The 117,611-nt window shown below is 41.6% G+C and overlaps 8 protein-coding genes across 9 annotated transcripts; 1 reads left to right on the top strand and 7 right to left on the bottom strand.

The window, feature by feature from the left end:
* Positions 1-11,083: 11,083 nt before the first annotated feature.
* On the bottom strand, positions 11,084-15,517 carry LOC124214651 (L-threonine ammonia-lyase-like). Of its 2 annotated transcripts, none has more exons than XM_069134529.1 (6): positions 15,457-15,517; positions 13,766-13,885; positions 13,302-13,660; positions 13,060-13,222; positions 12,444-12,736; positions 11,084-11,896 (listed from the first exon to the last, which is right to left on the bottom strand). In XM_069134529.1, the coding sequence occupies exons 1-6, from the start codon at positions 15,490-15,492 to the stop codon at positions 11,530-11,532; spliced, it is 1,338 nt and encodes a 445-aa protein (XP_068990630.1). In that variant the 5' UTR covers positions 15,493-15,517; the 3' UTR covers positions 11,084-11,529. The 2 variants fall into 2 exon arrangements, with proteins under 2 accessions (XP_068990630.1, XP_046473106.1); XM_046617150.2 differs by lacking the exon at positions 15,457-15,517 and adding an exon at positions 14,672-14,978.
* Positions 15,518-18,049: 2,532 nt separating this feature from the next.
* LOC124214677 (L-threonine ammonia-lyase-like) lies at positions 18,050-21,956 on the bottom strand. The gene is made up of 6 exons (XM_046617215.2): positions 21,638-21,956; positions 20,732-20,851; positions 20,268-20,626; positions 20,026-20,188; positions 19,410-19,702; positions 18,050-18,862 (listed from the first exon to the last, which is right to left on the bottom strand). Exons 1-6 carry the CDS (start codon positions 21,746-21,748, stop codon positions 18,496-18,498), a joined length of 1,413 nt encoding a protein of 470 aa, XP_046473171.1. The 5' UTR covers positions 21,749-21,956; the 3' UTR covers positions 18,050-18,495.
* A 3,058-nt stretch (positions 21,957-25,014) lies between these two features.
* On the bottom strand, positions 25,015-28,921 carry LOC124214684 (L-threonine ammonia-lyase-like). Its single transcript, XM_046617230.2, has 6 exons — positions 28,603-28,921; positions 27,697-27,816; positions 27,233-27,591; positions 26,991-27,153; positions 26,375-26,667; positions 25,015-25,827 (listed from the first exon to the last, which is right to left on the bottom strand). The coding sequence occupies exons 1-6, from the start codon at positions 28,711-28,713 to the stop codon at positions 25,461-25,463; spliced, it is 1,413 nt and encodes a 470-aa protein (XP_046473186.1). The 5' UTR covers positions 28,714-28,921; the 3' UTR covers positions 25,015-25,460.
* A 3,058-nt stretch (positions 28,922-31,979) lies between these two features.
* On the bottom strand, positions 31,980-35,886 carry LOC124214678 (L-threonine ammonia-lyase-like). Its single transcript, XM_046617216.2, has 6 exons — positions 35,568-35,886; positions 34,662-34,781; positions 34,198-34,556; positions 33,956-34,118; positions 33,340-33,632; positions 31,980-32,792 (listed from the first exon to the last, which is right to left on the bottom strand). The coding sequence occupies exons 1-6, from the start codon at positions 35,676-35,678 to the stop codon at positions 32,426-32,428; spliced, it is 1,413 nt and encodes a 470-aa protein (XP_046473172.1). The 5' UTR covers positions 35,679-35,886; the 3' UTR covers positions 31,980-32,425.
* Positions 35,887-38,945: 3,059 nt separating this feature from the next.
* LOC124214676 (L-threonine ammonia-lyase-like) lies at positions 38,946-42,844 on the bottom strand. Its single transcript, XM_046617214.2, has 6 exons — positions 42,534-42,844; positions 41,628-41,747; positions 41,164-41,522; positions 40,922-41,084; positions 40,306-40,598; positions 38,946-39,758 (listed from the first exon to the last, which is right to left on the bottom strand). Exons 1-6 carry the CDS (start codon positions 42,642-42,644, stop codon positions 39,392-39,394), a joined length of 1,413 nt encoding a protein of 470 aa, XP_046473170.1. The 5' UTR covers positions 42,645-42,844; the 3' UTR covers positions 38,946-39,391.
* Positions 42,845-45,914: 3,070 nt separating this feature from the next.
* On the bottom strand, positions 45,915-49,802 carry LOC124214680 (L-threonine ammonia-lyase-like). Its single transcript, XM_046617222.2, has 6 exons — positions 49,503-49,802; positions 48,597-48,716; positions 48,133-48,491; positions 47,891-48,053; positions 47,275-47,567; positions 45,915-46,727 (listed from the first exon to the last, which is right to left on the bottom strand). The coding sequence occupies exons 1-6, from the start codon at positions 49,611-49,613 to the stop codon at positions 46,361-46,363; spliced, it is 1,413 nt and encodes a 470-aa protein (XP_046473178.1). The 5' UTR covers positions 49,614-49,802; the 3' UTR covers positions 45,915-46,360.
* A 5,082-nt stretch (positions 49,803-54,884) lies between these two features.
* On the bottom strand, positions 54,885-63,949 carry LOC138190585 (uncharacterized). Its single transcript, XM_069134329.1, has 4 exons — positions 63,669-63,949; positions 55,422-55,817; positions 55,118-55,233; positions 54,885-54,964 (listed from the first exon to the last, which is right to left on the bottom strand). The coding sequence occupies exons 1-4, from the start codon at positions 63,947-63,949 to the stop codon at positions 54,885-54,887; spliced, it is 873 nt and encodes a 290-aa protein (XP_068990430.1).
* Positions 63,950-68,322: 4,373 nt separating this feature from the next.
* On the top strand, positions 68,323-69,700 carry LOC138190586 (uncharacterized). Its single transcript, XM_069134332.1, has 3 exons — positions 68,323-68,395; positions 68,625-69,403; positions 69,548-69,700. The coding sequence occupies exons 1-3, from the start codon at positions 68,323-68,325 to the stop codon at positions 69,698-69,700; spliced, it is 1,005 nt and encodes a 334-aa protein (XP_068990433.1).
* Positions 69,701-117,611: the final 47,911 nt, after the last annotated feature.

Genomic DNA, 117,611 nt, shown 5'->3' on the forward strand with positions numbered 1-117,611 from the left:
TCAGCGATATTACAAAAAAAAAAATAAAAATAAAAATAATCATACGACTGCACAAGTCGTCCTTCGCGATTCCAAATACACAGGTTTAAATTTAATCCAAAAGAAATAAGAAAGGGAGAAACAGACCAAATAATAAGAAAAAAAAAATGAATAAATCTAGGAGACCTCTACGGCCTACGTGCGCTAGTCGCCGTCTTAATAATACCCTAACTCGCAAAAACCAAAAACAAAATCGGACTCGATGCGCTGCCCGCGATCGGCTTCAACTACGACGCTACTCGTTACTTAATTATAAACCGCTAAACAAAAACGTAATCTAGATCATACTCGACGCGCTAATCGCAATCGTGATTGAATCTAGCTAATATCTTATTTCTACGGGCGCTAGTCGCCACCTTACTGATGCACAAACATCCGTAAACTGAATCAAAAAGACGTGACTCGACGCGCTAATCGCGACCAAATTAATCACTCTAGGAAGCTTTTCTAATCGCGCGAGTGTATAGCGTATTATGACGCATCCGAGCTCCAGTCGTAGTCCCTATTTCCCCAAAGTTCACCACCCTTTTTACGTACGCAGACTCGACGAGACCCCGTGCAGCGAAATTTGGCCGCATTTAATTTCACTCCGAAATTGTTCCCTACTCGAAACCGTGACTCGACGCGAGACTTTACAGGGATCCCCTTGACTCTACGCGTTATCGCGAAAACTCAGGCTACGGTCATCCTCAAGGAGATCGGCAAACAGATTTCGAGCGCTACTCTAACTCTAAGATTACGTGGGCCGACCGTTTATCAGTGTGCCAATTTAACTTGCGCTCGAAATATGCCCGCAAAGAATTATAAGCGCTTACCGCTCCGCAGCCACCCGAGGAATTCTCCTACTCCAGTTTCTGCCATGTCCCATAGACAAGTCTCTATTTCTTTTTTTTTTTTTTTGAATTTTTGCGCTACTCAACAGTCGCGAACTGTCGCCAGGACTCAAGTGACGAGTCCTGCAAATCGGAGCCGCAATTCGAACATGCCCCGAACATAGGCGCCATCCATAGTCAAAATTTTCCCGATCGCATCGGGGTTCTCGTTACGCAATTCTTACAATCTAGCGTATCGCTATCGTTGAATACCGCTGTCGCAGGGTGTTGATTGGCTGGCCAGTCTCGGGTACCCCGTAGCTTGGCAGTGGCGTGGTGATGACTTCGCGAGGGTACCTGTCGTCAGTTGGGTGACGGAGGGGGGGGGGGGGGGGGGGGCTACGGCTCGCCGGCCACCAACGGGAATCTCGTCCGCCTTGGATTCCCTCGCGGCAGAGCTCTCCGTTGACGCTCTCTCCGTAGCCTCGTGCGAGGCCCACCTTTCGTCGCGATCCGCCGCGATTGCCATCCAGTAACGTCGTTCGGATTTGCTGCCGATCCCCTGTCTGAAGCCGCATTTACTCGCCACCCAAAAAAAATAAACAAAAATCCTGAAGAGTCTTATTCGCTAAACCGGCGATGGTCCCCTCTTAGAGTCTCGGATGCGTGACTGTTGTCCTGGCGCTCTTTATCGAAATGAGCCGCGGTCTGCTCCGCGTGCTCCCTAAGTCTGTGGTCCGTCTAGAGTTCGGGGAGCCGTGTGGAACGCGCAGTAAAAATGCCACGTTACAATGTATGTAAATAATGTATATATGTGTTACGCCCCGACGTACCGGCTTGGCGTACCTTTTTCAAAATTCCATTTCATTTCATTTCTTCATTTCTTCAATGCACAGATATCATTTCATCAAAATCTCATATTCTAATAACGGCGAGTTCCACCCCTCCTGGCAAAAGTCACGTAGAGACCAACGACGATCCCTAGTATAAGGTTCAACTTTCTTCTATTTAACTGATACCAAGAACTGAGGTAGGAGACTGCTGAATTAGCATCAGTAGCGCTCAGCCCGGAAATATCCCTCTTTTTAAGTTAAAACTATAATCAATAACTAGGGTAAAACACTACCTTTAGAACCACCAAATTAAAATAGATTACTTATTGGAATGTATGAATGAATGTGTGAACATTGCATGTAAATATCTTTTGTTCATATCTTCAATGTGTCACCGACGAGATTGAGAATCGTCGGAACACCGTCGAAGAGCGAGAAGTAACGCTGACCATGTGGATTTGGGCACCAGGAGGTCGCCCTCGCACCTCATTGGCTAATTACCGTTGTAACTAATTACAACTGCAGCTCCTTGGACCCTCGGGCCCAAGAAGCCGCGTCTTTCGTCTGTCAAGTCGCGAAGTGCGTGGACGTCTACCCGGATGAGCCCTCTCGAGCAAGAGTAGCGTTTGGAAAATCTTAGTTGTGACCGACCTAAAGTCTCGCGCTAATTCGTCAAAACCGAGCATTCAGTTATTCTGTTAGCTGCAAGAGACTCACTATCTTCTACGTTTCCACCTTTTCTGTGCTTTACTAAATCTCATCATTTCGCGAATAGACATTTTTATGCCATTCCATTTTCCATAATTAAATTGAGTTCGGCCCTGATTCAACCGAATCAGGTAATTTTAAGTGATAATAATAATAATTACACTATCGTTTTTAATAAATAAATCGTTGCAATCATTTTTAACATACATCAAAATCAGAAAATAGACACTTTCAAGCTTTCGATAATAAGATATTCCAAATCTACAAAGAGTAAGTGACCGACGTTCAACATCCTTCGATTGATCAACTCTTCCAAACTTGAGGTGAGGCCCTGGTCCAGATTTCTACCGACGCAGACCGACACGATCCGACGGCTCTCAATCTCGTCGACCGATTCACCTAAAGCTAAGTCAATCCGAGTGTTAATTTTCGAAATTGAACGAATTTTTGTTTCACCTTTTTAATCAAAATTTACTTCAGTAATAGCAAGTCTAGAATTGGTGGCTAGCTTCACTACCCCCAATTAAATCGTACTTATTGTTTCCAAGAATTAACCAATAAGACTTAACAATAGTATATATAATTGATTTAAGATAATTTAAAAAGAGAGATACTATATCGAATAATCACGACCAGTTAGTTAACCACCGTTCAGAGTAGATGTTCCTGGTACCAAATAATAATATCCTTTAGAATAGTATAACACACGATTTGTATAAACTTGAACACTTTATAAATTGTTACTTTCGGCTCATATATCATTATCACCATTGATTGTTACCAGACATTTCAATCGCCAAATCGAAACAGAATATACTTCATCTTTTACCAGTTAAATCATATTAAACATTTATTTTGAACTACCTTTTTCCCATTTTTATTATTATAAAATTGCCTCAACAATTTAAACACACCTCACAGACCTGTACAGGACTATAGCAACACGATCCTACAAATTACCGGCTTATCGAAAGGTAGGTCTTTTCTTAGTTTTAATAATTATTCATTGTCGTTACGTGGGAGCTTGATTATTCAATTAATCATTAACTACCACCGCTCAGTACACCCTCACCCCCACGTAACATATGTATATATACGTGTAATATTTGTGAATATGTATGTAATATTGTTGAATATGTATGTAAATAATGTATATATACACAAACAGAAGCTACAAATCAAATCATACAGTATTCAATATTCATTACTGCGTTAACGATGTGAGATGTTTTTAAGTAATGTATACGCAGTAAAACCAGCATATATAAAAATCGAAACAAATATGCTAAATTTTAATCATGTTTAATTTAAAATCTCGCATCAACATTTTTAGAGAATCACGTGCAAGTTATCTTTCATTTCATTGTTTTTCATCTATAAATATTATTAGTTCAAAATTTCATGCTTATCCTTAAAGATGAAATAGTCTCCACCAATAATATATTATTAGTTTCACATTCTATACCCATTCTTAATAATGAAAGAAAATCTGTCATTTGTTAATGTTGCTTTAAACCGAAATAAAAAATGTAGTTCTCTAAATCTAATTTCAATGACCAATATAATTAATCCTTTATTATTTATATTTTTTTGATAAGGAGATACATCTCCATTTTCCATTTCTGTTTTGCACGTATAGACGCAAAGTTCCTGAAAATATATTTTTTTACATTATTATTGAACTATTCATTCATCTCATAATTAATACATACCTCTGATTTCACTTCGTACGGCGGATTATGTACTTTCGTCTGCGGTATTACTTTCCCACGGACGATTCGTTCTCCACTAGCTTCATCATGAATTTCAACGACCTCCTGAACATGATGGCTTTGGAATAGTTTATACCCTAGAAATGTTTAATTAATTGATCATCGTATTGTGAGTACTACGATGATCCTAAAAACAAATACGTAGTAAAAATTAAAATGAATTTGAAAGAATATCTCATATGTTTCGTGCATTTACTTACCTTTCGACAAAATTTTCCGCGAAAGAATTCTGCATGGATATTCTGAAATCCACATTTGATGATAATGTGGCTCATAATATCACTTTTAATTTCGTATTGCACTAAGTAAAACAATAATTTGAAACGTGCCGTGATTGTACGCTTGTACGCTTTGTATCCCACCGCACGCAATACATTTATACCGAAGATTTTGAAATTCCTATCTCTTGAGCGATACGGCTTGCAGGTTTCATCGGATCTTCTTCGGCACACAAATATAGCGCTAATTTTGTCTCATAACTTGTGTGTCTGTTCGGCTGCGATACCTTTACTGTTCTTCCATCGACACTTCCTTCTTGTTCGAACCGTATTACAATTTTACGTATCGTATTATGCGATGGGATCGGGCGATTTGGGTACGTTGGCGTGAAATGAGTCGATATCTCGCTGCCTCGTAACGTTGTCTCAAAATCGCCACTTTTTCTTCAACACTGAATTTACAATTCGGCATTTTTGGCAGTACTAAATTGGAAAGCAGATTCAATTATTGCATACCGAAGTAAACAACGCTTCAATCGCGAATAGACGCCGTAATAATGCAAAACCATCTGTTGATTTGTGGTTGCTGTATGGTAACGACGAACAAATGAATATAGCGTTCAATCTGTACGAGTTATTGACATGTAATCGTTGCATCTTTCCGCAAATCAATCGCGAACAATACTAAATAAAAATTTTACTTTATGAAGAACAGGGTTGTACATTTTTTTATTGAAAAAGTAAATGATAAATTTATTGCGTGCGGCGGGATACAAAGCGTACAAGCTGCAGAAACACCAAGAGCTTCTGCCTGGCGATGCAGGACGACGCCTCATATTTTGCGAACAGACGATGAACATTTATGATCAAAATACGGGGCTCAGAGTGTGCTTCAGTGATGAGAGCACGGTGTTTTTAGTGGGAATGCCGAATAGGCAGAATACAAGAGCGTGGTCCCAACATAATCCCTATGTTTTCCTTGGAAATCGAACACAGTACCCTGTCAAGGTCAACATTTGGGTGGATGTTGTCGACGGTCACATTATCGGGCCGTTTTTCATCGACGGAAATCTTAAGGGCGTTGCCTATGCCTCGAAGAGCGCGCGCAAACAGAGACTCACGATTTTCCTTCTCATTTCCTCATTTTTGAAGATAATTAGGTTCTTAGGGGGTCATTTTGAAGGTAAAGGATAGATCTGTGTCGCCTTTTTTTGCCGAATTTTCGATTTCGCTTTCAGATTTGCGTAAAACGTACTTGAAAGTACGTTATGTTTGAAGTGAAACACAGCGGACAGTGAATTTTTTTTCGCAATTCGGCGAAAAAGGCGACACAGATCTATTCTTTATCTTCAAAATGACTCCCTAAGAACCTAAGTATCTTCAAAAATGAGGAAATGAGAAGGAAAATCACGAAGCATAAAACAACAAATTTTTCGCGCAAAAGGCGGGCGGCTGCTAGCGCCACGACTGCGTTGGCCGGCGACCATGCGAATTATAGGCGAGGAGAGTAGACTCAACACCCCCCACTACAATTCCCCTCCTTCGAATCCTCGTCGCTCGGCACGTGGATAGTGTTCCGCGCTTTTATTTTTGCTTGTGTTTTTCTACAGTGTTTTTTATTATTTCGAATCAGTATTTATTCCCGCGATGGCTAAGAAGAGAGGGAATGTGTCTTTGAAGAAGAGGAAACGACCCGGCATAAAGATTTTGGCTAAATTTCAGGAAAAAAGGAGGTAAATCGAATTATTTATACGATTGATGGTGCACCCTCTCTGACTTCGAGATTCAATCACTTGAGTACGAACAATCGCAGGGCTTTAATTTAAGAAGGTACTTTCAAGAGCCGATAGTGCTGTTCATAAGAGCAGTATACATTCATTCTCTAGTTTTTTTATACATGCGAAAATATAAACTAGAATGCATTGTGACGTGTGGTACTAGCCCGGTTTGCATTAGTCGCTAAAATATGTCATCAATTTGTTACGTGTTCAGGTTAAATGATCGAAATCGATATTCGGCAATTAGCATGAGTGTTTACACTTTGTCGATCATAAGGAATATTCTTATCACTTATTGTGACTACCTAAGTATCCAAGGTAAAATTACAATATACCTGACAGAATTTTCCATACAAAGTAAATACGGCGCGTACGTATTAGGCCACTAAAATACGCGCGTTTTGTTTTTATAAATGAACTTGACGTAATTCTGGGGTAATCATACATGCACACATTACTTACAAATCAGCCACCTACAAAACTGTCATCAAATCAGATACTACTGCCAAGTATAATTTATTTAGAAACTAAAGATGATTTTGATATACTATAACTAATGATGACAAAAAAAAATAATTGAAATCAAAATTGAAATTCAAAAAAAAAAAAAAAAAAATTTGATAAAAAAAAAAAAAAAATTGGAGTACGTGGTACTTGGCGGGCCCATGTTTATATTGCCATTACAACATTGATATAACTCGACTTGTATTTTCTTGTGCTTGTTTTAAAAAAGCCCGCCTTTTACCACTATCTCCAATTTTTTTTATTTCAATAAAAATTATTTTTTTTTTTCAATTTCAATTTCGATTTCAATTTTTTTTTTCGTCATTATATTAGTTATAGTATATCAAAATCATCATTAGCTTCTAAATAAATTATACTTGGCAGCAGCATCTGATTTGATGACAGTTTTGTAGGTGGCTGTTATGTGGGTGGCTGTCACATTAATATACTTGGGGAAAGGTTTTTGCACCAGAGGTGCTTTTTGGGGATATCAGTACTTTTTGTGGGATTTCGCTTGAACATTTAAGAATTTTGCTCGCTCGCTGCGCTCGCTCGATAGATTTTTGGAATACAGAATTAATATTTGAGACGAAAATAATCGGTGGAAAAGCCAAGTTAGAGCTTTCTCATAATTACATGTATCAGGTCCAAGGTCTTCTACACATTACGAATAGGAAGTGGTGCTATTTCATAGTTTGGACGCCAAAGGGATTGATTTTTGATAAAATAAAACGTGACGATAAATTCTAGACCGAAAAAATGGAGAATAAATGAGCAGATTTTTTTTACTTTTGTTTGTAACCCGAGATCGTAGATTCTAGACGCGCCCGACAACGCTCAATCCGCGAACCCCCTCAAATCATCGAAGCCCAGATAAGGCCGCGCGTAAGAAACGGTAAATTCACGACCGACAGACGACAAAACACTGTAATATAAATATATGTACATATGTACATAAATATAATAGCTTTGTATATAGCTTACGTGCAATATTTCTGTGATTTATGTTTAGTTAGTTATATGTATTACTGTGCTAAAAATTTGCTAGTCATATCGTTATAATTATATATCTGATTATTCATTCCAGGAATACTTTCTGCAGTCGGACCAGACTGCGTGTATACCTATATATTATGTAAATATTCGATAGCCTATTTTTTCATTACTATCTGTGACCTGCACTCGTGACGTACTACTTTCCATAGTTTGCGCTTTCTATAGAATTTATTTAGCCATGTAATGTACACAATGCTCGATGCTTTGTTATATCAATTTTCTTTATCAAGATTACTGTCATGTTTCACTTATACTGTTTCAATTTAATTTCTATGAGATCCTTCTCATACAGATTTCGTGATTATGTTTATTAATTTGAAACGAGTTCAATTTTACTTTTACCATTTTATATTATTTTTTATCATTTTGTATTTGTTTGGTGCAAACCCGATCATGGTTGGGAGGTAGGGACGGGTTAGGCGGGTCTCTGTTTGATAGCGACCTCCACGTGGTGAGACCTGGGAGATTGATGATATTTTCGTTGTTATATCATGAATTTGCTCACAGCTATTCGTTCCATTTTCAATTTAAAATGACCTGTGACGACGTCTGGCCGGTATTCGTAAATAGTTACGTATTATTTTCGAGACTGTATTAGGAACAGCTCTCAGCCGATCAAGCTATGCTTTGAGCTGCCTCAAGACAGTCCTGCAAATCGAACCTGACTATGAATACCGGCCATTAGACTATTACCAGTCACGTGATCGCATTGCGTAAAAATACGGACGCCGGTGAATATAATTTTCGTTGAAATATGAAGAATGTATATCTATATCAACATACGTATAAGGAATTCTACGTCACGTCAATCAAAAAATGACCTCGTATTTTTTCAATCTATTCATACTTTTTTTCACATGAAATAAAGGTAAAAAGAATCGACACGCATTTTGGTGTTCGTCCGAATTATGTTTGTTTTCGAAAGTTACAAGACAATCATTCAATTTTGATGCAAAAGGAGCTCGCATATATCCGGTTCTATTCGACGTAAAGACATCATTTACAGTGTATTCGGAAGGTGAACGAATAAGCTTTCATAAAAAAAATGCAATGTTGAACATTATTGAAAATCCCAATTTTTATAAACAATTCAAATGTTTGACGATTTTTACCTCATTAATGACAAGTTTTCGAATTATAAAAAAATAGTTTCGGGTTCCTTATTAAATTCTGTATCACTGGTAAATTTTTCAAGTGGAATCTGAAAGGAGTCTACTTTTTTTTCTATTATTCATCAGGTGCTGCGTCGTGCCGAGCGCGATACACTGGGCTGTTTAAAAGTATTTGAAACCGAATGCCCGTGAGGGGTGGAAGAGGCTAGCCGCGTCACCCGCCCCACTCCGGCGACAGCTCGGTTGCTCCGTCTCACTTGTTTCTTTACCCTCTCTCTCGCCACGGTTAACGCGGGAAGCGGAGTAGCCCGCGCTTTCTAGCTAGGCAACGCCCTTAATGGGGAAAGATATTTGCAGCTACTCAGGGAGCAGATTACACCTGCAATCAGAGCGATTGACGGGAACGTAAGTACAATTTATTCAAGTTATACCTAGGTAGATTATAAATAATACTATTAATGATGATGATGATAACAGTAATGAAGTTAATGATAATAATGTAAGATCGTGGTCCCCCATGTTGACTGAGAAGTTTATGAAAATCACGATGGCCAAAGTAATTATAAAATGGGCTCAATATGATTTTGCAAGGCGATTGTAGACTGCGATCTTAATTCTTTCAATTATAAATTACAATTGTAATTCGTAAATCAAATCCTATCGATTAGGCCCAACACTGGTTGCAGAGCAGTTGACAGGAAATCGAGAGGACCTGGGATCAAATCTCAGTGCAGTTACCCGAAGCTTCGGTTTTCCAAGATTCTGACAGTAATATTAACAGTAAAATCATCATCATGATTTCATTCATCGTCGATTGAATTATTTCAACAATTACTCATAACAATTGAAAAATAAGAATTTAAAATGATAATACGAACATCGTTCATAATAATATAAATATTATTCTTTGACTGTATTTTTCAGGGTCCAAGAGTATGGTTCCAATAGGATGGGGCGCCACAACATTTTACGCAACGAGTAAGGGAATACCTCGACCAAGAATTCCCTGATCGCTGGATCGGCAGGGGAAGTCCTACCATACAGTGGCCCGCGCGGTCCCATGACCTCTCACCACTGGATTACGGCCTACGGCCTTATTTAAGTCCTACCTCAACCTAGAAAATAGTCGCTGCTTTTGCTCCTTGGGCCGACAGTGAGAGTATGATGAACGCGGTGATTCGATCGATGTTCATTATTGTGAACAACCGAATTAAATTACATATTCATAAGATATTGCTAAAAAAAGTATCACTATTCGATTTGTGATTTCAAATTATTTGTACACCCTCAGCTTTTTTCTTCACACTTTTGATGTCCTGATTTATTCTTGGTCGCTCAGTTTTTAGTCTACCATAACATGTTACAAAAGAAAAGAAAAAAAAAACGATTCAGAGGGATTGACCTGGGATCCTTGTTAATGTAGAAAGTAAAAAATTCAGGCTTGACTGCCAGTTGTTTCGCCAAGCTGCGTTTCGGTATAACGACGAATTAAGCTGGCGAGATACGCGACGAGTTTGTCGGCAGCGGTGTCGGGGCACAATCGAGCAAGCACTAATCCCAGCTTGTCACGGGCATCAGGATTTAATACATCCAATTATGATACGAAGTTCGTTCGACGTTAAATGTAGCGTGTCAGAGGATGTGCGGGTTGTTCCAAGTCGGAGCGACGAGCGCTGGCTGCGCAGCACCCAGAAGGCTTGACGTGACCGAAATCACCAAGGTTCTGGTTTCCCCGCTCCGCAGGTTGCCCCTCAGGAAATGTAACCGGTAGCTGAAACTCGTTTAATTCAATGTCCCGACCAAAAGTCGCCATGACATTTATTACGACTCAGCCAATTCTCCCCCGCCTTACTCGGGGACCCCGATCATCGTCTTCGACTTATTAAACGATCCAAGGTTGGATGGTAGCCAGCATTAATTTTCTTGCTTACCATCCACAATATCCTCTTTGAAAATCTCCCCTGAAAAAATCCCCCATTGAAAAAATTCTCACTGCAGAAATTTATATTTTCCTCGTCAATTTAATTTAATCTGTTTTTTAATTTTTTCATTTTTTTTTTTCTTTGTTTTTTCTGTCATAGATGATTTTATCCTGCGGGGATTTTTATCGGAGAGATTTTCTCTAGCCACCATTTTCTTGGATCTAGGATTAAACTCAGACCCCCTGCCGAGGTTTTTTACCACAGAAAGAAACCCCCTTTTCACATTCTCAGGGAGTATAGGCTATCAATTTTTAAGTATAAAACCGCAATACTAATCAAACATTCTTTATTAACAAAACTTTTACCCAGATACCCCATGTATAATACCCAGAATTATTGATTAACAATTTTATCTTTCGTTACAGCTATGCGAACTATAGGTAGGTGTATAATATGTACAGAAACGTTTGGCCCATAACCACAAGATCAGAAATAGGAATAAATAAAAGTTACACATTACAATGTTCACACAACTGAACGAGTTGCCTTCTTTTATCCACGATCAGTTAAAGTAAGCGTTGAAAATATCATCTAGAGTCAACGTCGAGAGAAATAATTCAGTAGCAACGCTAAGTCATTTTTCGATAATACACGTCCTCAATGTCGTTTCAGTCTAAGGCGATTCAAAAACTATCGATGGTTAATCTTGATTTCGGTTTGAACGCGGATTGAACGCATTTGATCTAATGCGGTAGCGTCATAACTGGTTTACAATCTAGCACCCTGTGAAGGATCGATCGTCACCGTTTGAAAATTCGGAACTGTTGCCAAAAACAACCCTCCTGTAGTTCTTGTAGAGCATTTCCTGTAGCTGTCGGGCGTGATGGGCGTCCCTGGTCTCGCATACGACCTTGACCTCGACGCTGAATATGTCCGACATGATCCAGGCCCGCTCGTGCATGATGTCTTTTATGGACACCCCGATGTCGGCGACCATCTTGCAGAGCTCGGAGATCCCTCCTGGACGGTCGGACACCGTCACTGTGAACTTGAGGAGGCGACCCTCGGCGGCAAGTCCGCGCTCCAGGCACCTACCCAGGATCGTCGTATCTATGTTGCCACCGCAGAGGGGAAGGACCACTCTAAAACAGATTTTAACCGATGTAGGTGAGGCGGCAACGCCCTCGAAGAGGTGCGGGCTAAGGGATGGCCCGTTTAACGGTTAATTAACTTTTACGATTATACTTCGTTTCGGGTCGTTACGTAACGACGCCCGGAAACGACGACGGAATGACGCGCGAACTCTGGATGGAACGACTGACGAAGAACCACCACCCCCATGCTTCGTTGTTTCTCAAGGATCGCTACTCCTTGCCGTATACCTACCATCTTCCTGCGGGATCGCGTATCAGAAAACGGGAAAACCGGAGTCCCAGGAAAAAAGGTCTTACAGGTACTGTCAGGAACATTATGCATTCGAACTACAAGAAATCACATTCCAAAAGCTCGTAAAATTGTACAAAATTGTTTTATGAGTTACGAAACTACTAAGTTGGTGTGGCATTTGAAACGATGGCGATCGGAACATCGTTCAGCTCTTCGTTGGAGGAACTGAGCCGTTACTTTCCTAATGAGCTGCTTGAGAGATGTTGGAATCTTTGGTTGCGAACTCAAATGGTGTCACCTCACCTTTTTCCTTTCAGTTCGTCGAGCTGTCCTGCGAGAATGGCGGCCAATCCCGTAGCTCCGGCACCCTCGACTATGCACTTCTCATTTTCGACCAACTTCAAGATCGCTATGGCGATCCACTCCTCCTTGACGACGACTAGCTTGTCAATCAGCGGATCGGCAGTAACGAAGGCGTTGTAGCCGACCATAGGGACGGCCAGACCATCGGCTAGAGTCGATTCGATTGGTGTGTAAGTTGGACGACCGGCTGCCCGGGCTGCCGTGAAACTTGCGCACCTGTGGGACTCGACGCCCTGGGAAAAATCGGTGAAAAGTGAAAAAACGGTTCTGAGAGGCCTTTTGGAGAGAAAGAATTGTACAGTTTCATTACTTTTTAACTTTTTTTCTCTTTCTAACGTGTCCCTCGAAAAATTTGCCGTAAAACCCAGAGAAAGTAGGAAAATATTTAGAAGTCAAAATATTTTCCTACTTCCACCAGTTTCTTTTAGTATTTATCACATATATTTCGAGTGGCTCATTATAAAAAAAAAAAAAAAATGTCAAATAAGGAACTACTCTGTTATACAGTATTTTAGGATACGTTGGAATTAATGCTTCTGATTCTTCCGATTCTTACTATAACTTTCACATGCGGATGCAGGGTTTTTATCGCCAGTGCAACACCGGCGATGAGACCTCCTCCTCCGACGGGAACGACAACGGCATCGATATCTGGAACCTGCTCCACGACCTCCAATCCCAATGTTCCTTGACCGGCCATGATGTGCGGATGATCGTAGCTGGAGGAGGGAAAGACCGCATATCACACTTGTGACAGTGGACATAGACGCCAAACTGAGTCGGGAATATTGTTCCTACCCGTTGATGTAGACGAGGCCCTTTTCCTTGCCGATCTGCATGGCGTTCTGCTTGGCCTCACCCATGTCCGAACCCTGGACGACGACCGTTGCGCCGTGCTGTTTGCACGCTGCGATTTTCATGATCGGCGCCACAGCCGGCATCACGACTGTCACCGGTATTCCAAGTTTTGCCCCATGGTAGCAAAGTGCCAAGGCATGGTTGCCCAGGGAGGCCGATATCACTCCGTTACGTTTCTGCTCGTCGGAGAGCATCAGCAAAGCGTAGCGAGCGCCTCGCTCCTTGAAGCTTCCCGTGGTTTGCAGGAAGTCCTTCTTCAGGTACAGCTCCATGCCCATGGAGTCCGACAGCCGGGATCTCTGTTCGACGGAGGTTTCGGGTGAGTGTCATGAAAAATGATGTTTGTGCAATTGGAAGTGAATCGAAGACTTCCGATTGCTCGATATACAGTGATATTTACATACCGCACATGGTGTGTTGATTATCCCCGACTTGATTTTGAACGCGGCTGAGGTCACGTCTTCGCAGGTGATTTTTTGTGGATTTCCCTCGACGCAGTAAGGGTCAAAGACTGACTCATCTCCCTGTAAAATCAAATCGTTGTACGTATATGCGGGCGTAAAACCATTGAGCTACTGCGATAAGGCCAAGCAATATTCAGGTAGTAATTCTTCGGTTCCTTGATTTTACATAAATACTCCTGCTGTGCCATATCTCCCTATTATGATAGAATATGGAACGTCGATAGTCTTTTGTCACCGCACATATTGACTCAATGACTCAACGCTCATTACTGATAACGCGCGTATATTGGGTCAAAGGTTCATGCTGAGTCAAAAAACCGTTAATCGGTACTTACACCCGTCTCTCTTTGCTTAAAGTCTACGATTCACGTTGTTGGTCTTCAAGATCAACTCTGTGATAAATGTTGCTATGATAAATTCGCAGAATCGGTTAATGTTGTCAACCTTGGAATATGGATGTGAATCACAAAAAGTATCGAATGCCTGAACGTTAGTCATTGAAACTGTCACAGGACTGTCGTTATTATTCAATGTAATTTCATTTTTTTTTTGTTTACAATGCTTTGTGAAATATGAATCTCAGTGTTATACTTTTTAACTGTGTTAAACTTTCGTGAAACCGATAAATCGAAAACCCATTATTGGTAATGTTAATTCGCGTTCGAAGATGTGACAACCGATCAAAGTGCATTGTTCAAAACGAGTGCGTGATGGATGGAATTATTTACTTCGATTTTTCACAAGGTACGGAACTTGAACATAAAATTCAATCCTAAATTATCCCGTGTAACACCCTCGCCCTACAGTAGAGTTTGATGAAGATTATAAGGGAATTAGATAACTTACCGTAGAAATCGAGGAGACGGAAATGTTGCTAGTGCTCGAGTAACTCTTGTTAACTCCATTTGAAGCAAACAAGTTAAGAGGCTGACTTGGAAGCTTATTCAGATCCCTCATCTCGCACCTTGTTTTCAATCTTCGTAGGTAAACTTTAATTACGTTATTGAACAACCAATAACCTGAACTTCAGACGAGATACTGCGCGGGATACGTGTTTTATGGAAAATTGCCTCCGACGAATATAATCGCGAACCTTGTGACCTTAAGCTCGAGTCTCCTCTTGCCGAGAAACTTTACTACTGCTGCACTTACGGATGGGGGCGGGTTACTTGCCCCACTCGGCAACAGCACGCGCTGTGTCACGTGACGGTCACTTATCGTCGTCGGCTGTTTCTCGGACGGAACATTTTCATTATATACATACGTATACATAGCCTCGACACGCCTCACCACCGCAGCATCGACTTCGACCTTATCAACCATCATTTCGCAACACGGTTTACTGTCAGCACTTTTTTCGAAAATCCGCCACAAAATTCTCGGGCTCAACGCGTGTTTTTTTTCAACTACAGTGAAAAGTCGCGACTTGATCGAACGGAGACGAGATTGCCAGTAATTATGATAACGATTGATCGTGAATATGTAAGCAACTGCAAACACGTGGATGGAGATAAATTCGCTGAGAAGAATTATTTGTGGAATAATAAGCGAGCACGGAAAATTTCCATTACACTAAACGCTGTTTGCAAACCGTTAGAAATCGTCTGATTATAAGGGTCAAGTCCACTTACCACATTAGCCTGGCGCCAAATTTTTCTGTGCTCCATTCTTATACAGTGGTCAGAGTAAAATTGAAACAGTCACTCTCGCCGGACCTCAGTCAGGTGACTCAATAAAAAAACGCAATCCAACCAACGACTACGAATCAATGACCTCGCTCTCTGATATCTAGCCAGAAAAAACTGGAAAGAAACCACATTGCACTATTCTGTAAGTCTCGCTGTAATGATTAGTTGAAATTCGGTCATCGCACATGTATAGGTGATCCAGCTTTGACCCCATCCAAATGTGTAGATCTTAAATCTATCTTAAATATAAGCTCAAGTGGCTCTTACTTGATCATCGAATATTCACCTACTAATTGTTTCGTGCTGACATTTTACAGCGACAAATCTGTAATACCGTAAAGATTTGCTGGTTTTCAAGAGGGTGAATAAATTTCATTGCCAGAATGCACATTCTGGATCGAATTTGACTATAATCATTGCTGCATCATTGTGTGAATCATAATAATCGGTAAATTTCCTTAAAGGGGGAAACCGGTTTATGAGGTCGAAATTTTGCTGTTTTTCATGATTTTTTTTAACCAGAAAGGAATAACCACAAAATGTTTAAACTTGGAGGATATTTTATTTATGTTTTCAAGTACACTTTGAAATTTTTTCAAATGATTTCCGCCGGAAATAGTGGAGTTGCCGCGTGCAGTCCATGGGCGATTGCCGTCCGAGCATTTGGCTTGCGTACATCCCTGACGTCGCAATTTTTATCTGTAATCGTCGGGTTTTTTTTTTTCATTAAAAACATACTTTCTAAGAATATGAACCTAATTTTGATCAAACAAATTGAAAATTGCATGTTTTTGAGGTGCTTGAACACAATGTCATGTTTTTATACTATATTTTTTCATCTTTCTTGCATAAGAACATATCTTTATAATAACAACATAATCCCCGAATTAGGTTCATATCACGTGGAATTGAATAAAGAATATCTACACCAAATTTCAGAACGATTGATCAATAACTTTTTGAGCTAGAATGTACGCAAGTCGAAAAAACGTCGTTTCGAGAAAAACGCGTTTGAAATAAAATGTAGCGAAAACGAGAAATTCAAGGCAATAATTAATTATAAAAAATGCTCACCGGTTAATCAGCTATTCCAGCATCGTATAGCAATCCCTCTTCTTGCTCATATGCGTCATTCTATTATTCAATAGTACAGCGGTACTGAGGCAGGTAGCTGGAAAAGAAGGGTCTGGGCGACCGCTCCGTTATAATTACCGTGCGCTTCTTCACAGAACCGACGGGCGGTCACTTAAGTGCTCATTGCATTCGAACTAATGGGAATTTTGCTTTGAAATTTTGACCACATATTCTTGAATAGTTATACTAACGATTCATGCAATAAAAAAACAGACGATTTTTCGATCGGTCTAAACTGGGTTCCCCCCTTAAGTCCTAGCTCAACCTAGAAAATAGTCGCTGCTTTTGCTCCTTGGGCCGACAGTGAGAGTATGATGAACGCGGTGATTCGATCGATGTTCATTATTGTGAACAACCGAATTAAATTACATATTCATAAGATATTGCTAAAAAAAGTATCACTATTCGATTTGTGATTTCAAATTATTTGTACGCCCTCAGCTTTTTTCTTCACACTTTTGATGTCCTGATTTATTCTTGGTCGCTCAGTTTTTAGTCTACCATAACATGTTACAAAAGAAAAGAAAAAAAAAAACGATTCAGAGGGATTGACCTGGGATCCTTGTTAATGTAGAAAGTAAAAAATTCAGGCTTGACTGCCAGTTGTTTCGCCAAGCTGCGTTTCGGTATAACGACGAATTAAGCTGGCGAGATACGCGACGAGTTTGTCGGCAGCGGTGTCGGGGCACAATCGAGCAAGCACTAATCCCAGCTTGTCACGGGCATCAGGATTTAATACATCCAATTATGATACGAAGTTCGTTCGACGTTAAATGTAGCGTGTCAGAGGATGTGCGGGTTGTTCCAAGTCGGAGCGACGAGCGCTGGCTGCGCAGCACCCAGAAGGCTTGACGTGACCGAAATCACCAAGGTTCTGGTTTCCCCGCTCCGCAGGTTGCCCCTCAGGAAATGTAACCGGTAGCTGAAACTCGTTTAATTCAATGTCCCGACCAAAAGTCGCCATGACATTTATTACGACTCAGCCAATTCTCCCCCGCCTTACTCGGGGACCCCGATCATCGTCTTCGACTTATTAAACGATCCAAGGTTGGATGGTAGCCAGCATTAATTTTCTTGCTTACCATCCACAATATCCTCTTTGAAAATCTCCCCTGAAAAAATCCCCCATTGAAAAAATTCTCACTGCAGAAATTTATATTTTCCTCGTCAATTTAATTTAATCTGTTTTTTAATTTTTTCATTTTTTTTTTTCTTTGTTTTTTCTGTCATAGATGATTTTATCCTGCGGGGATTTTTATCGGAGAGATTTTCTCTAGCCACCATTTTCTTGGATCTAGGATTAAACTCAGACCCCCTGCCGAGGTTTTTTACCACAGAAAGAAACCCCCTTTTCACATTCTCAGGGAGTATAGGCTATCAATTTTTAAGTATAAAACCGCAATACTAATCAAACATTCTTTATTAACAAAACTTTTACCCAGATACCCCATGTATAATACCCAGAATTATTGATTAACAATTTTATCTTTCGTTACAGCTATGCGAACTATAGGTAGGTGTATAATATGTACAGAAACGTTTGGCCCATAACCACAAGATCAGAAATAGGAATAAATAAAAGTTACACATTACAATGTTCACACAACTGAACGAGTTGCCTTCTTTTATCCACGATCAGTTAAAGTAAGCGTTGAAAATATCATCTAGAGTCAACGTCGAGAGAAATAATTCAGTAGCAACGCTAAGTCATTTTTCGATAATACACGTCCTCAATGTCGTTTCAGTCTAAGGCGATTCAAAAACTATCGATGGTTAATCTTGATTTCGGTTTGAACGCGGATTGAACGCATTTGATCTAATGCGGTAGCGTCATAACTGGTTTACAATCTAGCACCCTGTGAAGGATCGATCGTCACCGTTTGAAAATTCGGAACTGTTGCCAAAAACAACCCTCCTGTAGTTCTTGTAGAGCATTTCCTGTAGCTGTCGGGCGTGATGGGCGTCCCTGGTCTCGCATACGACCTTGACCTCGACGCTGAATATGTCCGACATGATCCAGGCCCGCTCGTGCATGATGTCTTTTATGGACACCCCGATGTCGGCGACCATCTTGCAGAGCTCGGAGATCCCTCCTGGACGGTCGGACACCGTCACTGTGAACTTGAGGAGGCGACCCTCGGCGGCAAGTCCGCGCTCCAGGCACCTACCCAGGATCGTCGTATCTATGTTGCCACCGCAGAGGGGAAGGACCACTCTAAAACAGATTTTAACCGATGTAGGTGAGGCGGCAACGCCCTCGAAGAGGTGCGGGCTAAGGGATGGCCCGTTTAACGGTTAATTAACTTTTACGATTATACTTCGTTTCGGGTCGTTACGTAACGACGCCCGGAAACGACGACGGAATGACGCGCGAACTCTGGATGGAACGACTGACGAAGAACCACCACCCCCATGCTTCGTTGTTTCTCAAGGATCGCTACTCCTTGCCGTATACCTACCATCTTCCTGCGGGATCGCGTATCAGAAAACGGGAAAACCGGAGTCCCAGGAAAAAAGGTCTTACAGGTACTGTCAGGAACATTATGCATTCGAACTACAAGAAATCACATTCCAAAAGCTCGTAAAATTGTACAAAATTGTTTTATGAGTTACGAAACTACTAAGTTGGTGTGGCATTTGAAACGATGGCGATCGGAACATCGTTCAGCTCTTCGTTGGAGGAACTGAGCCGTTACTTTCCTAATGAGCTGCTTGAGAGATGTTGGAATCTTTGGTTGCGAACTCAAATGGTGTCACCTCACCTTTTTCCTTTCAGTTCGTCGAGCTGTCCTGCGAGAATGGCGGCCAATCCCGTAGCTCCGGCACCCTCGACTATGCACTTCTCATTTTCGACCAACTTCAAGATCGCTATGGCGATCCACTCCTCCTTGACGACGACTAGCTTGTCAATCAGCGGATCGGCAGTAACGAAGGCGTTGTAGCCGACCATAGGGACGGCCAGACCATCGGCTAGAGTCGATTCGATTGGTGTGTAAGTTGGACGACCGGCTGCCCGGGCTGCCGTGAAACTTGCGCACCTGTGGGACTCGACGCCCTGGGAAAAATCGGTGAAAAGTGAAAAAACGGTTCTGAGAGGCCTTTTGGAGAGAAAGAATTGTACAGTTTCATTACTTTTTAACTTTTTTTCTCTTTCTAACGTGTCCCTCGAAAAATTTGCCGTAAAACCCAGAGAAAGTAGGAAAATATTTAGAAGTCAAAATATTTTCCTACTTCCACCAGTTTCTTTTAGTATTTATCACATATATTTCGAGTGGCTCATTATAAAAAAAAAAAAAAAATGTCAAATAAGGAACTACTCTGTTATACAGTATTTTAGGATACGTTGGAATTAATGCTTCTGATTCTTCCGATTCTTACTATAACTTTCACATGCGGATGCAGGGTTTTTATCGCCAGTGCAACACCGGCGATGAGACCTCCTCCTCCGACGGGAACGACAACGGCATCGATATCTGGAACCTGCTCCACGACCTCCAATCCCAATGTTCCTTGACCGGCCATGATGTGCGGATGATCGTAGCTGGAGGAGGGAAAGACCGCATATCACACTTGTGACAGTGGACATAGACGCCAAACTGAGTCGGGAATATTGTTCCTACCCGTTGATGTAGACGAGGCCCTTTTCCTTGCCGATCTGCATGGCGTTCTGCTTGGCCTCACCCATGTCCGAACCCTGGACGACGACCGTTGCGCCGTGCTGTTTGCACGCTGCGATTTTCATGATCGGCGCCACAGCCGGCATCACGACTGTCACCGGTATTCCAAGTTTTGCCCCATGGTAGCAAAGTGCCAAGGCATGGTTGCCCAGGGAGGCCGATATCACTCCGTTACGTTTCTGCTCGTCGGAGAGCATCAGCAAAGCGTAGCGAGCGCCTCGCTCCTTGAAGCTTCCCGTGGTTTGCAGGAAGTCCTTCTTCAGGTACAGCTCCATGCCCATGGAGTCCGACAGCCGGGATCTCTGTTCGACGGAGGTTTCGGGTGAGTGTCATGAAAAATGATGTTTGTGCAATTGGAAGTGAATCGAAGACTTCCGATTGCTCGATATACAGTGATATTTACATACCGCACATGGTGTGTTGATTATCCCCGACTTGATTTTGAACGCGGCTGAGGTCACGTCTTCGCAGGTGATTTTTTGTGGATTTCCCTCGACGCAGTAAGGGTCAAAGACTGACTCATCTCCCTGTAAAATCAAATCGTTGTACGTATATGCGGGCGTAAAACCATTGAGCTACTGCGATAAGGCCAAGCAATATTCAGGTAGTAATTCTTCGGTTCCTTGATTTTACATAAATACTCCTGCTGTGCCATATCTCCCTATTATGATAGAATATGGAACGTCGATAGTCTTTTGTCACCGCACATATTGACTCAATGACTCAACGCTCATTACTGATAACGCGCGTATATTGGGTCAAAGGTTCATGCTGAGTCAAAAAACCGTTAATCGGTACTTACACCCGTCTCTCTTTGCTTAAAGTCTACGATTCACGTTGTTGGTCTTCAAGATCAACTCTGTGATAAATGTTGCTATGATAAATTCGCAGAATCGGTTAATGTTGTCAACCTTGGAATATGGATGTGAATCACAAAAAGTATCGAATGCCTGAACGTTAGTCATTGAAACTGTCACAGGACTGTCGTTATTATTCAATGTAATTTCATTTTTTTTTTGTTTACAATGCTTTGTGAAATATGAATCTCAGTGTTATACTTTTTAACTGTGTTAAACTTTCGTGAAACCGATAAATCGAAAACCCATTATTGGTAATGTTAATTCGCGTTCGAAGATGTGACAACCGATCAAAGTGCATTGTTCAAAACGAGTGCGTGATGGATGGAATTATTTACTTCGATTTTTCACAAGGTACGGAACTTGAACATAAAATTCAATCCTAAATTATCCCGTGTAACACCCTCGCCCTACAGTAGAGTTTGATGAAGATTATAAGGGAATTAGATAACTTACCGTAGAAATCGAGGAGACGGAAATGTTGCTAGTGCTCGAGTAACTCTTGTTAACTCCATTTGAAGCAAACAAGTTAAGAGGCTGACTTGGAAGCTTATTCAGATCCCTCATCTCGCACCTTGTTTTCAATCTTCGTAGGTAAACTTTAATTACGTTATTGAACAACCAATAACCTGAACTTCAGACGAGATACTGCGCGGGATACGTGTTTTATGGAAAATTGCCTCCGACGAATATAATCGCGAACCTTGTGACCTTAAGCTCGAGTCTCCTCTTGCCGAGAAACTTTACTACTGCTGCACTTACGGATGGGGGCGGGTTACTTGCCCCACTCGGCAACAGCACGCGCTGTGTCACGTGACGGTCACTTATCGTCGTCGGCTGTTTCTCGGACGGAACATTTTCATTATATACATACGTATACATAGCCTCGACACGCCTCACCACCGCAGCATCGACTTCGACCTTATCAACCATCATTTCGCAACACGGTTTACTGTCAGCACTTTTTTCGAAAATCCGCCACAAAATTCTCGGGCTCAACGCGTGTTTTTTTTCAACTACAGTGAAAAGTCGCGACTTGATCGAACGGAGACGAGATTGCCAGTAATTATGATAACGATTGATCGTGAATATGTAAGCAACTGCAAACACGTGGATGGAGATAAATTCGCTGAGAAGAATTATTTGTGGAATAATAAGCGAGCACGGAAAATTTCCATTACACTAAACGCTGTTTGCAAACCGTTAGAAATCGTCTGATTATAAGGGTCAAGTCCACTTACCACATTAGCCTGGCGCCAAATTTTTCTGTGCTCCATTCTTATACAGTGGTCAGAGTAAAATTGAAACAGTCACTCTCGCCGGACCTCAGTCAGGTGACTCAATAAAAAAACGCAATCCAACCAACGACTACGAATCAATGACCTCGCTCTCTGATATCTAGCCAGAAAAAACTGGAAAGAAACCACATTGCACTATTCTGTAAGTCTCGCTGTAATGATTAGTTGAAATTCGGTCATCGCACATGTATAGGTGATCCAGCTTTGACCCCATCCAAATGTGTAGATCTTAAATCTATCTTAAATATAAGCTCAAGTGGCTCTTACTTGATCATCGAATATTCACCTACTAATTGTTTCGTGCTGACATTTTACAGCGACAAATCTGTAATACCGTAAAGATTTGCTGGTTTTCAAGAGGGTGAATAAATTTCATTGCCAGAATGCACATTCTGGATCGAATTTGACTATAATCATTGCTGCATCATTGTGTGAATCATAATAATCGGTAAATTTCCTTAAAGGGGGAAACCGGTTTATGAGGTCGAAATTTTGCTGTTTTTCATGATTTTTTTTAACCAGAAAGGAATAACCACAAAATGTTTAAACTTGGAGGATATTTTATTTATGTTTTCAAGTACACTTTGAAATTTTTTCAAATGATTTCCGCCGGAAATAGTGGAGTTGCCGCGTGCAGTCCATGGGCGATTGCCGTCCGAGCATTTGGCTTGCGTACATCCCTGACGTCGCAATTTTTATCTGTAATCGTCGGGTTTTTTTTTTTCATTAAAAACATACTTTCTAAGAATATGAACCTAATTTTGATCAAACAAATTGAAAATTGCATGTTTTTGAGGTGCTTGAACACAATGTCATGTTTTTATACTATATTTTTTCATCTTTCTTGCATAAGAACATATCTTTATAATAACAACATAATCCCCGAATTAGGTTCATATCACGTGGAATTGAATAAAGAATATCTACACCAAATTTCAGAACGATTGATCAATAACTTTTTGAGCTAGAATGTACGCAAGTCGAAAAAACGTCGTTTCGAGAAAAACGCGTTTGAAATAAAATGTAGCGAAAACGAGAAATTCAAGGCAATAATTAATTATAAAAAATGCTCACCGGTTAATCAGCTATTCCAGCATCGTATAGCAATCCCTCTTCTTGCTCATATGCGTCATTCTATTATTCAATAGTACAGCGGTACTGAGGCAGGTAGCTGGAAAAGAAGGGTCTGGGCGACCGCTCCGTTATAATTACCGTGCGCTTCTTCACAGAACCGACGGGCGGTCACTTAAGTGCTCATTGCATTCGAACTAATGGGAATTTTGCTTTGAAATTTTGACCACATATTCTTGAATAGTTATACTAACGATTCATGCAATAAAAAAACAGACGATTTTTCGATCGGTCTAAACTGGGTTCCCCCCTTAAGTCCTAGCTCAACCTAGAAAATAGTCGCTGCTTTTGCTCCTTGGGCCGACAGTGAGAGTATGATGAACGCGGTGATTCGATCGATGTTCATTATTGTGAACAACCGAATTAAATTACATATTCATAAGATATTGCTAAAAAAAGTATCACTATTCGATTTGTGATTTCAAATTATTTGTACACCCTCAGCTTTTTTCTTCACACTTTTGATGTCCTGATTTATTCTTGGTCGCTCAGTTTTTAGTCTACCATAACATGTTACAAAAGAAAAGAAAAAAAAAACGATTCAGAGGGATTGACCTGGGATCCTTGTTAATGTAGAAAGTAAAAAATTCAGGCTTGACTGCCAGTTGTTTCGCCAAGCTGCGTTTCGGTATAACGACGAATTAAGCTGGCGAGATACGCGACGAGTTTGTCGGCAGCGGTGTCGGGGCACAATCGAGCAAGCACTAATCCCAGCTTGTCACGGGCATCAGGATTTAATACATCCAATTATGATACGAAGTTCGTTCGACGTTAAATGTAGCGTGTCAGAGGATGTGCGGGTTGTTCCAAGTCGGAGCGACGAGCGCTGGCTGCGCAGCACCCAGAAGGCTTGACGTGACCGAAATCACCAAGGTTCTGGTTTCCCCGCTCCGCAGGTTGCCCCTCAGGAAATGTAACCGGTAGCTGAAACTCGTTTAATTCAATGTCCCGACCAAAAGTCGCCATGACATTTATTACGACTCAGCCAATTCTCCCCCGCCTTACTCGGGGACCCCGATCATCGTCTTCGACTTATTAAACGATCCAAGGTTGGATGGTAGCCAGCATTAATTTTCTTGCTTACCATCCACAATATCCTCTTTGAAAATCTCCCCTGAAAAAATCCCCCATTGAAAAAATTCTCACTGCAGAAATTTATATTTTCCTCGTCAATTTAATTTAATCTGTTTTTTAATTTTTTCATTTTTTTTTTTCTTTGTTTTTTCTGTCATAGATGATTTTATCCTGCGGGGATTTTTATCGGAGAGATTTTCTCTAGCCACCATTTTCTTGGATCTAGGATTAAACTCAGACCCCCTGCCGAGGTTTTTTACCACAGAAAGAAACCCCCTTTTCACATTCTCAGGGAGTATAGGCTATCAATTTTTAAGTATAAAACCGCAATACTAATCAAACATTCTTTATTAACAAAACTTTTACCCAGATACCCCATGTATAATACCCAGAATTATTGATTAACAATTTTATCTTTCGTTACAGCTATGCGAACTATAGGTAGGTGTATAATATGTACAGAAACGTTTGACCCATAACCACAAGATCAGAAATAGGAATAAATAAAAGTTACACATTACAATGTTCACACAACTGAACGAGTTGCCTTCTTTTATCCACGATCAGTTAAAGTAAGCGTTGAAAATATCATCTAGAGTCAACGTCGAGAGAAATAATTCAGTAGCAACGCTAAGTCATTTTTCGATAATACACGTCCTCAATGTCGTTTCAGTCTAAGGCGATTCAAAAACTATCGATGGTTAATCTTGATTTCGGTTTGAACGCGGATTGAACGCATTTGATCTAATGCGGTAGCGTCATAACTGGTTTACAATCTAGCACCCTGTGAAGGATCGATCGTCACCGTTTGAAAATTCGGAACTGTTGCCAAAAACAACCCTCCTGTAGTTCTTGTAGAGCATTTCCTGTAGCTGTCGGGCGTGATGGGCGTCCCTGGTCTCGCATACGACCTTGACCTCGACGCTGAATATGTCCGACATGATCCAGGCCCGCTCGTGCATGATGTCTTTTATGGACACCCCGATGTCGGCGACCATCTTGCAGAGCTCGGAGATCCCTCCTGGACGGTCGGACACCGTCACTGTGAACTTGAGGAGGCGACCCTCGGCGGCAAGTCCGCGCTCCAGGCACCTACCCAGGATCGTCGTATCTATGTTGCCACCGCAGAGGGGAAGGACCACTCTAAAACAGATTTTAACCGATGTAGGTGAGGCGGCAACGCCCTCGAAGAGGTGCGGGCTAAGGGATGGCCCGTTTAACGGTTAATTAACTTTTACGATTATACTTCGTTTCGGGTCGTTACGTAACGACGCCCGGAAACGACGACGGAATGACGCGCGAACTCTGGATGGAACGACTGACGAAGAACCACCACCCCCATGCTTCGTTGTTTCTCAAGGATCGCTACTCCTTGCCGTATACCTACCATCTTCCTGCGGGATCGCGTATCAGAAAACGGGAAAACCGGAGTCCCAGGAAAAAAGGTCTTACAGGTACTGTCAGGAACATTATGCATTCGAACTACAAGAAATCACATTCCAAAAGCTCGTAAAATTGTACAAAATTGTTTTATGAGTTACGAAACTACTAAGTTGGTGTGGCATTTGAAACGATGGCGATCGGAACATCGTTCAGCTCTTCGTTGGAGGAACTGAGCCGTTACTTTCCTAATGAGCTGCTTGAGAGATGTTGGAATCTTTGGTTGCGAACTCAAATGGTGTCACCTCACCTTTTTCCTTTCAGTTCGTCGAGCTGTCCTGCGAGAATGGCGGCCAATCCCGTAGCTCCGGCACCCTCGACTATGCACTTCTCATTTTCGACCAACTTCAAGATCGCTATGGCGATCCACTCCTCCTTGACGACGACTAGCTTGTCAATCAGCGGATCGGCAGTAACGAAGGCGTTGTAGCCGACCATAGGGACGGCCAGACCATCGGCTAGAGTCGATTCGATTGGTGTGTAAGTTGGACGACCGGCTGCCCGGGCTGCCGTGAAACTTGCGCACCTGTGGGACTCGACGCCCTGGGAAAAATCGGTGAAAAGTGAAAAAACGGTTCTGAGAGGCCTTTTGGAGAGAAAGAATTGTACAGTTTCATTACTTTTTAACTTTTTTTCTCTCTCTAACGTGTCCCTCGAAAAATTTGCCGTAAAACCCAGAGAAAGTAAGAAAATATTTAGAAGTCAAAATATTTTCCTACTTCCACCAGTTTCTTTTAGTATTTATCACATATATTTCGAGTGGCTCATTATAAAAAAAAAAAAAAAATGTCAAATAAGGAACTACTCTGTTATACAGTATTTTAGGATACGTTGGAATTAATGCTTCTGATTCTTCCGATTCTTACTATAACTTTCACATGCGGATGCAGGGTTTTTATCGCCAGTGCAACACCGGCGATGAGACCTCCTCCTCCGACGGGAACGACAACGGCATCGATATCTGGAACCTGCTCCACGACCTCCAATCCCAATGTTCCTTGACCGGCCATGATGTGCGGATGATCGTAGCTGGAGGAGGGAAAGACCGCATATCACACTTGTGACAGTGGACATAGACGCCAAACTGAGTCGGGAATATTGTTCCTACCCGTTGATGTAGACGAGGCCCTTTTCCTTGCCGATCTGCATGGCGTTCTGCTTGGCCTCACCCATGTCCGAACCCTGGACGACGACCGTTGCGCCGTGCTGTTTGCACGCTGCGATTTTCATGATCGGCGCCACAGCCGGCATCACGACTGTCACCGGTATTCCAAGTTTTGCCCCATGGTAGCAAAGTGCCAAGGCATGGTTGCCCAGGGAGGCCGATATCACTCCGTTACGTTTCTGCTCGTCGGAGAGCATCAGCAAAGCGTAGCGAGCGCCTCGCTCCTTGAAGCTTCCCGTGGTTTGCAGGAAGTCCTTCTTCAGGTACAGCTCCATGCCCATGGAGTCCGACAGCCGGGATCTCTGTTCGACGGAGGTTTCGGGTGAGTGTCATGAAAAATGATGTTTGTGCAATTGGAAGTGAATCGAAGACTTCCGATTGCTCGATATACAGTGATATTTACATACCGCACATGGTGTGTTGATTATCCCCGACTTGATTTTGAACGCGGCTGAGGTCACGTCTTCGCAGGTGATTTTTTGTGGATTTCCCTCGACGCAGTAAGGGTCAAAGACTGACTCATCTCCCTGTAAAATCAAATCGTTGTACGTATATGCGGGCGTAAAACCATTGAGCTACTGCGATAAGGCCAAGCAATATTCAGGTAGTAATTCTTCGGTTCCTTGATTTTACATAAATACTCCTGCTGTGCCATATCTCCCTATTATGATAGAATATGGAACGTCGATAGTCTTTTGTCACCGCACATATTGACTCAATGACTCAACGCTCATTACTGATAACGCGCGTATATTGGGTCAAAGGTTCATGCTGAGTCAAAAAACCGTTAATCGGTACTTACACCCGTCTCTCTTTGCTTAAAGTCTACGATTCACGTTGTTGGTCTTCAAGATCAACTCTGTGATAAATGTTGCTATGATAAATTCGCAGAATCGGTTAATGTTGTCAACCTTGGAATATGGATGTGAATCACAAAAAGTATCGAATGCCTGAACGTTAGTCATTGAAACTGTCACAGGACTGTCGTTATTATTCAATGTAATTTCATTTTTTTTTTGTTTACAATGCTTTGTGAAATATGAATCTCAGTGTTATACTTTTTAACTGTGTTAAACTTTCGTGAAACCGATAAATCGAAAACCCATTATTGGTAATGTTAATTCGCGTTCGAAGATGTGACAACCGATCAAAGTGCATTGTTCAAAACGAGTGCGTGATGGATGGAATTATTTACTTCGATTTTTCACAAGGTACGGAACTTGAACATAAAATTCAATCCTAAATTATCCCGTGTAACACCCTCGCCCTACAGTAGAGTTTGATGAAGATTATAAGGGAATTAGATAACTTACCGTAGAAATCGAGGAGACGGAAATGTTGCTAGTGCTCGAGTAACTCTTGTTAACTCCATTTGAAGCAAACAAGTTAAGAGGCTGACTTGGAAGCTTATTCAGATCCCTCATCTCGCACCTTGTTTTCAATCTTCGTAGGTAAACTTTAATTACGTTATTGAACAACCAATAACCTGAACTTCAGACGAGATACTGCGCGGGATACGTGTTTTATGGAAAATTGCCTCCGACGAATATAATCGCGAACCTTGTGACCTTAAGCTCGAGTCTCCTCTTGCCGAGAAACTTTACTACTGCTGCACTTACGGATGGGGGCGGGTTACTTGCCCCACTCGGCAACAGCACGCGCTGTGTCACGTGACGGTCACTTATCGTCGTCGGCTGTTTCTCGGACGGAACATTTTCATTATATACATACGTATACATAGCCTCGACACGCCTCACCACCGCAGCATCGACTTCGACCTTATCAACCATCATTTCGCAACACGGTTTACTGTCAGCACTTTTTTCGAAAATCCGCCACAAAATTCTCGGGCTCAACGCGTGTTTTTTTTCAACTACAGTGAAAAGTCACGACTTGATCGAACGGAGACGAGATTGCCAGTAATTATGATAACGATTGATCGTGAATATGTAAGCAACTGCAAACACGTGGATGGAGATAAATTCGCTGAGAAGAATTATTTGTGGAATAATAAGCGAGCACGGAAAATTTCCATTACACTAAACGCTGTTTGCAAACCGTTAGAAATCGTCTGATTATAAGGGTCAAGTCCACTTACCACATTAGCCTGGCGCCAAATTTTTCTGTGCTCCATTCTTATACAGTGGTCAGAGTAAAATTGAAACAGTCACTCTCGCCGGACCTCAGTCAGGTGACTCAATAAAAAAACGCAATCCAACCAACGACTACGAATCAATGACCTCGCTCTCTGATATCTAGCCAGAAAAAACTGGAAAGAAACCACATTGCACTATTCTGTAAGTCTCGCTGTAATGATTAGTTGAAATTCGGTCATCGCACATGTATAGGTGATCCAGCTTTGACCCCATCCAAATGTGTAGATCTTAAATCTATCTTAAATATAAGCTCAAGTGGCTCTTACTTGATCATCGAATATTCACCTACTAATTGTTTCGTGCTGACATTTTACAGCGACAAATCTGTAATACCGTAAAGATTTGCTGGTTTTCAAGAGGGTGAATAAATTTCATTGCCAGAATGCACATTCTGGATCGAATTTGACTATAATCATTGCTGCATCATTGTGTGAATCATAATAATCGGTAAATTTCCTTAAAGGGGGAAACCGGTTTATGAGGTCGAAATTTTGCTGTTTTTCATGATTTTTTTTAACCAGAAAGGAATAACCACAAAATGTTTAAACTTGGAGGATATTTTATTTATGTTTTCAAGTACACTTTGAAATTTTTTCAAATGATTTCCGCCGGAAATAGTGGAGTTGCCGCGTGCAGTCCATGGGCGATTGCCGTCCGAGCATTTGGCTTGCGTACATCCCTGACGTCGCAATTTTTATCTGTAATCGTCGGGTTTTTTTTTTTCATTAAAAACATACTTTCTAAGAATATGAACCTAATTTTGATCAAACAAATTGAAAATTGCATGTTTTTGAGGTGCTTGAACACAATGTCATGTTTTTATACTATATTTTTTCATCTTTCTTGCATAAGAACATATCTTTATAATAACAACATAATCCCCGAATTAGGTTCATATCACGTGGAATTGAATAAAGAATATCTACACCAAATTTCAGAACGATTGATCAATAACTTTTTGAGCTAGAATGTACGCAAGTCGAAAAAACGTCGTTTCGAGAAAAACGCGTTTGAAATAAAATGTAGCGAAAACGAGAAATTCAAGGCAATAATTAATTATAAAAAATGCTCACCGGTTAATCAGCTATTCCAGCATCGTATAGCAATCCCTCTTCTTGCTCATATGCGTCATTCTATTATTCAATAGTACAGCGGTACTGAGGCAGGTAGCTGGAAAAGAAGGGTCTGGGCGACCGCTCCGTTATAATTACCGTGCGCTTCTTCACAGAACCGACGGGCGGTCACTTAAGTGCTCATTGCATTCGAACTAATGGGAATTTTGCTTTGAAATTTTGACCACATATTCTTGAATAGTTATACTAACGATTCATGCAATAAAAAAACAGACGATTTTTCGATCGGTCTAAACTGGGTTCCCCCCTTAAGTCCTAGCTCAACCTAGAAAATAGTCGCTGCTTTTGCTCCTTGGGCCGACAGTGAGAGTATGATGAACGCGGTGATTCGATCGATGTTCATTATTGTGAACAACCGAATTAAATTACATATTCATAAGATATTGCTAAAAAAAGTATCACTATTCGATTTGTGATTTCAAATTATTTGTACACCCTCAGCTTTTTTCTTCACACTTTTGATGTCCTGATTTATTCTTGGTCGCTCAGTTTTTAGTCTACCATAACATGTTACAAAAGAAAAGAAAAAAAAAACGATTCAGAGGGATTGACCTGGGATCCTTGTTAATGTAGAAAGTAAAAAATTCAGGCTTGACTGCCAGTTGTTTCGCCAAGCTGCGTTTCGGTATAACGACGAATTAAGCTGGCGAGATACGCGACGAGTTTGTCGGCAGCGGTGTCGGGGCACAATCGAGCAAGCACTAATCCCAGCTTGTCACGGGCATCAGGATTTAATACATCCAATTATGATACGAAGTTCGTTCGACGTTAAATGTAGCGTGTCAGAGGATGTGCGGGTTGTTCCAAGTCGGAGCGACGAGCGCTGGCTGCGCAGCACCCAGAAGGCTTGACGTGACCGAAATCACCAAGGTTCTGGTTTCCCCGCTCCGCAGGTTGCCCCTCAGGAAATGTAACCGGTAGCTGAAACTCGTTTAATTCAATGTCCCGACCAAAAGTCGCCATGACATTTATTACGACTCAGCCAATTCTCCCCCGCCTTACTCGGGGACCCCGATCATCGTCTTCGACTTATTAAACGATCCAAGGTTGGATGGTAGCCAGCATTAATTTTCTTGCTTACCATCCACAATATCCTCTTTGAAAATCTCCCCTGAAAAAATCCCCCATTGAAAAAATTCTCACTGCAGAAATTTATATTTTCCTCGTCAATTTAATTTAATCTGTTTTTTAATTTTTTCATTTTTTTTTTTCTTTGTTTTTTCTGTCATAGATGATTTTATCCTGCGGGGATTTTTATCGGAGAGATTTTCTCTAGCCACCATTTTCTTGGATCTAGGATTAAACTCAGACCCCCTGCCGAGGTTTTTTACCACAGAAAGAAACCCCCTTTTCACATTCTCAGGGAGTATAGGCTATCAATTTTTAAGTATAAAACCGCAATACTAATCAAACATTCTTTATTAACAAAACTTTTACCCAGATACCCCATGTATAATACCCAGAATTATTGATTAACAATTTTATCTTTCGTTACAGCTATGCGAACTATAGGTAGGTGTATAATATGTACAGAAACGTTTGGCCCATAACCACAAGATCAGAAATAGGAATAAATAAAAGTTACACATTACAATGTTCACACAACTGAACGAGTTGCCTTCTTTTATCCACGATCAGTTAAAGTAAGCGTTGAAAATATCATCTAGAGTCAACGTCGAGAGAAATAATTCAGTAGCAACGCTAAGTCATTTTTCGATAATACACGTCCTCAATGTCGTTTCAGTCTAAGGCGATTCAAAAACTATCGATGGTTAATCTTGATTTCGGTTTGAACGCGGATTGAACGCATTTGATCTAATGCGGTAGCGTCATAACTGGTTTACAATCTAGCACCCTGTGAAGGATCGATCGTCACCGTTTGAAAATTCGGAACTGTTGCCAAAAACAACCCTCCTGTAGTTCTTGTAGAGCATTTCCTGTAGCTGTCGGGCGTGATGGGCGTCCCTGGTCTCGCATACGACCTTGACCTCGACGCTGAATATGTCCGACATGATCCAGGCCCGCTCGTGCATGATGTCTTTTATGGACACCCCGATGTCGGCGACCATCTTGCAGAGCTCGGAGATCCCTCCTGGACGGTCGGACACCGTCACTGTGAACTTGAGGAGGCGACCCTCGGCGGCAAGTCCGCGCTCCAGGCACCTACCCAGGATCGTCGTATCTATGTTGCCACCGCAGAGGGGAAGGACCACTCTAAAACAGATTTTAACCGATGTAGGTGAGGCGGCAACGCCCTCGAAGAGGTGCGGGCTAAGGGATGGCCCGTTTAACGGTTAATTAACTTTTACGATTATACTTCGTTTCGGGTCGTTACGTAACGACGCCCGGAAACGACGACGGAATGACGCGCGAACTCTGGATGGAACGACTGACGAAGAACCACCACCCCCATGCTTCGTTGTTTCTCAAGGATCGCTACTCCTTGCCGTATACCTACCATCTTCCTGCGGGATCGCGTATCAGAAAACGGGAAAACCGGAGTCCCAGGAAAAAAGGTCTTACAGGTACTGTCAGGAACATTATGCATTCGAACTACAAGAAATCACATTCCAAAAGCTCGTAAAATTGTACAAAATTGTTTTATGAGTTACGAAACTACTAAGTTGGTGTGGCATTTGAAACGATGGCGATCGGAACATCGTTCAGCTCTTCGTTGGAGGAACTGAGCCGTTACTTTCCTAATGAGCTGCTTGAGAGATGTTGGAATCTTTGGTTGCGAACTCAAATGGTGTCACCTCACCTTTTTCCTTTCAGTTCGTCGAGCTGTCCTGCGAGAATGGCGGCCAATCCCGTAGCTCCGGCACCCTCGACTATGCACTTCTCATTTTCGACCAACTTCAAGATCGCTATGGCGATCCACTCCTCCTTGACGACGACTAGCTTGTCAATCAGCGGATCGGCAGTAACGAAGGCGTTGTAGCCGACCATAGGGACGGCCAGACCATCGGCTAGAGTCGATTCGATTGGTGTGTAAGTTGGACGACCGGCTGCCCGGGCTGCCGTGAAACTTGCGCACCTGTGGGACTCGACGCCCTGGGAAAAATCGGTGAAAAGTGAAAAAACGGTTCTGAGAGGCCTTTTGGAGAGAAAGAATTGTACAGTTTCATTACTTTTTAACTTTTTTTCTCTTTCTAACGTGTCCCTCGAAAAATTTGCCGTAAAACCCAGAGAAAGTAGGAAAATATTTAGAAGTCAAAATATTTTCCTACTTCCACCAGTTTCTTTTAGTATTTATCACATATATTTCGAGTGGCTCATTATAAAAAAAAAAAAAAAATGTCAAATAAGGAACTACTCTGTTATACAGTATTTTAGGATACGTTGGAATTAATGCTTCTGATTCTTCCGATTCTTACTATAACTTTCACATGCGGATGCAGGGTTTTTATCGCCAGTGCAACACCGGCGATGAGACCTCCTCCTCCGACGGGAACGACAACGGCATCGATATCTGGAACCTGCTCCACGACCTCCAATCCCAATGTTCCTTGACCGGCCATGATGTGCGGATGATCGTAGCTGGAGGAGGGAAAGACCGCATATCACACTTGTGACAGTGGACATAGACGCCAAACTGAGTCGGGAATATTGTTCCTACCCGTTGATGTAGACGAGGCCCTTTTCCTTGCCGATCTGCATGGCGTTCTGCTTGGCCTCACCCATGTCCGAACCCTGGACGACGACCGTTGCGCCGTGCTGTTTGCACGCTGCGATTTTCATGATCGGCGCCACAGCCGGCATCACGACTGTCACCGGTATTCCAAGTTTTGCCCCATGGTAGCAAAGTGCCAAGGCATGGTTGCCCAGGGAGGCCGATATCACTCCGTTACGTTTCTGCTCGTCGGAGAGCATCAGCAAAGCGTAGCGAGCGCCTCGCTCCTTGAAGCTTCCCGTGGTTTGCAGGAAGTCCTTCTTCAGGTACAGCTCCATGCCCATGGAGTCCGACAGCCGGGATCTCTGTTCGACGGAGGTTTCGGGTGAGTGTCATGAAAAATGATGTTTGTGCAATTGGAAGTGAATCGAAGACTTCCGATTGCTCGATATACAGTGATATTTACATACCGCACATGGTGTGTTGATTATCCCCGACTTGATTTTGAACGCGGCTGAGGTCACGTCTTCGCAGGTGATTTTTTGTGGATTTCCCTCGACGCAGTAAGGGTCAAAGACTGACTCATCTCCCTGTAAAATCAAATCGTTGTACGTATATGCGGGCGTAAAACCATTGAGCTACTGCGATAAGGCCAAGCAATATTCAGGTAGTAATTCTTCGGTTCCTTGATTTTACATAAATACTCCTGCTGTGCCATATCTCCCTATTATGATAGAATATGGAACGTCGATAGTCTTTTGTCACCGCACATATTGACTCAATGACTCAACGCTCATTACTGATAACGCGCGTATATTGGGTCAAAGGTTCATGCTGAGTCAAAAAACCGTTAATCGGTACTTACACCCGTCTCTCTTTGCTTAAAGTCTACGATTCACGTTGTTGGTCTTCAAGATCAACTCTGTGATAAATGTTGCTATGATAAATTCGCAGAATCGGTTAATGTTGTCAACCTTGGAATATGGATGTGAATCACAAAAAGTATCGAATGCCTGAACGTTAGTCATTGAAACTGTCACAGGACTGTCGTTATTATTCAATGTAATTTCATTTTTTTTTTGTTTACAATGCTTTGTGAAATATGAATCTCAGTGTTATACTTTTTAACTGTGTTAAACTTTCGTGAAACCGATAAATCGAAAACCCATTATTGGTAATGTTAATTCGCGTTCGAAGATGTGACAACCGATCAAAGTGCATTGTTCAAAACGAGTGCGTGATGGATGGAATTATTTACTTCGATTTTTCACAAGGTACGGAACTTGAACATAAAATTCAATCCTAAATTATCCCGTGTAACACCCTCGCCCTACAGTAGAGTTTGATGAAGATTATAAGGGAATTAGATAACTTACCGTAGAAATCGAGGAGACGGAAATGTTGCTAGTGCTCGAGTAACTCTTGTTAACTCCATTTGAAGCAAACAAGTTAAGAGGCTGACTTGGAAGCTTATTCAGATCCCTCATCTCGCACCTTGTTTTCAATCTTCGTAGGTAAACTTTAATTACGTTATTGAACAACCAATAACCTGAACTTCAGACGAGATACTGCGCGGGATACGTGTTTTATGGAAAATTGCCTCCGACGAATATAATCGCGAACCTTGTGACCTTAAGCTCGAGTCTCCTCTTGCCGAGAAACTTTACTACTGCTGCACTTACGGATGGGGGCGGGTTACTTGCCCCACTCGGCAACAGCACGCGCTGTGTCACGTGACGGTCACTTATCGTCGTCGGCTGTTTCTCGGACGGAACATTTTCATTATATACATACGTATACATAGCCTCGACACGCCTCACCACCGCAGCATCGACTTCGACCTTATCAACCATCATTTCGCAACACGGTTTACTGTCAGCACTTTTTTCGAAAATCCGCCACAAAATTCTCGGGCTCAACGCGTGTTTTTTTTCAACTACAGTGAAAAGTCGCGACTTGATCGAACGGAGACGAGATTGCCAGTAATTATGATAACGATTGATCGTGAATATGTAAGCAACTGCAAACACGTGGATGGAGATAAATTCGCTGAGAAGAATTATTTGTGGAATAATAAGCGAGCACGGAAAATTTCCATTACACTAAACGCTGTTTGCAAACCGTTAGAAATCGTCTGATTATAAGGGTCAAGTCCACTTACCACATTAGCCTGGCGCCAAATTTTTCTGTGCTCCATTCTTATACAGTGGTCAGAGTAAAATTGAAACAGTCACTCTCGCCGGACCTCAGTCAGGTGACTCAATAAAAAAACGCAATCCAACCAACGACTACGAATCAATGACCTCGCTCTCTGATATCTAGCCAGAAAAAACTGGAAAGAAACCACATTGCACTATTCTGTAAGTCTCGCTGTAATGATTAGTTGAAATTCGGTCATCGCACATGTATAGGTGATCCAGCTTTGACCCCATCCAAATGTGTAGATCTTAAATCTATCTTAAATATAAGCTCAAGTGGCTCTTACTTGATCATCGAATATTCACCTACTAATTGTTTCGTGCTGACATTTTACAGCGACAAATCTGTAATACCGTAAAGATTTGCTGGTTTTCAAGAGGGTGAATAAATTTCATTGCCAGAATGCACATTCTGGATCGAATTTGACTATAATCATTGCTGCATCATTGTGTGAATCATAATAATCGGTAAATTTCCTTAAAGGGGGAAACCGGTTTATGAGGTCGAAATTTTGCTGTTTTTCATGATTTTTTTTAACCAGAAAGGAATAACCACAAAATGTTTAAACTTGGAGGATATTTTATTTATGTTTTCAAGTACACTTTGAAATTTTTTCAAATGATTTCCGCCGGAAATAGTGGAGTTGCCGCGTGCAGTCCATGGGCGATTGCCGTCCGAGCATTTGGCTTGCGTACATCCCTGACGTCGCAATTTTTATCTGTAATCGTCGGGTTTTTTTTTTTCATTAAAAACATACTTTCTAAGAATATGAACCTAATTTTGATCAAACAAATTGAAAATTGCATGTTTTTGAGGTGCTTGAACACAATGTCATGTTTTTATACTATATTTTTTCATCTTTCTTGCATAAGAACATATCTTTATAATAACAACATAATCCCCGAATTAGGTTCATATCACGTGGAATTGAATAAAGAATATCTACACCAAATTTCAGAACGATTGATCAATAACTTTTTGAGCTAGAATGTACGCAAGTCGAAAAAACGTCGTTTCGAGAAAAACGCGTTTGAAATAAAATGTAGCGAAAACGAGAAATTCAAGGCAATAATTAATTATAAAAAATGCTCACCGGTTAATCAGCTATTCCAGCATCGTATAGCAATCCCTCTTCTTGCTCATATGCGTCATTCTATTATTCAATAGTACAGCGGTACTGAGGCAGGTAGCTGGAAAAGAAGGGTCTGGGCGACCGCTCCGTTATAATTACCGTGCGCTTCTTCACAGAACCGACGGGCGGTCACTTAAGTGCTCATTGCATTCGAACTAATGGGAATTTTGCTTTGAAATTTTGACCACATATTCTTGAATAGTTATACTAACGATTCATGCAATAAAAAAACAGACGATTTTTCGATCGGTCTAAACTGGGTTCCCCCCTTAAGTCCTAGCTCAACCTAGAAAATAGTCGCTGCTTTTGCTCCTTGGGCCGACAGTGAGAGTATGATGAACGCGGTGATTCGATCGATGTTCATTATTGTGAACAACCGAATTAAATTACATATTCATAAGATATTGCTAAAAAAAGTATCACTATTCGATTTGTGATTTCAAATTATTTGTACGCCCTCAGCTTTTTTCTTCACACTTTTGATGTCCTGATTTATTCTTGGTCGCTCAGTTTTTAGTCTACCATAACATGTTACAAAAGAAAAGAAAAAAAAAAACGATTCAGAGGGATTGACCTGGGATCCTTGTTAATGTAGAAAGTAAAAAATTCAGGCTTGACTGCCAGTTGTTTCGCCAAGCTGCGTTTCGGTATAACGACGAATTAAGCTGGCGAGATACGCGACGAGTTTGTCGGCAGCGGTGTCGGGGCACAATCGAGCAAGCACTAATCCCAGCTTGTCACGGGCATCAGGATTTAATACATCCAATTATGATACGAAGTTCGTTCGACGTTAAATGTAGCGTGTCAGAGGATGTGCGGGTTGTTCCAAGTCGGAGCGACGAGCGCTGGCTGCGCAGCACCCAGAAGGCTTGACGTGACCGAAATCACCAAGGTTCTGGTTTCCCCGCTCCGCAGGTTGCCCCTCAGGAAATGTAACCGGTAGCTGAAACTTGTTTAATTCAATGTCCCGACCAAAAGTCGCCATGACATTTATTACGACTCAGCCAATTCTCCCCCGCCTTACTCGGGGACCCCGATCATCGTCTTCGACTTATTAAACGATCCAAGGTTGGATGGTAGCCAGCATTAATTTTCTTGCTTACCATCCACAATATCCTCTTTGAAAATCTCCCCTGAAAAAATCCCCCATTGAAAAAATTCTCACTGCAGAAATTTATATTTTCCTCGTCAATTTAATTTAATCTGTTTTTTAATTTTTTCATTTTTTTTTTTCTTTGTTTTTTCTGTCATAGATGATTTTATCCTGCGGGGATTTTTATCGGAGAGATTTTCTCTAGCCACCATTTTCTTGGATCTAGGATTAAACTCAGACCCCCTGCCGAGGTTTTTTACCACAGAAAGAAACCCCCTTTTCACATTCTCAGGGAGTATAGGCTATCAATTTTTAAGTATAAAACCGCAATACTAATCAAACATTCTTTATTAACAAAACTTTTACCCAGATACCCCATGTATAATACCCAGAATTATTGATTAACAATTTTATCTTTCGTTACAGCTATGCGAACTATAGGTAGGTGTATAATATGTACAGAAACGTTTGGCCCATAACCACAAGATCAGAAATAGGAATAAATAAAAGTTACACATTACAATGTTCACACAACTGAACGAGTTGCCTTCTTTTATCCACGATCAGTTAAAGTAAGCGTTGAAAATATCATCTAGAGTCAACGTCGAGAGAAATAATTCAGTAGCAACGCTAAGTCATTTTTCGATAATACACGTCCTCAATGTCGTTTCAGTCTAAGGCGATTCAAAAACTATCGATGGTTAATCTTGATTTCGGTTTGAACGCGGATTGAACGCATTTGATCTAATGCGGTAGCGTCATAACTGGTTTACAATCTAGCACCCTGTGAAGGATCGATCGTCACCGTTTGAAAATTCGGAACTGTTGCCAAAAACAACCCTCCTGTAGTTCTTGTAGAGCATTTCCTGTAGCTGTCGGGCGTGATGGGCGTCCCTGGTCTCGCATACGACCTTGACCTCGACGCTGAATATGTCCGACATGATCCAGGCCCGCTCGTGCATGATGTCTTTTATGGACACCCCGATGTCGGCGACCATCTTGCAGAGCTCGGAGATCCCTCCTGGACGGTCGGACACCGTCACTGTGAACTTGAGGAGGCGACCCTCGGCGGCAAGTCCGCGCTCCAGGCACCTACCCAGGATCGTCGTATCTATGTTGCCACCGCAGAGGGGAAGGACCACTCTAAAACAGATTTTAACCGATGTAGGTGAGGCGGCAACGCCCTCGAAGAGGTGCGGGCTAAGGGATGGCCCGTTTAACGGTTAATTAACTTTTACGATTATACTTCGTTTCGGGTCGTTACGTAACGACGCCCGGAAACGACGACGGAATGACGCGCGAACTCTGGATGGAACGACTGACGAAGAACCACCACCCCCATGCTTCGTTGTTTCTCAAGGATCGCTACTCCTTGCCGTATACCTACCATCTTCCTGCGGGATCGCGTATCAGAAAACGGGAAAACCGGAGTCCCAGGAAAAAAGGTCTTACAGGTACTGTCAGGAACATTATGCATTCGAACTACAAGAAATCACATTCCAAAAGCTCGTAAAATTGTACAAAATTGTTTTATGAGTTACGAAACTACTAAGTTGGTGTGGCATTTGAAACGATGGCGATCGGAACATCGTTCAGCTCTTCGTTGGAGGAACTGAGCCGTTACTTTCCTAATGAGCTGCTTGAGAGATGTTGGAATCTTTGGTTGCGAACTCAAATGGTGTCACCTCACCTTTTTCCTTTCAGTTCGTCGAGCTGTCCTGCGAGAATGGCGGCCAATCCCGTAGCTCCGGCACCCTCGACTATGCACTTCTCATTTTCGACCAACTTCAAGATCGCTATGGCGATCCACTCCTCCTTGACGACGACTAGCTTGTCAATCAGCGGATCGGCAGTAACGAAGGCGTTGTAGCCGACCATAGGGACGGCCAGACCATCGGCTAGAGTCGATTCGATTGGTGTGTAAGTTGGACGACCGGCTGCCCGGGCTGCCGTGAAACTTGCGCACCTGTGGGACTCGACGCCCTGGGAAAAATCGGTGAAAAGTGAAAAAACCGTTCTGAGAGGCCTTTTGGAGAGAAAGAATTGTACAGTTTCATTACTTTTTAACTTTTTTTCTCTTTCTAACGTGTCCCTCGAAAAATTTGCCGTAAAACCCAGAGAAAGTAGGAAAATATTTAGAAGTCAAAATATTTTCCTACTTCCACCAGTTTCTTTTAGTATTTATCACATATATTTCGAGTGGCTCATTATAAAAAAAAAAAAAAAATGTCAAATAAGGAACTACTCTGTTATACAGTATTTTAGGATACGTTGGAATTAATGCTTCTGATTCTTCCGATTCTTACTATAACTTTCACATGCGGATGCAGGGTTTTTATCGCCAGTGCAACACCGGCGATGAGACCTCCTCCTCCGACGGGAACGACAACGGCATCGATATCTGGAACCTGCTCCACGACCTCCAATCCCAATGTTCCTTGACCGGCCATGATGTGCGGATGATCGTAGCTGGAGGAGGGAAAGACCGCATATCACACTTGTGACAGTGGACATAGACGCCAAACTGAGTCGGGAATATTGTTCCTACCCGTTGATGTAGACGAGGCCCTTTTCCTTGCCGATCTGCATGGCGTTCTGCTTGGCCTCACCCATGTCCGAACCCTGGACGACGACCGTTGCGCCGTGCTGTTTGCACGCTGCGATTTTCATGATCGGCGCCACAGCCGGCATCACGACTGTCACCGGTATTCCAAGTTTTGCCCCATGGTAGCAAAGTGCCAAGGCATGGTTGCCCAGGGAGGCCGATATCACTCCGTTACGTTTCTGCTCGTCGGAGAGCATCAGCAAAGCGTAGCGAGCGCCTCGCTCCTTGAAGCTTCCCGTGGTTTGCAGGAAGTCCTTCTTCAGGTACAGCTCCATGCCCATGGAGTCCGACAGCCGGGATCTCTGTTCGACGGAGGTTTCGGGTGAGTGTCATGAAAAATGATGTTTGTGCAATTGGAAGTGAATCGAAGACTTCCGATTGCTCGATATACAGTGATATTTACATACCGCACATGGTGTGTTGATTATCCCCGACTTGATTTTGAACGCGGCTGAGGTCACGTCTTCGCAGGTGATTTTTTGTGGATTTCCCTCGACGCAGTAAGGGTCAAAGACTGACTCATCTCCCTGTAAAATCAAATCGTTGTACGTATATGCGGGCGTAAAACCATTGAGCTACTGCGATAAGGCCAAGCAATATTCAGGTAGTAATTCTTCGGTTCCTTGATTTTACATAAATACTCCTGCTGTGCCATATCTCCCTATTATGATAGAATATGGAACGTCGATAGTCTTTTGTCACCGCACATATTGACTCAATGACTCAACGCTCATTACTGATAACGCGCGTATATTGGGTCAAAGGTTCATGCTGAGTCAAAAAACCGTTAATCGGTACTTACACCCGTCTCTCTTTGCTTAAAGTCTACGATTCACGTTGTTGGTCTTCAAGATCAACTCTGTGATAAATGTTGCTATGATAAATTCGCAGAATCGGTTAATGTTGTCAACCTTGGAATATGGATGTGAATCACAAAAAGTATCGAATGCCTGAACGTTAGTCATTGAAACTGTCACAGGACTGTCGTTATTATTCAATGTAATTTCATTTTTTTTTTGTTTACAATGCTTTGTGAAATATGAATCTCAGTGTTATACTTTTTAACTGTGTTAAACTTTCGTGAAACCGATAAATCGAAAACCCATTATTGGTAATGTTAATTCGCGTTCGAAGATGTGACAACCGATCAAAGTGCATTGTTCAAAACGAGTGCGTGATGGATGGAATTATTTACTTCGATTTTTCACAAGGTACGGAACTTGAACATAAAATTCAATCCTAAATTATCCCGTGTAACACCCTCGCCCTACAGTAGAGTTTGATGAAGATTATAAGGGAATTAGATAACTTACCGTAGAAATCGAGGAGACGGAAATGTTGCTAGTGCTCGAGTAACTCTTGTTAACTCCATTTGAAGCAAACAAGTTAAGAGGCTGACTTGGAAGCTTATTCAGATCCCTCATCTCGCACCTTGTTTTCAATCTTCGTAGGTAAACTTTAATTACGTTATTGAACAACCAATAACCTGAACTTCAGACGAGATACTGCGCGGGATACGTGTTTTATGGAAAATTGCCTCCGACGAATATAATCGCGAACCTTGTGACCTTAAGCTCGAGTCTCCTCTTGCCGAGAAACTTTACTACTGCTGCACTTACGGATGGGGGCGGGTTACTTGCCCCACTCGGCAACAGCACGCGCTGTGTCACGTGACGGTCACTTATCGTCGTCGGCTGTTTCTCGGACGGAACATTTTCATTATATGTATACATACGTATACATAGCCTCGACACGCCTCACCACCGCAGCATCGACTTCGACCTTATCAACCATCATTTCGCAACACGGTTTACTGTCAGCACTTTTTTCGAAAATCCGCCACAAAATTCTCGGGCTCAACGCGTGTTTTTTTTCAACTACAGTGAAAAGTCGCGACTTGATCGAACGGAGACGAGATTGCCAGTAATTATGATAACGATTGATCGTGAATATGTAAGCAACTGCAAACACGTGGATGGAGATAAATTCGCTGAGAAGAATTATTTGTGGAATAATAAGCGAGCACGGAAAATTTCCATTACACTAAACGCTGTTTGCAAACCGTTAGAAATCGTCTGATTATAAGGGTCAAGTCCACTTACCACATTAGCCTGGCGCCAAATTTTTCTGTGCTCCATTCTTATACAGTGGTCAGAGTAAAATTGAAACAGTCACTCTCGCCGGACCTCAGTCAGGTGACTCAATAAAAAAACGCAATCCAACCAACGACTACGAATCAATGACCTCGCTCTCTGATATCTAGCCAGAAAAAACTGGAAAGAAACCACATTGCACTATTCTGTAAGTCTCGCTGTAATGATTAGTTGAAATTCGGTCATCGCACATGTATAGGTGATCCAGCTTTGACCCCATCCAAATGTGTAGATCTTAAATCTATCTTAAATATAAGCTCAAGTGGCTCTTACTTGATCATCGAATATTCACCTACTAATTGTTTCGTGCTGACATTTTACAGCGACAAATCTGTAATACCGTAAAGATTTGCTGGTTTTCAAGAGGGTGAATAAATTTCATTGCCAGAATGCACATTCTGGATCGAATTTGACTATAATCATTGCTGCATCATTGTGTGAATCATAATAATCGGTAAATTTCCTTAAAGGGGGAAACCGGTTTATGAGGTCGAAATTTTGCTGTTTTTCATGATTTTTTTTAACCAGAAAGGAATAACCACAAAATGTTTAAACTTGGAGGATATTTTATTTATGTTTTCAAGTACACTTTGAAATTTTTTCAAATGATTTCCGCCGGAAATAGTGGAGTTGCCGCGTGCAGTCCATGGGCGATTGCCGTCCGAGCATTTGGCTTGCGTACATCCCTGACGTCGCAATTTTTATCTGTAATCGTCGGGTTTTTTTTTTTCATTAAAAACATACTTTCTAAGAATATGAACCTAATTTTGATCAAACAAATTGAAAATTGCATGTTTTTGAGGTGCTTGAACACAATGTCATGTTTTTATACTATATTTTTTCATCTTTCTTGCATAAGAACATATCTTTATAATAACAACATAATCCCCGAATTAGGTTCATATCACGTGGAATTGAATAAAGAATATCTACACCAAATTTCAGAACGATTGATCAATAACTTTTTGAGCTAGAATGTACGCAAGTCGAAAAAACGTCGTTTCGAGAAAAACGCGTTTGAAATAAAATGTAGCGAAAACGAGAAATTCAAGGCAATAATTAATTATAAAAAATGCTCACCGGTTAATCAGCTATTCCAGCATCGTATAGCAATCCCTCTTCTTGCTCATATGCGTCATTCTATTATTCAATAGTACAGCGGTACTGAGGCAGGTAGCTGGAAAAGAAGGGTCTGGGCGACCGCTCCGTTATAATTACCGTGCGCTTCTTCACAGAACCGACGGGCGGTCACTTAAGTGCTCATTGCATTCGAACTAATGGGAATTTTGCTTTGAAATTTTGACCACATATTCTTGAATAGTTATACTAACGATTCATGCAATAAAAAAACAGACGATTTTTCGATCGGTCTAAACTGGGTTCCCCCCTTAAGTCCTAGCTCAACCTAGAAAATAGTCGCTGCTTTTGCTCCTTGGGCCGACAGTGAGAGTATGATGAACGCGGTGATTCGATCGATGTTCATTATTGTGAACAACCGAATTAAATTACATATTCATAAGATATTGCTAAAAAAAGTATCACTATTCGATTTGTGATTTCAAATTATTTGTACACCCTCAGCTTTTTTCTTCACACTTTTGATGTCCTGATTTATTCTTGGTCGCTCAGTTTTTAGTCTACCATAACATGTTACAAAAGAAAAGAAAAAAAAAACGATTCAGAGGGATTGACCTGGGATCCTTGTTAATGTAGAAAGTAAAAAATTCAGGCTTGACTGCCAGTTGTTTCGCCAAGCTGCGTTTCGGTATAACGACGAATTAAGCTGGCGAGATACGCGACGAGTTTGTCGGCAGCGGTGTCGGGGCACAATCGAGCAAGCACTAATCCCAGCTTGTCACGGGCATCAGGATTTAATACATCCAATTATGATACGAAGTTCGTTCGACGTTAAATGTAGCGTGTCAGAGGATGTGCGGGTTGTTCCAAGTCGGAGCGACGAGCGCTGGCTGCGCAGCACCCAGAAGGCTTGACGTGACCGAAATCACCAAGGTTCTGGTTTCCCCGCTCCGCAGGTTGCCCCTCAGGAAATGTAACCGGTAGCTGAAACTCGTTTAATTCAATGTCCCGACCAAAAGTCGCCATGACATTTATTACGACTCAGCCAATTCTCCCCCGCCTTACTCGGGGACCCCGATCATCGTCTTCGACTTATTAAACGATCCAAGGTTGGATGGTAGCCAGCATTAATTTTCTTGCTTACCATCCACAATATCCTCTTTGAAAATCTCCCCTGAAAAAATCCCCCATTGAAAAAATTCTCACTGCAGAAATTTATATTTTCCTCGTCAATTTAATTTAATCTGTTTTTTAATTTTTTCATTTTTTTTTTTCTTTGTTTTTTCTGTCATAGATGATTTTATCCTGCGGGGATTTTTATCGGAGAGATTTTCTCTAGCCACCATTTTCTTGGATCTAGGATTAAACTCAGACCCCCTGCCGAGGTTTTTTACCACAGAAAGAAACCCCCTTTTCACATTCTCAGGGAGTATAGGCTATCAATTTTTAAGTATAAAACCGCAATACTAATCAAACATTCTTTATTAACAAAACTTTTACCCAGATACCCCATGTATAATACCCAGAATTATTGATTAACAATTTTATCTTTCGTTACAGCTATGCGAACTATAGGTAGGTGTATAATATGTACAGAAACGTTTGGCCCATAACCACAAGATCAGAAATAGGAATAAATAAAAGTTACACATTACAATGTTCACACAACTGAACGAGTTGCCTTCTTTTATCCACGATCAGTTAAAGTAAGCGTTGAAAATATCATCTAGAGTCAACGTCGAGAGAAATAATTCAGTAGCAACGCTAAGTCATTTTTCGATAATACACGTCCTCAATGTCGTTTCAGTCTAAGGCGATTCAAAAACTATCGATGGTTAATCTTGATTTCGGTTTGAACGCGGATTGAACGCATTTGATCTAATGCGGTAGCGTCATAACTGGTTTACAATCTAGCACCCTGTGAAGGATCGATCGTCACCGTTTGAAAATTCGGAACTGTTGCCAAAAACAACCCTCCTGTAGTTCTTGTAGAGCATTTCCTGTAGCTGTCGGGCGTGATGGGCGTCCCTGGTCTCGCATACGACCTTGACCTCGACGCTGAATATGTCCGACATGATCCAGGCCCGCTCGTGCATGATGTCTTTTATGGACACCCCGATGTCGGCGACCATCTTGCAGAGCTCGGAGATCCCTCCTGGACGGTCGGACACCGTCACTGTGAACTTGAGGAGGCGACCCTCGGCGGCAAGTCCGCGCTCCAGGCACCTACCCAGGATCGTCGTATCTATGTTGCCACCGCAGAGGGGAAGGACCACTCTAAAACAGATTTTAACCGATGTAGGTGAGGCGGCAACGCCCTCGAAGAGGTGCGGGCTAAGGGATGGCCCGTTTAACGGTTAATTAACTTTTACGATTATACTTCGTTTCGGGTCGTTACGTAACGACGCCCGGAAACGACGACGGAATGACGCGCGAACTCTGGATGGAACGACTGACGAAGAACCACCACCCCCATGCTTCGTTGTTTCTCAAGGATCGCTACTCCTTGCCGTATACCTACCATCTTCCTGCGGGATCGCGTATCAGAAAACGGGAAAACCGGAGTCCCAGGAAAAAAGGTCTTACAGGTACTGTCAGGAACATTATGCATTCGAACTACAAGAAATCACATTCCAAAAGCTCGTAAAATTGTACAAAATTGTTTTATGAGTTACGAAACTACTAAGTTGGTGTGGCATTTGAAACGATGGCGATCGGAACATCGTTCAGCTCTTCGTTGGAGGAACTGAGCCGTTACTTTCCTAATGAGCTGCTTGAGAGATGTTGGAATCTTTGGTTGCGAACTCAAATGGTGTCACCTCACCTTTTTCCTTTCAGTTCGTCGAGCTGTCCTGCGAGAATGGCGGCCAATCCCGTAGCTCCGGCACCCTCGACTATGCACTTCTCATTTTCGACCAACTTCAAGATCGCTATGGCGATCCACTCCTCCTTGACGACGACTAGCTTGTCAATCAGCGGATCGGCAGTAACGAAGGCGTTGTAGCCGACCATAGGGACGGCCAGACCATCGGCTAGAGTCGATTCGATTGGTGTGTAAGTTGGACGACCGGCTGCCCGGGCTGCCGTGAAACTTGCGCACCTGTGGGACTCGACGCCCTGGGAAAAATCGGTGAAAAGTGAAAAAACCGTTCTGAGAGGCCTTTTGGAGAGAAAGAATTGTACAGTTTCATTACTTTTTAACTTTTTTTCTCTTTCTAACGTGTCCCTCGAAAAATTTGCCGTAAAACCCAGAGAAAGTAGGAAAATATTTAGAAGTCAAAATATTTTCCTACTTCCACCAGTTTCTTTTAGTATTTATCACATATATTTCGAGTGGCTCATTATAAAAAAAAAAAAAAAATGTCAAATAAGGAACTACTCTGTTATACAGTATTTTAGGATACGTTGGAATTAATGCTTCTGATTCTTCCGATTCTTACTATAACTTTCACATGCGGATGCAGGGTTTTTATCGCCAGTGCAACACCGGCGATGAGACCTCCTCCTCCGACGGGAACGACAACGGCATCGATATCTGGAACCTGCTCCACGACCTCCAATCCCAATGTTCCTTGACCGGCCATGATGTGCGGATGATCGTAGCTGGAGGAGGGAAAGACCGCATATCACACTTGTGACAGTGGACATAGACGCCAAACTGAGTCGGGAATATTGTTCCTACCCGTTGATGTAGACGAGGCCCTTTTCCTTGCCGATCTGCATGGCGTTCTGCTTGGCCTCACCCATGTCCGAACCCTGGACGACGACCGTTGCGCCGTGCTGTTTGCACGCTGCGATTTTCATGATCGGCGCCACAGCCGGCATCACGACTGTCACCGGTATTCCAAGTTTTGCCCCATGGTAGCAAAGTGCCAAGGCATGGTTGCCCAGGGAGGCCGATATCACTCCGTTACGTTTCTGCTCGTCGGAGAGCATCAGCAAAGCGTAGCGAGCGCCTCGCTCCTTGAAGCTTCCCGTGGTTTGCAGGAAGTCCTTCTTCAGGTACAGCTCCATGCCCATGGAGTCCGACAGCCGGGATCTCTGTTCGACGGAGGTTTCGGGTGAGTGTCATGAAAAATGATGTTTGTGCAATTGGAAGTGAATCGAAGACTTCCGATTGCTCGATATACAGTGATATTTACATACCGCACATGGTGTGTTGATTATCCCCGACTTGATTTTGAACGCGGCTGAGGTCACGTCTTCGCAGGTGATTTTTTGTGGATTTCCCTCGACGCAGTAAGGGTCAAAGACTGACTCATCTCCCTGTAAAATCAAATCGTTGTACGTATATGCGGGCGTAAAACCATTGAGCTACTGCGATAAGGCCAAGCAATATTCAGGTAGTAATTCTTCGGTTCCTTGATTTTACATAAATACTCCTGCTGTGCCATATCTCCCTATTATGATAGAATATGGAACGTCGATAGTCTTTTGTCACCGCACATATTGACTCAATGACTCAACGCTCATTACTGATAACGCGCGTATATTGGGTCAAAGGTTCATGCTGAGTCAAAAAACCGTTAATCGGTACTTACACCCGTCTCTCTTTGCTTAAAGTCTACGATTCACGTTGTTGGTCTTCAAGATCAACTCTGTGATAAATGTTGCTATGATAAATTCGCAGAATCGGTTAATGTTGTCAACCTTGGAATATGGATGTGAATCACAAAAAGTATCGAATGCCTGAACGTTAGTCATTGAAACTGTCACAGGACTGTCGTTATTATTCAATGTAATTTCATTTTTTTTTTGTTTACAATGCTTTGTGAAATATGAATCTCAGTGTTATACTTTTTAACTGTGTTAAACTTTCGTGAAACCGATAAATCGAAAACCCATTATTGGTAATGTTAATTCGCGTTCGAAGATGTGACAACCGATCAAAGTGCATTGTTCAAAACGAGTGCGTGATGGATGGAATTATTTACTTCGATTTTTCACAAGGTACGGAACTTGAACATAAAATTCAATCCTAAATTATCCCGTGTAACACCCTCGCCCTACAGTAGAGTTTGATGAAGATTATAAGGGAATTAGATAACTTACCGTAGAAATCGAGGAGACGGAAATGTTGCTAGTGCTCGAGTAACTCTTGTTAACTCCATTTGAAGCAAACAAGTTAAGAGGCTGACTTGGAAGCTTATTCAGATCCCTCATCTCGCACCTTGTTTTCAATCTTCGTAGGTAAACTTTAATTACGTTATTGAACAACCAATAACCTGAACTTCAGACGAGATACTGCGCGGGATACGTGTTTTATGGAAAATTGCCTCCGACGAATATAATCGCGAACCTTGTGACCTTAAGCTCGAGTCTCCTCTTGCCGAGAAACTTTACTACTGCTGCACTTACGGATGGGGGCGGGTTACTTGCCCCACTCGGCAACAGTACGCGCTGTGTCACGTGACGGTCACTTATCGTCGTCGGCTGTTTCTCGGACGGAACATTTTCATTATATGTATACATACGTATACATAGTCTCGACACGCCTCACCACCGCAGCATCGACTTCGACCTTATCAACCATCATTTCGCAACACGGTTTACTGTCAGCACTTTTTTCGAAAATCCGCCACAAAATTCTCGGGCTCAACGCGTGTTTTTTTTCAACTACAGTGAAAAGTCGCGACTTGATCGAACGGAGACGAGATTGCCAGTAATTATGATAACGATTGATCGTGAATATGTAAGCAACTGCAAACACGTGGATGGAGATAAATTCGCTGAGAAGAATTATTTGTGGAATAATAAGCGAGCACGGAAAATTTCCATTACACTAAACGCTGTTTGCAAACCGTTAGAAATCGTCTGATTATAAGGGTCAAGTCCACTTACCACATTAGCCTGGCGCCAAATTTTTCTGTGCTCCATTCTTATACAGTGGTCAGAGTAAAATTGAAACAGTCACTCTCGCCGGACCTCAGTCAGGTGACTCAATAAAAAAACGCAATCCAACCAACGACTACGAATCAATGACCTCGCTCTCTGATATCTAGCCAGAAAAAACTGGAAAGAAACCACATTGCACTATTCTGTAAGTCTCGCTGTAATGATTAGTTGAAATTCGGTCATCGCACATGTATAGGTGATCCAGCTTTGACCCCATCCAAATGTGTAGATCTTAAATCTATCTTAAATATAAGCTCAAGTGGCTCTTACTTGATCATCGAATATTCACCTACTAATTGTTTCGTGCTGACATTTTACAGCGACAAATCTGTAATACCGTAAAGATTTGCTGGTTTTCAAGAGGGTGAATAAATTTCATTGCCAGAATGCACATTCTGGATCGAATTTGACTATAATCATTGCTGCATCATTGTGTGAATCATAATAATCGGTAAATTTCCTTAAAGGGGGAAACCGGTTTATGAGGTCGAAATTTTGCTGTTTTTCATGATTTTTTTTAACCAGAAAGGAATAACCACAAAATGTTTAAACTTGGAGGATATTTTATTTATGTTTTCAAGTACACTTTGAAATTTTTTCAAATGATTTCCGCCGGAAATAGTGGAGTTGCCGCGTGCAGTCCATGGGCGATTGCCGTCCGAGCATTTGGCTTGCGTACATCCCTGACGTCGCAATTTTTATCTGTAATCGTCGGGTTTTTTTTTTTCATTAAAAACATACTTTCTAAGAATATGAACCTAATTTTGATCAAACAAATTGAAAATTGCATGTTTTTGAGGTGCTTGAACACAATGTCATGTTTTTATACTATATTTTTTCATCTTTCTTGCATAAGAACATATCTTTATAATAACAACATAATCCCCGAATTAGGTTCATATCACGTGGAATTGAATAAAGAATATCTACACCAAATTTCAGAACGATTGATCAATAACTTTTTGAGCTAGAATGTACGCAAGTCGAAAAAACGTCGTTTCGAGAAAAACGCGTTTGAAATAAAATGTAGCGAAAACGAGAAATTCAAGGCAATAATTAATTATAAAAAATGCTCACCGGTTAATCAGCTATTCCAGCATCGTATAGCAATCCCTCTTCTTGCTCATATGCGTCATTCTATTATTCAATAGTACAGCGGTACTGAGGCAGGTAGCTGGAAAAGAAGGGTCTGGGCGACCGCTCCGTTATAATTACCGTGCGCTTCTTCACAGAACCGACGGGCGGTCACTTAAGTGCTCATTGCATTCGAACTAATGGGAATTTTGCTTTGAAATTTTGACCACATATTCTTGAATAGTTATACTAACGATTCATGCAATAAAAAAACAGACGATTTTTCGATCGGTCTAAACTGGGTTCCCCCCTTAAAGAACCGTTTGCACACGGAAGGCCGCATCGCGAACCGTGTCGAACTCGAAGGAAAAATCACCGAAATCCTTGCGAACATGTCACCACAACACGTGTTAAATACTACTAGTGCATTCTATGATCTCCTAGGGTACTGCACGGTAATGATGGGTGGCCAGTTTGAAGTCTACATCGATGGTTTTTTAGTATAAATTATCAATCATTACAGAAAATTAAATTATATTAAATTCTTCGTCCTGAAATTGACTGTTTTACAAAAAATTGCGAGAAAATATTCAATTCTCTCTTAACGTTGAAATTAGGCTTTAAACAGAAGCAGCGAGTTTTCGCACAGTTGGACCTGTATGATTTTTGTGACAAAATTTCTACAAATTCTCACTGTATAATACGTATGAACAATTCAAGCCTGTGGACAAAATGGGGCTCCTAACTGTTTCTTTTGTAATGCATTTTTTAATATTTTATTTCATCTATTGAAACAATTATCACGTTACTAAAATATCGTGATTTTATTTATGATGACATTTGTATGAATCAATCTTAGAAACACATTAATGAAGTGAAATCTAAAAATCGGTGACTCAAAAGTGTTAGTTGTGCTGTACTAATGGATGAAATCCGTTCACTTCAATGTTTCCTAATTCGAAAACTATTTGATTCCATTTCATCAATGTGTTTAGAATATCATTTAAGACAAATTACGGCGTGAAAAAATGTTCAATTTGTTATGGACGTGATGATAGTTTTAATTGAAAGAGTAAAACAGTGAAAACTTGATGGGATTCCCCAATTTTAAATCAATTTCAGTTCATAACCAATGATCTTTGATGTTTATTGTTGTTATTTTAAATTTGTCATCTTCATTAGCAATCATAATAACACTTAAAGAAAGTTTTAGTTTCGGTTACCGCTCAGTCCTTAACTATTTTCATTCTTTACCACAATCGAAAAATATAGTTCTAGGTAAAGAATGAAAAGTAGTTTTCTAGCTGTTGCCAGAAAGTCTAGTATCCGTTACTATTCTTTCTCGTTATGATCACTGTGACTATATTTTCTTGTAACTGTTGCACAAATTCAATGCCTGTGCAATAACAAATTGACGTTAAAGCCTTATTCAACGGAAAAAGTACAGTAAAGGGAACAAACTGATTTTACGTTAGTAGCGTATATATGAAAGTTCTGGACCACCCCCCCCACTCCCCCCCGAATCCGCGGTGTGACCCCCCCCCCGCCGCCAACCCCCCCCCCCCCCATCCGCGGAGGTACCACCCCCTCCGAATCCGCGGCGGTACCCCCCCCAAATCCGCAGCGCTACTCGCCCCGTTGATCATTTTCGGGTTTTGCCGCAAGATGGCTGTTTTCATAGGATTTGACGCGCGCGCGCACACACACACACACACACTCACACACACACACACACACACACACACACACACAAAATAATTCCTGTCGAGACTTGTTTTCCGCCGAACGTCATAAACGTAGGTATTCGGGGCAAGGGCTCTGGGCCCCGATTTTTTATACCTGCACCGCCCATTACCTGCTTTTTGTTGACCGATTTCCATTACATACTTGGGAAACTATACATTGCTACTTTACTCGCAGCATTTGCGCGGATTTTTATACTTGGGTGGGCATTCATCGTAGGCGGCGGTGGGTTCGCGGGGCGGGGGAGGGGGTGAAAACCTGTTCCAACACGCTTTTAGGCAAGATGCAGCTGCGGAAGCGGGTCACTTCAAACGAGCAATAAAACCCAAAAATTTGGAGATAGGGGGATGGGTGAAGGCTGGGCCCAGTCGTCTCTGACGCCATTTTTCCTTCCGAGATGCGCAGAACGCAGTGCGCACCGCCTCTCTGACGTCATTTTTCCCTCCGATATGCGCAGAACGCAGTGCGCACCGTTCCCTAATTCTTTCGATCTATCGGCCATGTAAGCTCAACGCATCTGATGCAGACTCGTCAGCCTTTCACGTACCATCCGTCAGTATATAATCGAGCGCAACATTCCCACTCCTCAACATGGCGATGATCCTAGACGTGCAATGTTTTATCGGTCATAACATGAAGTTTGTACCCAAGGAAGTCGCAGTCATGAATGTAAACGGGTCGGGTCTGGATTACATCATTTTCAAACCGCCCTATGATTTGGCAAGCTTACCACTTGAATTTAGAGCTACCGATGTATGGTTGACACGCAATCACCACGGAATATCATGGAACGCGGGCAACAAATCTCACGAGGATGTGACGAAGATTGTGAGAAAAATGGTTGAAAATGCGTGTTACGTATACGTAAAAGGGGCGGAGACGAAAGCATGGCTGACGGAGATCGTCGATGGTACAACGAGGGTTATTAATATGGAAGATTTGCATATCATACCCCCCGCAATGGAAAAATTGAGGTATATGGAAGCGGCACCGTGGCATGACGTGAACCATGGATACTCTCCAGCGAATAACCTCCAGCAAGCAACAGCGCTAGGCTCAATTTGGTATGATGACAACTCTGAATACATCCCGGCATACAATTGTGCCTTTCAAAATGTGCAGCGACTAAGGAGTTGGTATTCGAAGGAGTGTACCAGCTCCCTCGAGAAATCCTTCCGTCTTTACAAATAATTGGACGGTTTAAGTGCAATGATGTCCGAGTATATAGCTTTTTTACCAAAAGAATTGATTCGCACGTTCGCATCAAACTCCATCAATGATGCGCGGGATAAACTACCAGAGAATATGAAAATGGACTACGTCATCGCAAGTTTCCGCAGATGTAGCATGCATTACACACCAGGACCCGATGGCGATATCGTGGATGGACCGAATCCTCTAATTAAAGACTGTCTAGGTTGCAATCGTGTGTATAGATAATATGGACAATATTCACCAAAATAACAATGGCATTTATTACAATATATACAATTATATTCGGGTTTATATGTAGAATATTCAATAGAATTAATCTCAATTATATCATAGCTTATACATAGAATTAAAAAAATTTACTATTCAATAAAATTATAATCTAGAAATAGGATACATTACGAATATATATCTTTATAAATTTCACCCATTCTCGTCATACAAAATGTGAATGTTATGAATTTTTACTTGTGAAAAATATATAATCAATAATTATGAATTTAGCGTGGTTTATTCCTCGAAATAATCCATAAAATCATTATCGTTATCCTGTTCGCTAACATCATTATCATCATCGCTATTTTCGACATCTATAATTATTACGATAGTTTCATTCGCCCATTTTTCCACAATCATTTCCATACATATATCACCGTAATTTATACAATGTCGGCTGTTTGGTCTCACTCGAGCAGCTCGCGCATCCTCAACGAGATCCCGAAGCTCCTCCAACGAGAACTCACGTGTTGCTTCGGAAAAGCCTATGATTATCTCTTCCTCAGCCTCCTCGTCCTCGCCCCAATCAACGATCGACCACTCATCGTCATCATCACTTGAATGAGATGACATTTTTTTCTTCCTAAAATTGATTCGCGATGAAAAATCTGTAAAACGAGCAAGCCGAAATAGAAAAGTTGATGCCGCTGCACTCATCATTTATATGCATGATGAATCTCCAGTTCAAAAAAGTTTCCACCTATTCAAAATGAGTGATACGGAGAAGGTGTGGAAAATACTAGAATTTTATTGTAATGTAGTGCTACACACCAATCCTCGTCCGAATAATAACCATCATCGTCAGCCCTGTCGATGTCTCCCAGCATTTGACGGATTTGATCAATCTCATACAGAAGTAAACCGAATCCGATGCGTGTTTCATCACCATCACCGCCATTCCAAACACCCTCCACCTCCGCCTCCCCCTCTTCCTCATCCTCCTTCACCTCCGCTTCCTCCCCCTCCGCCTCCTCCTCCTCCTCATCCTCCACATCACTCGATGATGATGATGATTCTAGATGATGCTCGCCAGCCAAATTATGTTGAAACTCGCGAGCATCATCACCAACACTATCGTCAATACATCGCTCGGGGTCGATAATTAGCGAATCAGCATCACTATCAGTCAATTCATCCTCATCATCCTCCTCATCATAAGCCGCCCCTCTGCACACCCGCTTATATGTTGGCGATCGGGATGGTGAATGGGGCGGGGAGTCTGATGGCCCCCTTTTCGGTCAGTTCATATTTTTTCGATATGATTCTAAAATTTTTCCAGGATTTTTTTATGGATACGATGATAGGGAATACAGAAAAGTTAAAACAAATCGAAAAAAACTTTTGTTAACATACTAATCAGTAGTGTATACGAGTATATGCCGGTTCTGGACCACCCCCCTCCCCGCCCCGCCCTCCTTCCCCCTCGCATCCCCAATCCGCGGCGCGACCCCCCCCCCCAGCCGCGGTGCCACCCCCCTCCGCCCGCCGCTAACCCGCGGTGCTACCCCCCCCCCCCCCATCCGCGGCGCTGCCCCCCCCCCCGCTGATCATTTTCTTGGCTTGCCGCAAGATGGCTGTTTTCATAGGATTTGACACACACACACACACACACAAAATAATTCCTGTCGAGACTTGTTTGGCGCAGGAAAGCCGCACATACGAGTACATCGGATAGGGTAGAAACCCGCTAGATCTATTGAAAAAATTCCAGGAAATGACCCCTGAAGGAAGGTTTAAAACGGCGTTTTGAATGCTTTGAACAATTTTTTTATTCAACATCAATTACATTTAGTTTTCTTCTTCTATTCTAAATTATCTTATTCTAAATTTTAACGAGTAAAATTATACATATTATTTTCAATATCCATATTAATTAAACATATCATCATTCCAAAATTGACTTATACCAATTTTTTAACAGTACCACTGATCGGATTAAATTCAACAATGCGATCGTGCAAGATCACGCAGTAGGCAGAAGTGTGTGGTGGGAACGTAATGCTACAGTCAAATTCCAATCGAATGTCCACAGTTCCAGTTTTCAATGTTTCGTTCGGCTTGGAGCAATCCATGACGATAAGGGGAGCTTGGTTTATAAATACACGCCTCGATAGCAAAAGCTCAGCTTCTTTGTTATAGTAGCTCATTTGAAACCGAACATACATATCATAGAGAATGGCGGGGATGTGCAGGCTCGGACTTGTTCGCTTTAAAGAGTCGTAAAATTTAAAACTGTGTGTACACATACCATCCGGTGAAGGGTCGGCAAGACAAGATTTTTCTCACGCCAAACACTGTTCGCTACCTGCTTTTCGTTCGCAGATTTTTTTCTCGTTGCATACCCCACGCTAATATGGTTGGTGATGTGCAAGTTCGGACTTGTTCGCTATAAAGAGTCGTAGAACCCAAAACTGTGTGTACACTGTAACGTGGCAGTTCGGTTAGGCCTGCCCGTTACAAGAGACTCCCTGAACCCTGGGTGAGATCCCGGAATCAGGGTTTAGAAAATCGAGTCGCGAAATAATCCTAGAGAGCGCCAGAACTGGAGTCACGCACCCGAGCTTCGACAGGGACGAAATAGCGCATTGCGACCAAGATATTACAGGCTTTTTTTTTTTTATTATTATTTTTGAGTGCACCGGCTACCCTCCAGTGACCAACCCCGACGCCGAAGATCTTTCGAGGCAAGGCATAACCGCGGAGATCTCGCGGGAAGGACACCGAGGCTGCGAAGGGGGAGGCAACGCAGATCCCTGCAGCGCGGGAATCCAAGGCGGACGCGTTTCCCGCTGGCGGCCGGCGCGCCGCAGCCTCCCCGCTCACCCCGCCTACGCCCGACCGAGGCACCCGCGAGAGACCAGCTAGCGACGAGGGAGCACCACCCCGCCCAACCCCAGGACTCCGTAGAGCTGCGCGGGAGACGACATCGCGATCCAGCCTTAAGTTCTGCGCCGCGTAGCGACGACAGGTGCGCGGCAAGTTGCGCAATCCCCAAAATGGATGACCGATCGATTGTTGCGCATTCTTAGGGTGATGACGTCACGAAGGATTAGCGTGACGAGATCGGCGTTGCGACCATCCGAGATCACTCTAGTTCTGGCGGTTAGCGGAAGCTCTAGTAAACAGTGATTGTTGCGTTTTTTTCGAGGGTTTCCGAAGATTAGAGTGGTTGCGAGTCGAGATGACTGGGAAAAATCACGAGGGAGTGGGCGAGTTCATCGCGTGGATGTGGAGCGGTAAGCGCTGTTAACCTTCTTGCGAAGGAATCTCGAGAGATAATTAGTAAAGGCTTGCCGAGGACGGATAGCCAGTGAGGATTGGCGTTAGCGACTGTACTCGAGATTCTTTAGCCGATACATCTGCTTGGTGACCGTAGCCTGAGTTGCGCGTAAGGAAGTAGCGTTAATTTCGGGGGATCGAGGAGATCGAGTCGAGTCACGGGTTGAGCCGAGACATTATTGCCTCGAGTTTGAGTGTAACTGAAATCCGTTACACGGGGTCATTTTACTTCATCCGATACAGCCTCCGTTCTCCTGTAGGTCGCGAGCAGTCTCACGGGGAGCATTCGAATTCGCGACTGCGTCCCGCCGTCGCAGAGAAAGTGGAGCTCGGGTGCGCGCTAATGAAACTATTCGTTCCTAGAGGAGGGTCGCGGGTGCCGCGACGAGCCTCGTTTCAGTTTAGTTTTTTTCTTTATTTGCATAATCCGTTAGTATTAAGTTGGCGATTAGCCAACGTTCTGTGGAGGACGATCGCGAGTAGCGCGTCGCGTCCGATTTTGCTTGTGGTTTCTTTTTGTGCGTAAATTAGCGGTCACGAGTAGTGAAGTGACTAGCGCACGTACCCCGTAGAGGTCTTCGGGATCACTTCATATTTTTTTTCTTTTTTCCTTGATTGATTATTTTGTTCGCTCGTTCTTTTTTTTTGTAAGCTAAGCGTTTGCGTTTGGGATCGCGAGGAAAAACTTTCGCAGTATTGTTATTATTTTTATTTTTTTTGTATTATCGCTATTTTGAAATATATTGTTTAATTTTGTTGCTGCTTTGTGGAATATCTTGTCAGCGTACGTGTGGCGTATCAGTCTCTACCCAAAAATTACCTCTCCCCTCTCCGCGGTACTGAGCTACCGAGCATATGGTCGCGGTATATCGTATTACCGATTTCGAGGCGTGTTGATCACGCCAGGCGCCCAACAAATTTCGCGGTATTATTTCAGGTTCAAGGGACATCGAGGACGCCGAATTATTTTGCACGTGGTAAGTTCTCAGTCATCTTCTCCGAGTGACCGAGGAACGGAAAAATCCACGTCACAATACATACCAGCCGATCAAGCCGAGATGCGCAGAACGCAGTGCGCATCGCATCTCTGACGTCATTTTTCCTTCCGATATGCGCAGAACGCAGTGCGCATCGCATCTCTGACGTCATTTTTCCCTCCGATATGCACAGAACGCAGTGCGCACCGTTCCCAAATTCTTGCGATCTATCGGCCTGTATATAAGCTCAACGCATCCGATGCAGACTCATCAGTCTTACACGATACTTGCAAGTCGAAAGCCTATAATTGTCATTTTCTCTGACATACAATTGTTACCTATAACCGTTAAAGTCATGGCAGTCGAAGCGTATATGGGACTTGCAGAGCAGATGGAGGGGACATACAATTTGCTGAGAGAGCAACCACCCGGAGAAGAGAATGACGCCGTCATCAATCATTGGGTTGATATTGGAATTGCGAATATCCAAGTTCTGCGCGATATTTCCATGCAACGAGGAACAACCGTTGGTGCGAAAATACGGATTCAACATACGATCGCACTTCTGCAATCTTGGGTGACGAAGATCAAGCAGTTGCAGCAGCGCACAGTGGTGACGGGTGGAAATATCGGTACTCTTGCGGGTGTACAATGGGACGACGTGGATAGCGCTTTCGCCAGCCAAATCAGAACGGGGGTTGTCACAAATCTCCGTCATAAAAATTTGGACGCCTTTCTGGACGATGTGCAGCACGTCGTCACCGAGAAGTTGGAGCTGATACTGCGCGAGGAGGGAAATGTGAAGGTTAACATCATATTATCATGCAAATACGAAAATGCCAAACATGAAGAGATCTCCACCGAAGTCAAGAGTTTCAACACCTCCAACGTGGCGATTCTCCTCCCATCAAGCGATATAAATGGTTGGTTTATACGTGCACGGGGTGATCTGCAGTCAAAGGTGGAAGATTTCGAGCAACGCGATTCCGGCTGGAGTATGATTGAGATCCTTAACCTCGCTGTAAATATCAATCGCTACCAGCCTCTCGCCGCGGGGGCGTCAACATTCGTCGAGCTGCCCCAAGACATTCGACATAAAAAGGCTGTGATCAACGTGAGGAACGAGGAGGAAAGATGCCTTCTCTGGTCCGTCACAGCAGCCCTCCACCCGGTCAACACCCACACCGATAGGACTAGCCATTATCATCGATATTTTTCCGAGTTGGACTGTACAGGTATCAAATTCCCTGCTACTCTACAAGATGTGAAAAAGCTTGAGAGATTAAATAATTTGCGCATCAATGTATATGGTATAGAATCTCAAACTTTTTCGCATCATGCAAAATCAAATACAAGCGTCATCGTGCCGATTTATTTGAGTAAAAATTTGCATAGCGTAAACATTGACATGATCCATCTTCAAATGGTTGAGAGTAATCCGGAAGACGATATGACTGGTGAGTTTGCACCGAGATTCCAATTTGCTTGGATTAAAGATCTTTCCCGATTGGTGAGCAAACAATTGTCCATTCATGAACACAAAACGTTTTTATGTGACAGATGTTTGTGCCACTTTAGCGCGAAACATGTCTACGACAATCACCGACAAGATTGTATTACGCTAAATATAGTACGCCTGGAATTTCTCAAGTGTAAAGATTCAGTATTTTCCAATTTTCAAAACAAAGGCACCGTTCCATTTGTCGTATACGCCGATCTCGAATGTATATTAATCCCTGAACCTGTGGATGAATTTGAAACTCGTAAGACTTGTGAAATTCAAATGCATATCCCGCACAGTGTAGCGTACTATGTACATTGCGCATACGATGAGACTTTATCGGAGTTTCACGGTAAACGCGGTGTCGATTGCATAGATTGTTTTATAAAACAGCTTAACGATTTATCAATTCAAGTAGAGTCACGCATCAGAAACATAATTCCGATGAGGTCTCTTACCCAAGTGCAACGCGATCGTCACATGCGCGCGAAGAATTGTTATATTTGTGAAGAACCGTTTACCCCTGAGGAGAAAAAGTGTTACGATCACTGTCACTTCACGGGTAAATATCGTGTTCCTGCTCATAATCGATGTAATTTGAATTTCAGAGAGTCGCACACAATTCTAATAGTTTTCCACAATTTGTCCGGTTACGATTCTCACTTTTCAATAAAATCCCTCGCGTCAACTTTTCCCGGTAAAATTACACTGCTACCCATAAATAAGGAAAAATGTATATCCTTCACGAAACGCGTCGATGGAACAATGATGCACTTGAGATTCATCGATTCGTTCCGATTTATGGCTAGCAGCATCGATAAACTTTCCACATATTTGACCGATACCGATAAACGCATAACACGCAAATTTTATAATAACCCGACTCAGTTCAGTTTGATGACCCGCAAAGGCGTTTTTCCCTATGAATACGTCGATTGTTGGGGGAAACTCGATGAACCGCGATTATCCGCAAAGACGCATTTCTACTCGCGCCTCTGCGATGCAAATATTTCAGACACCGATTACGAGCACGCGAAAACTGTTTGGAGGAAATTCCATTCAGAGTCATTCGCGGGCTACTCAGATTTATATTTGAAGACCGATGTTCCTTTGCTTGCCGATATTTTCGAAAATTTCCGCGCTAGCTGCTTCAAAACATACAATTTAGATCCGTTGCACTACTACACTGCACCGGAACTTGCTTTCGACGCGATGCTCAAGCGTACTAATGTAAATTTGCAACTCTTAGACAACGCTGAAATGGTGTTATTCATTGGAAGAGCCATTCGAGGCGGCGTAGCGCAATGTTCCAATCGACACGCTCGGGCCAATAATAGATTCACGGGAAAAGATTTTGATCCAAACAAAGCGGAATCGTATCTCATGTATTTTGACGTGAATAATCTGTACGGTGCAGTTCTGAGCGTGCATTTACCAATCGGTTCGTTTGAGTGGGAGTATCAGCACATCGATATAACGAACTATCCGGACGATTCGCCGATCGGCTACTTTCTGGAGGTAGATTTGGACTACCCTGTGGAACTCCACGAGGATCACAAAGACTTACCACTTTGTCCCGAACATTTTACTCCTCCAGGTAGTAAAAATTCCAAACTCGCGACCACCCTTCACCCCAAAACAAAATATATATTGCACTATAGAAATTTGAAACAGTGTTTGAGTTGAGGATTAAAAGTAACGAAAGTGCACAGAATTTTGAAGTTTGCACAATTTCCATGGCTCGAGCCTTACATCACTCTCAACACAGACATGCGTAAGCGGTCTAGGAATGAATTTGAGAAAAACTTTTACAAACTCATGTATAACGCTGTGTTCGGCAAGACTATGGAGAATGTGCGAAACCATAAAGATGTTAAATTGGTTACAAAATGGGAGGGAAGAGGTGGTGCGAGAACGCTTATTGCCCGAGCAAACTTTCACAGCTGCACCATATTTGGCACTGATATGGTTATCATCGAAATGAATCGTGTCAAAGTTCACTTCGCCAAACCTATTTACGTCGGCGCATCAATTCTAGATCTGTCAAAAATCTTTCCCTACGATTTCCACTATAATTATATTAAAACCAACTTTCCGAATAAACAAGCTAAATTGATGTATACCGACACAGACAGCCTTATTTATCAATTCAATGTGCCTAATAATCTACGATATCATCAAACGTGATGTAGATACAATGTTTGATACCTCTGACTATCCGCCCGACAATGTGTATGGTATTCCCCTCAAAAACAAAAAACAACTAGGGCTAATGAACGATGAAAATAATGGTAAAATTATGACAGAGTTTGTGGGACTGCGAGCAAAGCTGTACACATTTACTACGATGGGTGAGGATGGGGAAAAATATGACGGTGGCGTAAAAGTGAGTGAGCGCGCCAAGGGTGTAAGAAATTCGTCGATAAATAGCATCACGTTTGATGATTATAAGCGCTGTCTGACGGCTTACCAAGAGTTGACTCTTCCACAGTGTTTAATACGCAGCAAAAAACACGAAGTAAGCACGATCGTAGAAAAAAAATTGGCTCTGAGTTGGCAGGATGACAAGCGGCAATTGATACCTGGACAGACCGACACCGTACCTTGGGGGTTTGTCCCAGCCCCCCAATAGCTATAGGAGAAAGTGTGGACATAAAATTGATGTAAATATTTGATGTTTGACGGCTCGAACGATCCATTATCGGGCAGAAACGTTTCACGATCAATACGATATTCAATGGATTTGAAGTCACAAAATGCGAATTCATACACTCAACAATTATTTATTTATTTATTATTGATATATCAAGTAATTATTCATATTTATTCGTTTACCACGAGAAAAGTTTTTAGAAAATGAAGAAAATTCTCAGAAAACGCAAAAAAGTTTTCAGAAAATGAAAAAAAGTTTTCAGTAAATGAAAAAAAATTTCCAGAAAACGAAAAAAAGCTTTCAGAAAATTAAAAAAAGTTTTCCAAAAAATAAAATGTGTAATAATCGTATGGCGAAATTGCATATTATCATTATTATTATCATCATTATTATTGTTATTATTATTATTTTCGTAGTACAGAGTATGGCACATGTGCGTACAAAGGAGATAAAATGAGAAAATATTTGTATATTCAAAATCTTTTATTGTCATTCGGAAAACACATACAAATTATGTTACATGTCTGTTTTATTTATCCAACCATTGGGCGAACTATGAAAAAACCCAACCACTTCACATAGAACAGATTCCCCCGTTTGCGTTATACTTTCTCCACAAGGTAGCCGTCGGGATATTCCGCTTTGGCGAGCTCTTCCTCGTATTGTGATGCTTCACGAGGGCTTTGAATTCGCTGTTGTAAAATTCTTTGCCTCGTTCAATGTGCAGATGTGTAGGTATACGACTCTGGATCAGTACAGATTTCATGGCAGCAGCAACATCTTTCCCACTCTTGGACTTTATCGGCACCGCCCACGCGTACTTGGAAAATATATCGATGATTGTTAGTAGGTATTTGTATCCCTTGTTGCACGAGCTGTGTGCGGTCATGTCGACGAGATCAGCTTGCCAGGTCTCATTCAGTCCGCGTACATCTACGAATCGGCGCGGACAGTTGCGTCGAGCCTATCTGTGAAGTTCGGCAGCTATTGCAGTCTTCATTGTTCCCAACTCTTCACCTATCAATTTTTCGAATTGCTGTCCAACCACTCTGGTTCCTCAATCGATACTAATTCCCTGCTGGTCTGTCCCAACGATGGTGTTGCCTGCTCCCCAATATGTTTGATGCGATTGAACGTATTTTCAATGATTTTGTTATTTATGCGTAGCTGTTTTAACTCCTCGTTGTGATTATGCGCGAAACTCTGAAAATTTGATTGAAAAGTATCCACAATATCCACAGCCATAGACTGTAGAGCAGTATTGAGAACTTTTAAGGAAACGGCGTCGGTGGAGTGCTGCGGATCAGCTATGTTACACAATCGTTTACCGTCCAAATCATACTGAATGTCGTTGATGGTTTTGAATCCAACACCCGGAGGCCCTCGAATAAATTTTTTACCCCCACCACGCTCCGAGTGTTGCCCGAATATGTCTGTGCTCATCACTGGACGGTCACTGAACAAATGATGATTTTATGTTTACACGCCGCTAATAAACGATTCCAGCCTCATGCAACTCCTCAATAATGGAGACTATTTCGTTGGAATGGCTGGTATTGCCTGCAACCTGTGACGCCATAAGCAGCCGAAGACGATCCACAATTTCATTTGGATCATCCCAGTAGACGTAATGGACATCTTGCCCCTCCTTTCGCGCAATCTTATAGTCGGGTAAGCCTTTACCTGATTTTTTCGGCGAGCCAACGTGTTGTGCAATGAAATTTCTATACTTTGCGCTTTTTAAATCATCTCGAAGGTTTCCATCGGCTTGGTAACGTTTTCCATGCGCATTTTTCGTCGTTACAATTTTTATATAATTATTCTTGTCCGCGTCATTTACAACCGATGCACTGAGTGATTTTTTAAACAGTAATTCGAGTGATCCAGGTGTTCTCTCATAACTTTTATCCCCCACATTGACCAGATTATCAGTGATATTGATCGGTGTATCACCAATCATCATACCGTTTGTCAACTTTCGAACACGGTATGTGGTATCCAAATCCCTCTTTTTACTTTAGCTGAACATTTTCAAATATTGTGCCGTGGAATCCGTTGTTTTCTTCACAGGTGTACTTGTAGTAGAAATTTCACCAAACTTCAGTGTTTTATCATTTGCATCCATGAAATTCCCCTCATCCATATCCTCATCCTCCTTCTCATCATCATCATCATCATCATCCCCGGTACTCTCGCCATCTTTTTCTTCTTCTTTTTTCATTGTCACATCCGGTAGTTCCGTTTTAATTTCACGTTTAATATGCTGCTGCTGCTGTCTTGAGGTATCAACCAATTTTTGCAACGGTGTTACTAAAGGCTTGAATACCTATCCCACAACCTGTTCGGTCGTGTCCATGTCCAACTTAAGCATCTTATGCTTCCGCCGTATGACATCGGATGATTTTGGTATTTCACTCGGTGTATCGCTATGCTTGCGAATCTTGGCACTCTCCATGTTGCCGGCTCGATTGTTGCAACCAAACTGTGCAAGTTTATGATAGTTTATGCTTATAAAGCAGTCATTCCCCTTCCTCTATCACCCCCCATTGATTTCGTTATCCTTGTCAATTACGGTAAAACTGTAATTGCCATCACTCCAGCATGCGGAGCACAAGTCTTTAAATTCCTGATACGTCATGTCCGTATTCACATGATCGTTGTAGATATGTTTCAGATTCATATCATCCTGCCGAAATAGCACCAATAAGTTTGCATTGTCACGCACTAGAAGTTATGGAATGCGCGCGTACGTTTGACTTAGATAAAAGCTATCGATATCGCAATGCCTGCCTATGCTGAAGTATGCTCTGATATTATCCTGCTTTTCACAAGCCACATCTTTGAAAATCATAACAGAGTTGGGGCGAGCATCTTCCGGTTTTACAACCTCATCGTTTTCGCGAAACGGAAAATAACTCACTCCCTGCACGGGTTCTAGTAACTTTTTCAAAAATGGATACTTTGGTTGCATGAGAGATTTCGAATAGACGTAGACATTTTCGTATCGCAATCCATTGCCACGGGTGATGAGTGCGAGAAGAGCGTTAGTTTTACCGCAATTGGATAGCCCGCAGAAAATTGCTCTCACGGTATTTGGCAGCAATTTTGCATGTCGTTTTCCTATCTTCCTCTTACCACGTCGAACCATTTCATCGAAATTTGCGATAGGTAGTTGATGGGGCTGATCTTGAAATCTCATGATGCTTCGTTAGCATGACAACGAAAACTGAGATGACGGTATATAAATTCCGCCTTTTATAGAAGTCGCGTTAGATGTTGCCCGACTATGAGGATGTGCACACGGAAGAAACGTGGTGGTGGTTTGTTAAATAAAATCATCAATCATCTCCCAGTTGAATTGCATGTGCCAGGGTATCAGTACTGCGGACCTGGAACGAAATTGGCCAAGAGGGTGGCTCGTGGAGATTTGGGGATCAATCCGCTGGATGCCGCGTGTAAAGACCACGACATTGCATACGCAAAGAATCGCGATATCGCAGCGAGAAATCTTGCCGACAAAGCGCTCGCTGAGAAGGCGTGGAATCGCGTTTTGGCCAAGGACGCCAGTGTGGGTGAAAAGGCTGTAGCCTGGGGAGTCACCAACACCATGAAAGCTAAATCTAAACTCGGAATGGGCTTAGCTGCAAAACGGTCGAAACTTGGAGTGGCTGCGAAGATGAAATCTGGAACTGGCGGGAAGAGTAAACAGCGTAAGAGAACTGTGAATCTCAAATCTATCATCACAGCAGCAAAGGTCGCCATGCGACCGGGTTATAAAGCTGTCGAGTCGGCGTTGGCGGGTGCTCGTGCGGCTGCGCGTGGGACTGGGAAGAATATTCGTATGCCTCGCGTTATACCTGTGCCTGATAAAATTGGCGGCATTCTGCCGTTCCTCATTCCAATTCTGGCCGGTCTAAGCGCTACTGGGGCTCTTGCGGGTGATGCTGCGGGTATAGCTGAAGCTGTCAATGAAGCTAGTGTCAACAAACATGAGTTGAACGAGGCCAAACGGCACAATGCAACAATGGAGGCGATTGCTTTGAGCAAGGGATTATACCTGTGACCCTACCGCAGCGGAATGGGCCTGTACTTACGTCCGGCAAAAAACTAGTAAAGCTACCACACCGAGCTCTCACCAACATTGATTTACGCAACTATGCTAAAAATATGAAAATTTCGCATTTTCGAGGTGTTTTCATGCGGAATGATCTGCCGAAATCAGGACCAACAATGCAAGAATCCGCAATTATTAATCTTGATGATAAAAACGGTCCGGGGACACATTGGGTTGCGTGCAACAAGAATGGTGACCATGTTGTGTATTTCGATAGTTTCGGTGATTTGAAACCGCCTAAGGACTTGATGAGGTATCTCGGTGTTGGTAGCGTTGAATACAATCATAAGAGGTATCAAGAATATGATACTGTGATTTGCGGCCACTTGTGTCTCAAATTTCTCAGCGAACAACTATAAAAAGTCAAGTGTTACATGAGCAAGCATTAATCATGCCGGAATCGTTGACGTTAACACTGTCAGGCACATCCTCCGTGCTGGAGGCTCAATATTTCCCCCCAATCGAGTTATCACTAGAGAAGAACTATGTTCTCGGACTCGTCGAGTTCCTGACATTCAATTCAATACCCAATATTCATGAGAGGTGTAATCAATTTTACCTGAAACGAACGGACAACAGCAGAGAGAGCATCGCGATACCCACGGGAAGCTATGAAATTGAGGATATTGAAAATTTTCTGCATAAGGAGCTACCCTCCGACATCACCCTCAGTCTGACAGCTAACAACAACGAGCTTAACAGTGAAGTCACATGCAATCATGTGGTGGACTTTAAGCCCAAAGATTTCATCGGCCGATTATTGGGATTTAAGGCGGTTGAGCTATCACGAAACGTTACTCATAAATCTGAATTACCCGTAGCCACACTGAAGGTTAATACTTTACGCGTTGAGTGTAGCATAACCACAGGGGCGTACATAAACGAGCATCGAGATCACACGATTCACGAATTTTTCCCAACCGTTCCATCGGGATATGAGATTGTCGAAGTGCCTACCAACGTCACTTACCTGCCAATCGCCGTACAGTCGATACATCATTTACAGCTGAGAACAGTCGATCAAGACGACGAGCTGGTTAATTTTCGCGGCGAAACGATAACTGTACGTTTACACGTGAAATCACTCGAATAATGGGAATCGTGTTTGAGACGAGAAACTTGGGCAAAAGTTATAAAAGTCAAACGTCATGGCCAAAAATCATCAGTCGCCCGACACCTCTGACAACGTTTACACCGCCTACGAGCCTGACACGTCTGAACGTTCGGTTTCTCCAGAGCCTGGGTCTTCGATTACGTGGAAATATTGGAAAATAAGAATTCGTGTTCGCTGCATCCTGTGTGTGTATTACCATAGAAGAAATAATAAGAATACAGAAATCTGTGGTATTCGACGAATCGATCGCGCACTCTGAGATTCATGCTCATCAGCCGTTTGCATCATCCACCTTCCACAACAACGATGAAATCCATATTGTTGTTCAACATCAAGACTTGCGTCTACTGCCCAGTAAAAGCTCTCTACACATTCATGGAAAAATCGCAAAGGATGATGGTGTGGCTGCGGTGACGGTTACGAAATTGATCAATATGGCCGTTTGTCATTTGTTTGAGGAAGTTCGCTACAAGTTGAACGGTGTAGAGATTGATCGGAATAAAAATGTTGGCATCACCTGCACTGTGAAGGGTTACGTATCCTTGACTCCAGGCCAGCAATATAGTCTGGAGAATACCGGGTGGTTGAGTGGGGATAAGGAACTAACCGATGCCGCTGGAAATTTCGATGTTGTTTTACCGTTAACTTATGTGCTATGCTTCGCCGAAGATTATCGTCGAGTCATCGTCAATGCTAAACATGAGTTAATTCTCACACGTTTCAACACTGATTTGAATGCCGTGATTCAGACCTCGGCAACGGAAAACTTTAAAATCACCCTGAATAAAATCGAGTGGTTGTTGCCCTACATCAAACTGGCAGATAAACCGAAAATCCAGTTACTCAACTACATCGCCAAGGGTCCGGCCATATCCATGAGTTTTTGTTCTTGGGAAACGTACGTGTATCCGATGCTCCCATCAACAACGCGGCATATATGGTCAGTTAAGACATCGACGCAGCTTGAGAAGCCGAGATATGTCGTTCTAGGATTTCAAACTGCAAGGAGAAACGAGCCGCTGAAAAATGCTGGCGTATTTAATCATTGTCGGATCAGAGATGTAAAACTCTTCCTCAACTCACAGTGCTATCCCTACGGAAATACGAATTTTGATGTATACAATAATCAATACGCCATTCTCTATGATATGTATGTTCGGTTTCAAATGACCTACTATAACAAAGAAGCTGAGCCTTTGCTATCGAGGCGTGAATTTATAAACCAAGCTCCCCTCATCGTCATCGATTGCTCCAAGCAGAACGAAACATTGAAAACTGGACCAGTGGACATTCGATTGGAATGTGACTGTAGCATTACGTTCCCACCACACACTTCTGCCTACTGCATGATCTTGCATGATCGCATTGTTGAATATAATCTGATCAGTAGTACTGTTAAAAAATTGGTATAAGTCAATTTTGGAATAATAATATGTTTAATTAATACGGATATTGAAAATAATATGTAAAATTTTACTCGTTAAAATTTAGAATAAGATAATTTAGAATAGAATGAGAAAACTGAATGTAATTGATGTTAAATAAAAAAATTGTTAAAAGCATTCAAAACGCCATTTTAAACCTTCCTTCAGCGGTGTGTGTTTTTTTTTTTTTCCTTGGGCGGGGGGAATCCTCTTTACGGATTCCAGGCATAGCTGTTTGGCCTGGATATGTGGCGACTCGACGCAGCGTCACACTAAATCTCGACGCTAACGCCCCTACCCACTAAACCCTAAACCCCTTCAACCCTAAACCCCTTCTTCCTTCTTTCCTCTAATCCCTCATGGAAACCGCCGTCAGGCATTACTTCGTGAAGGGAGGATCTAGCTACTGTTCTTCCTTCTGGTGGCTAAGGTGTCATTTTTCCTTCCTTCTAGTTTCTATCATTCGCTCTTTTTCTTTCAATGGAACGCAGCTCTGAAAGGACTTCTGTGGCAAAAGTGCTTGTAGCGTTCCAAGCAGTTTGACTCGACAACATTGCCTCTACTATTGTCTCTGGTTGGATTCTCCTGTTCAGGATCCTTTCTAACTCATTTTGCTGAGGATCAAATCGTGGACACACAAAGAAAACGTGCCCTGCGTCCTCAATAACCCCCGGACAAGACGGGCACTCCGGAGAATCGTCGTGCTTAAAGCGGTGCAGGTACTCTCGAAAGCACCCATGTCCTGACAACATCTGAGTTAGGTAATAGTTGACGTCGCCATGGTTTCGGCTCAGCCAAACATCGATCTTTGGTATGAGGCGGTGTGTCCATCTTCCTTTTGCTGCGGCGTCTCACTCAAGTTGCCATCGCGAGATGCTGTGCTGCCGTTCTTCTGTTCCAAGTTCTTCAGGGCTCAGTGCAGTTGACCTTTTTCGTTGGTAAAGGGCCCGTCTTTCCTCTGCTAGTACTCTAAGCGGTAGGGTTCCAACAATGACGCACACCGCTTCTTCTGATATTGTGCGGAAGGCGCTGGCAACTCTGAGAGCGCTCTGTCTATAAATTGGACCCGCTTTTCTCCATGATTCTTGCGTCTCTAATGTATCAGCCCAAATGGATATACCATATGTGAGCACGGATGTTACTACTGATGACAGCAGTAGTCTTCTGCTCTGCTTTGGTCCACCAACGTTAGGCATGAGTCGTGCTAGACTCGCTCTAACTACTGATGCTTTGGCAGTCACATGTTCGACTTGTTGCTTGAGATTGAGTCGAGCATCAAGTATCACTCCCAGGTACCGAATGTACGGTTGTGATGTGATCTCAAGTTCCCCAACTTGTAACTTGATGGTTTCCATCGCTTTCCTGCTGGTAATGAGCACTGCTTCGGTTTTATGCTTAGCTAGTTGCAAGTTCACCGTATCCATTCATAAGTTAATCCGTCTACATGTAATGTCGAAGGCCAGATTTATCTCTTCAAGATGCTTCGCGACAATCAGCACGGCAACATCATCTGCATACGCTACCAGTTTCACTTCTGCTAGCAATGCCATTTTCAGGAGACCATCGTACATGATATTCCATAGCAGAGGACCTAGAACTGAGCCCTGTGGTACACCACCAGTAATATCATACTCCTTAGGACCACTTTCTGTGTCATATTTGAGGACTCTGTTTGTGGAGTAGCTTGCTACCGTTCTACGCAAATACCCTGGAACTCGTTTCTCTTCAAGGGCGCGCATTACGCAGTCCCAGCTAGCAGAGTTGAAAGCATTTTTGACGTCTAATGCAGCCACCAAGCAATACTTTTTTGTGCCGCGATTCCATCTCTTTCCAGCAATCGCATCCTTAGCTGTGTTGACGACCAGGTTGATTGCATCTAGGGTTGACCGCCCTTTTCGGAAACCAAATTGGTTGTCTGCCAGGAGTGGATCAACTACTGTTTCTATTCTTTGGTGAATCATCCGCTCTAATATCTTACCCGCCGTGTCTAACATGCAGAGTGGACGGTAAGATGATGGTTCGTCAGGTGGCTTCTTTCCTTTCGGGAGCAGTACAAGTCTTTGCCGCTTCCACCTTTCAGGAAAGACTCCTTCCTTGAGACACACATTGTAGGTATCCATGAATAATGCCGGTACTGCTTTGATAGATGTTTTTAAAGCAATGTTTGGAATTCCATCCAATCCCGGCGCCTTGTTATTCCCTACACAATTGCATGCCTTCATCACCTTCTCCTCTGTGACAGGTGGGATGTCTTCAGGGTCAGGCTGCAGTAACGAATAGGTCAACTCACGTTGCTAAGGAAACAACGTACAGACGATTTTCTCTATTAGCTGTGGACACGTAGGTGACGGCATTGGTTGACATTTCAGGTGGGTCATGACCACCTTGTACGGTCTACCCCACAGATCTTTCTCTACCTCTTCGACGAGTTCCTTCCAACAGCGTCTTTTGCTATCCTTGATGGCTCTATTCAATTCTCGACGGGCCTTTTTGTACTTTGCCACCAGTCCTGCAGAGTTAGGTCGACGGTAGCCACGCTGAGATATTCTTCTTCTTTTAAAACACTCTTTACGAAGAGTGCTGATGTTATTGTTCCACCAGTGTACCGGAGATCGATGATTCATGCCACGTTTCCGGGGCATACAAGCGGCGCAGGCTTGGGTCACTCTCTTTATTAGTTCTTTTGCTTTCTCTTCAGCACTCCCTGTGGTAGTCGGGTTGCTATCTAAAGCTATTATTAAAGTAGCTGGGTCAAGCGCTTTGACTTTCCATCCAACTGCGTTAGTTTGTCTGGTTGCTCTTCGAGGGCTCTGGCCAGTTGATACTTTCCAAAGGACGGCGTAGTGGTCGCTGGCAGTGTAGGTGTTTATAACTACCCAAGAATAGCTTCCTCTCGTAAGACTGCTGCTGACGAACGTAAGATCCACTATAGAGCTTGCCTCTCCTTTTGAATATGTTGGTGTCTCACCAGTGTTAAGGAGGACAACATCTGGTGTGGCCATCGCTTCAAGTAGAGCCTTTCCTCGTGCATTAGTGAGCTTACTGCCCCAATCTACTGCCCAGGAATTGAAGTCACCTGCTATTGCTACGGGAAAGTGTCGCTTTGCATCTTCGGTTAGACAATCAAGAAAATCGATGAATTGTTCCAAAGAAAGACTCGGCGGGGTATAGCAGCCGTAGAAACGAAGTACATCTACCCATGCTGCTACAAATCCGGCTTCTCTGTTGTTGACTGCCTTCTGGAATGGTAATTTGTCACAGGACCAAATGACAGCGTTGTTGGTACTGTCCGATTCCCAGGGTTGGGTACTCAGATGTTCATATGGTTCTGCTATCAGTACTAAGTCAAACTCTAGTTCGCGCACGGTTTGTATGAGCAAGTCATGCGCAGCCTTGCAATGATCGAGGTTGAGCTGCAGTATCTTCATGCTCGTTTATTTATCATTTTCTCGAGCGCCTCTTTGAAAACCGGGCATCTGTATGTGCCAGCATGGTGGGCAGCGTCCTGCGCACCTTGATCGTCAGCACATAATACACATTTGGCTGGATTTTTGCACTCAGCAATCTTATGTCCTTCTCTTCCGCACCTTATGCAGTGCTTAGATCGGTCGATTTCACTTTTGCACTGAGATACAAAGTGCCCAAAGTGCCAGCATTTGAAGCATTGTATCGGCTTCTTTGTTGCTCTCATTCGGCAGTTGACCCAGCCAAACCTTATTTTGCCGTTTCTTTCCAGTAGCTGTTGTGCTGCAGCTGCTGGTAGTGTCACTGTGGTCGTTTGCGTACCTCTGTAGGCCTTACGGATCTTGATAGCCTCTAGTGGTATTTCGCCGGTTTCTCCGGTTTCCGTTTTCAGGGCAGTCTGAATGTGCTCCTTCGTCGTGTCATCATCAATGTCTCGGATTTCGATGATCTCCTGCGGTCCTTTGCAAATTACTTCGGCCTCTCTTTGAAGAATGTCCGTGATAGCCTTTTGCAAGGCTTGGCCTTTGTCAGTACTCTTCTTTGAGAGCGTAATCAGCATGTCCCCAGTTTTGGTTTTGTGGATCTTTCCCACGGTTGTGCGGACCTGTTCGTCAGGGACGGCCTGCTTTATACGACGCAATATTTCGGTGTACTTCTCCTTCTCGACCGGACGGATGATCAGAGCGTCAGGCCTGATCCACTTTCGAGGTTTCTTCCGCTTAGGTTCCGGCCGGGGCTCTTTCGGCGGTTGCTTTGGGAGCTGCTCTTTCCTTTGTCTTTTCTGTTCTTTTTTAGACTGAACTCGTTGCCAAGCTGGCGCTTTCATCTGTTCGTCGCTTGGCAGTGCTGCTCTTTGCAGAGGGCTTTCCTTCAGGTCCTTCTTTTATGTTGCTTGCCTGAATGTCGGGTCTGGAGAGGGTCTTTCTTTTCTCTTACCAGGCTTGCCGAAAGTTTCACGCCCGTCTTCAGCGACTGATTCATCGTCACCTTCGGCTCCGGTGTCTATTGCTTCGTCAGTTTCGACGTCAGCTTCGCAGGTTTTCTCCGGTGTAGCACGGAAAATGCGCTGCAATGATGAGCGCCATTCTTCGTCCAGTTTCTCAAACCTTTGTAGGGAGCTAGCTACACTAGTCGTCTTGGACTTTATCTCTTTGTGAATGTTGACCTTTGATTGAACGTGTTGAAATATAAATTGAACGTCGATATTAGTTATGTATATACATATTCTGTTTATGTCCATAGGTAAGAGTAGGTAGAGTACGTATGTGTGTGTGTAGGCTGAGCAATAGCGTACCGGCAAGTAGATCGGCTCAGTGCGTATTGCGAGTTAGCTCTGAACCCAGCGTTTGCTGGACAGCCAACATTTGTATTCAAAGTAATATTAGTAAAGATCCGGGTCTTAATCAAAAATAAACTGCAGTATAAACAAATATCCTGTGTACCTTTTTCATTTTACTTCCACAACCTATATCAGGTTATGGGCCCAGTTACGAAGGTTTAACGCGAAAAGTCAGTGATTAGCTCATCGACGCTTTATTCAAAAGTGAAAAACCAATGTGGCAGCCAGTACGTCGTTGAGCGGGCTTCAGACAATCGAAAAGTTGAAAGGCCGCGAAAATTATGATGACTGGGCAGTGGCAATGGAAGCTTACTTGACCCACGAAGATTTGTGGGATTTTATTAATCCCGACAATGCAGCGGCAGTTCCTACCGACCCCCAGAAAGATAAGAAAACTCGCGCCAAAATCATCCTTGCGGTCGAGCGGCAGGTATATGGACACGTAGGAGATTTGAATACGGCCCGTGATGTGTGGTTGGCTTTAAAGAAAACCTATGCAGATACAGGAGTGACCAGGGGTCTGCAACTGATAAAGTTGGTTACAGACACGAAGCTCGAAAATTGTTCATCCGAAGAAAATTGTATTGATACAATTGTATCGGCCGCTCACCAGTTGAAGAGCATCGGCTTGGAGTTCCCGGACAAAGTAATAGGAGCAATTCTGTTGAATGGTCTTCCCGAAGTATACAAACCCATGGTCATGGCTTTGGAAAGTTCCAAGGTCGATCTAACGACAGACTTGGTGAAGACAAAGATTTTACAAGATGTTAAGTGGTTTTCAACGGAAGAAAACAATGACTTGGCATTCTTTTCGCGCGCAAACGCTGGATACAAACAAAACAGAGGTAGAAGAGGCGTTCAGAGAGGCAGATCATCATTAATCTGCTATAAATGTAACCGTCCTGGACATTACGCAAGAAATTGTCGTCGAGTTAGTGGTAATAGCAGCAACTGGAGTCAAAACAATAACAACAGCGGTAACAATAGGAGAGATGGGTCTGGTGCCATGGCAGCTCAAGGCGGTGATGAAGAAGACGAGTACGAGAGCGCCGAGATTGAGTATGCGAGTGTGTCGCTGATAGCGATGGGCACATGTAGTAGCGACTCATGGATGATAGACTCAGCTGCTTCGAGGCATATGTGTAATAATAGAGGTATGTTCGAGAATATGCGTGATTCGAAAATCAAAATAATAATAGTAGCGAATAAACAGAAACTCAAGGTATGCGGAGAGGGCGATGTAAATCTGTATACGCACCATAATAATAAGAGAGTATTAATTAAGTTAAAGAATGTTTTGTATTCACCAGAGTTGGCTTCGAATTTATTATCCGTAGGTGTAATGACAAAATCGGGTTGGAATATTGATTTCAAAGAGAAAGATTGTAAGATCTTTAATAAGCGTTCAGATATTGTTATTGTCGGAAATAAAAGTAAAAATGGTGTGTATGTTTTAGATATCAAGAATGATAAAACAAATAGTTCTAAATCTATTTTCAGTTGCCCTGCAGTAGTGAAGAAGGTTCAAAGTAAAGGGGAAAGTTTGAAATTATGGCATCGGAGAATGGCTCATTTAAATGTTGATGCTTTGAAAAAATTGTTAAGTAATTATGTAGATATTCAAGTAGTAAATGATAAAAATTTTTTCTGTGAGATTTGTCCAATGGCCAAGCATCCAAGACATTGTTTTAAATCCAGCTTTAATAGAGCCAGTAAAAAATTAGAGTTAATCCATTCAGACGTCTGCCAAGTTCCAACTTTGTCTTATGATGGATACAAATATTTTTTAACTTTTATAGATGATTACAGTCGAAAATCAGTAATTTATTTCCTTAAATCCAAAGATCAAGCTACTAATATGTTTTCGCAATTTAAATCTTTAGTTGAAAATGAAACGAGTAGTAAAATTATTAATCTAAGAATAGATAACGGTACTGAGTATTTAAATAAACAATTTAAGGATATTTGTATTAAAGCAGGAATAAATATTCAAACAACGATTCCAGGTCATCCTCAGCAAAACGGCCGAGCGGAAAGGCTAAATCGTACGTTACTAGATAAAGCTCGTTGCATGTTGATAGATGCGAATTTGTCAAGTAAATTTTGGAAAGATGCCGTAGCGACGGCCGCTTATTTATATAATAGGTCCCCTCACGCGGCACTTGAATGGAAAACTCCCGAAGAACTTTGGAGTTGTAAACTTCCGGACTTAACAAGCGTTAAAATTTTTGGTTGTAAAGCGTTCGCTCGAGTGCCGTCGGAGAAAAAGAAAAAATTAGATCCTCAATCTGTAGAATGTAAATTTATAGGTTATTGCCCGAGTCAAAGAGGTTTTAGACTTTGGGATATTGTAAACAAAAAAATTTTAGTAAGTAGGGATGTAATATTTGTTGAAAAATCTGTAAATTCTAAATGCTCTGTTGATAATGTTCAAAATAATTCTAAAAATATCGCTTTACTACCTATTCAAGAAAAGTCAGAAACGATTAATCAACCGAATCTCGAACGAAATGAAAATCGCGATAACGTGGACGAGATGGGTGCCAATGAACAGGCTAAACAACCGACTGAACCTGTAATTAGAAGAACATCTACTAGAGATAAAAAACGTCCAGCATATTTACAAGATTACGTTACAAATTTTTCGTCGACGTCTAGTTCAAATCCATTTTCAGCGAATAGTACTTTAGAAACAAATCAATCAATTGATAGTAATAATTCTTTTGATGATTATCAAATGGTCCAAATCGATTCCACTCCTGCAAGATACCGAGAAGCGATAGAGAGTCCTGAAAAATCTTCTGGATCCAAGCGATGGATAAGGAGGTGAGCTCGATAAATAAAAATAATACTTGGACACTTGTAGACTTGCCTATCGATCGAGAACCAATAACTTGCAAGTGGGTCTATAAGAAAAAGGTTGATGAAAGGGGTAATGCTTTCTGTAAAGCGAGACTCGTCGCTCGCGGTTTCGACCAAGTTCCAGGAATAGACTATAGCGAAACGTATTCGCCAGTAGTGCGCTATACGACTTTACGCGTGTTGTTCGCCTATGCAGCTAGAAAAGGTTTGGATATTCTTCATTTCGATGTGGAATCTGCATATCTTCACGGTGAGTTGGATGAAGAGATTTATTTAACTCAGCCGGAAGGCTATGAACAACAGGGTATTGAAGGAAAATTCTATCTATTAAACAAGGCACTCTACGGTTTAAAGCAAAGTGGCCGAGCATGGAATAAAAGGATAGATGGTGATTTAAAATTGATGAATATGACGCAGTCCAGGCAAGATCCATGCGTATATTCTTATATCGATGAAAATGTCATTTTAATTACAGTTATTTATGTCGACGACATTCTTACGTTCACAAATAGTATACATTGCGTAAAAATTTTTTTTGATAATTTATCTAAGAAATATCCCATAAAGAATTTAGGTGAAGCGAAGAGATTCTTAGGAGTAAATATAAGTCGTGATAAAGAAAACGGTTGGATAAGCTTAGATCAAACGCATTATGTAGAATCTCTTTTGCACAAGTTCGGCATGAGTGATTGTAATTCAGTGTCGACTCCAATCGAAACAACAGATTTTCCTGCACCAAGACAAAAGGATAAGCGAAAGCCAGCAAACATACCTTATCAATCAGCGGTTGGTAGTCTCATGTATTTATTACAATGGACAAGGCCTGATCTTGCATACGCTATTGGTGCTGTTAGTAAATTCAATTCCAATTATACCGAAGAGCATTGGGAATTAGTCAAACGAATTTTTTGATACCTAAAGGGCACAGCATCATACAGACTGTATTATTTCAAATCAGGGAATCAGGATTTGTTTGGCTATAGCGATGCTAGCTATAATCAAAGTCTGCAAGATCCAAGACCAGTCGTGGCTTATGTTTTTATTATGCAAGGAGGCGCAGTCAGCTGGCGTTCCACAAGAGAAACTTTAACCAGTATTTCGTCGGAAGAAGCAGAATTTGTAGCAATGTCAGACGCAACCCAAGAAATCATTTGGTTGAGAGAATTGACCATTGAATTAAACATCATATCAAATAGCCCTATACATTTAAAATCTGATTGTCGACCAGCGATTGATCATATCAAAAACGCGAATTATAGTTGTAAAACTAAACACGTAAAAATATAAGAATGTCTTTTGTCAGAGATCATGTACTTCAAAAAACTATCACATGAGATTTTGTCCCAACGAACGAAATGGTAGCTGATGCGATAACAAAAGCTGTAAGAATTAATAAATTAAATTTTTTCATCACCCATACAGGTTTATATAATACTTTTTTGTAATATACATATAAGTTATAAATGAGTCCTTCAGGTCGGAATCAGAATTTCTGAACATAAGTGGAGATATGTACTTCAAACATTGTACAACTCTTCTTAATGTCGAAAATTTTTCTTTTCCTCGAGATTCATACCAGGGCGATTACCCCGTAATGACCCTCAAATGAAGGGGTTGAAATCGCGCATATCAGGATGCGCCTTATTTTTCAACTCCTTCCTTTACCACTAGAACAAAATTTTTTTTTTCGCACCGAGTCGAAAATTCGCGTTTCGTTTCCGGCGCGAAACGGAGCTTTGCTGCATACAGTTGGCAAAAAAGTCGTTTACGCACCTCGTAAAAAAAGTAGGACACCCGCGAAAAAGTGTTGTGAACAATCAACAGTTATTTGTTTTAATTTGTTAAATGTTTTGTACGTTTACATAAATAAAAATCGTAAATAATTTAAAGTTCCTTACTAATTTAGACAAATTATGTTTTAGTTGCGACAAAGTATGCAACAGTAAAGAAAACTATGGAAACGGCAGGGTTGGAGAAAGTACCTGTGACGTCAGAAATTGAAAAATTATCAAGAGCGCTTATTGAAGAGACAACTTACCGGAAAAAACTGCAATTACAGCTGCAACAAAAAATCGACGAGTGTGAAATGTTACGTCAAGAACTTAAAAACGTCGCAAATTCGCGCAATGTTAAGAATAGCCCCGGACTACAATTATCAACTGACGTAAATGGACGAAACCTGAATCGAAAGAAAGGAGGTGAACGTTACACTCATGAGGAAATGTTGTTTGCCACTGGCATTTATAAACGTTCGCCAAAATGTTATCGCTACTTACTTGACTTTATGGAACTTCCAAGTGAGAGTACGCTGAAGCGAGCATTTTCGAAGATTGCATTAAAACCTGGTATAAATAATATTGTATTAGAATCACTGACAAAAGCTGCGGACCGTTTAGATGAAGAGGACTTGTACTGCACTATTGTCTTGGACGAGACTGCGATCAAGCGTAGAATTACATTTTCAGAAGGAAATGATTCTCTACTTGGATACCATGATGAAGGCAACGGCGTTGTAAAACCTGAGTTGGCTGATCATGCGACCGTTTTCTTGCTGCAGTCTATTAATTTCAAAGGCAGACAACCTCTGTCATTTCAGTTCACGAAGGGTCCAATGAGCATTCCAGTATTGTATGCCTCAATTAAAAAAATTATTGCGTTAGTGAATAAAACTGGTTTTAAAGTGACTGCAACAATCTGTGACCAAGGATCCACCAATAAAGCAGCCTTTAAATTACTAGTGCAAGAGACAGGAGAATGTTTGGATGGCACTTTCTTCAAACTTCCCGAACACCCGTTGAGAATCTTCATATTTTTCGATATTTCTCATTTGGTGAAGACTTCCAGAAATAATTTCAGCGGCACAATTGATGAATGGTCCAAAAAAAAATCCATCGAAACATCGGAGTCAATATCCAGGCAATATCATTCAATTTAATGGTACTAGGGGATACTGGAAAGATATTGTTCAAATGTATCACACAGATTCTGATTGTCATTCAAAAGAAGAGCACATTTATTTAACGAATACATCGAAAATGAATGTTGATTTAGCAGGTCAAGTGTTAAGTTCAAGGACAGCTCAAAAGCTGAAGGCAATAGGTTCATCGAATCCTGATAAATACCCGACCGCATTTAACACGGGTGTAATAATTGAAGAACTCGACCAACTTTTTGATTCACCTAACGGAAGCAAGATCACTGGAATTGATAGGAAGATCCAGACGTCACGAGCTCCAGTTACATTATCTTCTTATCATTGGAATTATTGGAATAAAATTTCGGAGCCATTGGAGAGTTTTCAATATTTCCGACTTAAAGGCGGCGTGGAAAAAAAAATTGATACTCCAACACCAGCTGCTTTGAGAAATAACGTCAAGGCAGCTAGAGGCTTATGTAGCTTTCTCTTAAACAAAGCAGGCTTGAAAAAAGTCAATATGCGATTAATTACGCAAGATGCTTTAGAAAATTTGTTCGGATTGATCAAAAATTTACAGGGGTGCAATCACAGATTAACTGCAGCGCACTTTACCAGTGCATTCAAAACAACATTATTAACAACCTTCGCTAAATTCCGACCCCAAGGAGCCAATTGTGAAAATGAAAACCTTCCAGCAATTATTGAACTTCAGGATCTTTTGTCATCAAAATGTGCTGATGATATCATCAAAAACAGCACAAACGAAGACCTGGAGAACCCAGAAGAGGATGTAGAATATTTTGATGCTCCACGGATTCAACTCGAAGACAATGATGAAAATTTGAACTTATATTTAAATTTGATGGGTCCACAAATCGATGACGACACAAACGACGCTGCAAATAATTTAAAAATATCAGACAAAGTACTCGATGGCATGACCAAATTCTTGAAGAACAATCGTTGTCTTGTCTGCAAATCTTTTATTTTCGAAGAGGACTCATCAGGAATGCATAAAATTAGTCAATCATTGTTAAATAATATTTGCACTGCTATAAGAGTGTTCAACGAATCTTGTACGGTTAGATTACATGAACCAAATATCGTTGGAATCATCAATACGATTTTGGTAAATTTATTTTCGACTACTTGGAACCAGTGTAGTTTACATCCCGTGGAAATTGTGAATAATAACATTGTAAGAAAGCTTGTGACATTATTAATACGCCGAGAGTGTGATAAGATAAATAGGAAAATTGAACTGGAAGAGATGGAGGCAGCCAACGCAGCAAAAACCACAGAGTTAAGTGAAAGAGCTAAGTGGTACGTAAAAGAAAAAAAAACTTTACATTCTGAAATTTCGAGTTATAAAAGATTGACAAAATTATTTATAATTTCAGAACAATATCAAAATGTAAATGACTCGGAAAATGCAAGCAGACAAGGCAGCGACGAGAGCAGAATGTAGTGAAATAACTGATTGGTACGTAAAAATGTAAAAAAAAAAAAAAAGTTTTGGATTCAGAAATTTCAATTTAAAAGAAATCGACTAGCGTATTTTTTTTTTAATTTCAGAATTATGTTCGAGGAATTTTTCATTCATCAGGCGTTCTACATCTTCACGTTATTCCATGACACCCGGCTAACACCGGGATGGAAGCGACTGGAAAAAAAGATAAGTTGAAGATTTACATATCTATAAATGTATATATTTTCAACGATGAAATATTATTCATTTCTTTTTTTTTCATTTTCAGAAAATTAAAAAGCATTTTTATAAGTCAGGAGACCTACTTCAATCACGGAACATTCTCACCGATGGATCAAATTTTTTAGACTATTAGAAAGATATGAAATAAAGTAATTTAAGACTTATTTGTATCGATTCTGGTTAATGACTTTTTTAAAAGTCTTAGACCATAGTGTCATGTTCATATCAATTCATTTTTTTTAGGTATTTTATTACTTACTGTCTTTTTTGTGAAAAAAAAATTATAATTTTGTATTATTATTTATTTCTTTGCAATGTATATTATTAGCAATAAATATTATATATGTACGTAAGAAATGTATTGATGATTTTTCAATTGACAATTATTCCTATTCCTAATTTATTTATATTTTGCTTATTTATGATTCAGTTATAAAAATCAATGCCCGCTAGATTACAGTCATAAAAACAAACGATCACGTTGATCCTTTAAGAGCCTAATTATATTTTTTTTATTTTTAAACTTCATTTTCGGTTTTTTTTTAATCTCCAAAAATTAATTTCATTGTACTATTGATTTTATTATGAATAAAAAAAAAAAATTGCTCTTCGCCGGTAGCGAACCTAGACCTTGTCGACCGTTAATCTTGAGAGAGACCTTACAGCCATGCGACGACATGTCCATCAATGTCAATGAGGTAAATCTTAAGCCGCGCACATGAGTCGGTTAGTTAGTTACTATTTATTATTTGTCATTTACTATTTATTATTGATTTGTTATTTTTATTTAAAATTATTTATTTTTGAAGCTGACTTTTATTGCTATTTAACTATTTACAACTGCAATTTTTAAAATCATATTCTCTTTCATTTAAACTTCTGCGCTTAAATTTTCTCCAATCACATTACTCGGTAGAGGGCGCTCTTAACATCCTAAGTAATGCTGACATGTTACTATACTCTAGCAAGAAATAACTATAGAAATATAGTAACTGCGAATTTTTCAATATTGTGTTGGTACAGTGTACTCCTGCAGCCTGCCAAAATTCGGTCCCATCTAAAAGCATTGAGTGAACTCCCCCTGACTTGAGTCCTGCCGACGTTTCGCGGTGGTCACGATAGAATAAATCAGAAGTTAGCAAATTGTGTGTGACATGGCGGAGACCGGTGTCAGAGAATTCCTCGTGTTGATGCGAAGCGGTAAGCGCTTGTAATTCTTTGCGAACATATTACGAGTATAAGTTGGATTGGCGCACTGGTAAACTGTCGACCCACTTGATTATTGAGTTAGAGTAGCGCTCGAAATTTGTTTGCCGATCTCCTTGATGATGACCGTAGCCTGAGTTTTCGCGATAACGCGTAGAGTCAAGTTGATCCCTGTAAAGTCTCGCGTAGAGTCACGGTTTCGAGTAGGGGACAATTTCGGTTCGAAATTGAGTGTGGCCAAATTCCGCCGCACGGGGTCTCGTCGAGTCTGCGTATGCAAAAAGTGTCACCTCTCGAGTGGGTCGCGTATCACTGTGCGTAGATGCTTGGTTTAGCGGGACGGGTTGCGAACTTTGTGGAAATAGTGACTACGACTGGAGCTCGGATGCGTCATAATACGCTACACACAAGCACGAAAATAAAGGCTTCCTAGATTCATTAATTTGGTCGCGGTTGGCGCGTCGAGTCACGTCCTTTTGGTTTAATTTATGAATTATTGCGTATCAGTAAGGTGGCGACTAGCGCACGTAGAAGTAAGACCTCACCTAGATTTAGTAACGATCGCGGTTAGCGCGTCGATTATGATCTCGATCACGTTTTTGCCTAGCGGTTTAAGGTTAAGTGACGATTAGCGGCGTGGTTAGTAGAGGACGATCGCGGGCAGCGCATCGAGTCAACATTTTGTTCTTGGTTTTTGTGAGTTGGGGTATTATTAAGACAGCGACTAACGCACGTAGGCCGTAGAGGTCTTCCAGATCTATTCATTTTTTTTTATTATTTTGTTTGTTCTTTCTTTTTTTTTTGGTTAAATGTAAGCATTTGTATTTGGAATCGCGAAGAACGACTTTCGCAGTATTATTGTTTTTTTTATTTTTTTTTTTTGTATTATCGCTGGCTAGAAATATATTATTGGAATTTTATAGTGATTTGGCCAAACCACGTGTTGGCGTACGTGTGTTGTAATTACCCCTCCCCTCTCCGCGGTACTGAGCTATCGAGTATATGGTCGCGGTATTTCGCATGACCGATTTCGAGGCGTGTTAATCACGCCAGGCGCCCAACAAATTTCGCGATATTGTTTTAGGTCCGGGGTACATTGTGGACGCCGATTTATTGTGCGCGCGGTAAGTTCTCGGTCATTTTCTCCGAGTGACCGAAGAGCGGGAAAAATCCACGTCACAAATTGGCGCCCAACGTGGGGCCTTCGCGAAATCTCCGCTGTAAATTTTCGAGTAAGATAGTAGCATTGCCCGTTTCGGAAATTTCGACTTAGCAACGGATAGCGCTCGCGGAACGAAAACAACAGCGTTCGGAGAATACGGGAGAAAGAGGTCGCGATACACTTCGGTCAAGCGTGTTGACGTTTGGAGTACAGCGAGACAATTGTGAATACGTAGCGAGAAAATAAAATTGTAATTGTAATTGTGAAAATAAAAAACAAAGGGTGGCGAAATAACACCGAAAATTGCGATTTACGACTCAGGCTACGAGTTGACGAATACACCGGGTGACGAAAAAGTACACCGCGTATATCCGCACCTCCGATTTCTAATAATAGGAATAAGATCGCCTGCCTTCATCGCCTGTCTCTTGCTTGTGTCATTTTTATTTTCTTTTGTTATTGTTTTTGATTTCTGATTTCTTTTTGTTTTTCTTTTCTCTTCTGCGGTTTCGAAAATTTTTTTTTTGTGTGATTCAACGACGGATTTTCAGCATTCCGGTTGAATTTTTTTTTGTTGCTGGTGCAACAATATTTTTTTTTCCTCTTTTTCTTTCTTTCAGCCCGTCTTTTGTTTTTTTTTTGTTGTTTTTTTGTTTTGTTCCATTTTGTGTACGATATTTCTTTTGCTGGCGCTTTTATTTCGCAAATACTTATATCGCTAATATATTAGCGGTGATTTCGATAATACGAGGAAGTATCTCTCTCACGCTCTGCTGTGGCTTGTGGATAATAGCGAATTAATTTAACAAGTTTCGCGGAAGTGTCCATACTGGGTACTATTGCTTGCGCGCAGACTCTACCTACGGCTTTTGTCTCTCGGTTCGAATAGTTTGGTTTCCGGTCGCTACCGGCCGACCCTGCAACAATTCCTCGCGATATGGCGACCGCTGCCCTGCCGGCCTGGGCCCGGGATCCAAGTATGGAATCGCGTACCCGGGAAGCGATTAGTGACATCCCAAAGGCCTTGCGAGGTTGGAACCTCAAGTTCTCTGGGATTGGCGAGCCAAGTGTCGAGGATTTCCTGACGCGATTGGAGGAATGGCGAAGTCTGTCAGAATTGAGCGAAAACGAAGTGTTGAGTTCGCTCACGATGATCTTCTCGGGCGTAGCCTTGGAATGGTTACGTTGCGAGAGAGATAGCTGGGTCACGTACGACGAGTTTCGCGCGGTGTTGCGTTTGTGGTTCGGGGACGGGACAGTAGGAAGCCGCGTGGAGGATCAGGCTAGGTCGCGAACTCAGGGACCGGTCGAGTCGGTGACAGAATATCTATCCTGCGTTCGGGGGTTGTTGAGGCGGATGCCGCGTCCGTATACGATGGAGCAGCAACCGGATTTGGCCTCTAAGAACTTGCGTCCCGAAATTCGCGAATTCCTCCGTAGAAGGGAAATTCGAACGTGGAGCGAATCGATTTATCTTGCCACGGAGCGGGAAAGGAATCTCGCGCTGTCTCGCGAATACCGCCCCCCGCCCACGCCGAAGGAATCATTTATTAGCGAATTGGGGTGCCGGACCAAGGCCACGGCGACTCGGAGCGAGTCCGGGTTAGCCGCGATCGCGGAGCCGGGGGTCGAGGTAACCGTAGCGCAGACAATAGAGAAGCTGCTAGCGACCCAGGTGAAGGGGCTCGAGGAGAAATTGTTGAAGGCAATGGCAATAGCGACACAAAGGAATGAATCGAGCGGCGCACAGCCAAGTGGCGGAAGCCCGACCTCGCCGAAGCGACCCGCGCGAGGAACGAGCAGGGGAGCGGCCCCCTCGGCCAACCAGCCAGCCACGCGCGTGCCCCGGGCCGTACAATTTCGTGGCGACAAGGTGTGGGACGAGAACTTGTGCATGAATTGCCAACGTCCCGATTTATTGTGCGCGCGGTAAGTTCTCGGTCATTTTCTCCGAGTGACCGAAGAGCGGGAAAAATCCACGTCACAATATTTAAAGCCGATCTACGACAATCTAACATTGAAATTGCAAAAAAGCAATTCAACGACCAATCTGATATCTATGGGGCATTCCACGTCAACTTGCAACCAATGTACCTCACCGCCTCTCATTTTGACAATTCATTAGTAGGATCTTGCAACCGACCCACAAGGGTCTCGGAATTTTTTTCAGATTTTTTTAGCCACTGGTGAAATTTAAAAAAAATCGGAAAACCAATTTCGAGACCGACATTTTGAAAAATCTGGACAAATTCACACTGATTTCATGATTTAAAATATGATTTGTAAGCACGACATGATAACGGGATCTCAACATTTACTACTTTTCTAGCAATTTTTTTTTCTCATGCCGGAATTGGAGTTTCTATTTATTTGTTCGGTCATAAATTTCTCTATTATTAATGGATTTTAATTTTTCTGAAATTCATAGGAATGCCAGAAGGCCTGAATATAGTTCATACCATTTCGTTCTTTTTTTATTAAGTTATCCCAAGATCCAAGAAAACTGAAAACTTGCGAAAACAATAGTAAATATACAGATCCCATTATCGTGTCGTGCTTAAAAATCATATTTTTAATTATAAAATCAGTGTAAATGTTTTCAGAATTTTATAAGAAGTGTTTTCGGAATTGGTTTTTCAATTTTTTTCTACATATTTCAGTGGCGGCTAACGAAATCTGCAAAAAATTCCGACACTGTTTTAAGTCGGTTGAAATCGTGGTTGCAACATCATACAATGATCAAAATCGAAGAGGGTGAGGTAGATGGGTAGTAAATTTGACGTGGAATGCCCCATATACAATATATATCTATTAGGATGGTCGTTGAACGGGTTTTTTACGTTAATGGCTTCGAATATAAAAAACCGTCTCTAATTTTTTCAGATTTTCATTTCGAGCTTTTAGTGGCCTTATTGGTCAGTGATTTTTTTTTTAATCAGAAAAAAAGAGAATTTTACGATTTTCGGAATCTTGCCTATTGACAGTGGTCTCACATAGGAAATATCCTCAGGATTACGGAAAAAATAATTTAAAAAATCCCACCTGTGCGCAAAATTGTTAAGAATGGATTTGAATACCAAAAAATTAAGGATATTTGGAAATTGAGGAAAATGTTTTCCCAAAAGAAAAAAAAGGAACAATGATCGAAAATGTGTACTATATTCTTGGGCATTAGAAGGGAATTCCCCACACATCTTCCTATACAATCAAAAATAAAAACGTTTGCCAATTCAAGAAAAATTAAATAAAATATAAAATAAGACTACAGGTCCTTCCCTTTTTTTCTCTTCTTAATCTAAATAAATAGACAAGCGTCAAACCTGCCGGTTTTTCCATACATGTAAAATAATCATGTAATTTACTTACCATCTTGATACCTCGAGAGCTGGCACTAAACTGAACACTGTGAAGCCTCTTAACTGGCTGCCCATATCAGAAAAGGAGAGGGGTCCATACATTGTTGCTACTGAAATAATTTTGTCGTTCTGATCTCGCATCTCTCATAATTCTCAAGAAATGCTCGTCAAGACTGATATAAAATGGGCGTATGTTTTTTCAATGAGAAAAAGTTTTGACAGTAATGGAAAATAGAGATCACTAAAAACACATGTATTGTTCTTTAATAATTTCTGCATCTCTTGTCGTTTACGAGATAAATGCGAAAAAATGCGAATTTCATGGAAAAATCAGGTTTAGTAGCCCGTACTACCTCGCCGGTGTGAGTTACGACTTTTCCGCAATGGGCACTTTTGTAGAGCGTTTAATCCCGAGAAATACTTGTCTATGGTCAAAGCAATGCCATGAAATGCCGCTGAGCTATAAAAATTTAAAGATAAAAAATCCGAGTTTCCGTGTATTTTCAATGGGAAATCTTTACACGCCTTGGTCTAGGTCTTAATATTAATATTAAAGGCTCAAACGTTAAGGGAATTTTGTTTTTTTGTCTTTCCGAAAAAATTTCACGATGGGACCGAAAAAAAAAATAGTCGAAAAAAAAGCACCCTAATATATATATAATATACATATATGATCATATGGAATATTAAACATTTTCCTCCCTTTAGGCGGTGTCATACCCCCCTTTGGTCGTTTACCCACCGAAAATGTTAGATCCAAAAATTGAAAGCTCATTGATTTTTTTTTTCATCACAATCGACTCGGTTTATTGTTTTTTGCATTATACTTCGACTTTGCCGGTCGACTCTCGATTCAATTATTTATGAGAAAATTTGCATGTATATCTCGAAATATATCCTGAAACGACGAAGTTTACGATGTATTACTTTGTATGCGATCACGGATTCCCCCAAATCTATCTACCAATTTTTCGATTGTCAGTCGCAACTCGTGTTACGAATACTCAACATCGTAATCTCGTAATAAGGGAGTGACTTCTGTATGTGCTTTGTTGCGTCGAAAAACATACAAAAATGGATGAAAACAAACTGCAACGTGCGCACAATCTCTGCGCTTACCGTGGTTGTAAGAATTCGAAATTTACGGGAACAAAACTTTACAGGTTTCCTGTGGCAGGAGATTGCCGCCTTGATGCGTGGGTAAAAAATACCGGTAAGTGTTGCATTGTAATTATTTGCATTTTTTTTCGAAATGGAAAAGTGCAAGAATCTCGGAGAACGGAGAAATCTAAAATAACTAACGCTATGCGAAAAAGGATGTACTGAAGAATGCTTGGTATATTTATTTCTTAATTTTTGTTCTATTTTTTTTTATTTTTTTTCGATTCTATCAAGCATACAAAATTTTTCTCTTTGAATTTCATTTACTGGATGAAAAATGAGTGCTTTCATGCATCATAAGAAACGTCTGCCCTGTGGCAGACGTCTGCCGAGAATCGTCTGCCGTGTCTCTTTATAATGCAAAAAACTTGTAAAAAAATTATGGTGGGAAAAAATTGTTGAACAAATTTCCGTTAATGTTCTTTTCTTATATTATAGAATGAATTGGTTTGTTTCTCTAAACATGTATGAAATTGTTCAGAATTTTCACTCCATTTTAAATTCAATTTTTATAATTTTGGTAAAATTGTGAAGGGTGAATTTTCGATATATGTTCGGAGAAATATTCCGTGCTGCATCTAAGAAGTATGCGGGGTATTAAACGATCAGAAATTAAACCTATATGAATTCTCGAAAACAGAAATTTTCGAAAAGAGACAATTAAAAAAAAAATCATTGCACTTGCTTGCAAATATATTTACATCAATTTCATAGTAGAAAAAATAAAGTTTTCTGGAGGTTTTCTGAACAGTATTTTTTTAAACGATTGAGACGTGGGGGTTATGCCGGGAGCATTTCAGCCCGATGTGCTTCATTGGCAACAGACTTTTCCGTAACAGGCGATTGCTCTTATGTTTCTCGAGAGTGTTGACGATTCGAAGGACCACCCGGAAGTCCGAACTTCGTCCACATATGTGGAAGGTCCAGTGGATGATTGCGCAGTCCATACAATGGTGAGTGATGCAATTTCTCTCGCAACGCCGCACCCGGTCGAGTTCGAGTCGTTGATTCTCAACGATTCTGCCGATGAACCGGTGCCGTTCATTTCCGCGTTTGCGGCGAACCACTTTGTCATACCGGCGGGTACCGTTTCTGTTAGGTATGTATTGATATGCTATATTCGCAAGCATAGCGTTTATGAGAGTGGGAGCGAATTCGCACGTATGTGCGTGAACAAGTATGTGTGTACAGGAGCGTGCGCGCAGCGCGGCAACGCGAGCGCCTGCAGACTGAAAATGGCTATCGTGCTCGCCACTGCTTGTATCTAGAGTGTAAGTTATATCTGAATGAATCTAAGACATCTTTGAGATTCGCGAGTTATTATTTATAACCTCCTCTCCTGCATCTGCCATATTTTGCACATACATAACAGTTTCCTCGGGTTGGACGGAAACGGTACTTGTTATGCCTTGTGAATCTGTAGATGTACAAAGCACGGGTGAGTCCGCCTTTGATACGGTTCACTCGTCGGCATCGGCGTGTGTGCCTACGGGCGTAGCTGAAGAAGATATGTACGTTGCGGAGCATGCGCGTAAGTATACGAAGACAGTGGTGAGCTTTGCTGATTCGGATGACGAAAATTGCACCTTGTGACGGGTTTTGAGTCCGCACGAATAATATGGGGGGGGAGACAATTAGAGACGGGGCGGATATGATTGGTAAAACTTGATGTGTATATTTGAGCAAAAGGGGCCGACTTAAACTAAGAAAAATACAAAGGGTTGTAGACTCGAACGGGGGCTGATCACGCCTCAGCCCTTAGCGTTTCTTAATACTAACTTACAGGTACGCGCGCGGGGGGGGGGAGAGTGGGTGAGGTGCCGGGGAATGTGAAGTCGGGAGGGTTGGTATTGCGAGGGGATGGGGTGGTGTAGCGTGACGTGGAGTGTGAGGTAGAAAGGGTCGGTATTGCGAGGGGAGGAGCAGATCGGCTGTAGAATGCAGGCTAACCTGGTGTCGTCGGCGTGTGTGTGTGGGTGTCTCGAGGTGTGGTGGAGTGTGGTTGGGTCTCGTTGGTTCCTGGAGTCGTCGGCGTGTGTGTAGCGGGGTGTGTCGGTGTGAGTGTGGTGGTTTCTCTCGTTCTTTCTTTCTCTCTCTCTTTCGCTCGTAGCCTAGGCTGTTTTTGGTCTCGATTCTGTCACGGCCGTGATCGTACTGACTCTCGCGCTCGGCTCTGCCGAGCGTCGGGGCTTCGGTGATGTTCGGGTCTTTCCCGACGGGACAGGGCTCACCCGTTCGGCTCTTCCCCGCGGGTTTGGGGTTTGTTGTGACTTGCACTCTAGGTGCAACGTCACAACTCTCCCCTCCCCACGCGGGGCGAGGCCTATAGGGTGAGCCGGTTTCGGTGACGCATTTTGTGGTCCTTTCGTCTGTGTATTCTCCTTTTGTTATTTTTGTTGTTTTTGTGTTGTCTGCTCCGATCTGTCGGGGTTAAGGGATGGAGGTTGGGTTGTATTTGCGGGGTGTGTGTTTGGTGTGGGTTGTGGGTCGTCTTATATCTACTTATTCTACTTAGTCTTTTTTTTTTTTCTTATATACACTTATTCTATTCTTATATTATTTTGTACTCGAATTTTTGGTTTTGGTACGGTGGTTCTCGTCGGTGTGGGTCTTGGTGAGTTTTTGCGTTGTTCTTTGTACCTCGTGGCTCGTGGTTTCTTCTCCCTTCTCTTCTCTCTTTTTGGGTTGTGTTCTGTTTCTTTGGCCTCCGTCTGTCGTTGTTCGTCCGTCGGTTTGGTGTTGTTAGTGTATTTGGTGTTTTCTGTTTTGTCCCCCTTTTTTTTTTTTTTTTTTTTTTTTTTTTTTTTTTTTTTTGTATCGTATTGCGTCCCGTGTTGTGTGTGCGTCGTTGTTCGTCCGTCCGTTTGGTGTTGTCAGTTTGTCTAGTGTTTCCTGTTTTGTTCTTTTTTCTGTTTCCGTATTGATTTTCGTTTTTTGTATCGTTTTGAGTCCCGTGTGGTGTGTGTGGCTGGTTGGGGTGTTTGTGTATGTTCGACTGTGTCCGTGAGTGAGGTGGTGTCGGTGTTACTGTCTGTGTCGTTGTCCGTCGTTTGTGTTTGTAGTGTGCCTGTGTGTGTGGTTTCGATGTGTATGACTGTCTCTGCGGTGGAGGTGGTGGAATCTGTGTCGCTGTCGGTGTCTGGTGTGTTGTGGGGTTGTGTTTTGTGTGGTGCTGTTTGATGTGTGGTGTGTGGTTGGTGTGTTGAGGTGCTGGCTTCTGTTTCGTCAGTGTCTGTGCGTTCGTGTGCGCGTCTAGTCATGTATCTTTCTTTATGTGCTCGTAATTCGTCGTGTAGGGTGCTTGCTGGTACTAAACTTGCGATTATGGCTATTATCTCGGGGGGTGGTCCTGTGTATTGTTTGCATGTTTGTTTTGTCTGTGTCGATTCTGTGTGTCTGTCCATGTTAGCGAATGTCTGTAAGATCCTGTCCTCTGTCTTCTGTGGTCGTTGTTTACGTAGGCTTGGATCATTGTTTTAGCGGTTCTGTTGACTCGCTCTACGGGGTTGGCTTGTGCGTGGTATGGGGGGATTGTTGCGTGTCTTATGTTGAATTTTTGTGTTAGTTCGCGTATGAGTTTGTTTATGTATGGTGTGCCGTTGTCTGTCAGTAGTATGCGTGGTGTACCCCATCGTGATATTACGTGTGAGTGGAATGTCTGTTCTACTGTTTTGGCGTTTGCTTTGCGTGTGGGTATGATTTCCACCCATTTAGTGTATAGGTCTTCGAACACTATAATGTATTGGTTTCCCTTTTTTGATCGTGGGAGTGGGCCCATGATGTCGGAGGCTACTACTGTCCATGGTTCTTCAATAATTCTCGTGCCCATTAGTCCTGCTGGTCGCGCTTGTATTGTTTTTGTTCTTTGGCATGTGTCACATTTTTTTATGTAGTTTACTGTGTCTCTGTACATCCCTGGCCAATAATATGTTTTTGCTACTCGTTGGTATGTTTTTTCGATCCCTAAGTGTCCTGCTTGTGTTACGTCGTGGTTTTCGTGTAGTATGTGTGTTATTTTGTCTTTGGGTATTACTAGTTTCCATGGGTTTGTGTCTGGTAGGAGGTTTGAGTGTAGGGGGTTCGGGCGGTGGAAGTATAGTTGATTGTTTCTGATTCGCCACGACTCGTTTTTCTCTGGGCGTGTTTGTACTTGTGTTTTTTTGTATGTGTACCACTTGTCTGTCGTGTCTACTATTGTGTCTATGTGTTCTTCGTCTTCGTGTCGTCTTGAAAGTGCGTCTGGCACGTCGTGCATTGTACCTTTTCTGTGTGTAATGTCAAAGTCGTATTCTAATAGTTCTAGTGCCCATCGTGCAAGTCGGCCTGTGGGGTTTTTTAATTGTCTAAGCCACTTTAGTGCGTGGTGATCTGTAATGACTTTGAAGTGGTAACCTTCCACGTAGGGTCTGAATTTTTTGATGGACCAGAGTACCGCCAAACACTCTCTCTCAGTTGTTGAGTATTTACGTTCTGCCTCGCTTAGCGCACGGCTAGCGTAGGCTATGACATGCTCTTCGTCATCGAGAGATTGTGTTAGTACGGCACCTATCCCTGTTCCGCTAGCGTCTGTTTGTAGTGTGAATGTTTGTGTGTAGTCTGGGCATGCGAGTGTGGGTGGTGATGTCAGTGCGTGTTTGATTGTGTTCATTGCGTTTTCTTGTTCTTCCCCCAAGTGCCATTTCTGGTCTTTTTTCAGTAGTCGTGTTAGTGGTTCTGTAATGTGTGCGAAGTTAGGTATGAAGCGTCTGTACCATGATGCCATGCCAATTAGTCTCCGTAATTGTTTTATTGTTTTTGGGCTTGGGTAATTTTCTATGGGTTGTGTTTTGTCGGGGTCTATGTGTAGTCCGTGTCTGTCTACTATGTATCCGAGATATTTTACTTGTGCGCATCCGAACTCGCACTTCTCTGGGTTTATTGTCAGTCCTGCGTCTGTAATTCTTTTTAGTATTTGCTCTAGTCTTTGTAAGTGTTCGTCGAATGTTTGTGTTACTATTATGATGTCGTCTAGGTATGCGAATGCATATGGTTCGCATTCTGGGCCTATGAGTCTGTCTAGTAGTCTTTGGAATGTCGCTGGTGCGCCTGTCAGTCCGTATGGCATTCTTTTAAATTGAAATAAGCCCATTCCCGGGACTGTAAAGGCTGTTATGTGTTTGCTGTCTTTGTCGAGTGGTATTTGGAAGTATGCTTGGCTTAAGTCGATTTTTGATATGTACTGTGCTGTCCGTAGTTTGTCTAATATTGCTGTCATGTATGGTAGTGGGTATGCGTCTTTTTTTGATACTGAGTTAACCTTCCTAAAGTCTAGGCAGAAGCGATATGTGTTATTTGGTTTTCTTATCATGACAATTGGGCTCGACCATTCGCTTTCTGATGGTTCTATCACGTCTTCTCTCAGCATTTTGTGTATTTCTGTGTGGATGGCTTCTCTAATTTTTGGTGATACCATATAGTATCTTTGTTTTATGGGTGTGTGTCCTTGTGTGTCTATTTTGTGTTTAATTAGGTGTGTTAGCCCGAGTTGGCCTGGTAGTGTTGAGATTTTCTGCTGTATTGTCGTCTGTAGTTGTGTGTGTTGTGATTGTGTGAGTTCTTGTATTCCTGCGCATATCTGTGGTTCGGTTTCTTTGTCGGTTTGTGTGTCGTCTGTTGTTTGTGCGTTTGTGGGTATGATTTTTTGGTTTGTGATTTGTGTGTTCTGTGGGTTGTCTTTTTGGGGGATGTTTTCCGGTGGTGTCTTTGTGCTGGGTAGTGTTGGTGTTAGTGGTTTTTGTTTCATGGTTGTTTTTTTTGTGTTTTCGTGTCTTTCTGTTGTTTTCGGGTTCGTTTGTTGTTTCGTTGCTTCTAATTTTTCTGCTGCTTTTGCTTGTTTTGTGTGTGTTTGTGTTGATTGGTGTCGTGTTTCTCGTGTTTGATGTGTTTGTATGTATTCTTTGAGTGGTGTTGGTAGTTTTTGTGGTCTAGCTTGCATGTGGTAGTGTGTCTGTGGGTCGTCTATCAGCGACCATGTGTTTTTTCCATAATTTATTAGTATTCCAAATCTTATTAAGTCGCTGTTCCCAATGATACCTTGTGAGCCTAAGTTTGGTATTAATCCGAAATTAATTTTCTTTGTTATGTTGCCGAGGCGTATTGGGAGTGTTACTGCTCCTTCTATCGTCACCTGTGTTCCGTTTCCCATTGTAGCTGTTCTGTCGGGTGTGTTGTTTATTTGTGTGTCTGTGTTGTGTAGTATTTGTATTACTTCTGCGCCTAGGTATGAGTGTGTTGCGCCTGTGTCTATTAGTGCGTTAAATTCGTGACCGTGTATTTCGATTCTGATGTGGAATCTACTTTCCGTTATGTTGTTGTCTGTCGTAGGTGCTACTGTTTCGGGTGTGTTTGTGTTGTTTGTGGGGTTGCCCTCCACCCTTGCTGGGTCAACCCTTACTCGTTTCCCTGGTTCTGTGTTTGTGTGCATTGCCATCTGAAGTGTCCGGGTTGGTTGCAGTTAAAGCATCTGCGTGGTGTTGTGCCTGTGTTTGGATTCGTTTGTGTTTGTTGCTGAGTGTAGTGTGGTGAGTTATACGTGATTGCGGGGTATCGAGTCTGTTGCGTGTTTTGGTTTGTTTGGTTTCGTCGTATGTTGTCTGTGAGTGCCGGTGGTATATTTGGTGTTGGGAGTATTGCTGGGCGGGGTTGTGTTTGTGTGTACTTGTATGGGATGTATTGTGTGTGGTGTGTTTGGTGTGTGTAGGTTTCTCGCGGGTGTGTGTAGTTGTTTAATATTGTTTGTCTCGTGTTTTCCCATTCGATATTTGCTTCCCATTCTTTTGCGGCCATTTCCAGTTGGTCGAAGTTCGCGAAATCGTATGGTTTTATGTATGCCTTGTATTCTATTTTCATGTTTCTGTATGCCAGGTCTAGTTGTGTTCGTGGGTGGTATGGTGGTTTTAGTTGTGATAGTAGTGTTCTAAATTGTATTAGGAATTGTGTGATTTTTTGTGTTGGTCCTTGTACGTAATTTCTGATTTTTTGTTCTAGCCTGTCCCTATGTTGTATGTCTTGAAATGCGTGTGTAATGTCTCTTTCGAATTCTTCCAGTGTTCGCCATTTGCCTCTATTTAATCTGTACCAGTTTTTTGCGTCCCCTTCGAGTATTGGGCTGAGGTTGTTGATTAATTGTGTGTCGTGTATTTCATAACCTGTTTGGTAGTCGCGGAGATTTTGTAAAAATTCGTCTATGTCTTCGTTTGTGTTTCCTGAGTATTTTATGTTCCATGTTTGTATTGTTTTCATTGCCATTGCTGGCTGATTCCAGTATGTACTGTTTGGGTTTGATGTGTGGTTTGTGTTTGTGGGGTGTATTGACTGTGTGCTGTATATGTGTGGATCTTCGTATACGTTTCTGTCGCTTGGTGATGCTTCGAGGTCTATTAGGTTTTGCATAAGTCGTGTGTTACGTGTGTTGGTGGCTAAGAATGTGTCTGTTCCTGTGAAGTGTCGGTTCGTTTGATTGGTGGTTACCGTGTTAGTTTGCGTGTGTGTAGGTGTTGGGATTGTATTGTATGTTTGTGTGGGATTTGTTGGTTCTGGGCTTTCTTGGTGTTGAATTTGTGTACTGTGTAAATTGTGTGTATTCTCTATGATAGCTGCATCGATTATATTTATTGTGTTTGGTGAATTTATCGTGCATCGTCTATTTATTTCCTGCCGTTGGGTCGGTGTTTGTTGATCTCGTGTCGCGCGCGGCTCGCTCTGTGTCGAGTTGTTTTGGTTGCGTTCGGGTGTGTGTATGTCCATGTGTTCGCGCGCTAGGCCTTGCGGTTCCCTGTGTCCTTGGTCTGCCATTGTGTGTATCGTGTTTGGTAGTGGTGTGTTCAACTGTCTTTATTTGAATTTTCGTGACTGTGTAATTTTGTTTCGTGAGTCTATGTGTACTTTGTTAGCGTTTATTCCTGTGTTTTGTCTCTTAATTGTTTGGATTTGGGGTAAAAATGTGGGTAATTTACGTTGGGCGCCAATTTGTGACGGGTTTTGAGTCCGCACGAATAATATGGGGGGGGAGACAATTAGAGACGGGGCGGATATGATTGGTAAAACTTGATGTGTATATTTGAGCAAAAGGGGCCGACTTAAACTAAGAAAAATACAAAGGGTTGTAGACTCGAACGGGGGCTGATCACGCCTCAGCCCTTAGCGTTTCTTAATACTAACTTACAGGTACGCGCGGGGGGGGGGAGAGTGGGTGAGGTGCCGGGGAATGTGAAGTCGGGAGGGTTGGTATTGCGAGGGGATGGGGTGGTGTAGCGTGACGTGGAGTGTGAGGTAGAAAGGGTCGGTATTGCGAGGGGAGGAGCAGATCGGCTGTAGAATGCAGGCTAACCTGGTGTCGTCGGCGTGTGTGTGTGGGTGTCTCGAGGTGTGGTGGAGTGTGGTTGGGTCTCGTTGGTTCCTGGAGTCGTCGGCGTGTGTGTAGCGGGGTGTGTCGGTGTGAGTGTGGTGGTTTCTCTCGTTCTTTCTTTCTCTCTCTCTTTCGCTCGTAGCCTAGGCTGTTTTTGGTCTCGATTCTGTCACGGCCGTGATCGTACTGACTCTCGCGCTCGGCTCTGCCGAGCGTCGGGGCTTCGGTGATGTTCGGGTCTTTCCCGACGGGACAGGGCTCACCCGTTCGGCTCTTCCCCGCGGGTTTGGGGTTTGTTGTGACTTGCACTCTAGGTGCAACGTCACAACCTGTATAAGCGTAGAACCGCAACCCGATGATAGTAACCCTGCATGTCAGACGCCTGAGGAACACATGTCATGTGTGGATGATCCGTCACTTCATGCAAAAGTGTTGCGTTATCTGCGTAAACGAAATGCCGCTTTGACACGGGAAAATTCATCGAAGATGAAAACGATTAGACAACTCCGTCAGAAGCTGAAACGAGCTTTGAGGACAGGTGCACGTGTGGAGAAAAAAAAATTGTCCCTCGATAGTTTTCTCGATCAGCAAAAGAGTTTACAGCCGGCAGCAAGAACGACGATGAAGCTCCAATTGCACCGGAAAAATGCTCCTCACTCGGAGGAAGAAAAAGATCTTGCAAAGCAGCTTTTTTACTACTCAGCGTCTGCATATACGCGTTTGAGAAATGCAGGATGCATGTTTCCGGCGGAAAGTACCGTGCGCAATTGGATCTCGGAGGTTGACATAAAACCCGGCTTCTGCGATTTCATGTTCCAGAAGTTGAAAGTCAAAATTGAAGAGTTGCCGATCGAAAATAGGGTATGCGCTCTAAAATGGGACGAGATGACAATCAAACAATTTAAAGAATATTCGGAGAAATTCGATTGCATCGAAGCTCTGGTTGATCTCGCCCCACTCAGTCGAAGGGATGAACGCGCGCGCTACGTCTTCGTTTTTTGCCTCGACAGTTTGAACGCAAATCAATCATGGTGGCAACAACTCGCGTATTTTCTTTCCGGGACTGGCATGAAGGCCGAGGAGATTCATACCTTGGTCGATGAATGCCTCCGTCGATTGCATAAAGCTGGAGCCGTAGTTCACCTCGTCAAATGTGATCAGGGACCCTCGAACCAAAAATTGTTCAATTCTTGTTTAAAAGTGTCAGAGGAGAGTCCGTGCTTTATGAGCGGTGGTCGAAATTACTTTGCTTCATTCGACTTTCCTCATTTGATAAAACGTCTGGAGGGGTTAGATTATCGCTTTGTACGAAGATTTTGTAAAAACTTGGAGATACGATAACTGCAGTACTACATCGAATCTACTCTCTCACATCTCCGAGGCGCAATTGTTTCCATCGTCCTTTCAGGCGATGAACGTTAAGCGTGCTCTTCAAATTTTTAGCCGCTGTTTTTCAGCGGCAATAACAACTGCAGGCAAGGATCCGCACGGGCTCAACACGGAAACGTGGCAGGCTAGCGCAGCTTTTGCTGAGCGTATGAATAAAGTCATCGATTCGTGCAATGCCTACGAGCTTTTGTGCCGAAATCCTGATAAGCGCCCGCTTGCCGACAAGAATCCCGAGATCGAGGAAACGCTGACAGAGTTCGTGAAGTTTTCTTCGGAATGGACGATTGCTGACCCAAGGAGAAGGGAACGACTGAAAATACTTCGCAACCACCGGTAATGAAAAAGGTGCCTTGTCTGAGAGGTCTGCCCCTGACAGTAAGAGCTATTCTACTTACGTATACGACGATAAAAGAGAAGTATCCCGGACTCGAGTTGGCAGCCGGACTGTGCAAACAAGATTCCGTCAAACACCTCTTCTCGAAATTTCGCCAGCGAGGTGGTCACAACCCAAATCTCACGGCTCGGATGGTTCGCTTGTCTCTGAGACACATCCTTTCTACCGGATACATCGGCAGCGGCAGCAGAGGAAATGTACAATGTCCTGACGCCGTTGCTTTGATAGAACCCTGCACGATGGTAGCTCGGGCTTTCGATACGCCAGAGAGTATGCTTGCGGATCCCACCGAACACGAATTCGACGAGGATACGGCAGAAGTAGAAAATGCTGTGGAAGCTCTGAGGCAAGGGCAGGAAACAGAAATGGCGAACGCGGAGACGTCGAAAGAAACGAAGTTACCGAGCTACGAACTTTGTGCAATCAATTATTTTGCTGGTTACGTAGCTCAGCGCAACCTGCGCAAATTTCCGTGCGATCGATGATGTTTTGAAACTGTTAAAAGTCCGATAGAAGCGTCATCGCCGAATGAGGTGTATACTAAACTTCGGGAATATGAACATGCTGACGCTAATGCGCCATCGGTGTCATATCTGAGCCGGCCCACAGACAAGTTCGAAAGCATCGTCAGATCGCAACTCGAAGCTTTTTATCGATTGTGGAAGACGCACTGGGCTTGCGAAGGTCTTTTGATCAATCTTATAGATGATATTATTACAGATACTGATTGTATCCTGACTGGATTCACGAAGGTGATGAATGCCTTCAGCATCGCATAGAGCTTCTACGCTTAATGGTCAAATTGAAGGTTTTCGCTCAGACTACATTCAACAATCGGGCAGTACGACAGTCCGGATCAGCTCGTACTATGCACAAGCCGAACAGTAAGTTACAAAAAATTAAAGGTATTTAAATTGGATCGAAAGCTCTCAATGCGAAGATGTACCCTGACGTCGACCGGAGGCTCCATAGCTGCGCTTCATGACACTTTCTGTTGTGAAGACGTACCCGGGGAGGCTCAGTGAGTTGCGCTCAAGTATTCTCTTATTGAAGTCGTACCTGGCGATTGCTAGAGACTCTATGAGCTGCGCTTCATGTATTTCCTTTTTTTTGGTTTGAAGTCGTACCTGGCGATTGCCAGAGGCTCTGTGGGCTGCGCTCCATGTATTTTATAGCTCGGTCTACAATGGACGGAAACGTTCCCGTTCCTGTGGAGAGTTGAAGTATACCCATAGTAAGAAACCCATAGTAACGTCCACTATCGCGTGTGCGTTTAATTGTAGACGGTACTATAGGTTACATGTTATTAAACTCCCCACGGGAACGGGAACGTACGCGTCTATTGTAGACTGAGCTTAAATCTTGAAGTCGTACCTGGCAATTAACAGAGGCTCTGCGAGCCGCGCTTCACCCCGTGTATAAATTTTTTGGTTGAATATCGGAAAATGGCATATAGGCCTAATGGCTAGCTAGTTTACATGCTATAATGATTTGACTGGAGAATCACTGGCTCTATACATAATATTTCTATATTTAACCTAAAAATTCAAATACGGGAACGGGGGGTGGTGTTGATTGCCTTCTCGTGGTGCCCCCCGAAAACGAGTACACTAATTTTTCTTGCTGAATACTGAGTTAAATGTTCATGCTCATTATCCTGTTTCAAGAATAGTTTGGAATATTATTAATTTCATTCCAACTATAGTGCACTCGGCTGAACAATTAACAACAGTATGATTCACAGAATTCTTTCAACACGTTTCTTATTGACGTTCTGTGAAATCCAGACGTTATTCAGTCACAAAAATTTGAATAGTGATTGTTCATGAGTGCTTCAATATTTGGAAAAAACAAACTCTTACGGACATTCATCTGACAATTCTACATGCCTCTACCTTCACTTTGTTTGCTCCCCAAATCCCATTACGCCTTCATTAATGAAATCATGCTAACCACGCGTGTATTGAACAACTGTAGTATATTTTTATCGTTGCGGATTGATGTGATAATCCCCTCAAAATGTGTAGATTGAAAAATGAATATAAATTATAAATTAGTTTATTGTAATTAGTTGTTGCATGAAAAAAAATATGGTTATTAGTATAAATTTGACTAGTTCACTTGTTAATTTGACAACGTCAATTTGCCAGCTATCAAGTGCATAACCTCACCTCGAGACCAGAAGTCATAAGTCGTAACGGTTATTAATTCATGATTTTGTCCTCGAAGTTGCGGCTACCTAACATTTTCATAAGACTCATAACAAGAACAATGTTCATCGGATGCGTAGATGATTTCACCTTTTTCCCAGCATTTACGACCTCTTCAATTGTTTTCGAAAGTCACGGTTCATTTGCTGCCATGAAAAAGTCTAATTTTGAATGATTATTTTCTTGTTTAAATGTTCGGGAACCCGCCTGATCTTTTTGTACAGTCATTTTTGAATATTCTTCCAAAAATCAGATTTTTCTACAGGTTTTGAAATACTGTACATCATCTCATTGAACAATGATTAGATTCAAGATTTCCGGTGGGGAAACGGCTGAATGGGGGTAATATTATTAAACAGCTGAAAGAGAGTTTTTATACAATCGACCCGGTCTGCATTTTTTTTCTTCAGATTTTTTCTCATCCGGGTTACCAAATAAAGAAACGGAAAAAAAATGGAAAAAAATCTACACACTCTCGGAATTGTTCTTCTTTTCATTCTTTTGTCTCTTCTCGGTCATCAAAAACACAAAAAAGAAAGTGGGATTAAGTAAGAATATGAAATAAAAAAAATGTAAGGAAATAAAAAGTCGGTCCACTCTAGCTTTCATTTATTTTCTCTCTTCTGAGTTACCAGTAATAAAAAAGGGGCGGGGATTGAGTAAAAAAAAGAGGCGCCAAAAACGGGGAACAAATCGATTCACTCTCAGTATTTTGTTGTTTCAATTATTGTTTCTCTTCTAAAAGAAAAAAAAACAAAATAAAAAACAAAATAAAAAAATACAAAGTGACCCGGAATCGAACCCGTGTCCCGCAATACTCCATCCTCATGTGGTATCCACTCAGCTGCGCTACAGTTACGTCCGTGTGCGCGCGTTTGCTCGATATTTTTACGGAGCTTGCTTGGAATTCGCTGATGATTCTTTGGAAGATTCAGTTCGAGAAAAAAATAATTTCCCCCAACCACTTGCCCATTGCACATTTTGCATAAATGTTATCGAGCTGGCTTCGTATATTTTTCCATAGACGGCGTGTACAAATATTCGAGAACACCAGGCGTCACATATTATCATATCAATGAAAAAATAATATTTATTGAAAAAAAAGTATTCGGGCTGGGAATGGTTAATTATTTTGGTTCAGCGTCCGCTAATTGAATCCAAAATTTATCAAATCTGAAGATACTTTTATTCACTGACATTCATAATTGAAACAAGAAAAATCTCAATTCTTGCATTCCTGGAAACATCTGTGTGAGCGGGGACAAGGATGCGATTGGCAACCACTTGCTCGAGCGACCGAGTATATCTATATATACACGATTGTGGCCACCTTCGGTGCATGGCCGCCTAGGTGTCAGGTCGGAAATGGGCCACCTTCGGTGCGTGGCCGCCTAGGTGCCACGTCGACGCTCCAATCTAGCTGATATCACAAAAAGCCGAGCGTTGGAGATCTCCTTAATCATCTGTGATATTATTATGTAAGATGGTGGATAAGAACGCTCCGAAATATGAAAATTTCTACAAAGATGCATATGTCTGTCGATTGTATAAAAAAAAGATGCGTACTTGTGATGTGTCGAATATAAAATAAAGAGGCACATACGTTTTTACAAAAAATTCATTTATTCGATGTTACATGTTCGATTCGTTTATCCAACTGTTATGTGTATTGTCAAAACCTAACCATTGAACGTATATTTTTCTTCCACGCTTCTTGAGCACCTTTTACACCAGATAGATATCCGGATGTTTAACCTTGAGGAGCTCTTGTTCGTAGAAACTAGGGATGTGAAAAAATAATCGATCATGAGAATAATCGATTGGAATCGATTTTTTTTAAAGTAAAAATCGATTTTTATACTCAATTTTATTATTCCAAATAATCGATTGATAATCAATTTTTTATATAATAAAACATCAATCATGGTCGATTTTTTATCTGCCACCCCCCGACATTAGGCCTGGTCTTTTATAACCCGGAGCGCGAACTATGGAAGAATACTATCTCCATGGCGATAATATTAAGTTAGCGCCATCAGTGCGTCTACGATGACAGCCCTTCTGTGCTTTTGAAACATTACTTCATTAATTTAGCTAATCAAACATTCACTAGATGGAGTGTGACGTGGCATTTTAGATGTCCGTTACAAGGGGCTCCTTGAACCCTGGGCGGAACCAAAATTTAGGAATGTCCGAAATTGAGTTGCTAATTTTTTGCAAAAGAGCGCCGGGACTAGAGTCACGCATCCGAAACTACGAGAGGGGACCCCTTAGCGAATAGCGTAAGATATTTCAGGTTTTTTTGTTTTTTTTTATTTTTCGAGCTACAACGGCATCAGGCAAGAAGTCGACACCGAATTCGAGGAAATTGCGAAGGAAGGATGGCGAGGCTGCGGAGGGGGAGCCGACGCAAATCCCCGCATCGCGGGAATCCAAGGTGGACGCGATTCCCGCTGGCGGCCGGCGCGCCGCAGCCTCTCCCCCTTCGCCCCGTCAACAATTGACCGGCGAACTTGCGACGGACCGACAAGCGACGAAGGAGCACCACGCTCACCGTCAAGACGTCATGGAGCTGCGCGGAAGACGAGATTGCGATCTAGCTTCAAGTTCTGCGCAGCGATGCTATCGAAGGTGCGCGTCGAGTTGCGCGATCGACGAAATCGATGACGGATCAATTATTGCGTCTTCTTGTGGGTATGACGTCACGTATGGGATGGCGTATCGAGATCCGTGTTGCGGCAGGTAGTAGGTTTTTGAAACCACTCTAATTCTGGCGGTCGTGATAAGCAGTCACGTTTTGGGGAGTTTCGCGAAGTAATGGAGTTGCCCAAAAATCGCAAAGGGAACGGAAAGGGGTTTGCAAGGATGTAAAAGGTAAGCGCTGCTTCTATCCCCGCGATTGAATTTCGAGCATATTGCCAAAAGGCTTGCCGAGTAACGGATAGCCGTTTTGGATTTGCATTGTAGAGAAGTACTCCAAATTCTTTTGCCGATTCATTTGCTTGATGACCGTAGCCTGAGTACGCGTGTTAGAGTAGAGTAAATTTTGAGTTCCTGCGAAAGTTGAGTAGAGTCACCGGTTTTAGTTGAGTCTTTCTCGTTAGTGAAATCAAGTATAGCCGAATTTCGCTGTACCGGGTCGAGCCGCGTTATCGGGTTTTTAAGTATCACCTCTCGAGTAGGTCGGGAAGTGCCGAATTGGAGTGCTCGGATTAGCGGGTAACGTTTTGGAGGATTTTGAAAAGATTTGATTTCGGATGCGTTGCGATTGCGTATAGTTTAGGTTACGTTCAGTTGCGCCTGCATTGAGTTCCGTACCCGTTGGTTAAGACAATGTAGATTGAGTTGCGTTACCTTGAGCTTGTGTTTAGTTGAAGTTAAATGTAGTGGTGCTTGCGCTTAGTTAAGTTGCTGTTTAGTTAAGATTGTGTTTAGTTGAGTTGAGGTGATGTATAGTCGAAATTGCCGTTGCGTTGAGCAGCAGTTGAGACGAGAAGTTTGAGCATTTAGTTTTGGTTGCGTTTAAAATATAGTAACGTTTGCGGATTCGTTTAGATTTAGGACAGCTCGCGGTAGCGTCGAAGCTCCGAGTCGAGTGCGCACCGTCGAATAATTAGTTTTAGTTTCGTTTTGAGCAATAATCGCCATGGAGAACAAATGGCGAATTTGCAAATTAAGAATTGCGTATGAGAATTTTGTGATCGTTGAGTGACGTTTTAGTTAGGGAGCCGCGAGCTCATCAGAGTAAGAAATAGAGTAGGTTACGTGTAATTTTCTGTTTAATTTTAGACTCGCGATGAGCGACTTTTGGATTAAATTTTTTTTTTGTTTTGTATCACCGCTATTGGGAAATATAAGATTTTATTTTACTTTTGTTAAATAGCGCGTGTATTTCGAGTGTCTCTCTCTCTCTCCAAAAATTACCCCTCCCCTCTCCGCGGTACTGAGCTATCGAGCATATGCCCTAGGAATAGCGCAATAATGACTTTGAGGCGTGTTAATCACGCCAGGTGCCCAACAAAACTTCGCGATATTGTTTTAGATCCAGGGTACATCGTGGACGCCGATTTATTGTGCACGCGGTAAGTTCTCGGTCATTTTCTCCGAGTGACCGAGAAGCGGGAAAAATCCACGTCGCAGGAGTTAGGCAACGATTGTACCATTTATTTTACCAACATTTGGCTGATATGTCATTCATTATTCGTTATTGAAACTCCATTTTTAAAACGACAATTCTGAAAGTTTTTCATGACAAAAAAAAATTAGTATTTCTCAAAATCTTGTTTTCAACAATGTCAACAACCAAAAGAGCGACAAGTAGTTGGCGTCAATATTTTCATGTTGACAATAAATCTGGCAATGCTAAATGTAAATATTGCCCTAAAATTTTAAAAACTTGTAGTAATACAACCAATTTGAAGCGACACATGGAAAGGAAACACTCTGGTATCATAAGTAGTAGCGAAAATAAAGAGGTAAGTACCTACTATTTTGTGCTTTGAACCAACCAAATGATAAATCAGGGTACTATTTAAAATGCCCGGGCAATATGAATAATGACATGCAAGTCAAAGTTTCATTTTGACAGTTGTAGTTTAGGGTTGAGTGTTTACAAATCGGAAGATATACTTACCGATTCAGATGATAAATCAATTTACGATCTAAACAGTGATTAATCGAGTCAAAATTTATTTTTATTTTAATCGGCTATTTATGATACGTAATATTTTTTTAGTTTAGTGGCCATTTGCTAAAGGATATTTTTGAACAATTTTAATTTTGTTGAAGGATCATGCAGCCAAGTCGGGAAACAATTGGCAGGAAAAATCAATTGCAGCTACATCTACATACGAGTATACTGAAGACTCTATGATTATGATACCGACCACTTCCGCATCTCAAATTGAAGATCCTGTAGGGCCTTCATCTCCTAAACGACATAAAATGGGTATTGAAGCATCATTCTCAAAAATATTAGAATTTGGATCAGGGGGTTCAAAAAACAAACAGATTAGAGACGCTATAGCACAATTGATATACCGCGATAATCTTTCTTTCAGCGTGGTCGAAGGAGAAGTTTGGAAAATTGATTAAATTACTTGCACCATTATATAAAATCCCATGTCGCAAAACGATAACCGACATGATTGATGGAAAATACGAAGAGAAAAAAGCTATCATAATCAACAAGTTACAATCCGTTACCAATGGAAAGATTTGCAAATGAAAAGCTATCTAGGAGTAACTATTCATTTTATCAAAAATTTTAAGATTGTTTCTTTCAATAAAGCTTGTGAGCCGCTTGCAAAGAGTCATACCGCTGAATACCTATCAACCACCATAAAAAATATTTGCGAAAAATGGGAAATACCTGAAGTAAAAATTGTGGCTGTCACTACCGACAATGGTGCAAATATTGTAAAAACCATTGAATCAGCATTTGGAAGAGCAAAGCATATTAGTTGCACAGCACACACGTTGAACCTTGTTGTACAAAATTCAGTCACGGTGATAAAAATAAAATTATTATTTGATAAATTTCGCAAAATTGTACAATGGTTCCATCAGAGCGGAGTTGGTGCAGACCAATTGACGAATTCTCAAAAGGCTGAAAATGTACCGGAAGGGAAAATTAAACACCTGATACGCGATTTTTCAACACGGTGGAATTCTTAATTGCACATGCTTGAAAGGTTTTTAGCTATAAGAGGGACAGTGGGTGGTATTTTGTTGAATCACCCTAATGCTCCGCCTACGATTCAAGCTAGTGAAATATCTGATCTTCAATATGGAGCCATACAGAGCTCCATATAGAGAACAAATTAAGAAACTTAGCGACGAAACGATTGAAGGTAAATCAACTCGCAATAAACTCAAAGATGCATACGTGGCAACGCCCAATAACAGGCAACCAACAAACATAAGAAAAACGTTCTAGAAGCTTACAAGCCGATTTATATTAATATGAAAATTAATAATTACAAAAGAGAATTATATACGAAAGCACACATGTGAATCTGCTCTAAAACTACGAATTATCAAATTGTTAAATACCCTAAATCTGTTAAAATAGTTAAAACACACACACCTGAGAATATTCGCAGCAGCGCGATCCTAATAATGTTAGGCAAATAGCAGCTTATGTCTCATAAACAATCGCTATTGTACTCCAGGTGAATAACGACAGTAATCAATTATAATACATATGCAATTTTACATATTTACACGCTATAAAACTAACAAACGACGAGTAACCGATATGACAATCTTAATATATATACTTTGTAACGAACAGGATAGTAAGAATATTTAAGAAGTAAACTACGACTAGAATTCAGCGCATCGTGACACCGAAAATGCACACGGCACTAACATACGAGTACACCACGAAACATGGGTCACCTCTAGCGCATACGCACTGCGATTACCGTATTAGGAAATAGCTGCTAAAATCGGCCCGGGTCCTAACGCCCACAGGGGGGAAGAAGCACGGTAGCCGGGGGGCCAAGGTGGGCTTGCTGCCCCAACACCAAAGCCCACGCCGGATGGAAAATTACAGAGCAACGACCCTGCACCTACACCACCGCACCAGCGCAGCGTTAAACCATATGTAAAAGCTTGCAACATAGTAATAGCTAAAGAACTAGAATCACAGGCGTGAATGCGGCGAAAATGTCGTGCCCTAATTCTAATTCCTAGGAAAAGGGGGAAGGTTCGCAAAAGTTGACAAAATCTGAAGAAGGGGATCGTTCTGCGCAACGATCGACACCTATAAAAACGGCGACCGATCATCTGATCGTCCTCTTGGTTTCTACCACCAGATTCGTCAATCTTGTTCCGGTACAGTCTCACGGTAAAATCCTTTTGCCTTTTGCATTTAACCGTTTCGTACAACGTTACTCTGCCCAAAAGTCTAGCGAGCTTTCAGCTCCATTTTGTCATATTAATTTAAGATTTTACACCAAGTAACTCCGTTGTTTGTGACTCGAAATATTGAACTTATGAAATAAATCCAAGTTAATCAAAGTATCCAAATAAATTGAAATCACTCATTCCGTTAAATTCTCTCACCAATCTACGCTGCAAGTCATCATATCCAGATTATTCTCAAAAGGTAAGCCAATTAATTGAACCTTTCGTCCAACAATTACTCCTTCCTCGGTTCGTTCGATTAGAGCGACAGAAGGCCCGTTGTCCGGTGTATTTCAATACTTCATCGGTAATTGGTGACCCAAACTACTGATGTGAGTCTAACTGTGGCTGTGAGAACGATTCCGGTGTCTAACATCTGGAAATTTCCACCAGGTACCGTTCCGACGTCACACCGGTTTTACGTTACTAGTTCTATGGCTCACATAGGCGTGATAGCGCGCAGCGCGGTCGAGCGGTAACCAATCAAAATGCCGTAAATATAGTGTACACTAGATTTCAAGGGTTTGTCACGTCGTACGGTACCTCGTGGAAATTTCCAGATGCTAGACACTGGAATCGATCACACAGTTACAGTTAGACTCACATCAGTAATGAGATATTTATCGATTATCCGATGACCGCCATTTGTCACAGTTGTCATGGGCACACAATAAATAATCATGCATATTTGCCACTACTTCTTGGTTCGTCATTATAGATAGCTCAGATGAAGAAGTGTTCGAATACAATAGAGATTCGTTGAAATTAAGAAGTCATTCTCCGATCTAAACTAACGTTTTTCTTATAATTTGTTGGCTCTCTAGTATCAGACAAGCATGCTTTTATAGAAATATCAATTTCCCCACAACCCTTAATAGACACCCTCAAAATCTTGTTTTTCATCAGACACCTTGAGGTCCTTCTGCGTCCGATGCGGATTTAAAAGTGTTATTGTTTGTTCATGGATTTAAAAAAAAAATAGATGGTACATATGGGTAACTCCACCAATTAACGACAAATGAATGGGACGTCAGAAATCCGATCAAAAATTTCGGTCTTTCATAACTTGTACTCAGATTGGATAGTCCACCGAGTTTCAGCCCTTTGCAACTCACCGGTGGCGATGGATCAGACATAGTCCGTATGCTAGGGGTCGAAAGGTATACAATATATTCCGTGCGCGAATTTAAACCGGGAACTGGTCGGGTACCGGTCAGTTCTCCAGGTTTCAAACCGGGCGCTGGCAGCTTTTCCGGCCAGCTCCCGGACAGTAATGTTGTAACAGTTTGAATACGCCCGCCAAAAACAAAGACAACTTGACTCATTAATAGGTAAGCCCGTAGGAGAAGCCTTGACCAGGGCGGTTATTGGGATGATAGATTCTCCAGATCTCAAGGGATTCCTTGGACGACGATTGAACGATCGAGATTTATTCGAGCGCGCTCTTCAAGAACGAAAATCCAGAAATAGATAAAAAGGGCATAGCCGGATAAGCAGGTCGAATCGGCCCCCGCTGAATTTTTTGTCGGTACTTCAGGGATCAATTTGGACCCGAATGAAAATAATTCAGTGAAATTTCAGCTATTAATCTTAAACGGTTTCCGAGTAATTGAAAAAAAACCTATTTTTTAGTATTTATTTTTTTTTTAATAGTAAAATTAGAAATTTTTTTTTGCTGATTTTTTTTTAAATACTTACGAGTAAAAGCTGTGAAAAAAATTTTTTTTTTATGATTTCTAGACTAATAGCCGATTTTTAAACTAAAAAACAAAATTACAATTATTTTTTTTTATGCCTATTTTGAAACATGCAATCACCAAATTTGGACAGAATACGTCTTTTATACCCCTCTGTACTCAGGAATTTTTTCAATTTTTTTGGTTTGGTGCAACGTCATGAAAAAAATTAAAAACCAATTTTTTGTTAATTATTTTGTATTTCAACTGCTTAGAACACTACTTACAACTAATTATAAAATGTATTTATTCATAAAAATATTCATCAAAAACGTAAGTGGTCATCAAAATATTTGTTAATATTTTCGTCAATCTTCATCACTGTCTTCATTAATAACTACACAGCGCCCGGTATTATTGAAAATGCGACTTAAAATTTCTGCTGGTCTTACAATTCTCGATAAATATCTAGCATGTGATAGGTAATAAATAATAGCTGCTACATGCGAACAACAATCAACTGTACGCCGACCGTTGGCACAATCACAGCAATATCGAGAAATTCCGTTAACTCCATTTTTGCCACGATGATACTCGATGAAGCAGCGATATGTTTTTGCATTAATATGCCGAGATCTTACTTGAAATCTAAGAATGTTTTCAGCCGATCTTACGTACTGAAGGCTTATATTATTATCTTCATCCATCATCTCAGCTAAGTATGACACTGCTTGAGAAAGCTGGTATGATCCTGTCAGTAAAATATGCAATTAAGTCGCATTTTCAATAATATCGAGCGCTGTGTAGTTATTAATGAAGACAGTGATGAAGATTGACGAAAATATTAACAAATATTTTGATGACCACTTACGTTTTTGATGAATATTTTTATGAATAAATACATTTTATAATTAGTTGTAAGTAGTGTTCTAAGCAGTTGAAATACAAAATAATTAACAAAAAATTGGTTTTCAATTTTTTTCATGACGTTGCACCAAACCAAAAAAATTGAAAAAATTCCTGAGTACAGAGGGGTATAGAAGACGTATTCTGTCCAAATTTGGTGATTGCATGTTTCAAAATAGGCATAAAAAAAAATAATTGTAATTTTGTTTTTTAGTTTAAAAATCGGCTATTAGTCTAGAAATCATAAAAAAAAAAAATTTTTCACAGCTTTTACTCGTAAGTATTTAAAAAAAAATCAGCAAAAAAAATTTCTAATTTTACTATTAAAAAAAAAATAAATACTAAAAAATAGGTTTTTTTTCAATTACTCGGAAACAATTTAAGATTAATAGCTGAAATTTTCACTGAATTATTTTCATTTGGGTCCAAATTGATCCCTGAAGTACCGACAAAAAATTCAGCGGGGGCCGATTCGACCTGCTTATCCGGCTATGCCCTTTAACAAAATAAAGTTCATGCGTATTGATCAAACTTGTGGTTACAAAGAAAAGAAACTATCAGCGACCAAATTTTTACGGATCAGCAACAAATAAATCGCACCAGAACATGACGGACGATGGGAGTTCTATTGGCCAGGCCAAGAATCAGTGAGTTCAACAGAGGAAAGGGAAGGCGGAACATGAAAAAATATCCAAAAAGAAACGTTTATGATAAGTTATAATTTGACATGTTATTTCAGTAATTTTATTGGTATACATTTTATTGAACTATTATCGTGATAGATGTTCGTCGTACCAATTTTAGTTGTACAATTTCTTTACATCGCCTTTTTAAATATTTATTCGTCTCTTTTATTCGGTTTTCGGTTTAATAGTCATGTAATTGGTTCGAACCAAATGTCCTAAATTCCGTTCCAATCATTTGAAACATTAAGTAAGTCTCGTTTCAATCTGTGTCCTGTAAGGCAAATAGATAACAAAAAAATGATAACGGATAATTTTTTTACTTGCGAGAGGCTCCTCAATTACCTTTAAATCTTTGTGGGAACAAACCGTGATAAGAAAAGTCCGTTACAATGTTAAGCTCGGCTAGACAGCCTAGTCCCAGTTGCGCTATACGGTAGCTATCCAGGATTTGCCGTTATGAAAAAAAATATTAAAAAAATTGTTGATGTTAATATTTTCTGTAAGCACAAATAGCATTTAAACAACTTATTAGCAAATAACATTCATCATAACGCATTTTACATTTATTAGAAAACGTAACGCATTATTTTGTGCTAATCGGGGCTCGAACCCCGTCGATTGCAGTGTTCAAGTTTACTATTCGGGTATCCTATCTACTACGCCAAACTACTTTGTAGGATTCATGACTTTATGTCATTGCTAATACAATGCACGGTCTAGAGACAGGTATGACAGATAATGCAGTCACTGAAAACTCATCAATAAGATTATAATTTCAGAATTCGTACTCACAATACAATTTTCTATGAATTTACAAAAGCTTCTTGCTTTTTTTCAAATTTAGTGAATTGTTAGATAGACCGTAAATTTATAGTGTAATTATCTGAAATTGAAAAATTACTTATACCAAAATTAACGTGGTAATTCTTTGGGCTTTGCTTAGATCTGATACTGTTAAGTATTTTGTGTTAAGTTTATACGCGCACAACTTGACTAGATTCACAAGAAAATTCCGTGAGTTTCCAAAATCTATTGAGAAACCATCGGAGAAACCTTGCGATACAGTACGCGTGACATACTATCAACTAAAACTAAAATTCTCCAGGGTGATTTCAGAATTAAGATTTGGGAAATTCGAAATCTGACTAAGGAACTTAGGGTCCACAAGCAATATTTCCGAATTTAGTTCTGAGATATTTGAGATCCTCTTAACTCCTTCTGCTGCGATACATTTTTAATTTCAACAGACTGTAATCAAATTTATTTGTACATTCATGGCGTGAATTCTAGCAGAATGTTTAGTAAATTCCAAATGCCGTATAGCAAATGTACAGTGAATGTACAAATATAATATATTGAGTTACATTTTTGTACAGTACATGTGTAGTAAATTGACCGTTTTGAACAGTGTCAATATATTTATCACGTATATTATATATCATTATATAATATTATTATATTATATATTATTATTATATTATATAATATACGTGTAGTAAAAATGAAATAAATTTTGTTTGAAAATATACTCTTTCATTTCCAATTCATAAGTATTCAAAATAAAAAATAGTCTTCACGAAATCGGCATTGTACCCGAACAATAAAGAAAAAAAAATTTTTCACATAGAAAATTCCGTTGCTTATAACTTGTCGTTCTAAAACTCACATTTCCGTACATTTCCATAAAAATGAAGTAATTACTTACGTAACATTTATTATTCGCAAGAATAGCGGAAAGAGAAGAATCCTTACAAACCATAACCACTTACACCAAAGTAACGCGGGTTGCCCTATTTTCATACTTGGGGTGAATTTCCGCATCGGTTGTGTGTTCACACTAGATGGCGGCGATGCGCGGTGACGCGCGGCGCACAGCCGAAATATTCCCAACCTGGAGCTCACAAAAAATCGCCGCGGTGCGCCGCCGTCTAATATGAACATCTGTATGGATAACTGTATGAACGAAAATTTCGCCGTCGTCCACCGCCGTCCGCCGCGGTTTAGTCGGCGTCAGCCTTAACTGTTAACCTAACAAGCCACAAGCATTGAACATTTGTCGTAAGAAATAAAATATAATTATATGGTCGTATTTTTCGTGCCAAATCGAAATAATAGATTATCGAGAATTCGACGAAGATTGCGGAATGCCTCAAATTCATTCATGATCCCGAGAATAAATTTCAAAGTCTTTACAGGCAAACAAAAGAACTAAATACTTCTAGCTTCTAGGTTTATAGATATATTTATTTATTGTCAATATTCACAATAAGAACCAAAAATAATGCGTAATTGAACAATGGATGTGTATGTATTGTACATACGTCCCAAGCCACTCCAGACACGCGAAAATGTGGCATCAGTCACACGAATGTATACAAATTAATTGATGTGGCGTTTCCACGATGTCAGCATCGTTCAATACCTAATTCGGAAAGCGCGGGAGGTTGCATCGAATTATTACCGATGGATATATATTATTATTGAAAATTAATTTCTCCATTTGCTTACCAATACCATACACCTAATTTACTTTGACGACTCCGGCTGCTGCATGGAAATCGCTTTCATCCTAAGGGTTAGAAGCAATCAAAACGGGTCTTATTGTGCGTCATGCACTATGAAAAACACTACACAGACATGGTTGATCTCTTCGCTTTTACAATTTCTGCGAAGTTGCATTCATTGTACTTTTATGGTCACTAGACTAAGGAGGTCACTGAGGCGGAAAGTCCTACAGGTGTAATAAAATGGCAGATTCTTGCAGCTTTCCGTCCCAATTAACTCCGGATTAGAGATATTTAATGGTACTCTTTGTGTATTCCCTACCTGCGATGCCTTGCAGTTGGAATAAACTGAGGTTTGAATTTGATTTGATTGCTTTTCCATTTTAATTGCATCAAGTATACATTTTACAATATTTTCGAATTTCGTCCACCAGTCGTCACGGCTGAAGATTTCAGTTTCTTGCCCCTCTGCCATTCTGTCCTACCAAGAGGATTACAGTATATGCAATTGGCAATTTTTTCCACAAGTCGTCATACGTGGAATATTATACAAGATTTAAAAAATGATATCATATGCTGCAATTTGATAGTAAAACATTCCAGAGTACATAACCTACAAAAGATGTGCATTTCCACTTGTACATCGAAATGATTAATTCGATAATTAACAAATATATTATACTTATTCGAAAAAATATTATATAACGATAATAATTTCACAATATCTGCACAATGCTTTAAAGACTCGAGTACATAACCATACGCGCGCCTGTTTTTTTTTTTAAATTATCGCTCACAAATATGTGTATCAAGCGTCACTAAACACTGTCAAGACCTCCGAGATCCCTCGATAAATAAAACTTGCGATACTTTTTGCGAAGTAGCGCTACACTTCAGCGATAAACATCGCTATCTTCTACCTACAGAATCGTTCGCAGCAACGCTCGTCGATAATTGCGGTTAACAATATCGTTAGCTACCGAATCTCGTCTACAGAATATCGCTACAGAGGAATAGTTCAAAAGTTACGAAATCGGCCCCAACGCGACATTGAGGTCACAAAGGCAGGTGAAGACACCACTGATATTATATACACTGGACTAGGATATTACCGTATACTCCACGTGTAAGCTCGTGCGTCCAATTCAACAATTGAATTTCCGCCATCTCGTACAGAAAGTTGTCACAAAATGCTCGCTAGATTTGAACTGCGTAATATATGCTATTTAGATCTAACGATATATTCGTCACAGAAAAAAGTTTTTGACGAGTAAAATGATGTTTGATACATTAAATGAAGTACAAATCATTTTTTCGAAAGTATATTAATATTTACAATTATATGGTGTAAAAGATCATTGAATAATATGACGAAAAACTTGTATTCAAGCGTCATTTTTCTTTTTGTTCAAAAGAAGTCCTCAATTCTAAGAAGTTTCCGTCCATTATCCTTTATCCTATGGTGGGCTGAATTCCATACGGTTTATTCAAAGATTTGTATAACACTAATTCAACCGTTAGAGAATCCATTTACCATCCATTGATCATCAAAGTGGAGCTCAAGACATGAGAAAAAAGTTTTGAATTAAATTATATCGAATTGGGTGAGTGAAAACTTTATTCAAAAATATGGAGAATAAAACATTCCTTGCAAACGTTGAGGCATTTTTATAGAGTTGCGTGCGATAAACCACAACCGTAATATAATTAGTAGTATCAATCCACAATCCATTCGCATGAAGAAAAAGTTACAATCACAATCAAAAGAAAATAAAAAAGATGTACATATCTGAGCATGCAAATCAGGTACAAATGTGTAGGTGATCATGTAATTTGGTTACATTCACTGTGGTGGGCCGATCGAATTCATCCTGAAATTCGGTCTGCTGCAAGTTTTCACCTACAGATAAGTTAATAATGAATAACGACAATGGAAATACACAGAAATGTGTCACACACGATTTTTCTGTAACAGAGCACTTTATAATCTGTAGGTAATTAACCGCTTCGATGGCATTGACGCAATAGTGCATCACATCAACGTGTCTTTATGCACACTGAGTTTTCTCTGACCTAGAAGGGATTAATAGTTTCAGATCTTACCAAATAACGTTGGGATACTGCCTTTGCGTAGAGTTACATAATTTTTACTTTTTTTCTGTGAGCAAGAGGGTTCAAAGTGGTCGGAACACAAAATGCTATCACTTGAAGGAGACCACGGTCCAATGTTTATATTTGCGATCCACTGCTTCATAATATCAGGTTCATCCAATGGGAACCTACATAACAAGCAAAGTTTAAATTTATCAATTCATGCGTTATGTTGCATTGAGTAACGGTACTTACTTGAGGAATGTATAGCCACGTCTATATTACCTTAGTCGGTGACAAGATGAACACTCTGATTTTGTGTCAAATATAGTTGGTAGACTGTTCTTTTTGAATGTAATTAGGAATCCTGTCCTATCAAAGCAGTTATTTGTAAAACGAGCTGAACACATTGTGCTATTTCGGTTTGGCTTCCAGTCCTTCCTCTTCATTTCTTTTAACCACTGCTGAAGGCGCAACACATCTTTCTCGAGTAATCTACATATCGATATATAATTTAATCCCTGAGTCAATAATACCCGAGTTTTCAATTTCAATTATAATAAGATCGGTTCATAATTCAAATATTGTGAATTTTTACTGACACGATTCGTACGTTATAATACTCGTTAAATATAATTAGTAAATACTTCGTATGCTGACATAACCTCTGTAAGTTATCATTTGCAGAACGCTTCAGCGTTGTATACTCACTTGTGAAATGATCGCCCACGATATTTTGATTGCTTTGTTTTGCAAAAAATGCAGGTACTCATTGTGACCTCAATAATTGTTACTGTAATTTTTCATCGCAATCGATTATATACACATACATATATCACGTACATATATATATGTATAAATATATATATACATATCTGAAGTGACAAGAATCTGTACAAAATGGCTACCGTTCAATTGGCGTGACGGGGCCACGCTTAATCCAATCCAGTGTATATATATATCAGTGGAAGACACCACTAGCTAGGGACGGGCGACATCAGTTCTATATTACATATATCGATATCGTTAATTCGATATACCGAAATATCGAATCGAATTATAGGTCATGGTCTATCAGCGTATATCGATATTTTTCCATCGATATTTGCTTCGATATTCGTTTTTTTTTTATAGTACGCAAAACGGATGGAGAGATAATACAGGAGAAAAGGGAGAACGGTGTGCCTCGTGGTCGGTTCGTCGGTCGGAGTCGCCATTGCGTGAGAGACACTTCACTCTCTCCGCAACGCAACAAAACTCATTTCACGAAAAGCTTCCCTCTGTAATGATTTTATAGTAAGATCATTTTAAAGATAAAAAAATATACTTAGATATATAAATCGCTGAAGTGAACCAAGACGAAGGATAAGGACAACATAACCTCAAAATATTAGAGCACGTCATACTGTTTTGCGCCGAATGCGCGCATAAGCGAGATTCGGTACACGGTCGTAATTTTATTCCACCAAGGCGTTTTCGAGAAAAATACGTCAAAATTTCTTCGGAGTTTTGTTCACCCAGCTAAACCCTCTGTATCGGTCTTGTACGAACCGCATTGCATCAGCT

The sequence above is a fragment of the Neodiprion pinetum genome, chromosome 3 (assembly GCF_021155775.2).
Source record: "Neodiprion pinetum isolate iyNeoPine1 chromosome 3, iyNeoPine1.2, whole genome shotgun sequence".
NCBI lineage: Eukaryota > Metazoa > Arthropoda > Insecta > Hymenoptera > Diprionidae > Neodiprion > Neodiprion pinetum.

Excerpts from the sequence above, each read along its gene's own strand:
- LOC124214651 (XM_046617150.2), bottom strand. The coding sequence starts at position 14,782 with ATGAGGGATCTGAATAAGCTTCCAAGTCAGCCTCTTAACTTGTTTGCT. Across the intron at positions 13,886-14,671 it reads CCGTCTCCTCGATTTCTACG|GGAGATGAGTCAGTCTTTGA; the intron begins GTAAGTTATCTA and ends TTGATTTTACAG. Across the intron at positions 11,897-12,443 it reads GACGAACTGAAAGGAAAAAG|AGTGGTCCTTCCCCTCTGCG; the intron begins GTGAGGTGACAC and ends AATCTGTTTTAG.
- LOC124214678 (XM_046617216.2), bottom strand. The coding sequence starts at position 35,678 with ATGAGGGATCTGAATAAGCTTCCAAGTCAGCCTCTTAACTTGTTTGCT. Across the intron at positions 33,633-33,955 it reads ATCCGCATGTGAAAGTTATA|GGCGTCGAGTCCCACAGGTG; the intron begins GTAAGAATCGGA and ends GATTTTTCCCAG. Across the intron at positions 32,793-33,339 it reads GACGAACTGAAAGGAAAAAG|AGTGGTCCTTCCCCTCTGCG; the intron begins GTGAGGTGACAC and ends AATCTGTTTTAG.
- LOC124214680 (XM_046617222.2), bottom strand. The coding sequence starts at position 49,613 with ATGAGGGATCTGAATAAGCTTCCAAGTCAGCCTCTTAACTTGTTTGCT. Across the intron at positions 48,054-48,132 it reads GGCCTCGTCTACATCAACGG|CTACGATCATCCGCACATCA; the intron begins GTAGGAACAATA and ends TCCCTCCTCCAG. Across the intron at positions 46,728-47,274 it reads GACGAACTGAAAGGAAAAAG|AGTGGTCCTTCCCCTCTGCG; the intron begins GTGAGGTGACAC and ends AATCTGTTTTAG.
- LOC124214676 (XM_046617214.2), bottom strand. The coding sequence starts at position 42,644 with ATGAGGGATCTGAATAAGCTTCCAAGTCAGCCTCTTAACTTGTTTGCT. Across the intron at positions 41,085-41,163 it reads GGCCTCGTCTACATCAACGG|CTACGATCATCCGCACATCA; the intron begins GTAGGAACAATA and ends TCCCTCCTCCAG. Across the intron at positions 40,599-40,921 it reads ATCCGCATGTGAAAGTTATA|GGCGTCGAGTCCCACAGGTG; the intron begins GTAAGAATCGGA and ends GATTTTTCCCAG.
- LOC138190586 (XM_069134332.1), top strand. The coding sequence starts at position 68,323 with ATGGCCAAAAATCATCAGTCGCCCGACACCTCTGACAACGTTTACACC. Across the intron at positions 68,396-68,624 it reads CGAGCCTGACACGTCTGAAC|ACTTGCGTCTACTGCCCAGT; the intron begins GTTCGGTTTCTC and ends TTCAACATCAAG. Across the intron at positions 69,404-69,547 it reads ACGGAAATACGAATTTTGAT|AACGAAACATTGAAAACTGG; the intron begins GTATACAATAAT and ends TGCTCCAAGCAG.
- LOC124214684 (XM_046617230.2), bottom strand. The coding sequence starts at position 28,713 with ATGAGGGATCTGAATAAGCTTCCAAGTCAGCCTCTTAACTTGTTTGCT. Across the intron at positions 27,817-28,602 it reads CCGTCTCCTCGATTTCTACG|GGAGATGAGTCAGTCTTTGA; the intron begins GTAAGTTATCTA and ends TTGATTTTACAG. Across the intron at positions 27,592-27,696 it reads TAATCAACACACCATGTGCG|AGATCCCGGCTGTCGGACTC; the intron begins GTATGTAAATAT and ends TCCGTCGAACAG.
- LOC138190585 (XM_069134329.1), bottom strand. The coding sequence starts at position 63,949 with ATGACCGCACACAGCTCGTGCAACAAGGGATACAAATACCTACTAACA. Across the intron at positions 55,234-55,421 it reads TATTATTCGGACGAGGATTG|GAAGAAAAAAATGTCATCTC; the intron begins GTGTGTAGCACT and ends AATCAATTTTAG. Across the intron at positions 54,965-55,117 it reads AGGCTTTTCCGAAGCAACAC|ATGTCGAAAATAGCGATGAT; the intron begins GTGAGTTCTCGT and ends TAATAATTATAG.
- LOC124214677 (XM_046617215.2), bottom strand. The coding sequence starts at position 21,748 with ATGAGGGATCTGAATAAGCTTCCAAGTCAGCCTCTTAACTTGTTTGCT. Across the intron at positions 20,852-21,637 it reads CCGTCTCCTCGATTTCTACG|GGAGATGAGTCAGTCTTTGA; the intron begins GTAAGTTATCTA and ends TTGATTTTACAG. Across the intron at positions 19,703-20,025 it reads ATCCGCATGTGAAAGTTATA|GGCGTCGAGTCCCACAGGTG; the intron begins GTAAGAATCGGA and ends GATTTTTCCCAG.